General features: G+C 39.5%; 5 protein-coding genes across 7 annotated transcripts; 4 read left to right on the forward strand and 1 right to left on the reverse strand.

The window, feature by feature from the left end:
• The first annotated feature begins 5,630 nt into the window (after window positions 1–5,630).
• Window positions 5,631–12,122, forward strand: rx1 (retinal homeobox gene 1). 2 transcript variants are annotated; one of them, XM_079891372.1, is made up of 4 exons: window positions 5,631–5,844; window positions 6,525–6,890; window positions 9,577–9,827; window positions 10,309–12,122. In XM_079891372.1, exons 2-4 carry the CDS (start codon window positions 6,602–6,604, stop codon window positions 10,753–10,755), a joined length of 987 nt encoding a protein of 328 aa, XP_079747498.1. In that variant the 5' UTR covers window positions 5,631–5,844; window positions 6,525–6,601; the 3' UTR covers window positions 10,756–12,122. The 2 variants fall into 2 exon arrangements, with proteins under 2 accessions (XP_079747498.1, XP_079747499.1); XM_079891373.1 differs by having other exon boundaries at window positions 6,558–6,890.
• A 4,033-nt stretch (window positions 12,123–16,155) lies between these two features.
• Window positions 16,156–32,789, forward strand: cherp (calcium homeostasis endoplasmic reticulum protein). Of its 2 annotated transcripts, XM_079890045.1 has the most exons (19): window positions 16,156–16,365; window positions 16,958–17,131; window positions 17,385–17,420; window positions 18,099–18,262; window positions 19,967–20,104; window positions 20,613–20,764; window positions 22,379–22,490; window positions 22,648–22,737; window positions 23,989–24,202; window positions 25,073–25,236; window positions 26,438–26,876; window positions 27,801–28,042; window positions 28,376–28,509; window positions 28,593–28,679; window positions 29,661–29,810; window positions 29,906–30,022; window positions 31,504–31,598; window positions 31,676–31,861; window positions 32,537–32,789. In XM_079890045.1, the coding sequence occupies exons 1-19, from the start codon at window positions 16,341–16,343 to the stop codon at window positions 32,572–32,574; spliced, it is 2,757 nt and encodes a 918-aa protein (XP_079746171.1). In that variant the 5' UTR covers window positions 16,156–16,340; the 3' UTR covers window positions 32,575–32,789. The 2 variants fall into 2 exon arrangements, with proteins under 2 accessions (XP_079746171.1, XP_079746172.1); XM_079890046.1 differs by lacking the exon at window positions 17,385–17,420.
• cUnh19orf44 (chromosome Un C19orf44 homolog) lies at window positions 32,788–40,134 on the reverse strand. The gene is made up of 9 exons (XM_079890047.1): window positions 40,057–40,134; window positions 39,809–39,944; window positions 38,787–39,356; window positions 38,493–38,697; window positions 38,317–38,393; window positions 36,100–36,520; window positions 34,146–34,235; window positions 33,837–34,003; window positions 32,788–33,045 (listed from the first exon to the last, which is right to left on the reverse strand). Exons 2-9 carry the CDS (start codon window positions 39,914–39,916, stop codon window positions 32,956–32,958), a joined length of 1,728 nt encoding a protein of 575 aa, XP_079746173.1. The 5' UTR covers window positions 39,917–39,944; window positions 40,057–40,134; the 3' UTR covers window positions 32,788–32,955.
• On the forward strand, window positions 39,950–118,815 carry LOC307169650 (uncharacterized protein; the record flags this gene model as incomplete). The annotated part of the gene is made up of 7 exons (XM_079890378.1): window positions 39,950–40,043; window positions 47,854–47,947; window positions 107,543–107,760; window positions 112,600–112,890; window positions 112,958–113,101; window positions 114,329–114,611; window positions 118,695–118,815. The coding sequence occupies 7 exons, from the start codon at window positions 39,950–39,952 to the stop codon at window positions 118,813–118,815; spliced, it is 1,245 nt and encodes a 414-aa protein (XP_079746504.1).
• LOC307170264 (uncharacterized protein) lies at window positions 58,610–67,430 on the forward strand. The gene is made up of 5 exons (XM_079891349.1): window positions 58,610–58,761; window positions 64,026–64,346; window positions 64,550–64,852; window positions 66,941–67,087; window positions 67,179–67,430. Exons 1-5 carry the CDS (start codon window positions 58,710–58,712, stop codon window positions 67,193–67,195), a joined length of 840 nt encoding a protein of 279 aa, XP_079747475.1. The 5' UTR covers window positions 58,610–58,709; the 3' UTR covers window positions 67,196–67,430.
• Window positions 118,816–144,179: the final 25,364 nt, after the last annotated feature.

Consider the following 144,179-nt stretch of genomic DNA (forward strand, 5'->3'; position numbering starts at 1 on the left):
AAAAAAAAATTCTTAGAAATGTGGGAACATAGGACCGTGGGAACATAGGGCTGTGGGAACAAAGGGCTGTGGGAACATAGGGCTGACCCCGTGGTTGCTGTGTGTTTGCTAAGGTATTTATTTTTAGCCTGTTGCTATACAGTCACTAAGGTGTTTTTAGTATGTTACTATGCAGATTTGAGGAATCATTCCTGTTTGGAGCACAAATGTCTGTTACACAGCAAAAGTTAGTGTTAGTGTGAAGGATTTGATCTGATCACTAATATTAACTATGAGCTCTAGTAATGGCGATGCTTCATTTCGCCAAGACATCATATTTTGTTGATCCTGGAACAACATTCCTGTCAGAAAACATAGTCCTAACCTTGAACTTATCCCGAAAAATCCGAGTGAACGGATGTAGAAGCAGCTAACCCTGGTTTTAAGCCTAAATTTGACAAAGTGTAAACTTGAGCCTCAAATCTGATTAGTTGGTTGTAATGTAGATCCAGATGTTGTACTTGGTGAAATCACAAGACTTGGTTTCAATCGGTTAAAGCAGGGTTCCTCAAACTCGGTCCTGGAGGGCCGCTGTCCTGCAGAGTTTAGCTCCAACACTGATCAAACACTCAAGTTAAAGAGTCAAGTTAATTTGATTAAACTAGCATGCATTTTAAATGATGATGAATTCCAGCATCCATATGGTGGTTGGGTTAATCGCTGTACAGGTGAACTGCACACAGTCGTGGTCGACAGAGGGGTCTTATGCGCTAATCTACAGATTACTGAAAGAAGTCAGGAGAACGGGGACTTGAAGGAGGGATAAACGCATGTCAGTCATTCTGAACAGGACGGGTTCATTTCGGGTCCCTGCACGGCTTCTGACATGCCACGCAAAAGTTTTACGCAGAAGTGACTTAAACTGCAGTTCATCGACTGGCCACTAGAGACAGGCTGCAAAAGATAGTCAATCCCATAAACCCCCCATATTAATATTCACAACTTTACAGCAGAAAAAAATATGTTTACAGCCTGGTACAAAAGGTGTTAATTTTGCCCTTAATCACAACTGTGAGGGGGAGATTTAAAAAAAAAAATATATATATAACCCATCCGTTTAAATTATATTAAGCCTTAAAGTTGTGCATAATTAAGGGTGTGGCCACTTGAGTGACAGGTGGATTGTCGCTGATTAGCCATCACGTTAGTCTGTTAGCCGTCACGCCATCTCAGGTAATCCGCCTCTTTGCCCATTTTCTGTTATCCGGGAGTGACGCGCTGCCGAGATGGCGACGGCTGGCTCCGCCCACTTTGGGCTTCAGAAATGTTCTTCAGAAACCTACGAGTGACGTCACAGACACTACGTCCATTTTTTTTGCAGTCTATGTGTTCATGAAATGTCTTGCACATTTTAAGTGGATGTTAAAAGCCATTTTATTCTACATTGAATGGGTCGCCTAATGGGGAACAACAGACATCTAGCCAAAAACCACACGCTTCATCCTGGTGACTCACGTGTCATTAGAAATACACTAATCATGCTAATAAATAGTGCGTTTCCACAGTGGCTTCAGTAACCAAAACACTCCAGGCCTCTAGTTGTCAGTGTAAGTCCATGGCGACTGATGAATCGCTAACACATTATATTTTCCTTTAGCATATAGCATTTGCTTTTGCCATTAAGTGTCAGTGTAAGTCCAAGGCGACTGATATAGGCTATTGTTAACTGTGATTAGCATTTTCCATTAGCACATCGCTAACTGCACATTAAAATTTGCTTTCATTCCATGAAACGTGTGCGACAGCCAAATTTCTGCCTCTCGTCTTTCTCCCCAAACGAAGAGCAGACATCTTGAAATCGCATGACTAGATGAAAATCACTCGTTTCATCCTGGTTAGGGTGACCATATTTTAGTTTTTTATTTTAGGATGGGGGCGTGGTTTGGGGAGGCGTGGTTAAGGGGGCGGGGCGTGGTTGGGGGGGTGAATGCATCAAAAAATACTTGACAAATGCATTCACAACCTTGCAACTATGTTATTGTACTTTAATACATAAAAGTAATACATCCTTTCCATTCAACGTTTGGCCCGCAACAATAGAATACTATATATATTAAAAAAAGTTTAGCTTTTATCACATTTTACATGACACTATTTATTTTCATGGCCATAGGTTAAAAATCTACTACTAAAATAAACAATCTACTACACTATTTCAGTAAAAAAAAAACAATTTCAATCCTCCTAGCCTATACTTTCTTTATGTGGTGGGCTTCTAGGTTGCTATAGCACGTACGTGCCAGCTTTGCAGTTCATGCATTCATTCTGCTTTACAAGGATCCCGACCGAAACGAAAACACGGGAATTTTCTCTGTAAATCATCTGTGAATTTACATTTGGCCTTTTTTTTTTTTTTTTTTTACGCTGTTAGCTACTTACAGTACATCTTATCTCGCACTTGACCGTAAACTGAAGCGCCGTTGAGTCACGCTGCTAAAATTCTGAACAAAAAGTCCGCCTACTATGATTTGATTGGTCATTTCAAATATTCTGACATTGACGAGCAGTGACAGACCAATGAGGCTGAGATGAACACACACACACACACACACACACACACACACACACACACACACACAGGCCTCTGTATTCTGATGTGCTCTCTGCTTGGCGCTGCGGATTGAGGAACGCGCTGATTATAACAAGACGGGGCGAAGCTGAAGCCGGTTTCATATGTTTTGTGTGCAAAGGCAAGCGTGTATTTAAAGTACACGCTTAATGGCCCAATGAAAAATAATGAAAACCAGGACATTTTCATCAAACAAACAGCCAGGACGGCCAGGACAGAACGTTTGGTCACTCTAATCCTGGTGACTCCTGTGTCATTAGAAATACACTAATCATGCTATTGATTCCTAATAGTGCAGTTTCGCAGTGGCTTCAGTAAACAAAAAAACTCCAGGCTGCAAGGTGGAGGTGTAAATCGAGTAACAAGGGTGACTCTTATATCATTAACTGTGCTTAGCACTTTCAAAAAAACTTTTTCAGAAAAACTGCACTTGTCAAGCATGGGGTCTTATTTTGGAGATATCAGTATTAGGATTCACTAAATCCATTTTACTCGTAATTATCATGCGTATGAAGGCTGGAGTTAGTTACATCATTACACAAAATGTTGTGTACAACAGCCAACTTTCTGCCTCTCGTCTTTCTCCTTGCTTCCCCCGGTGAGCTGACACAGCTCCTCTGCGTTAGTTGCTTTGCGTCTAATAGGATCAGAGGGCTTTACGTTGTCATCTGATAAACCTAATCCTCTTGATAGCTGCGCTGCACCTTCTGAGCCAATTTGTACTCAATTAGTGTAATGAGGAAACAAGCACGGAGCTTCAGGAAATGCATCAGCGTGATCGAATAATTGCAGTGTCTCTCGCCCAATCCCATCAAACATCAAACCGAGAACTCAAATCGTTGACAAGAAGTCACCTCTCTCCCGAGATTACTCTATGACCAGACCGAAAGCCTGGCTCCAACACCAGCTCCAATACCTGTGGCAACATTTTTGCAAAACAAGTACCAATACGCACATATTATTGCAATTTCTAACAGAAATGAACACTAGAGGCAATAAAACAGCAAGCACTTTAAATTGTTTTCACACACAGTTATGATTACAGGGGCAGATTAGGAATTAATAAAGGCTTGTTTTCACGCGGCTCCTTGCACAATTATGTTATGACCTCAAAACTGTTTTTTTTTTTTTAACCATAGTGCATGATTTGTAAACAAATATGTTTTGGAGTTTGCATCACTTAACCAGCTCCATATGTTCAAAAACAAGCTAAAATGCCACGGTTACGATTGCATTTTTATGTCACATTTGTGAGCACATTAATGCAACGTATTTTTCATTAAAACGTTTTTCTAATGAGCCTGGATCAGTGGTTCTCAACTGGTTATCCCAACACCCTACCACAATTGTTTATTGTACAAAATTGAATTGACACATTCTATCTCTGCCCATGGTTGCTATGCAGTCACTTGAGTGTTAAGGTTTTTTACATGTGCCTAATCAAACTCTAGAGTGTTTTAACGCAATTGGGGTTGGTCAAAATGGTCAACCTGACCATGTTTGACTAGCTTTTACAAAGTAAAACCCAATTGCACTAAAATACTCTAGAGTTTGATTAGGCTCATTGCCTCTGATGTCAAACAATACGTAGGAAGATAATTGGCGATAAGTAGGAGGGATGAATGACTGGACAGATTCCCATTCCTTTCTAGGAACTCAGGGATCTTGTGCACGTGAGAAACAGCTGTCTAGCTTCTACAGTGAAACTCCAAGCTTTCCAGGTATTTTCTAATTCCGACCTTTTGCTAGTTCTGATCACTAAATTGTCTTTTGAGGATTGACTCTTGCTCCATAAGACTCAGACATCTATCTGGCAACGTGTACACAAACATATGGTTAAAGTCAGTCTTAGCTTGAGGTCTTTCATGCGTCGTGGCTGGTTTTGGCCACGTGCACTGGCTTTAACATTTGGCTGAGCCGAGGTTTGATAGATTTCAGTGAGATCTGAGAGGTATTCGCAGTCCATTTACCAACATTTTAGACCATTTCTTTACCCTTAATGGCTCATCCTGATTCTGTACTGCATAAGATTCACTAACGCTAACCCAAAACAAATGCAGTGATTGGGCATATTCAACATATTTTAACACTTCATTGAGATCAGAGCATTCATTAAGTCTTCATTAGGCCCTCTCCCTATGATTGAGTACAACATACAAAGTGAGATTTTAAAGACTAGTGTCTAAAAGCCTTAGAAGCTTATACGCTTCATATTGTCAGATCAATGTTTCTACTGTAGAGTTTGTATTGTTATGGCTATATTTGATGCAAAACTATAGTTGAGAAATATTCCAAAATTGTATGTCATAATTTACTGCAGTTGCACTGGCCATTTGCAATAAGATCATTTGCATGGATTCATTTGAAAGCGAGCGAGTTAATCTTGTTCCGAGGTCATATCTCTTAATAAGCACCGATCACTCCTTAGTTTGCCTGTGTTAACTCTTTAATGAGTTGTTAAATGAGTCTGCTCTCATGTCTTTGCTTTAATTACTCGGCTGATTATTCCTCATGCGATAGTATTGAGTATTTACTGTAATACCTGCTGTGAAGCATGTGGTTTACATAACAAGCCAACACGTAATCTATGTGCCAGCGGTCAGTGTCTGATGTAATAATCTAAATGTAATATTATAATAATTGAAAATTTATTAATATTTGATGAAATAATTTGACAATATTTAATCTATTTAGTTAAGTTATATTAGTTAACACATTAGTTATATTTTATAAAAAAATATAATTGTCAATGAATGCTTTCCAATGAACAATCTTTTACTTTACTACAGGCATCAGTGAAAACTTTCAGTTCATCCTTTTGTCTTTAAAACAATTGAATTTTGTAAAGCAAGGAGAAACGGCTTCATTAGTGTTGCCCTCCTCCTGTGGGGTGAATTCAAGCTCCATTTAGAGCAATTACTTGAGCAGAAACCGTCTGTCAATCATTCTTAAGGGGGAAGAGTCCCAATTAATGAGCTCCTGTAATCCCTTGTTATTATTTCCCTCCTGAAGAGACACACACACACACCAGCTCTCTGTCCAGCGGAATCCACTGGAGAACTTCTGTGCATTCGTATATGTTTTCATGCTTAAAGTGAGAGCGATCGAGGTGGGTTGGGACGTACAGTAGCAGACGGAGGCGTGTTCATCACCCGTATGTGACCCGCTGCAGGCAGAAACAGGTGGATGTGGGTCAGACTGGAGACGGAGAGCGCAGGGAGCATCTCGTGTCAGAGGTATGTCCCGTACCACGGTCACTCTGTCCTGAGGAAACTTTCTTCTTGGGTTTTGATAATAGAATATAACGTTTACATATGCTGTAATATACATGTACTTTTAAAAATGTAAGTTATGATACCCACGTGTACATACATTACAATGAATATTTAATAGATATTATTATATAATACATTTATTTAATAAATATTTAATTTTGATGGAAAATATTTATTAACAATTTTAAAAATGTCGTTTTACTATTGAAACTCAATTTTGGGTGGTTACACATTGCTATTTGAATCTAAAATATGATTTTAGGTTTATTGGAGAAAAGTTATTAATTTTGCATTTGTCAGATACATACATACAGATACAAACATAAATGTTATGTTAATGTTAATAAAAAACATTATTTGAATGTAGATACTTCAGTATATTGTTTGTTGTTGTGTGCTGTGATATATTTATATTAATAAGTTGTTGAATCTTTTTGTTCACTCAAATATTTACACAATAAGACATTTGCTGGGGGGAAAAACTGCTGAAAGTGAGAGGACGTATCTTTTTTTGCAGAGTATATAAATATTAATTGGCACCAGACCACATTAATAAAACTAATATTAATGAAGAAATGGACCTGAAATGCCTTATTTAGTGCACTTGTTGATTTTAGTCTCTTTTTGATGTGTCAAACAAGGTAAAACCAGTGCGTTTTGGATTCCTCCATCAGATCAAGTGGTTTTATCAGTTGGACGTCCTCATTCCAGCATTCGAATGCATTTGTCACTGGACACCATGAACATGGTGGATGACAGCTGTCTTTCGCCCAGTAACTTCCACGAGATGGTCAAAGCAGGGGGTGCGGCGATGGGCACCCGTGTCCACAGCATAGATGTCATCCTGGGCTTCAACAAGGACCAGGACCCTTTGCTCAACCCTGGAGGCAATGCTGTAGCACACAGAGTTAGAGGGGATAGTCTTGGAGATCCAGGGAAGCAGGATTCACATCACTACGGGCACCTGCCAAGCCTCAGGGATGACTCAGAACAACCTGCGTTTCATGGTGAGTCTTACATGGATGAAACTAGAGTGTTGTTGAGCCATAAATGGTGTTTATTGCTTTACATATCAAGTGCAATTACTCCCTAACAACACTAAGACACACTGTTCCTAAACCCAGAGACTGACACAAACCAAGTTCTTATGCTAAGACTTCCTGTTGATTTCAAGGCGACAGTGGCAATGGGCCAGGGCATTAGCATAAAGTGTCACAGACCTAAACGAAAGTCTGACACGTCTTTCACGTAACTTACAAAACCAACCCTAGATAGATTTTGTTACTATGCCATTCAGAGTGTCCATAAACTCGTTTGTAGAAAGATGGACACTTTATAGACCGATAGGCATTCTATATTTTGACTTTGTTTTTCTTTCATAGTGCAGGAGATGATTCACCTCAGATCACCAAAAATTACTTATATAAAGGAAGAAGATTGTTTGGCATGCAATAAGATTATATCTCTTATAATTTGGTCTTGGTGATATAAAGGGAGAAGATTTTTTGGCATGCAATAAGATTATAGCTCTGATAATTTGGTCTTGGAAGAATCTTATGAGGTTGAGATTTCTTTTGATCACCGATTGCCTAACGGGAAGCAGGAGACGTCCATTTGTCTTGATTTCAATCTCATTGGTTTTTAGGAGAAACACTTGCGATATTAAACAGATCTTGTGTTTTATGGGACGTTTCTGGCTGTGGTAAAATGCCAGACCTAATTGAGTCCAAATATGACAGAGCAATCGCATTTTCACTTTACAAGGCCCTTTCAAACCTGGAAATCATTTGGCAAGGGGGCTTATCACTGGTTCTCATCCCCTTGTGGAATTCCCATAATCTTCTTCTATCTTAAACAAGATTGCACAACTGTGCATGCCGACATAATCATTTTTCCATTCTGCGCCAATTTTTTTTTTCCATTGGGCTCATAATCCATCATGCTTCTAAGTCCTGTGATGAGAGAATCTCTCGCATGACCCAGAGTTGAATTGTCTGTTATCGTGACTCAGAAGAGACAAGTTCCTTTTGAATGGTTTGGGCCTTTGAGATCGATTGTCCTCATTTGACAGGAGTTGCCAGCAAGTCTGAGCTTTATTATTGGGATGTCTTGAGTCTGACAGGCAGTGTGGTGATCCTTGAACCAAGATTGACCCACTACCATTGTGCAAGTTCAGTCTATTGCCTGTTAATGATGCTAGCTCGGCTAACCCAGAACATTTGTTCTTGCCTGATAATTAAACCCTGTCCTTCTAATGTTGCCAAAGTGAGTGGTGTTTTAATGCTTTGTTTTCTTGTAATCAGTGTTTTGAGGAGTGTTAACCACTCTAGATAACCTAAAGTGAAAGTGCATTCAGGCAGTCAGAAAGGCTATTCATTAGCATACACTTTTCCTAAAGTGTGGACTTACTGTGCATTGATTGCAAGGACTGTCACCCCGGGAAGCTTAAACCTGCGGTTAAGTGTCCTACTCAAGGACACAATGATGATAGAGGGTCTCTTCACTGTCCAGTTCTTGGTTGATCTTATCTGGGATTAAACCTGTAGCATTTGAGCTACTAGTCAAGCAAGGATATTTACATTTTATGTTCACTTGCAGTGCACGTGTTAGCAGTATATGCTCCTTGGGAAACTAACCCATGACCAGGCTCACAGGGAATCTGCACAGAACTCTGCAAAATGTTCTGCAGATTTCCACATACAGTCATGCGTTTTAAAAAAAATCCTCACTCCAATGCTTTTAAAAATATATTTTGGCAAATTTGATTCTGCTTGCAGCTAACAAATAAGTGTAGTGCTATTTATCATTGTTTAGCACATTTTACTTTCTTTAAAAAAAAAAAAAAATCCATTTCGCAGATTTTCAGCACTGACCATGTGAAAAAAGTCTGCAGATTCCACCTTGGGGCATTTCCGTAACTTTAGCATTGCTAGCATTATGCACAAATAGTTAAGCTACTTGATTCCATCACCAATTTAATGTTCACAGCTTCCACTACTTGGCTTGCATGTACACCACAAAACTGCAGCTATTGCTAATGTTCACTTGTTTAGTTAGCACGTGTTCAGACAGTAGTACTTAGAGAGTATGCCAACAACATCTTGTAAGGCAGAGTGAGCGCAGTAGACGAGTTCACCTGTCCTGACAACCAGCTTTTAATTGAATTAGCTTTCCAACTGCAAGTGTGCCTCTAAAGTTCACCAAGATAAAGCTTTTCCTAGAAATGCAACCTTATGTTGAGGACATGGGGGTAGAATCAAATGAAGCCTTTAGGTAGATTAGGACCTGGTCTATGGGGAAACCATCAGGAGAATTAACAGGCTACATCTGTTCTACTTGGATTATGGGACAGGAGATCCTCAGTGAAAGCTATGCCTACCACCGGTGACAATAAAACTGCTCTAGTCCAAGTCTGTGTATTACAAGAGCTTTTGGCCAGGAGTATTATGGGATTAGGATCTCAGTTTTGGAAATACCATATCAGTAATGAATTTACATGTAGTCACTATCCGTAAATAACTGAGATCATATTAGTCATCTTGTCACTACTCAATTTTATTGCAATGTGAAATTGCTCATGTGGGAATGTTTCATGCACTAAGTTCGTACTGCAATTCTGTCTGAAAATCATGTGAAAGTCTAACGTGGACTGTCAAGTCATGTCTTTTGTCCTTGTGTCACCTGTGGCTTTAGATGCTGATATATTCTCCAACAAGTGTGACGGCGAGTTGGGCGACCTGCGGAAGTCCATTGAGAGTAACAGCAAGTCTCCGGACTCGGCCGACGGGGAGCAGCCCAAGAAAAAGCACCGACGCAACCGCACCACTTTCACGACCTACCAGCTCCACGAGCTTGAGCGAGCCTTCGAGAAGTCCCACTACCCTGATGTTTACAGCAGAGAGGAGCTAGCCATGAAAGTCAACCTACCTGAAGTTCGAGTTCAGGTGTGTTTGAATCATTTTGTGAAATTAAAAAGATCCGTTTCAGGGGAGGTTATACCTTGTCTCTAGTTGTGTTTCGGAAACTGATATGCGTTTCCACATGAAATGCTGGTGTTCTGGTTTATCCTCACCTAGGTGCACAACCACAGTCTTGCTGACCAGCTTGCTTTAACTTCTTAACTACAAAGGCCACATTAATTGGTCACTTTACGCAACAAGAGCCAGATTATCCTGCAAGACCATCATGGTCAAGCAGCTTCATTGGGAAAGACCAAGCTGCAAAGCAACACTAAAGAACATTCATGCTGATCTCAACTGGTCTTTTCAGTAATGTTTCTAAACATTATCCATGGCTTAAATCGAACTTTGGTTGTTTCCCACTAAGTTTGGGAAAAAAATAGTTTTGCACGGATGCTTTCTGTGGAACACCATTTTATTGGCATAGCACTACCACAACTGATTATTTAAATCTGTTTTTGTCCAGGTTTGGTTTCAGAATCGCAGAGCCAAATGGAGGCGACAGGAGAAAATAGACGCCAGCACCATGAAGCTCCATGACTCTCCCATGCTCTCCTTCAACCGCCCGCCCATGCACACCACCATGGGCCCCATGAACAACTCGCTTCCCCTTGACCCTTGGCTGACATCCCCTCTATCCAGTGCCACTCCAGTGCACAGCATCCCGGGGTTCATGGGTCCTACACAAGGATTGCAAGCAGGCTATCCAAGTCACGGTTTCCTCAGCCCACCCCAATCCATGGCCCAAAGCATGCAGTCCATGGCACCACCTCCATACCAATGCCCTCCTCCCTTCACTGACAAATACCCTCTGGAGGACGTAGATCAGCGCAGTTCAAGCATCGCTGCTCTGAGAATGAAAGCGAAGGAACACATCCAGTCCATGGACAAAACCTGGCAACCCATGTGCTAAAACAGGGTACATCTCTCTTTGACCGTGGGCCTTCATGTTTCTTGGTTACTAATTGGTACTGAAGGTTAATCAAGAACCATGTTTCTTGTATTGGATGGTTATCTTGTTCTTCAGTTCAGAAAATGTTGGGGCACCGAAATGGCGCTAATTGAATTGTGTGCCATTTATTTATTTTATTTTTGCAACTGGATGTAAAAAAAGAAAAAGAAAAAAGCTGAATGAAGAAAATTTTTGCTTCGCAATTCTGTTCCATATATGTATTACATAAAGCACACAATGGCATGTTTAACTGTCCTAACAAGTTTAATTGGTTTCGAAATGGTTTCAAGAACCAGAGTTACTGAAATGTGAATATGAGGGTGTGTTTAGCATCACATGACCTCTGTCTGCAAATTCACACTTCCTCCTTAAGGACTGGTCCAAATGTTTTGGGTTGACATAGAAGATAAATGTGGTCAATTGTCGGAAAAGACCTCTCACACAGGGAGCTGATTTCATTTCGAGCAATCCCTCATTTTGATCACAAAGGAAGGGACAGGGGACAGAAATGATTGGTTTGGGAGACAAATTTGTACGCCTCAGTGTTCATTAGAGGCAAAGGCTTATTGGCAGACCCATCTTCTGTACGTGCAGAAGAGCAGAAGGGGAAACTATCTGCCGTCACCCGACCATGACTCCCCCTTTGTTTGTGCCAGCTGATCCAAGTCTGATCTTTGTTTTCACTTTTTTAGAGGGAAAGACAATCAGAGACTGTCACTCTAAGAAACCAATCAAGATGATTTTTAGATAAAACACCATCAATGTGCTTAAAGGGTCATTTCATGATTACTAAGAGAATAATTTACCATCAAAACAGACCCCAATTATGATGTCATGTCCCACAAACACGCAAGTGGAATTCACTGCTTATTCTTGAAAGGAAACTCAGTTCATGTTGCCAGAGTTTTTGTAGCAATAAATTGTGTAGTTGTGTTTGACTAATAAAGTTCTGGATAATAAGATATTGACTCCCATGAGGAACAGTATTAAACTTTCGGGATGTTTCAACTGACAAAACTATGCTTACTAATAATGTTTTAAGTTTAGTTGTGTAAGGATATTGAAGATGAAGAGTTATAGATGTTTTTCGTTGTTTATCACAGTTCTGTTATGGCGCAATCTATGATGTTTTGGTAACTTGCACAGTTCGAACAATTGAAAAGCCAAAGTTAGACAGCAATATGACAATCATTAATATGAGTGTGTGCGCGTGTGTGTATGATGTTATTTCCGATGTTTACGATGTGTAGATGTTTTCACAGTTACCTTTGAACAGATGAATGAATGTCCACAAATGTTCTTAAGAATAAACAAATCTAGTTTCTCAGAGCTTTGCTGTTGACTCATCCATTCCTGGAAAGGTTGTTTAGAAGTCCATGTGGTTGAACTATAGGAAAGACTGTCTATTTCATCGCTCCCTCCTGTCTCTGTTTCTCCTGACCGGTGGCGCCAAGCCAGCCTGTTAGGAAGATGAGGTTCCAGTCAATCAGCCTGGCCCGGGAGGGGGTATTGGCCCCAGGCGCTGCTGTAAAGGCACATGTTCAGAGTGCCTGGTGCTCGGCTGTATTCATGATGTGTGAGCAATGCTCTTGGACAGATGGGACACTACAGGGGCCATCTGGGGCCCCCCAAAAAACATGTGCTGGGAAAAGAGCAAAAGGGGTGTGAATGTGTGTTCTTTCCTGATATCACATGATGTTTAGCACAGTCCAGAACGTATGGACTTCACTTGCATTGATCCAGATTTTGCATTTATACATTAGTAACTAGTGTATTAGTACCCTAGCAACATGTAAAGTATTCTGAACACTTGCGTAGCAATGCCTTGGTATAGTGTTTTACATGTGTAAACTCTACTTTAATGTACTACTAATGTTAAAATCTGGTTTTAGTGAAAATGCATTAAACAGATGGCATTAATCTTCGTGGGAATATACTCCTTACCATCTGTTTTGCTGCTATCCACAGTAAAAAAAAAAAACTAAAAAAACATAAGTACTGTGGCTGAACTTTATGGTCATCAAGGTAGGAAGTATTAGCTATTGCGCGGATGGGAACGGATGGTGGGAAGGCTGCTCATCAAGGTTAATGATGGAGAAAATCCCCCAATTAGAGCTTTTTCCCGCAGGCCAGGATGAGTTCAGTGCAAGGATTAGTGCCCAGGCTGAGACCGAACAGCCACTGACCGCTGCACATCTTGGCACACGGGTGGCTGGGTTGTGGGTAGGCATGCGTTCGGCTGGACTGGCACAAAGGAATCATGGGAAAGCAGCAGTTCATCCACTGCGAAAAGCTTTGTTCGCCAAGATGAGGGAAATCTGCTGTTTTTCCACTCTCATGCATTGAATGTGGGTCAGTCTGTTGTGTTTAAGGTCCATTTTATAATCTCCGGTTTGGTTCACATGTTTGAGTGACATATATTATTCTGGTAGGGTACAACAATAGGAAGCACCAAATACGAGTAAAACGAGTGTGGCAAGTACGGTGTGTCAGAGAGTAATTTGAGAGTCGTCGTCTTATAATCAGGGTCATCTTATATTCGGAACAATACGGTAATAAAAATGGCATCTCTGCATCGCTTTACAACATTTCAAATCCCTCAGTTCTCGCCATCTCCGAAAAGCCAAGCTAATGTTGATTCTTGTTTTATTACGCCTTTTTGCCGGCCAACTCTCCTCTGTTCGGTATTTGTTTAAAAAGGGTGATTTAGCTGCTCCATGTCAACCTTTCTCACTCATTGTGACAACTCCCACACCATACATGCATAAAAAAGTAGCTGGAGCAACTTTTCTCTATTTATGAATATATAGTGAGACGTGCAAGGACGTGTGATGAATGTACGCAATTTCCCACAAAAACCATCCCAACAGGTCTAAAATATAAACACTTATAACAGTGAATCAGGGTAAGACAAAAATATTGAGTATTGATGTTGTATTAACTTATTTAAATTTAGCTCATTTTGAACTAAAAAAGTTGCATAGTGCACCTTTAAATGCTTGTTTATGCAAGTAGCTTGCAGGTCCAGGACTGGAAATTGCTAAAAATGCCTCATTATGAACTGACTGGAAAAATGTTGCACAATTTTTTTTAGTCACACATCTGGTAGCAAGATACATAGACCAAAGGTTAATCCATGACCTCAGCTCCTAAGACGATTTCCTCTGAGCGATGCACGCTTCTCAATTTCAAAGTCACCGTACTGATGCATGTGATGTTTACCATCTAATCTACTATAAGACTGATTACAGATGCACAATATAAGGGTCACAATATCAGTGTTGGGTTATAATATAGGACAGTATTCCAAACTAGAGTTCAAAACCATCTTTTCCATCTTTTATAATGAAAATTTGCATTAAAAATCAAGTAATTTGTTACAATTTGACATTATTATTATGCCAAAAATCTCACTACTGTAATGTGAAAAAAGTGATAAATTATTAAATGTTAATATTACAATTATACAATTAAAATTAATAATATTATTTAATTATATATATTTTAGGGATGCATTAACTGTGCTGTTTTTAAGCTATTATTTAAACAATAACAATAAAAAAAACATTATAATTACTATATTAATTTGATCTAATGTGAATAAAGAGCTTACTTTTCTTTATGCAAAATATAATTTCTTTTGGTATTCTGTTGATTTTCCATTTATTTATTTTTTTGTGTGAAATTTGACCTGGACATGTTTTTACGATTTCGCTTTCATGCTTATTCAGGCAAACAAGATTTATAATAGTGGCCATAATATTGGCTATCAGAAATGACAAATGTAATTATAAATATTTGTAATCCCTGTGAGCTATAAAATAAAAAATGACTGCAAATTCAGAGCTATTTTGCTGAGTGATCATATGGTTATCGAGTGAGAACAAGAGGGAAAATTCTGAATCACAGGACACCCCCACAGAGTTACTGTATTCATTAAGAACAATCAAGTCTCTAACGACTAAATTAATTGCGTAATCTATTATTTCGCTCCCTCGACACGGCGAAGGCTGAAGTTAACAGGCTGATGGGGATGACGCGCTCCTCGAAGGGGATAATACGGGAAGCGAGCGGAATTAATTGGGTTTGATTAAGAGAGGTTTTCAATGGGACGCGGCTCTTTTCGCATGACATAATTAGAGGTCACGGAGAATGGGTGGGAGGTGGTGGGGTGGATTTGAGAGCTGGCGCCAGTGTTCTTCTCATCAGTGGACGTGAAAAGGGTGTTTTGTCATCCTTTGTAAACATGTGGAGTGCTGATGATTAGTAGGACAGTTGGAAATGAATCATTTAGAGACATAATAATAACCTATATGGGTGATTCTTCAATTAGGGCACTTTTTCTGACCCCTAAAGGTGACAAAATATACAATAGCTATGAAACTTTTGATTGTGTAGCTCTACTGAATCTTGAAATGTTGAAATTGGCAAGGATGTAAACGTGTGTTCAGATCAGAAATTGTACTTTTTCATAAGAACTTTGAACTGTGAAGAAAAGTTGAACTCGGTATGTTTTGTAAATGTCAGGTTGTCACACGTGCTTAATATGTGGTAATACAATTTATTAATTTTAACCAAATTAATTTGTTTTTAATTTATAGTAAAATTATGCAGTTCAGTCATTCCAATTTCTGTTGGGCAAAACTTTATGCTTTTTTCATGATGTTGTGTTTCATAATTGTTTTACTCCAGATAAATATTCTCTGGTGTAAAAAAAGTGTAACAGGTCTCACTTTAACATCTTTTTCACTTACACAAACACATCTGGGTGAATCAATCAGCAGTGGCGTCATGTCTATAATCTAGTAATCTGTAATCTGCATGAGAGAAAGGCTAGATAAGCCTGGAAACACACGCTACTAAAAACACAATATATGCCGCCTTCATTCATAACCAGATTATATGTGAAATCATCCTAAAAGTGAAGAGTGTTAAATGTGTTGATAGATTGACCTAGTTGTGTAAAGCCACCTGCGGTTCACCACAATAAGCACCTTGATTAACTTCAGAATATCTAAAGTAACTAATATGTTATCTAACATCAACAATAATAGGCTACTACTGCGTAATACATCCTCTGTTAAGATATATTCGGACATGTTTTTGTATGTTTTGGATAGTGTTTTTGAATAATGTGTGGCATATATGGATTTTTGAAAGCTAAACATCTTCAGAAAGTAAATTGGCCGAAAGGAAAGGGTAGTATCCGAGCAGTAAATTAAGATTACTTACAAACCAGTTCATTTGTTGTCACCTACAAAATCCAGTCAGCATCAAAACGTTAAAAACTCGTTGTAAGTAACGGCCTCCCGACGGCAGGCGACGCTGTGACGTCACGTCTCTTCTAAACGTCACCACTGCGCATGCGCCGGAGGAAGTGCTCAGGATTCGGTTTCCCGTGGCCTCATCTTGAGCTGAAACACAACAAACTCATGCCGATATAATGGTCGCACCGGTTTAAAAACGATTTATTTTTGTTTCGCGTCTCAGCGTCATAAGGTATAAATGAATTCCTGGTCTTATACTAGCGTGTAATCGTGAGAAAGATGGATATTTCCACGCCACCAGAAGGTAACAGTGCGCTCGCGCGCGTGAGTGAGAGAACTACATCGCGAGCGCGAATGAGCTGATATTATTATCATCAAAACGACACTAATAAACACACACCTGACACATAAAATTAGCATTTACCTCCTGGTTAGTTTATATTGACTGACTTGTGGGGGTAGGATGACAAATGAAGTTGCTAAATCGTCTGGCGTGTTTTCATTGAATTGTTTTGTACATAAGATTTTACAGTAACTTAGGTGACCAACGATTCCAGTGAAAATACCATATTTACTACAGTAAAACCGTGGACGCTTGGTATTAGCATTTGCTGTCGTCTTAAAAATATATGATAAAAAAGAGTGAAAATGTCTTACACTGTTGAAAAGAGATCATATGTTTTTAATTATTGAAATAACTCGTGTTAATTAAAATAATGTTATAATAAAAATAATATTATATTTAAAAAGTAATTGTATGTGTGTATATATATATATATATATATATATATATATATATATATATATATATATATATACACATTATTATTATTTTTACATTATTTTGTATAGCCTATTGTATCTTATCGTTTTTCTCTGATTTTTTTTCCCATCAGATCAGGAGCTGCGAAATGTCATTGACAAACTGGCCCAGTTTGTGGCCCGAAATGGCCCCGAGTTTGAGAAGATGACCATGGAGAAGCAGAAAGACAACCCCAAGTTCTCGTTTCTGTTCGGAGGGGAATATTTCGGCTACTACAAATACAAACTGGCCATCGAACAGCAGCAGCGTACGCATCGCATTCATGTTAACTAACCAGTGTTATTTCAGTAGTATTAATATACCATCACCCATACTTTGAAATGGCTTTTGTTTTCATTTGTCATTGTCTATATTTCGATTAACAATCGTTTTAAATTTAACGACAGCTACCAACACTGGGCATTTGTGATGGAAATGTACAGCTAGATTTGCCTGTTTAACAGCTGTATTGTGTTTATAAATATATATTCGTCTTTAAGGTGTGCTTCTCTCCTTTATAGATTCTTCCAGTCATGATGATGAATATAATATGGAAGGTATTTATTAGACCGATGATCAGAAATGTTTCATTTTGCCTGGTATTCATGGAGTTCTTCTGCATCATCAGTGCTTGACATGTTTTTTGTATATATATTTCATTTGTTAAATTATGTTATGGCTTACGTTATCTCAGTCATAATGAATTAAAACAGCTGCGAAACACTTTTGGCGGCATTTGCCAAGCATTGCTGTTACTGTTTCTCATATATAGGGATTTCATAGTTTTATCAAAGTTTTACCGTTATGCACGTAACTTTCCAGCACTGTTTTTTTGCTTAATTTTAAGCCAAAATCTTAATTCAAACATAGCTTTTAAGAAAACCACAAGCAATTTTTCTCTTTGGGTTCTTGGTTTCTTCTTTGGTTTCTTTGGAGTCGATTTGGTACCTCATACCCCCATGCTTTCCTTGGCTTAAAACGTTTTCGCCTTCCCGTCTGTTCGAGTTTTTCATGCGACTATCTCCAGACATGGAAAAATCAGAGCCAGCATGAGTGATTGTCTGCATGTTTCTCTGATCTGAATGGCTTTTGCGCTGGAAACGCCCATTCAAAAGAGAGTCACTCTCCTTTCAGCAGCGCTTCCCAGTGCTTGGACGTGCTGGCAGGCGAGAGGTTTGTCACGGCGTACAGTAGGAGTCATGTTTTTTGTGTCTGTGTGTTCTTGTGATTCGCAGTGCTCTGTAATCCTCCGGGTAAAGAGGTGTCCGACGTTCCTCCGTCGATGACGATGCTCGCGCCCCCGCCGATCCCGCCGACGACACCGTCTGTGGAGGAGCTCGTCCAGCAGAGCCAGTGGAACCTGCAGCAACAGGAGCAACACCTGCTCAGCCTCAGACAGGTACGCGCTATACATGCGAAAACACACACACACAGATATTAGAGATGCACCGATACTCAATTTCTCCACCGATACTGATTATTCAGAATGATATCTGCTGATAATGATAGTTTGATTTTCTTAAAGGCCCCCTGAAATCAAGCTTTTAGCATGAATATGTTAGCCTAAAGGTCCTTTCACACTGGACGCGATTTTGACTCACGAATAATTCACGCGATGGTTTTATTTTTTGATCAGCAGTTTGTGTAATGAGCGCTTCCACACCGAGCGCGAATAACAACTTTTATTTTTTACGCTTCGATGTCGATGTTTTTTTTTACTTTTGCGGCGACAGAAAAGGCTTCAGCCAATCACACACTACAAGGACAGCGATTTGAAAGACAATGTGTGGCGTAGCATTGCCAACCAACTCGGTTATCGCGACTGTGAGTACGTTGTGTGATAGTTTTAGTCGTTGTATAGTCCTGTGCTGTTTAGACTAGCAGGCTAAACTACATTTTGGATAGAAAGCTAACACTATTATCGTCAAAGATTAGAGATAGAGAACGTGTTTACTTTGAACATGTAACAAAATGTAGTGAGACTATTTAGGGCTGCTTTTAGTGTACTATACATTCTTTGTGTGATGTCTACAGTTTCTAGTCGAATGATTTTAACTTGTTATTTCGTGTGTTACATGTAATGTGTGTTGACATTAGAAAACGCACTGTGTTTAGTTGAAGACGCAAAAAAACTGTGGAAAAACCTCAGGGACACCTGTGTGAGAAAGAGGAGAGAGGAAAAGGAAACTAAAAGTGGACATTTAGCATTCTCCCCTTCAGACTCGTCCTCACTGGATGATGATGATGATGAAGTGTCAATGACAAGTGTCCATGTTTTCTCAGCTGTCGGCGCGAAAGTTTTGGAATGTTGAAGCTCTGAACGTTACAGACGTCGCAAATTCGCGTCGCGGTTGATGTGAATGGTTTTGATGCGAACTATTCGCATGTGAACTATTCGCTCGTGAAATATTCGCTTATTCGTTTTGCTTTTCCGTTGCGCGTCCGGTGTGAAAGGGCCTTAACACCGTGTCCTAACCAGACGCGATGTCGTGGCTGGAACAACAACAGAAAGTATGATAATCTCAGGTACTGTTTATGTGCTTTATTTAATGTTAAAAGCGTCTGTGTGACTTTGAATATCATTTTTGTGTGTTTTATAGCCGTACTGAAAGCAACTCGCCTCAGATCTTCAAAATAAATAAAAGTGAACAAAAAACGTTCAAACTGTCAACTCATTGTGTATTCTATCACAACAATTGTTTTGGTTACTCGGTATGTATTTGTAATAATGTTAAAATGGTGTAATATTCATGAATTTGATTATGTTCTTATCCATTTCGTTGCGAGTGCTGGGAGCTTGCCGAGAGAGTCCGTCCACACGCTCTTCTGATTGGCTGGGATTTTTATCGCGTCCCATAGTTGCGTCGCGTCTGGTGTGGACAGGCAAATAACTTGTCGCTGGAATCTTATCGCATCGCGTCTGGTTAGGACATGGTGTTAAGGTTATGAATAAGCTGGTGTGTTCAAAAACAATGACAAAATTTGCATCGTTTTCACAGATTCGCATTTTCAAAAGTTAACGTTTTCAGGTTGTCGTGTAAATGAACGGCCAAAACGCATAAAAGGTTTTCTGTTTATAATGTTGTGTAAACGGCCCTTTTAGGAGCAGGTGACGGCCGCCATCTCTCTGGCGATGGAGCAACAGACGCAGAAGCTGGTGGTGGAGACGCAGCTGGACATGAACGAGTTGGACAACCTCCTTCAGCCAATCATAGACACCTGCACGAAAGACGCCATCTCGGTACGTGCCCAAAACCTCACGCCTCGCCAATTACACAAGACGCGTCACTCGTATTGTTCTGAGTGGGGAAAAGCGCAACGCTCAGTATAGCCGAATAAGTCCCGCCTTCTAAATAAGAGCCAATCACCGATTGGTAAAGTCATCGCATCACTGAAGCTGCCGTTAGAAGCTCCGGTTGCTATAGAAACAGTCAGACGCTCTTCCGCAGCGCTTTAGCTTGATCCAACCTGAAAAATGTCATTTTCTGTCATGATTTGAGCGTTTAGAAACAAAATTTTATGAGACAGCTGTTGTCAGATTTCATTGGTGATTTCAAATATGAAATTTAATCATAAGCGTGGCAAACAGTTTTGGAGAATTTTATGTTTCCCCATTCAGAGAGATAGAAGCTGTACTTGCTTTTCAAAGATGGCCACCGATTGAAATGACTTGTTTTAAAGGGTCTTTGGCCTCGCTCGCCGCTGATCTGTCTGTCAGATGAGTTATTTGTGGGTTATTTCTCTCTCAGGCTGGAAAGAACTGGATGTTTGGTAACGCCAAGACCCCGCAGCACTGCGAACTGATGTCGTCACATCTCCGAAACCGCATCACTGCGGACGACGCGCACTTCGAGCTCCGCCTGCACCTCATCTATCTCACCAACGACGTCCTGCATCACTGGTGAGACGCACAACTGTATTATGTGACATTATAATGCTGTTTCTATTCCAAAGTTGCAAAGTTAACTTGTGTGCAAAATCTCGTAATGTTATCATTAGGGATGCACAATATATCGGCCACCATATCGGTATCTGCCTATATATGTTCATGTTACCGTTATCGGCCCGATAACATTTTTTTGGCCGATATATTAAAGGGGTGGTTGATTATGATTTCACTTTTCTAACTTTAGTTAGTGTGTAATGTTGCTGTTTGAGCATAAACAACATCTGCAAAGTTACAACGCTCAAAGTTCAAAGCAAAGGGAGATATTTGCTTTTAAAGAAATCGTTTTTTAAGGACTACAACAAACGGCTGATAGAGACTGCATGACATTCCTCATGGGTTAGTGACATCAACCACCCCTAAAATTTGCATAAACCCGCCCCCTGAACATGCAGTCCTTGTTGAGAAGAGGAAGAGTTGTTGTAGTCCAGCACATTTGTGAGTCAGCTCAAACTGTAGCATCCGTCTTTTCACATGCAATAGAAAGTCACTCTGTGTGCATCTCACAACAGTTCCTATACGAGCCATTTATAGATTATCATGACAGAATATGCTAATTGAAGATAGTTAACTCCACATCAGCAACATAAATTCATCAACTAACCATTCAGAGACGTCCTGTTGCATTCTACATGTTGTCACTTCTTCTTGAGTCTCTCCCTCTTTGTCTGACTCCGTTTAAATATAAAAGGCAAAACAGTTTCTGTCATTTTAGTGTGTGTCTGCGTGAGGTAATCGGAGCTGCTAATACACACAAGCTCTTGAAGCTCCGCCCCCTGTGCCGGGAGCAGCAGCTCATTTGCATTTAAAGGGCCAGACACAGAACGGTGCGTTTTTGCTCACCCTCAAAAAGTGACAACGTTAACATGCTATATAAAAATATCTGTGGGGTATTTTGAGCTAAAACTTCACACACACACTCTGGGGACATCAAAGACTTATTTGACATCTTGTGAAAAGGGCATTATACCACCCCTTTAAATCCGATAATAATGGATTATTTCCTTCAGCTGAGACACTTCAGATGTGCAACTGTTCAACATGATGGTTATGAATTGCTTGAAATATGATTGGAATCACTTCAAAAAAGGAAAATATAGGCTAGTTAAGTGCAAAACAAGGCTTTCATATAAGCTATATAAAATATCATTATTATTGTGTGTTTGGGACATGGATTTTAATGAGGAGACTTTTGTTTTTGTAATCAGGCTCTCAAAAATACTATAAAAACGTAAGATTTATCGGCCAATATATCGGTTATTGGCTTACAAACATAAAGAATTATTGATATCGGCCAAAATTTTCATATCTGTGCTTCCCTATTTATCATAAAACATTCAATGCCATGTGTTCAGGAGAACAGAATCATCACTGGCACAAAATATCCTCAATCATAAACAAGTTGCGTCTCGAAACGCATTAAACGCTTTCATGTTCTCATTTCTTATCAAATAAAAAATTTTGTTATATTCAGTTTTCGCATTAGGAAAGCATGAAAATGGAGTGTAGCTGTGTTTGCCAAGTGTTTTATGGTGTTTTGTTGGTGAAAACTCTTTGATTTCTCCGCAGTCAGAGGAAGAATCAGAAGGATCTTTTGGCGGCTCTACAGAAGGTCGTGGTTCCCATTTACTGCACCAGTTTCCTGGCGGTGGAGGAGGACAAGCAGCAGAAGATCACACGGGTACGGTCGCCTCAGCTTTAGACCCTCCTGCTTGTTCTCAGATATCAGCAGAAAGTCATGTGGTGTATTTATTTATTGGCTGTGAGTGTCAGTGGTGCATTGACTTGGATGTAAGATGGTGTGAGTGTGACTTCTGACGAAAAGCTTCTGCTTTTAGCTGCTGCAGCTCTGGGAGAAGAACGGCTACTTTGACGACGTCACTATTCAGCAGCTCCAGAGTCCTGCTTTGGGCCTCGGACAGTATCAGGTACACACACACGCACACACACACTGACATCATTCAGAGACAGGTAGACGTCGCTTTGCTAATTTCAAGCATTGAAATTAGCAAATTTTTTATTTTTTATTTTTATATTTTCATTTTCATTTTAGTTACGTCTTTAGTAATTTTGGTATGTTTTTTATTTTATTTATATTTTACTAGTTTTTTTTAAAATGTTTTTTATTGTTATTTTGAATCAGTTTTTATTTTTATATTTTCCGTTTTTATTTTAATTTTAGTTATAGGAATTTTCTTGTTTTTGTCATTTTTAATTTTTATATTTTGTGTTTTCATTTAAATATTTGTAATTGTAATTTTCTTATTTTGTCATTTATATATATATATATATATATATATATATATATATATATATATATATAATTTTTTTTTTTTTTTTTTTTTTTTTTTTTTTTTTTTTAATGTCTAGATAGTTTTTGTTGATATTTGAATCAGTTGTTATTTCTATATATTTTTTTAATTTAGTAATTTTCCTGTTTTTTGTCATTTTTTTTTAATGTTTTGTTTTAAAATGTCTATATGGTTTTATTGATGTTTTGAATCAGTTATTTTTATATTTTCTATATTCAATATAATTTTAGTTAGTTTCAGTAATTTTGCTGTGATTTTGAAATTTTGTAATAGACATTAAAAAATGATGTAGGTTTTATTGATATTTTGAATCAGGAATTTTTATATTCCTTACAATTTTAGTTAGTTCCAGTAATTTTGTTGTTTGTCATTTTTAATTGTTTTGTATGTCTATATTTTGTATTTTTATATATTTGTTTTATTTTAATCTTAGTAACTTAGTTTTAGTATTTTTTATTTTTAATAATTTTTAAGTATGTCTATATAGTTTTATTGATTAGTTTTAATAAGCTTTTGTTTTTATATTTTCTGTTTTTATTTAAATTTTAGTTAGTTTCTTTCATTTTGAATAATAATTTTAAATATGTCTGTAGTTTTTATTGATATTTTGAATCAAGTTTTATATTTTATTTTTAATTATATATTTTAATATATATTATTTTAATCAAAATTAATATACGTTTATTTCAGTTTTAGTTATTTCAGTACATCAAGTTAAAGTAAATGAAAATAAGAAATTAGTGAGTTAAAGTTTATTTAATTTCAAGCTATGAAGAAGTTTTTTTGATGGTTTCAGTCCGCTATATAATAACCCTGTCAGTCACAGATGGCGTGTTGAGGATGTGTTTCTCTGTTGTGTCTCCTCAGGCGTCGCTCATCACGGAGTACGCTCAGGTGGTGCAGCCCATCCAGGTGGCCTTCCAGCAGCAGATCCAGGCGCTGAAGACCCAGCACGAGGAGTTTGTGAGCAATCTCAAGCAGCAGCAGACGGTGGCGGTGGCGGCAGCAACGGCGGCGGTGGGTCAGCTGACTCCTGTGGACCCCGAAGTCAAGAGCCAAGCGCCCATGAGCTCTCAGCCTGGTAAACGCATACTTCACGTCATCGCATACAGATGCGGTCGCTTATGAAACACTGTTTTTTTCTGAAGAAATGAACATTTTACTCTGCAAGGATGCATTAAATCAATCAAAAGTGAGAGTAAAGATATTTAAAATGCTGCAAATATTTCCCTTTCAAATAAATGCTGTTATTTTGAACTGAGAAAAATATGCATCTCAAGTTTCCACAAAGATATGAAGCAGTATAACCGTTTTCAACATTGATGATAATCATAAATGTTTCATGAACAGCAAATCAGCATATTATAATGATTTCTGAAGGATCACTGAAGACTGGAGTAATGATGCTAATGCTTTTTAGCATGGGGGGGGGGGGGGGGTATACTTGTGTATATAGCCACAAGTATATGAATACTTGTGTTCATTTTGCCATTCCGAATATGATGTGCCATTCCCGGCCTATTATTTTTTATTTATTAAAACAGAACATAGTAATGATCAAAGATTACAAGGGGAAAAAAAGGGACGAAAAGTAAATTATCAGAGAAATGGTGAGGTTGTTGAAAAAGAGAGAAAAATAGAGAATAAATAGGTACATAAATTGCAAAAGAATATATATATATATATATATATATATGAATAAAATAAATATTAAAATGAATATTTTTATGGAGTAACCGTTTCATTAAAGCAATAAGCCCCTTGAAGCCGTGTTTTACAGTGGATTTAGATCTAGCGCTCCGCTCCGCGCCTCACAACGGCCCTTAGCTCTTCTAAATTCACTGTAAATCACAGCTTCAAGGGGCTTGTTGCTTTTTTTATGATCATTCTTGACTTGCTGTGATGTGATTTTGATTATTTGTCATGTCATTCTTTCTCCTAATATCATCAGGAGAACTGAAGCCTGCGTTGGCCGGTCCTCCGCCCGCTGATTACGAAGGCGCTCAGAACCGACCCTCGGACTCGAACCCCTCAGCGTCACCTGACATGCCTTCCTCTAAATCAGGCTGGTTCGAGTCGCAGCACAACATGCCGTCGTGGAACCCGCAGCAGCCGGTGAGTCACACAAACTCTATAAAATAACTATTATTACATAAACTATATAGCAAAATCTCCAACAATAGATGCTTTATATTATCGTCATGCTGCAAATCTGTAAGAATTAATAGTCAAACCAACATTTACTCACATTTCTCACATTATCACAGTTTATTCGCTATAGTTTAGAAAATGGAAATAAAATATGACAACTCATTTCACTGGTTTTGTCCATCCTTGTACCAGTTTAGCTCAACCAATCACCAAGCAATGCTTCATTTTGTTCAGTCTGTGTGTAAAAAGAGCATTAGCAATTAAAGAAAAAACGCTTCAGCAAAACATGGTCAGATCAAAGTGTCTGAATAATTTCTGGTCCCAAATTTGTATAAATGTCACTGGTAGTCACTGTATGAAGAATTTTTGGGTATAATATGTCACAGTTTACTTTATTTTGCTCTCATCACTTACATAAATGAACTATAGTGTCCTGCACGCACTAGTAAAAAAAATATATAAAATGATATCTAGCAGTTCATCAGGGCTTATCAGCCTTACATTTCATTATCAAATTAGACTAATCTACGTTTTTATGTAACTGACTTAAAAAAATTAATAAACAGTCTTAAAGAAAAATATTGGATCTCTAACTTGTAAGACTAGTCTTAGCAGTTTATGCAACCGGCCCCAGCTGGTGTCTGAATAATTTTTGGTTTGACTGTATATGCAGTGTCTCCGCCTCCAGATATGAAATTCATCCGTAAATTTCAAACAGACTTTTAATCACTCTTAAAACTAGATCTGATCAGTGGTCTACACCAGATGTCGTATAGGTCATACAAGTTGTTGTTTTTTTGCTTAAAGGTGAAGACCCAACTTTATGTATGTTTTGTAAGATTCCCCTCTCTGTTAAACATATTTTATTGGACTGTCCTGGACTTAATACAAGTTGAATGCGCTCTTTTATGAAGTTATTTCACTTAAGGACTTATTTAGTAAGATTATGCCTGAAAAGGTTTTGGATTTTCTATCATATGTTAATTTAAATAAAAAATTGTATAATATGACGACTTGTGTTTGTTTGCTTGGTTTTATTGTATTTATGTGAGATTTTTATTTTTGTAATTTAATGTTTGCCATGAAAATTGCCTTAGAAGCTGACATGGCATTAAATAAAACTATCTATCTATCTATCTATCTATCTATCTATCTCCGCCTCCAGCCGCCATTCGACCCCACTCAAGTCCCGCCCCCCTGCCCGCCCTGGAACAGCCATGAGGGCATGTGGAACGAGCAGCGGGACCCCAACTGGAGCGGCCCTCGGGACGGGGGCCCCGGAGGCCCCTGGAGTGGCCAGAACGAGCCCCCGCCCTCCTGGAGCGGCCAGTTCGAGCAGCCGCCGTGGAGCAACCAGCCGGACCAGCCGCCGCCGTGGGGTCAGAGAGAGCCTCCCTTCCGCATGCAGCGTCCGCCACATTTCCGTGGGCCGTTCCCCCCCCACCAGCAGCCGCCGCCGTTCAACCAGCCGCCGCCACCGCCACACAACTTCGGCCGCTTCCCGCCGCGCTTCATGCAGGAGGAGTTTCCCCCCCGACATCACTTCGAGCGGCCGCCGTATCCGCCTCACCGGTTTGACTACCCGCAGGCGGACTTCCCAGGAGGTGAGGACTAGCACTTGTCATGGCTATAATGTATGGCGGAATAGCACTTTTGGAAGTACTTCGACTCGGCGCAGTAAAAAGTCACGCCTGATCCTCTTCCCACTAGGAACCCACTAGGAAGAGGATCAGGCGTGACTTTTTACTGCGCAGAGTCTAAGTACTTCCAAAAGTGCTATTCCGCCATACATTATAGTTATCCTTTTTAACCCGCTTAGAAAAGCGCCTCGTTTTATTTTGTGTCACCATACTTGGTCGTATGACTACTCGTGTAACTGTTTTTAAATAGGGAAAACGTTGATGTGTTTGGTCACTTCTAAATTCATTGCTGTTAGATACCATTGAATATACTGGGGTAAGCTAAGTGCTTTCAAAGTGTCACCGCGCGCTAGAGAGATTAAGTGCACGCACTGAGATGAGAGAGGTATGTATCAACTCGTCTTAGTTAAGGGAATAACATAGTTTAATATGAAAAAACGGTGGAGTATCCCTTTAAGAGAAAAAAACTTACTGAATTATCTGCTATGCCCACTAGAGGGCGCAAGCGAGCGCAATAAGCAGATATAAACCAAATCAAGCATCGCATCTTTTATTGAAATTAAATGACATTCACTTTTTAAAGTGCATTAACTTTTGAAACAATTGTTAAGTAAAATATAATTTCCACGCCAATATAAAATCCACCGGCGATTTCAAGCCGTGTTTTTGAGACTGTCTTTGGTTCACTGCAGTTTTAAGGAGAAAATACTCAGCAATGGTGTCGACTTATGAATTTACACATGGTTTGTCTTATAACACATTAAAAACACCACATAGACATATAAACAACATTAAAAGCTGGATTTTCTTCACAGGGGGACTTTTTGTCCTCAACTTTTCATGCGAGGCTTTGCTTTGTTACACCTTGTAATGTTTTCCTCATATCAGAGATCGGGCCGCCTCCCCATCACCACCCGAACCAGAGGATTCCCCCTCCAGGAATGTCGGATCCTCCTCCGTGGGGCGGAAACCAGCATCCTGAATTCGGACCGCCTCCTCACGGCTTTAACGGCCAGGCGCCACACATGCGACGGCAGACCCCGGCTCACGTCAGTCAGGACGACCCCAGTCTGGTCCCCAATGTGCCCTACTTCGACCTGCCGGCGGGACTCATGGCGCCGCTTGTTAAGGTTATTTCACATTTAACGCCAGATTGGAAAGTTCCAGTTAGTTCTTGTCCTAAACATAAATCTTTTTTTTTTTTTTTTAAATCAACACATTATTATAGGTTTCAGCTGTGTCAGAAACATGTAAACTATTTACAGAACAGGTTCCAGGAAATTAACCAGACCAAAATAATTATATAAAACAAGAACACATAATTAGGAAGTTGAGGTTTTAGCTTTTCTAACAATATCTCTGCGGTTATTGACCAACTTTGAATAGCTCTGTCTTTGGCCCATTGAGTTTATCAGTGGTGCCCTCCAGCAAGGCAATGTATGATTCTTTCTCTTTAATAATAGCTTGAAGATCACGATTATAAGCCTCTGGACCCCAAAGACATCCGTCTGCCGCCTCCGATGCCCCCTAGTGACCGTCTGCTGGCCGCAGTGGAGGCGTTTTACAGCCCGCCGTCCCACGACCGGCCCAGGAACAGGTGATGCAAACACTAACGCTGTGGTTTGGTTGTTTTCATTTATTATTTCAATTAAATTGACATGAAAACGATAATTTTTCCAGTGAGGGTTGGGAACAGAATGGTCTTTACGAGTTCTTCCGGGCCAAAATGAGAGCGAGGCGGAAAAAGGATCAAGACAAACGCAACAGGTGGGGAATAAATGAACTGTTTCAATGTATTATGTGCATATACTAGTGTTATCGCTGACAAAAACTAAAACTGTTAAAAAAATGAGTTCATTGAAATAAAACTGAAATATGAATATTTGATGGAAAAACTTATATAAAATAACAATAAAATAAGTTTGAGTTGAAGTGCTAAAATTACTAAGACTAAAACTGAGATAAATAAAAGCTAAATATAAATATTAAAAAAAAATTACAAGAACACTCAAACGTTACTAAAATTAAAATAAAGCTGGAAATATAAAAATAAAAATCATTTTAGTAGTATACTAAAAAATTAAATAAATATAAACTAAAAAATTTGTAAAACCTAATCTGAAATTAAAAATATAAAATAATTTAAATTGTGAATAAATACAATATGTGAATAAAATGACTCCATCTAAACCTGAAATTAACATGAATAAAAACTAAGTATAAATGGGAAAATTTTTTAAAGCACACAACAAAATTAAAATTAAAATGCTGAAAATATATAAAAAATCTGATTCAAAATGTTAATAAATGCTATAATAGTATACAAGAATGACTAAAACTGAAGTAAACCTAAACTAAACCAATATAAAAAAAAACCTTATAAAAAATACAAAACTAATTCAATTAAAATGAAAAATGAAAATATATAAATAAAATCTAAATCTAAATATTTAGACTATAATGATACACTTAAATGACTAAAACTGATATAAAACTTGAGGAACTTCGAGTAACTTGAGGAAAAATATAATCAAACCTGATAAAAATCACAAATCAATAATATTAGTAAAACTAATATTGAATTGGAATGAAAAATAAAACCTAAATCAAAATATTAATAAATACTTTAATAGTATGTAAATAATTCTACAAAAACACTGTAATTCAGATGTGCCCTTTACAAAAGTGATTCTCATTGTTTCCTCACTGGTTTCCTTTCATGTGATGATTTTTGTTTTTTTGTGGCAGCACCCGAGGGAGTCCCACGTCCCGCAGTCGGTCACACAGCCGAGGACGATCCACCTCGCGCTCCAGCTCCAGGTCTTCCAAATCCTCTCGCTCCAGATCCCGATCCAGATCCCGCTCCCGTTCTCGCTCCTACTCCAGATCTCGTTCCGGGTATTGTGAAAATATCTGCTTTTACACATAAACAATTGTTTTTTTTTACAGTTACAGAAAGTTGTTAACACCGTTTTTAAAACGTTCTCCTGTAGGAGCAGGAGTCGCTCCAGATCCAGGTCCCGAAGTCGCTCCCGATCCAGATCTCGCTCCAGGTCACGATCTCCAGAAAAGCGTCGCCAGCCCGAGAAATCCCGCAGTCCGACGCCACCGTAAGTGGATCTACTTCTGTCACCCAAATCCAGTTAGCACTTGAAAATTGGTTATTGAATTTGAATTCGCATTTGAATTGTATCAACTTCTTTCGCAGTTAATTTGGCATAATTTATTACTGTGAGGATTTAACTTAATTTCATTCATTATTGGCTGTAATTAGGTTTTTTGTTTTTACTTAAAGGGATATTTCACCGCTGGAAAGATGAATGTGCATTTAAATTGGGTCATTTATGTAATAGAAATGTGAAATTATTTTAGAAGTTGGTGCCTTCTAGACTGAGAAAAGCCTGAAAATGTATTTTTGGCTCATGTGGATGAAAGACAACAACTCTCAGAATGCACTTGCCCTATGAGGCCACTCCCAAGCCACGCCTACCGGTTACAGAGGGCAGTGTCGGGAGAAATGATACAGCTAGGCTACTAGTCGACTCGAAACTGAAAAGACGGCGTTTTATCGTGAGATCCCCCTATGGGCAGGTTGAAGACATGCGGAACGAGCTCCTCCTACTGGCTGGAGTCTCTCGCCTCTGGACAGAAAATGACACTAAATGACGATTTTTGCGCCATCGGAGGTTTTTTTCCAGACACACAATACAGAAATCTCTCGTCTCAGGGGGAACATGAGGGAGGGAAGCACGGTCACTCGAAAATACTACCGGGTTTCTACTGATACAAAGCTTAATGCTAATCGGTGAAGTGTCCCTTTAATTCAGAAAGCCTAATTGCAAATTTAAACCTTTGTCAAAATATATTAAAGTCCCACTGTAGTCAATTTATCCCTTTGATCACTAAAATTACATATTTAAATGTTTTTTTCCTTGAAAAAAATTCTTCATGACTTAAAATAGCTTGGATGTAACTCGACACCCTCGTCTAATTTAGTACACAAGGTTCTATGAATATGCAAATGAGCCCCGCCTCCACTCACTCAGCTCAGAGATCCACTTGTTGATCTCATTGGTTACAAGGTAGTTTGTGACGTCAGAAACACCAGCGATTTCAAAGCGTGTTTTTGAGACTGTCTTTGGTTCACTGCAGTTTTAAGGAGGAAATACTCAGCAATGCTGTCGACTTATGAATTTACACACGGTTTGTCTTAAAACGTATTAAAAACACCACATAAACAACATTAAAAGCTGGATTTTCACCACAGGGGGACTTAAAGAAAAATTACAGAGCAGATTATGTGTTTTCTAAATCTAATCCCATCCAGATTTTAAAATATATGATATGATGCTGCTTCTTTATTTTGAACATCACAAGTCAAATATCGTAACTATAGCTACATTTCTTATTGTGCTGCATGGTGAAAGAATAATAACTGATGGCGATTGGATGATTATCCCTATAATCCCATCTATTATAAAAAGAAAGTGCATTTAAATTAAATGCATAAATTGATACAAAATTAATGAAATGAATCCAGTTTAAATATTGATTTAGCGTGCTGTTGACGTGAAACCCCGTCTCTCCGCAGCTCCACATCTGGGTTGGGTTCAGCTCCCGCCGCGATCCCCGTCGACCTCAGGCTGGGCGAAGAAAACAAGGGCCATCAGATGCTCATGAAGATGGGTAAGTGATCCAGAAGACTGCGTGTGAACCGATGCCTCAGCTGATGCGGCGCTGAATGTGTCCCGTTCGTCCTGCAGGCTGGAGCGGATCAGGAGGTCTTGGCGTTAAAGAACAGGGCATTCAAGATCCCATTAAAGGAGGAGACATCCGGGACAAGTGGGACCAGTATAAAGGAGTTGGAGTCGCGCTGGACGACCCGTACGTGAACTACAGGAGAAACAAAAGCTACAATTTTGTCGCAAGGATGAAAGCACGAGAAAAAGGTATTTGTGTTTTTAAAAGTGGTCCTGTTCTGATGTTTTCCATCTTCATCTTTCTTTAGTGTGTAATGTTGCTGTTTGAGTTCTTCTCTATATCAGTGTCAGTGTTTCTGAACTCCCTGAAACGCCTCCATTGTAGTCTTGAGTTTCTTCCGGGAATGAACACGTCACAATATTCCTCATTTTAATAATTAATATGCAGAATAAAGGGGCGGGGCCTGGTTGAGTTAGTTAGAAGTGTGTTAAACTGGCGGTTATAGTAAGGGGCGGGACATTTCCCCAAAACACTCAAAGCGCTCGACCAATCACAACACTGATCCAGCCGACCAATCAGAGCACTGTGTGCTTTTCAGAAGGAGGGGCTTCATAGAGACAGGAACTAAACAGAGCGTTACTGACAGTCTGGGAAGAGAGGAGCTGCAACAATGGAGAATATGGGGAAAATAATCAACATTCAAGCAGGAAAACCTGTTCCAGTAAAAAATACAAAATCAAGACTTTGGAAAAAGGTCATAATAGGTCCCCTATTACAATAGCCAAGTCAAGCATTACTATTATTGATGCTAATACTTAGGGTTAGGGGTTTGATCAAACCATTAACCTTAAATATTAAACTTTGCACACTTGTATATTTTATATTTCTGACCAAATTTGAATGTGTTTGTGTTTCGTCCTCAGTAAGCAGAGACCCACAGGAGCCCTCCAGCACAGAGTGATCACCGTCACACGTGGTCTGTTTTTTTTACTGTAGATGTCAAAGCTGTTCTCCACATTTGTTTGGATGTTTTCTCTCACCCTCAGTTCATTTTTGTAGTAAAATGTATCAAAGCTTCATATTGTAACTCATGGAAATGTCAGCATCATCACAACCCTTTCGTTTGATTAATCTGAGACTGTGTACAAGCAAAATAAAGACATTTTAAAAAAGGCACAGTGTTTATGTTAGCATTTATTTTATGTATGAATTCGTATGTCTTGATAAATGTGTAGTAAAAAAAAAGCTGTTTTATTTAGGCACTTGTAGCATTTACAATGATTGATAAGTTTTGGCTGTTTATAATTTATGGACGATGCATCCAAAACGTTGATCTGTTTATTTACATGTAATGATAGTCCTGCATTTCCTGTAGAACTTCTTCTAGAGCGTCTTCAATACTTAGTTTGGGCGGCCTGTGAGCGCGGATGAACTACAGGAAGAATAAAGAAATTCCTGTTAGCAAACATGAAAGATATTACGATAGAAACATTTTAGGAATATATATATATATATATATATATGGAATGCACAATATATATATCGGCCGCCATATCGGTATCGGCCAATATGTGTTCATTTTTATCGTTATCGGCCCGATAAGAAAATTTGGCTGATGTATTAAAGCCTTAAATAATGGATTATTTCCTTCAGCTGAGACACTTCAGATGCACAACTGTTCAACATGATGGTTTTAAATTTCTTGAAATATAATTGTAATCACTTCAAAAAAGGAAAATATAGTTCAGTGTAACGTGCAGTGCAAGTCTGTCATATAGGCTACATAAAATTATAATGAGAACACTATTATTGTGTGTTTGAGACTTTTGTTTTTGTAATCAGGCTCTCAAAAATTATATAAAAATTTAATTTATTGGCCAATATATCAGTTATCGGGTTTCAAATCTAAAGAATTATCGGTATCGGCCAAAATTTTCATATCGGTGCATCCCTTATATGTGTGTGTGTGTATATATATATATATATGTATATATGTGTGTGTGTGTGTGTGTGTATACTGTATATATTATACTCCTAAATGTCTTCTAACAGTGTGCACTCGTCTTAAGTGATTGCCAGGGTAGATGTCAGGCATATTTTTTTAATAAAGGTGTATATTATCTGTTTTATAGGCTAAATGATACTTCTATCCATCACCGTCTTATTTTCATTCCTTGTCAAATGAAATTGAGGATTTGTCATTGCAGTCAAATGCGTTCTTACCTCTTTAGTATCTTGTAGTGTGGTGTATTTGTAGTCAGCCGTCCCCAGCGACTCGTGCACTGATTTGTAATGGCGTCTGGTGGAGTCGATGAACGATCTTGTGAGGGCCAACTGCTGTCGCAACATGTCGTTGAGTGCAATAATGGCAGGATTATATGCCGTCACACCTGTTAGCATGGGAGAAAATGAGCTATATCAACTCCTGTGCAAGAAAAAGTTATACTCACTCAGTACCTGAAATGTTCTCATTCTTAACAATAACCACTTGAGATGTTCATGTTTAAGGGTATATTCACATCGTATACTCACTCTCTATGGCTTCAGCGCTGACTGTGTGACTGGCTATTGGAGTCGGGTCCACGTACGTCATGCCCAGAGACGGACCAACGGCAGCCATGCCTGGAAAATGGCCAACATAAACAGGTGGATCTCACAAAATCACTTCTATAATGGAAATTTGGGATGAAAATGTCATGAAAATAGTCACAATGCAAAAACTATTCTTTTTAGGGCCTGAGCACCAATGTTACGAGTTTATTTTCTTTTGATTTTAATATTAAATATGGCCTAAACATGTTCTTGAAAGGTTTTGTGGGATTCACCCACATACATTTCTCTCAGAACAAGAACAAAAGTGGTCCGAGGCTATACCCCTGAGGGATGCCTCAAATTGAATCTGCCATATAAAGCGATTGTGCCTCTTCAAAAAAAATTGACGAAACTGCTCCATTCATATGGATTAGTTTTATGATCGCTTCATTAACTTTTTAAAGTGTCAAAGGTTTCAGTTGCAAAGCTGTCTATGGAGATCTCAGATTTTCATTTTGGGGTGAACTAACCCTTTAAGCGAGACACTACAGGCAAAAAAAAATGTGTTTTTTCATGCATGTCAATTTTGAGACTTTTCATAAAGTGTTTTTTCAGACTAGTGGAAAGAAAACATCCAAAATACACTTTTAACTGTATCTTTTAGAGCACTTGATCTATGTGTGTAGGTTTCAATTACAGTATATATCTTTAAAGGCCGTTTTCTCAAAATTAGTTTTTTCTCCTATTCTGAGTCAGAAATCTCCACTTTGGAGGTTTTTACATAGGGTTTGATCATATATAATTTTCCTAATTTTATACAACATTTTATTCCTAAAAAAAAGGTGAATTTACTGTAGACAGTATTTTCTGGAGTGATAAATAGAGATATCCTGAATCCCCTCTGTAGGCACGTTTCCATTACAGATTTGCGCAAAACTACGTTTGATGACGCCGTTTCCATTAACCGATGTTATGCGACTAAAACTTAATTTTTTTCCTCTCACGATAAGTAAAACCATTCCAAAAACCTTGGCAACGGATGTTGGTAGGTTTATGTACTAGGCTATATCTCAGCCACTGCACTAGCCATTATTATTAATCGAAGGAGATGTATGTGTGTTTTCCAAGCATTAATGGTAAGGAACGACCCTTATTATACTTGTGAGCGGCACATATGATGTTTCTGGGTGTTTCTCCCTCATATCTGCTTCGAGGTCTTGATTGTGGCATTTATTTGAGGTTTAGAATCCATTATTCCTGTAATTCTTTTGTCTTTTATGAATTTAATAAAGAAGTCTGTCTCGTCTTCTGTCCAAACACACCACGTCGTCTACGTCAGGTGACTGTAAATGCGCAAAAACTGTTTCCATTGCAGTTTTGCGAAATATTTTTCGAATTGCCTGAAAAACCCCCTCATGCGAGCGTAAAAACTTTTTTGCGATAAATGGGAGTTTTTGCGAAATTGACGTGTTTCAATTGGGCGTATTTTCAATTCGCGATTTCAATTTGCGCAATTTGAAAAGTAATGGAAACGCGACTTGACTCTAATACACTTTAAAAAAAAAAATGAAACAAGAATTTTGAACCTGACTTTAACCAAATGTTCAGATTTTTGTTCTAAACGTTTATGCAAATTAGTGCATATTTAAATCGATAACACCTCATTTGCATATTTAAACATAACATTTAAAAAAAATAGTAATACAATTTTTTATTGCGATTATTAATGTAATCAATTAACAAGATAATGGTGAGATAAGTTAATTTTATTTATCCTATTCACTTGGGATCTCTTGCCTTAAGTTCGAAATATGACTTGGACGTGTTATTGAGTTTCTTTTTCTGAGATTCGCCCACATACGTGTCCGAAAAACAAGAACAAAAGTGGCCCTCAACTATAACCCTGAGGGACGCCCCAAAGAAACTGCTCAAATAACCGATTACAGAAACCTACCAGAAGACCACGAGTAGGCAAATCCATCCATCTGCGTCTGTACCGCAACCTCCTTTACCTCGTGACGGTCAGGACTGGGGCCGTGGGTTACAGTCGCACTGGACGAGCTAGACCTCGAGGAAGAGTCTGAGTGGCGACTGGATGACGGTGATGATTGTGATAAGGTACGATCATCATCATTGTCGTCAACCTGGGATTTGTACGAGCTGTACTGGAGCTCGCTGACCAATGAGGCATCTTTAGCTTCATCTGTGAGACGTTCTGAGATCTCACTGGCACTTGATGGCGTCTCTGATGGGATCTCGCTCTCAAAATCACTTTCGTAGGCTGCCGAGGCTTCTTCCGGTGTGGGTGGTGAAGCGAGCTTTGAGATGTTGGATGACTTCTTGTTCCTGTCTTCCTTTCTGGCTTCTGTTTCTTTCTGTGATTTAAAAATATATATTTTGTTTAAATTTGAAAACATAAATTAAAACAATTGAAAATCAATCTTTTAATGTTGTTTATATGTATATGTGGTGTTTTTAATATGCTTTAAAGTGCACATTTATAAGTCAACACCATTGCTGAGTATTTTCTCCTTAAAACTGCAGTGAATCAAAAACAGAAATCGCTGGCGTTTCTGATGTCACAGTGACGTGGAGGCGGGGCTCATTTGCATATTCATTGAACCGCGTATACTAAATGAGACAATTGTGTTGAGTTACATTCAAGCTATTTTAGGCATGAAGAATATTTAAAAATAATAATATTTTGTAGGGCTGGGTATCGATTCAGATGTTACAATTCGATTCGATTTCGATTCACAAGCTCTCAATTCGATTCGATTTCGATTCTCGATTCGATTTTCGATTTCGATTCTCGATTCGATTTTTCGATTTCGATTCTAAATTAGATTTCGATTCGACTCAATGAATATTTAATACAAATCCTATATTTATTAAAAAAAGAAAAAGAAAAGAAAAAAGTGAACATAAGTTTTCAAGCGTTTAATTAATAAAAAGAAATTAAGACCTGTATATTACAAACCTGTATATTAAACTCTTTTTATTTTAGGTACATTAAAACAGAACCCAACTCTATATTTCAAATGCATACAATGAATAGACAGGATTTTGATGCAAGATGAAAAATTTATGCTGAAAATTGGACAAGTCAGAACAGTCGCATGTCTTGATCAAACAGGTTAACAATCCTCACATAAACCCATATATAAACATTGCATATAATTTTTATCTGTGCCCTTAACAGCAAAGCCATATACAGAAATTGAATAAAGTTATCAAACAGTCTGCGCAGCATTAATTATAAATTATATATAGACTTATCAAAGTTATAAAAGTTCTTTAGTCAAGAGCAGGGAGTGTTTTTCTCTGTTCCCTTTGTTCTTTGATTAACTTTAACGACAGAGATAATTAGTGGCAACTGTGTACTGTCCCTTTAAGACCAGCCGCTGTTGACAGAGACGCAGATCTGACACGCTTCATTCTCTCACGAGTCACAACTCTTCACGTTCATCATAAGACTGCTCTTATGTTATGAAGATACTCGACAAAAAGACATTTTGGCATAATTGTGTGTGTTATTGTTCGTTCAAGCGCGAAAGATAACTCTATTCTGGGCTGTCTTGTGCGCACGCACGATATCATCGCAAGTTTTTCTGTGTCACAGTCAGAACATTCAAAGCAGCGAGCTCTTTTTTGTCTTGTCGCGCATGAATGGTTTAAAAACATTTGTATGAATAAGAGCGGGATCGTGTAACACTAGCCAAAGGATGACAAAAAAATAACAGATGCTGCATTAATTGCGTTAAAAGCCCAAATTTGTTTATTTCATATAAAATCGCAGCATTTTGCGTCATATAGCCTAATTGCGTATAGGCTTGACATCGCGATTGCGATATGATTAAACGTGCAGTACTAGTTGAGGTTATTTTATGATTTAGATCAAACTAACATAAAATCACAGCATTAGGTATAAAATGAGTTTGCAAGCCTGAATAGTGGAGGAAAACTAATACTTGGGTAACAGATAAATAAAGATGGAAAAAAATCGATTCTTGGCGTTTGAGAATCGATTTTGAATCGACCACATTTAAAAAAACGATTAATCGAAAAATCGATTTTTTTGCCCAGCCCTAATATTTTGGTGATCAAAGATGAGTTTAAAGGGATTGACTACAGGGGGATTAAAAAAATGCATGTTAGACATTCAACAAACCTTTTCTTGTGATATTTCAGCTGTGGCAAAAGGTATAGGGGCAAGATCATCCAGTGTCATTACATTGATTTTGAAATCTGGGTAAAAAGAAATTTGTTGAGAATAAAAATTTGGGCATAAAATTCTTAAGGAATAGTTTAGATGACTGCAAGATGTTAAATCGACAGGTGTTTTACCATCCAATACTGCACTCCTCTCGCTCAGAGTGTCATCCGAGTCTACAGGAAAGAGATCATCCAAAGACCGGATCTCACTGTGATCAGATTCAGAGGACACAGACCGTTCAGTGAACCGGATCATGCGCGACTCAGGCCTGCTGGGGGATGGAGAAACTTTGTGTCTTTCAGGGGTTGGCGAAGATTCACTGCTCTTCTTGTATAACTGGAGAAAGAGAAAAGCAGAAAGATGTTTGGAAGGACATGAGGGTGAGTAAAATGTGTGGTCAACTAACACTTTAACTGGGTCAATACCTTTTTAACTGGTTGAGGACTCGTCTTCCTCGCTGCATTTTGCAAGGAACTCTCTGATAGGCTAAAAGAATCTCCTAGAAGTCTTCGCATGTCCTGTTCGTCGCTGTCTAAACTGACTCTCCGTACTTTATATTCATTTAGACCATTGGTTCTCTCAGGAACCCTTTCCTCTTGAGGTGCGGACAGCGGTTTCTTCAGAAAGCGAGTCCCCGTCATGCTCAGATCGCTGCTGGACTGGACAGATAAACGTGTCTCCTGTGGTTCTGAGAGGTGTGTATGGTCACTGGGCCCGTCAACTTTGCTTTTCTGGTTTAGCGCTAGTCTACTCAAAGCCGTGCTTTGTGAACTACGTTGAGGAATGAACTTAAATTCATTCATTTCTGCAGGAGTTTCACTAGGAGCGGATGACTGTCTGTCTTCTGTGGCATTTTTAGAGGTCTTCTTCAGAAATCGACTCCCGCCACCTATAACGAAACTCTTCGAAAGGTCCTGGTTTTCCCTCGGTGATGGTGGGATGTCACTGAGGTCATGGGTCTGTCTGGTCAGTGACATCAATTTTGCAGAGTTTTCCTGAGTAAACAAGAGCATTTCATGCTGAGATGTATTGTAAAATTAACACACCAGAAACAATGTCAAAAATGCAGTCAAAAACAGGCAATTTATGCTGAGGTTCAATTCCACCCTTCAGAGGATCTTCACTCATCCCAATGATAGTGTTTCTTTCTCAAATCTATCATTATCATGCACCATTATTGCCCTAACCTGTAATACGACAATATTAAACATCAATATATCACTGCATTATTAGCAAAACTTAAGAAGGGCATCACTACCTACAACATTATGGTAAAACAATGACTTATCTAATCGCGTATTGGTTAACGTTATAATACTGCTGAAAAGGGGTAGTAAGTTATTATTCTTTGAGAAAGTTAACCAATATTTTTTTCCAACAACACAAAACGAAGTAAAATAAAGTTTCATTTCTCTAGAGCAGCTGTGTGTGTATAATGAACACTAACCACATCTCGTTTGTCCGCTGATATCGCGGTGTTTGAGATTCTCTGCCCCGAGAGATGAGCTTTAGCCCGATCCAGAGCTGAACTCCTCAGTCCTCCACGACTCCCCATCTTGACTAACGTTAGTTGGTAGGTTCACCTAAAATGCAACCAGAACGCCTCGTCTGCATCAAAACCAAGCAAACGAGCTCTCGTAAAGGCATTATAAATCGCTCTAAAGTGTGCAGTACGCCGAAAGGTAGTGTACTAACATGTTTACAACGGAATCTTTCGCCGATGAGAACGCGACGCTCGAGCTTGTTTCACCATGACAACGTCGCGAGCGTTCTGACGTCACCGGAACGTCTGAGAATCTGTTGGTTCCATTTCCTGTTTTTATAAACATTAGAAAATGATTTTGACTCGATGTAAATGCGTTTTATAACGAACCATCTGTTAATACCAGTTGAGATATGAAGAAAACCATCCTTAGTCCTTTTGTTAGAGAAGGAAAATAGATCGTTCTGTTATTTTTGTTTTATTATTTATTTCTGTATTATTAGATCTGACGTTATATTTGGTGTCTTTAACTACTAAGTACTACATAAAAAAGAGAGCATTGTATCAAATTATTGATTTAAATGTTAGTATATAGTAGTTAAATACACTGATTATAAAGTGGGTCCTTGTATTTTATCTCTACTGTAGACAATGTGTTTAATGTTTATTTTTATTTTAATAAAAGAGATAAGACATTTGAAAAAGAGATGCATTCAAAGAAGAAAAAAAGAATGACATCAATAATTTGAATAATTCACAAATACTCTTTTTTTTTATTAAAATAATTTATTAATGGGCTGCCTGATTTGCCTAATGCTATCATAAAATTGCTTTTTATATTAAATCTTTATGAAAAAAGTATGACATTTATAATACATAAAACATTATTTTTTTATTGAATTTGAGTCTAAAATAAAACCGTTATCAATTCAGTTTGTAAGTGAAATTGAAACCAGCTATGGGTTTCCACTGTTTTATCTGTGCACAAATCTGTCTTGTATGTTATGTTGATGGATAAACAGCTTCATCTGGATGTTTTTGAGAGCTGTGTGTGTCAGTTTGTGTGTGAAGGTTTTTTTTCTTTTTTTCTATGACAGCTCACAGCACTAAATAACACACTAGACAAATATTATAATTTGATCTTAATCTTTGTTCTGCTGAAGGATTCAGCAAATTAACATTAAATGATTTTAAAGAGACATGATGGCTTTATATGATGAACAGATTTGCAATGCAGTAAACACAGACGTTCGAGTGCACATTTTAATATGCGACTGTCTTCAGGCCAGGCAGTTCGTTGTTAATTTCTTATAAAATGTCTGAATCACCTGCAGAATACAGTCAGCTACAGGAACGTTTAGAGAGAAACACACAGGATCTCATGACAAGATCAAACTGTTACTTTAAGATGTTTTTAACTTCTCTAGTCCGTGAAAACTTTATGAAGTTCATGAAAATAACATCTATCAGATCTAGTGGACGTTGTGGCCGACTGGAGCTCAAAGTGGTGAAGCTCAGATGACGTGAAATAATCAGTAAAACACATCAAAACTGTTAAAGATGATTTGACTGATTGTAGCTGACATTCAGGGCTGTTGTGTTCATCTCTATGTGCAGATCCTCCATCTGATCTGGATACGGACCAGATCCGGCTGACTACAGTAACCTCAGGATAAAGAAAGAGACAGACAGACTAATGTTAGCGTAGATGCTGTTCCTCTTACGATGTTACAAGTACATTGGATATTATGGAAAGTGTTCCTGTTCCAGTTGAGCTGATTTATGCAGCCTAACAATCCTTTAACGGATGTGAATTATAGGAATGTGATAATGTGTTATGTGTATGCCAGGTTAAAGAGATGTGTTTTTACTCTAGATTTAAACTGACAGAGTGTGTCTGCTTCACAAAGCTAGGAAGACTATTCCAGTGTTTGGGCTCTAAATAGGAAAAGGATCTTCCGCCTCCAGTGTATTTAGATATTATTATCAACTGGCCAGAACTGTGAGACTGCAGTGAATGTGAAGGACTATAAAGTGACAAAAAAGATAAAAAATAATATTAAATAAATAAAAATAAAAAGAAGCTCACAATCTTCCACTCCACACAAAACATCTTTACACTGAAATAAAGTGAATCCATCAACAGTCAAATAAGAGTCACAGGTCAGAGGTCAAATATGATTGACAGCTCACAGCACTAAATAACACACCAGTAGATACAGATATCTAATCCAATATTTCACTCTTCTGCTATTAGTTTTCATTCAGGGCCAGAATTCATTTGAAAATGTAAGATCAGCAAAAGCTTGTTGATTTTGGTGATGTTAAAGGAGACGGATGTGTGAGCGGAAACTAACTGAGGTTGGGGGAGGATTCACACACAACCAGATAAATATCTCAGTTCAGTCTTTCAGATCAATCTGAGTGTTTCAGACATTAAGAGTTACTATCGTGGGCTTTTCAGTGAACCGATGAAGAAAATGTTCCTCAAATTAGTTTTGCTCTGTTTGTGTTTGCGGCGTCTGGATGGTGAGTTTTAAATGTGTTTTTCTGGTTTCAGTTGTTTCTGTTCTGATGTGATAAATTACTGGTTAAATTAGTCAGAATGGATTAACATTCACTGTTATTCTCGTATAGAAACAAATAATGTGTGATTTTCCTGAGAGAAAACACTCTTATTTGAGATTAAAGTCACTTGATTATATAAAACTTGTTTAACTATTTCTCATTTTCATTCCTCATCTTTTGTCTTTGAACTTCTGCAGAATATTAATCACTTCACATTTAAATGATTAAAAGTATTTTAGTGAAGCTTCATCAAACCAACATCAAGTGATTTTAAAGCTTTAATCTGTGAAAAAGTTAGAGAAGATTCACTATTAGTGTCAGCAACGGTGGCTGTAGTGAAGCTCATGACTCAGTCTTTAATCTAATAATCCACACACTACACAGGAGAATCATGAGGAGAAACACAATCACGTAACGTAGACGATACCGGACGATGAACTGAACAGAACTCAGGGTTTAAATAACAGGGAGATAATCAGAAGAACAGAAACATGTCTGGGATTAATTATTTCGGACCAGGTCCGAATGATGATCAAACATATACTGATGAGTTTAATAAAGTTTATTGTACATCACACAAAAGATGAAGCGTCAGTTTTACCTCAGAAAATCACTGTAAGAGCTGAGTAAACACAGTAAGTTGTAAGAAGTGCGCAAGTACATAAACGAATTTCGGAGTTGAGGGAGCATTTTCTTTAAAAACAAAATAATTCCACCTCGTCTTCAGCGGCTGCCTCAGATTTCGGGAGTAAATAGAGAGAGCTAATATGTGGATTAATACATCCAGCCACACAACACCTACAACGCTTGGGAGACATTCTCATCTATGACTGTGAACTCGATCAGGGCGGGTCTATGTTAAAACGGCAGTGTCTGTCAACACTCGTGGGCGGGGCCTGTGCTTAGTGACGTCACTAAAACAGCATTCTGAAAACAGGTCGTTGGGAGACAGTGCTGATGATTTATGGGGATTAATAAAAAAGGAGTGAGTGGATTTTTATCACTATTAGCTGGTTGTGTACACACACTGCCAACACACATTTATGTCCAAACAGCATGCAAAAGTGAATTTTGCATAATAGGGGACCTTTAAAACTAACTGCATATATGGTAATCAAATTGCACTTCCAAAAGTCATAGGCTACATTTGTGAAAAAAATAAATAAATAAATAAATGAATATACAAATTTCTTTTAAGTATAATAAATAAAACATAAAAAGCAACGATCAGAACATTTAATGAACAAAACCGGTTCTGTACAGTCCAGGAAACATCCACAAATCCAGAGGAGGACTAAATAGCAGACAAATGAAATGAAAAACTAAACAGTGCAAGCGAGGCTACATTAGTCACATTAGAAAATGAAGTTGTAGGTTGTGTTTGAATAATTACGTATCTTATTTAGCTGAGGTAAATAAAACGCAATCCTCACGTAGCCTTTTTTCGATGAAGAACGAGACAGCACAATGAGCCCAACGGGTGGTTGAAATTTAAAAGTCTGATTTTCGCGCTTCAGGGCAGTGACGAGTACATTAGTCCAGTGGTTGGTTGTGTAGACACCCTAGGCACAACCTTAAGCAATGGCCCTGAATGGTGGTTCAATGTCAACATTGTGACAACGCTGTAACAACCTTCACCACACAACGTATTTATAGAGTTTGGGATCGTTACGTTACGTCGCAATGCATTGTGGGAATCACGGTATTATTACTCCATACTTTATTCATAGGGATCGATTCCGCCTATAATCTCAATTTTTTTTAAGTAGCGTTGTTTGGCTTCATTATTAAAGGAGAACTCCGGTCAATTTTAACATTGAGCTCATTTTTTTGTAAATTTGGAGTGCTGTCAGTACAGAGAACAACGACAAAAATCGGTGTTGCCTACACTGTGTTATCCTCTTTTTAAAATTTGCACCCTGTTGACTTCAATGGGGCAAGTTTTAAACCTGCTTTTAGCCTCTTAACATCCTTGATGTGTCATTACAAGTGCACAGCCAATGTGAGTGATTCCTTCAGAGTGAACACGGTGAATCTGACTGCAGTAGATGTGAAAGAAATGTATAAAAAAGATGTTATTTAAGCCAGCGCTCATACCTGTGTTTACATCCTGTTTTCGGTTGAAGTCCAAAGTAGTCGATTGTCAAGTCCAAGCGCATAGGTTTAGTTACCTATGATCACGCGCGTGAACTCGGCAATCGACTACTTTGGACTTCAACCGAAAACAGGATTTTTCGGAAGAAAAACAGAAGTTTGTCAGTATACGGTATAGCCAACTTTTTTTTGTCATGGTCCATAACTCTTTCTCTTTCTTTCTCGTTGCCGGTGGAGACCGGCCGGCTACGCTGTTACCTTATTCCAAACCGGCTTTTGCGTTGCCTCTAAAATAGGCTTAGCCGCCGTTACCCACAATGCACAATTCCATAATGTCTACGGCTCTATAGCAACCTTTAGGCCAAGTTGATAAAACGTTGTTAGAAGGTTACGTTGTGCCAACGTTCTGTGTTTGCTGGGTTCACGTTGTTTCTCTTCTAGGATGAAAATAATCTGTTATTTAAACTGTGATTAAATTAGATCTAGATCGCGATCAAATAACGCTCCCTTTGTCAATCAAACAGTTCGTGTTTATCATCATAATATTCATAGAAATTCTAATAGTATCTCAATGATACTGAAATAACACTGGTTTGAGTCTCGCAGGATAAATGTTAATAAAAAATGTTAAATGTTAGTTTAGACAAAACAGATTGTTCAGACTGTGATTTTATTACTGAAGCAGTTTTGAAGAGTTTGTCTTTTCATTTTTCGTGGAATGAAACTGATGAAGAAAATGTTTCTGAAATAAGTTTTGCTCTGTTTGTGTTTGTGGCGTCTGGTTGGTGAGTTTAAATGTGTTTTTATGACTTCAGTTGTTTCTGTTCTGGTACCATGTAATAAATGACTGGTTAATTTAGTCAGAGATGATCAACATTCGCTGTTTAGAGCTGAATCAAACTTGATCTGACAGTAAAATCACTGTTCAATTATTTCTATATGAGAATAACTCAGTTATTATGAATTGATTAAATACAAAAATATAAATATGAAAGTCAGATACTCAACAGCATAGTTGAGTGTGACATTAAACATTGCAGAAAAAGTCAACAAAGCAAAGAATGTAAGAAAAGTGCTGCACGGGGTGTGAATTCATTATCTCACTGCTCTTTGGGTGTAAGGGATGGTTCAGCTCAAAGAATAAAGATATTCCAAGGCACTCGAATACTGTTGAAAAAGTTAAAAAGCCTTTATTTCATCATGGCTTTATCATAAAAAAAATGGTGACAAGTGCACACATACGCGTTGCGGCTTACAAGCCTTCGTCAGGGTGTGAGGCTTTTGTGAGGTTTTAGTGTGACATTAAACATTGCAGAAAAGGTGTTTTAGTTAGTCCATATATACAATTATTTCTCTTTTCATTCATCATCTTTGTCTTTGTACTTCTGCAGATTATTATTAATTTTACAATATTATTAATTTCAGTGAAGCTTCATCAAACCAATATCAGGTGATTTGAAAGATTTTCTTCTTCAGGTGTGTTTGGTGAAGATGTGTTTGAGGGAGATTCAGTCTCTCTAATCTCTGGTCTTACTGAAATGAAGGATGATGATGTGATTCAGTGGAGGTTTGGAGATGAAAACACTTTAATAGCAGAAATCAATGTAACGGCCGACAGAATCACTGCATATGATGATGTTCTTGATGGGAGATTCAGAGACAGACTGAAGCTGGACAATCAAACTGGATCTCTGACCATCATAAACATCACAACTGAACATACTGGGCTTTATAGACTACATACCAACTACAGTGAGATCAAGACTTTGTTTCTCGGAGTCTTTGGTGAGTTAAATATCAGTTTCACCTATCAGTTTTATATTTTAATCAGCACAAATATACAATTAATAATTCAAACTCCATTTTGCTTTTGGTGTTTAATGATGAAATTCATTTCAAATTTAAATTTCAAACTAAAACTATATACTTTTATAAACCATCAAGTGACCGTCTTAAAGGATTAGTTCACCTCAAAGTTGAAAATTGTGTCATCATTTACTCACCCTCAAGTTGTTTCAAACCTGTATGAATTTCTTTCTTCTGCTGAACACAAAGAAAGATATTTTGAAGAATGTCAGTAAACAGACAGACTTGGGTCCCATTGACTTCCATAGTAGGAAAAAAAAAAAAAAAAAAAAAACTTAATAAAAATAGTTACAGACATTCTTCAAAATATCTTTCTTTGTGTTCAGCAGAAGAAAGAAATTCATACAGGTTTGAAACAACTTGAGGGTGAGTAAATGATGACACAATTTTCAACTTTGAGGTGAACTAATCCTTTAATCTGTGACGAACCCTGTTTCTGTGTGTGTGTGTGTGTGTGTGTGTGTGTGTCTGATGATTCAGTCCTGGAGTCAATGAAGGAGGGAGATTCAGTCACTCTAAACTCTAATCTTACTGAAATGAAGGATGATGATGAGATTCGGTGGATGGTTGATATGAATGTAATAGCTGAAATCAATAAATGGTCCAACAGAATCACTGTATATGATGATGTTCTTGATGGGAGATTCAGAGACAGACTGAAGCTGGACAATCAAACTGGATCTCTGACCATCACACACACCACAACTGAACATGAATGATATTATGAACTGCTGATCAACAGTGAGAGCAAGAGTTTCATTCTCGCTTTCATTGGTGAGTTCAAAAACGTTTACACCTGTTTTTAAATGAACATTTTTAAATGAATTCATACTTGTTATTTTATATTGTTTATTTTTAATGTCAATTTTAACTATTCGATTAGTAAACCACTATAAAGTGATTTAACAGTCTTTGTAGTAGCTTTTTCCAGTCGGATCTTTGTTCTCTATTTGCTACTGTGTGCTGAGCTGGATATAGTTTGACGCGTGCAGTTGTAAAGATGAGGAGTAGAAGTTGATCCAGTCGGTCCAATGACCATTTATTGTTATTGAGAATGTTACAAAAAACTTGAGGTAAATAAAACAAACAATTAAACTAAAGTAGTTTCTTATATGGTAGCAAACGGCTTGTCATGTCACGGAACCATACAGCACACACGTGACACACACACACGGTCAAAAGACTGTTTGCCCTCTCCGCCACCCCAGAGACTGTGGCTTTAAGGCCTTTCCCCTTCGGCTCCTCCTTCAGCCTCCCGACCGTCCTTTAGGTGGCGGTAGACAGACCTGTGGCCATATATATATATATATATATATATATATATATAATCACCCACTCATTCACTCACACACACACACACACACACACACACACACACACACACACACAAGAAAGAAACATGAAATCAACTCAAAGCTCAGTTTGGCTCCTACAGTATTAATCTTTGCAAACCCTGTTTCTGTTCTCTGTGTGTTTGACAGATGAAGTGAAGTCAGTGTCAGTGAAGGAGGGAGATTCAGTCTCTCTAAACTCTAATCTTACTGAAATGAAGGATTATAATCTGATTCAGTGGAGGTTTGGATATGAAAACACTGTAATAGCTGAAATCAATAAACGGGCCGTCAGAATCACTGTATATGATGATGTTCTTGATGGGAGATTCAGAGACAGACTGAAGCTGGACAATCAAACTGGATCTCTGACCATCACAAACACCAGAACTGAACATGCTGGAGAATATAAACTACAGATGTTTTCAGGAAGATTCTCATCAAAAGTATTCAATGTTTCTGTCTACAGTGAGTAGAGATCATTAGTCTTGTCCATCAAATATTCTTATTTTATTCACTATTTGCATATTGAATTGTTGAATCATTTTAGAATTTGAAATGAAAAATCATATAACAACTGAATATAATATTGTTGATAATATTTCTGTGTATTCAGAAATATTAGTTGATGTCAGCGCTGATATTAGTGTTTATTGACTGATCTGATCTCAGTTTGATGTGTTTATTCCTCAGACTCTGTCCACTGTTGTGGTCCTACTGAAGCTGTGATCCGATTGGTCCTCTCTGCTCTGGTGGGCGTGGCTACTGTCATTATTGTGGTTTATGAGATCAGATCCAGAAGAGCTGAACGAGATCAAGCACATATTCACACATCAGGTACATGATTGATGATGTCATTTCTCACAAACTGATTTTACATGTATAATTATCTATGAGATTTATGAATTTATGCCGTTTTATGTTCATCTTTTTCAGGAAGTATCGAAATCTAAAGCAGAACGCTGAACTTTAAAGGTTCTTCAAGTGTGTTTTTGTTCTTATAGTGTTTTTTTTCATAATAAATACTGATGATTATTTGAGTTTGTGCTCTCTCTCAGTGTCAGATTTTAACAGTGGCACTTTATTGTTTATATATCTCTCAGATACAACAAAAAATGAATAAAGAGAAACAGATCTCACTTTACTGCTGCTGTATATTTGTAATATGTATTTTCTTGCCTTTATCAATAAAGTTTCTCACTCTGAGGTTCAAGAGTCTCTCATGATTTATTCAGAGGAATACAAACTTCATAACTGTATATTTTAAATATTCAGCAGTGTACCATATACAGCTTTATTTCTACTTTTTTCTTATAGCCTTATAGCCTTATCTGTAAAAAACATTATTTCGTTTTTTCATTGTTTCTGTAAACAACATATACAGCTAAACTATTATTTTAAAAAAAAGTTTTTAAATTGTAATTAACTAGTTGCAGATTTACTGCAAGAAAAATATACAATACGTGTTAAGTTCATGTAACAGATCACATGCAGCATCACATATATTGCTCTTGTTTATTATTACGTCAAGGATCTCACGATACTTGTTTTTAAAAAAATGTTATGTATTTTATTAAGAACAAAACATAATACAGGAGGACATATAACCATACATGTGAGGATAAAACAAAAGTGGAAAAATGAAGAAAGAAAGAGAGAAAAAGGAAAAAAATCTTGTACCTATTAAACTGCTGTGTAATTTTCCTTGCTTAAAAATTTTTATGTTTGGATATTGTTTCTAAATATATTTTATAATCAATTTTAAATTCAAAATCTGGCATTTTTTCATTCCATTTGACTTTATGAATATAGTAACAGGCAATCATAATAATTAAATCAAATATAAACAAAATATTTGGGTCTTGGGACACTCCTAAAATAGATGATTAATATTCTCTGGGGAAATTTGACAAAAAACACAAATATCTTCCATGTTCACTTTAAAACGCTGTACCACACGTGACTTTATTATGACTACATAAGAGTCCATGAAAGTAACGCTTGTTTGTGGAAACTTGCAAGTTTAATGGGTATTTTGTTGATATCAGAATGAAATTTTATTATGAACTCTATAACACTTTTTTGAAATATAAAGTTAGGTACTGTATACCATATAATTTTTGTAAAAATTTGAGCAATTTCATTTTAATGTCATGTTAGAGGTCTTAAAATCCAAAACATTCAATGCTCCTTCAATGTTTGACCTACAAATATGTTATTTTTTAATATAGTGTGATTTGTTCTTCCAAATAAATTTCAAAAGTTTGGTGTCTATCACTTTAATTAACGAGGGGGATACATCTAACACTTGAGCAGTATAAACCAAACTAGATAAACCCTCAGCTTTAACCAGTAACACACGACCAGCTAAAGCGATATCTCTCATCAGCCAAGAATTCAGTTTCTTTTCAAATGACTGAATGATAGGAGTAAAGTTTAACTCATTCCTGACTTCTTTACTTTTAGATATGTTGATACCTAAATAAATATTTGACAACTTCTTTCTCATGAATATTGCATACTGCTGTAAAGTTACAGAAGCCTTGAGTCATAAGCTCAGGTTTATTAACTCACGATACTTCTTTTTATTTCTACACACTTCCTCCGTGGTCCAATCACGTGCTTCGCAGAAGCCCCGCCCACAGCGCTGACTCTTCACTCGTGGTCTCCTCTGATTGGCTGCGTGTCCGGCCAATGAGTCTCCGCCATCTGTGCAGGAACTCAACCGAGCCATATTTCACTGAGCATTAGCTCGAGCAGCATTCATTATTATATCAGGATCTTAATCTTAATATAGATCCTTTAACAGTGCAGAGATGCGGGTCGCTGCAGCCGTGTGCTTTATATCTGCACTGGCTTTCACTGTACATGCAGATGTGTATTTTAACAGTTTTGATGAGTTTTACTGATTATTTCACGTCATCTGAGCTTCACCACTTTGAGCTCCAGTCGGCCACAACGTCCTGTAGATCTTATCGATAGCAATCACGATGTGATAATGTGTTATGTGTATGCCAGGTTAAAGAGATGTGTTTTTACTCTAGATTTAAACTGACAGAGTGTGTCTGCTTCACAAAGCTAGGAAGACTATTCCAGTGTTTGGCGCTAAATAGGAAAAGGATCTACCGTCTCCAGTGTATTTTGATATTCCAGTTATTATCAACTGGCCAGAACTGTGAGACTGCAGTGGATGTGAAGGACTATAAAGTGATAAAAAAAAGCTCAAGTGCTGAGGAGCGAAACCATACAGGGCCTTTACAGTAACAACACAAGCAAACATTATACAAATAAGAGTCACAGGTCAGAGATCAAATATGATTGACAGCTCACAGCACTAAATAACACACCAGTAGATACAGATATCTAATCCAATATTTCACTCTTCTGCTATTAGTTTTCATTCAGGGCCAGAATTCATTTGAAAATGTAAGATCAGCAAAAGCTTGTTGATTTTCGTGATGTTAAAGGAGACGGATGTGTGAGCGGAAACTGACTGAGGTTGGGGAGGATTCACACACAACCAGATAAATATCTCAGTTCAGTCGTGTTTCATTGCAAGTGTTTTCAGACATTTTAAGAGTTGCTATCATGGGTTTTTTCACTGAACCGATGAATAAAATGTTTCTCAAATTTGTTTAGTTCTGTTTGTGGCATCAAGTTAGTAATTTTTTTTAAAGCAACACCATGTAAGTTTTGCTCTCGGGGTCCCCCTACAGTTGGGGAACAGTATTGTCTTCTACTGTTGTAAAATCTGTCATGGTTACACCAGGGGATACACGTGCATTTGTTGACAAGCCGATACCCCCGATCTCTGCAGGAGGAGTTCTCACGTCTTGGGCAGACTGCCTGCGTTGTGTGTGAAATGTCTTCATCCCAGGTACAGTGGCATAATATTTCAGCATGTCATATGAATAATTTCATGGGTTTTATTTTTTTCAAACGCCAAAAGATCGCGTAGCTCACGTTTACAAGCCAGCGTCATTATAGTAGCCTATTGGCTACTGTTTTACAGAATGGATGCTAATTCAATTCACTGTTTGTGTGGTAGGTAATAGCCATATATCGTCAATATTATAATATCAAGCTACCAAGTCAGCATCGGTCGGGCACCCCTCCTCCTCCTTTAGCTCACGCCAGCGAGCGAACGCTGGACCAATATTGATCCTCGTCCGGCCTTTGATTTTGTCACTCTCCCTTTTTCTCTTCCTAGTGTCCTCCGACAAAACCTTTGCCTTCTTCAGTTTCGTTGCTGCTTCGGCCATGACAACAACATACACACACTATACCAGCCGGCAAACAAACGCTAGTTGGGCTCTCACGTTCGAATTTGAGGAAATGGGGGGTGGGGGGATGTGGGATGGGGGTGGTGGGGGAAGTGAGGTATGCCGTAAAGCAGTCGAATTTTGTAGTTCTTTTTATGCTCGTGATACTACCCGAACCCGGAAGTTGCGTAGTGCCAGTAAAAGCGATACAGACCCCGTCAGGCTATGGCAGACGTGTCATTCAACCTATTGTAAGTCGATGTACCATCACAAGGATCTTGGAAATATATTATGAAGGTTGAAAAACTCCATGGTGTTGCTTTAAAGTATTTTTATTGTCATGATTCCTGTCTTGTGTTCCTCTTATCTTGTGTGCACTTTTGTTATTTCCTGTTCTGTGCCATGTTTTGTTAGCCTGGGAAAACCCAGACAACTTCCGGCAAATTCAGATTTGCTCGAAGTAGTCTGGCAAAGAGCTCATTCAAACCCATTTCCATGGCCGAGCAATCGAGGCACCAATCAGAAACGTTGAGGCGGGCTTTACACAATGACGATCGCTCTGATTGGTGAGCGACGTCCATTCAACTTTTAAATGGATTATTATATTCAAATTGTAAACACATGAGGACAGTCTCCATGAAAGACCCACTGGCAGATGAACGTGCTACTACATTTCTCTCCGAAACGGTAAGAAATTAAATTAGATTTAATAGAGGATTTTAACTGTGACGAGATGATTGACAGGGCAGTTTAAGTGACAGGATGCAAGCGACAGATCCGTCCGATAAAGATGACGTAGTAATATGTCCCAAAGCTTGCCTACTTTTTTGCTACATTCAAAAGTAAATACCTTTTCTTCACAAAAAGAGTACATACTTTTATGGCGTAGTGTAACTTAGGCGAATTGGGACGCAGCATATGGCTTTACATGATGACGATCGCTCTGATTGAGCGACGTCCGTTGGTGACGCCCCTTTGGAAATGATTTGTCTATGGAGCTTTGCCAGACTATAACTCAATTACTACTGAGAATGGTCTGGTTTTAACCAGGCTAATGTTTTGTAGTGCTTTGTAGTTTTTCTTGTTTATTAGTCTCCCCAGGTGTTTCTGATTTGCCACGACCCTTGTTATCTTGCTTAGCTTGTTGGCCTTTGTATTTAAGCCCTGTGTCTAGTTCAGTCTTTGTGAGTTCTTAATGTTGTTGTATTTTGGTTATTTTGTTCCCTAGTCTAAACTTGTCTGGTTTTGAGTTTGTTTAAATAAAAGCTGCTGCAAGTAGATCCTGCATCCTTCCCTGCTTTAACTTACATCGTAACATTTATGGCTTCAGTTGTTTCCATTTTTCTACAGAATTTAGTGATGGTGAAATGAAGCTTTGTGAAGCACCGGGGCTTTCCCCCTCGACTGTATTGTAAAATGGTTCATTACTCAAAGCTTTTCAACACATTGCAAACGGTTTCAAACAACGACATCTTGTGGTCAAAAGGTGGAAAAGCTGTCTTTCTGTCCCAGAAGACCCATCCATTTTTTTGATTGTTTCATGTAATAAAACACTTTGTGCTCTGTTAACCGCAAAGCAATAAAATAATCCTCACAATTCATGTGTTAGTGTTGATGTAGTTCTTACACAATGTATGAACAAACATATAAAAAATAAAATAAAAATAAATGGGAAAAATTAACATGTACAGAAACAATTCTTATGAATCTGCTTTGATCAACAAATGCAGCCTTATTCACATACACTTTAGCCTCAGTCCTAAATATATATATATATATAATATAATCAAAATAATAATTATTGTGGAATGGTGCAGTGCTTGTGAACTTATTTTGTGAGTAATTTAAGAAATTAAAGATTTTTATAAGGAACAGGACTTGTTTAACAGTGTGAGGGCTAAGTCTATATCTTTTTTTATTTACTACTACCGAAGGGCATGAAATTCGAAACCTGCTCAAGGGGTTCGCGCTATTTTCGAATCTGATTCTGAATATGAAGCAATCACGTGACTGTGTGTAGGGTAAAAACGAAAGGCTTGTTCGACTGTTTATGGTTGAAGTCCAAAGTAGTCGATTGCCGAGTTCACGCGCGTGATAAACCTATGCGCGTGAACTCGGCAATCGACTACTTTGGACTTCACCCGAAAACAGGATGTAAACACAGGTATTTGCGCTGGCTTAAATAACATCATTTTTATACATATCTTTTACATCTACTGCAGTCAGATCCACTCGTGTTCACTCTGAAGGAATCACTCACATTTTCTGTGCACTTGTAATGACACATCAAGGATGTTAAGAGGCTAAAAGCAGGTTTAGTACTTGCCCCATTGAAGTCAACAGGGTGCAAATTTTAAAAATAGAATAACTCTGTGTAGGCAACACCGATTTTTGTCGTTGTTCTCTGTATTGACAGCACTCCAAATGTACAATAAAATGAGCTCAATGTTAAAATTGACCGGAGTTCTCCTTTAAATAACAGATAATCAGAAGAACAGAAACATGTTTGGGATTAATGAACTAATGATAGAGAACACAGGCAAATGGAAACAGAGAGAAAACTAAACCTAAACAGAACAAACATCTTACAGTTAGTCTCATGTAGAAATAATTCAACTGTGATTTTACTCTGAGATCAAGCTTGAATTCAGCTCTTCATGGATTTATTAAATAAAATATTATTGATAATATGAAGCTCAGAGACTCAACAGCATTAGTTTTACATAAAAGTCTCTTTTTTAGTCATTGTTCCATAAATAGTTCTACCAGAAAGACCCAGGAGGCAAGAGAACGTATGAATAAGATTTATTTAACAGTTGTATGCAAATTAGTATCAAAAAGATGAAATGATAAAGTTCTTTGTTGCAGGAAAATCGATGGGCAGGGATGAGAATGACTTTAGGTTCTCCGGTGATTGTGAGGGACTGGTTCTTACTTGATGGTGTTGGGAAGGATGAGGGTGAACGCCGGGGTAGGTATCTGTGAACGTAGTAATGGGTGTTAACAGGACTTATATACTTCATATGTTGAGTGATGATTGGGTAGATCTGTGCTTAATGAATGAAGTGACGTTTGAGTCTTCCGGTAGAACTTGCACTAGAGCTGCCATTTCTCTTTTCATTCATCATATTAGTCTTTGAACTGCTGCAGAATATTATTCACTTCTCATTTAAATTATTACTGTAAAAGTATTTTAGTGAAGCTTCATCAAACCAACATCAAGTGATTTTAAAGCTTTAATCTGTGAAAAACAGAAAAACTGTTCTTCAGGAGTGATTGCTGATGTGATTGTGACTGAGGGAGATTCAGTCTCTCTAAACTCTGATCTTACTGAAATGAAGGATGATGATGTGATTCAGTGGAGGTTTGGAGATGAAAACACTTTAACAGCTGAAATCAATGTAACGGCCGACAGAATCACTGTATATGATGATGTTCTTGATGGGAGATTCAGAGACAGACTGAAGCTGGACAATCAAACTGGATCTCTGACCATCACAAACATCACAACTGAACATGCTGGAGATTATAAACGACTGATGATTTCAGGAAGAAGAAGTTTCTCACCAAAATCATTCAGAGTTTCTGTCTATGGTGAGTAGAGATCATTTGTCTTCTCCTTCAAATATTTTTATTTACTATTTACATGTTGAATTCTTTAAATCATTTTATAGTTTGAGATAACAGACCGTATAAAAACTCACTTGGAATATAAGATTATTGATTAGATTTGATCATATTTCTGTGTATTCAGAAATAATAGTTGATGTCAGCGCTGATTAGGGCTTGCACGGACTAGTCGAGAGATCGACTAGGCTACTTCAACCACTATTCGGCGCTGTCGGAAAACAATCGACTACTCGAGCGCCCATTAACCATAAATGAATTCAAAATTGCGAACATCACCAACAGACACCACACATCAGATGTGTGGAAGTGTTTCATCAAGGATGACAAAAATATCGTAATTTGCCAACTCTGTAAGGGGCCGTTCACATATCGCGTCTAAAAACGCTCTCCTTCTTTCCACACGTGCTTGAGCTCTCATGGCGTCTGTCGTTGCTATGCAACCATGAACTGCGCTCTCCATGATGACGAGGAAGTATCAGCAAAAGGATTAATGATTTCTAGCCCTTGCATTAGCTTTACTAGGCTTCTAGATATATTTATGGAGATTAGAAATAAAAACCCGCCCTGTACGGCTATGATCAGCTGTTCGGCCGAGCTTTCGATGTTGTTACGGAAATGCAAGCTTATCGGTTGGTTTTTGTCTCATGACCTGCGGTGTGCTTGTGGCATTCTGAAAGTTGAGATGTTTTCATTTCGCCGTGGCATAGGCGCGCCTGGAAAAACAAGGATATGAACTGGGCTAATAAACATTTATTGACAAGAACTATTTCTAGTATGTCTTTTTATTTACAGTAGCATGAAACACGAGTAGTCGAGTAACTCGAGTATTGTTTTGATAAGAAATCGACTTGCAGAAATCAGTAGTCGTGCAACCCCTAGCGCTGATATTAGTGTTTATTGACTGATCTGATCTCAGTTTGATGTGTTTATTCCTCAGACTCTGAGAACAACTGTTGTGGTCCTACTGAAGCTGTGATCCGATTGGTCCTCTCTGCTCTGGTGGGCGTGGCTACTGTCATTATATAGCTGGTAAGTCCCGCCCATCCGTAAAACCCACTGGACCTCTAGGTTGAAAAATCGTCAATGCAAGTGAATGGGAGAAAGTAATTATTTTCTGGTCCCGTTTGAATTGTGCCATGAATGTGAACATATGTTGTCTGTGAATTTTTTATATACTTTTTCATGTTACGAGTTTGACAGTATATGGTATGATTCTTCGGCTAGCAGTTGTGAAAAAGACATAACGAGAAAGACTACATGTCGCCTATGTGACGTCTCCCCATAAAGTTGACTTACCCGTGGTTTTCGCCAACCTCTACGATTTTGTCCTCTCCTGATTCAAACGGAACCAGAAAATAATTATTTTCTCACATTCACTTGCATTGACAATTTTTCAACCTAGAGGTCCAGCGGGGTTAGCAGAAGGGGCGGGACTTACCAGCTCTATTGTGTTTTAAGAGCTGAACGAGATCAAGCACATATTCACACATCAGGTACATAATTGATGATGTCATTTCTCACAGACTTATTTTGCATATATTAATGTATGTCAGATATATTTATGCCTTATTATGTTCATCTTTTCAGGAAGTATAGAAATCTAAAGCAAAATGCTGAAATTTAAAGGTTCTTCAAGTGTGTTTTCTGTTTTAGTGTGTTTTTTTTTTTTTGGTCATAATTAATACTGAATATTTGAGCTTGATTATTTTGGGATTTAAAAAAAAAAAAAAAAGTCTTTATTGTTTATATCTCTGTCGGATGTGAATGAAAGTGAATGAAAAAAAAAGTGAATAGAGAGACACAGATCACACTTTACTACTGCTGTGTATTTGCTGTATGTTTTTTCTTGCCTTTATCAATAAAGTTTCTCACTCTGAGGTTCAAGAGTCTCTCCATGTTTAATTATTATTATTTTATTTTTTTTCATTTATCATTTATCCTTTATTTAACCAGGAGAAGCCCATTGAGATTAAAAATCTCTTTTGCAAGGGAGACCTGGCCAAGATAGGCAGCAGAATTACATCACATCATTACATACGTACAAGACACACAAAAAACATGAAAATAAAAACAAATAAATTAATAGAAACAGTTTGAAAGCCAATTATGCACTTACAATGAAATCTCAATTAAAACATTGACATGTGAGGGAGTCCAACTCAAAACATCTCATTCTTAACTTAAAAACACTCAAAGGAATCAATTTACTAAGTTTTAAGTTGTTCTTCAGCAAATTCCATGTAAAGGGAGCAGAATAAACAAAGGCCTTTTTACCCAGCTCAGTACTGACATGTGGGACAGAAAGCAAGACAACAGCCTGAGAACGGAGAGAATAATGACCAGCACTTTTTTTCATAAGAAGTGAACATAAATAGGATGGAAGCACACCAAGAATAGAATATATATAAATGTATACCAATGACAAAGCCTCTATGTGGCCAGAGCAGACCACCCTACACGAGAGTACAGCTCACAGTGGTGGCTGCGAGCTTTACAATTATGTTGTTATGTACATTTATTATGTCCAGTGCGTCCTCGGTTTCAGTGTATTTGTGTGAGCGTCTCACTAATGCGTGTTCACTCTGAACAAAGTGAGCATTTAGAGATATCAGAGGAAACTTTCATACACACAGTTATAGCAGGCGATCTGTTCCTGCTCCATAAAACCATTAAAGAAACTCTGAAATCAGTCTGAGAGGAGAAACAATCGAGACATTTGATCAGAAATGAACAACAAACGTCCTGAAGAGAGTTACAGGAGAGAGCAGAGACAAACACTCACAGGATCTCATGACAAGATCAAACTGTTGCTTTAAGATGTTTTTAACACGTTACTGGTCAGTTTATTTCTGTTGAAAGTGTCATCATTGACTTACAGGAATTGTAGGCCTACTGGAGCTCAAAGTGACAAACTGACAATGTTCAGAGTGTGAATTAATCAGTTAAGAAAGAGTTAGACAGTCACACCCATTAACACTTAAAGATGTGCAGTTATTTTAGCTGACGGTGGAGTTTCACTTCACTTTACTACAGAGCAGCTTCACATCAGCGCGTCTGTTTATTACTGAACCAGTTTTGAAGAGTTTGTCTTTTCATATTTGTGGACTGAAACCGATGAAGATGTTTCTCCCTGTTTTGCTCTGTTTGTGTTTCTGGCGTCTGGATGGTGAGTTTAAATGTGTTTTTATGACTTCAGTTGTTTCTGTTCTGATATCATGTGGTTACAAAATATTCACTGTTATTCTCATATAGAAGTAATTAATCTGTTTACATTTATTTATTAATTTTATTAAAAGTTTAAATTCAGGTTTATACTCAGTTATTAGGGATTGATTTAATGAAATAAAATATTTCTGTCAGGAGGGACCACTATCGTCAAATACAATAGAACAATAGAGCATTGTGGAGGAGGAGGGTAATTCGCTCCTGAGAAACGCGATAGCTGTTGATAATACTGAAGGAGCTTATATATGAATACAGTGATAGGCGTCGTATTCCTATAGGTAGACGTGGATCAGCTGATGCGAGCTTGACTAACGTGACCTGCCAGAACTGACGCTACGCTTAATAAATGTGTTCAGCATTCTGCAGAATTTTTTTATTTGGTTTCTAGACTATTTAAAGTCGTAAAAAAGTGAGTAGTATTAAAATGAGGCGCATATAGATCCAACAGGCATGTATTCATAATACTCATAAGGCGCGTTTCCATTAAAGATTCTCGCAAAACTTTTGTGATTTTTTTCTAAATATCGATAAAAAACTATTGCGAAATGACGGCGTTTCCATTAACCGATGTTATGCGACTAAAACGTCATTTTTTCATCTTGTGATAAGTCATTCCAAAAATCATGGCAACGGACGTTGGTAAGTTTATAAATATATCACAGCCACGTACCACACTGGCCATTATTATTATTAATGAAGCGTGTTATCCAAGCATTAAAACCCTCATACTGTGTCTGTGAGCGGCACATATGAGGTGTTTCTGTGTTTTTCTCACTCATTTCTGCTTCGAGGTCTTGATTGTGGCATTTCTTTGAGGTTTAGAATCCAGTATTTCTGTCATTCTTTTGTCTTTTATGAATTCATTAAAGGTGCATTAAGCAACTTTTCATGTTAAAAATACCCGTTTTCTAACCCATACATGCTTAAACAATTGCCTAATGGGCTGAATGAGCCCTTCTCTGATCACTGAGATTGTCTCTATAATCCTGTAAAGTAAAATAAATAAGAGGGATTCGGGCCGGAATTTTAGACTGGGCGTGACGTCATGCGCGTTCATGCACGCTCACATAGCTATGCCTGGCAGGTTTGTGTATTCGCCACCATTCTCCGTAGAAGATGGATTCTAAGAGACCGGCTTGTAGTTCATTTCAAACACCAACGCAAACTCCACGTAAGATAAAAAAAAGAAAACTTTTGTCCGTGAGCGTGCACACCTCTGGTTGCAGTTTCGCTTGCCGCCAGAGGGGGCATAGTTCTGCAAAAACTCAGAGACTTGCGCAATGCACCTTTAAAGAACTCTGTCTCATATACTGTCCAAACACACCACGCCTTCTAAGTCAGGTGACCTGTAAATGCGCAAAAACTGTTTCCATTGCAGTTTTGCGAAATATTCCTTTTTCGAATTGCCTGAAAAACCACCTCATGCGAGCGTAAAACTTTTTAGCGATAAATGGGAGTTTTTGCGAAATTGTTTCCATTGGGCGTATTTTCAATTCGCAATTTCAATTTGCGCAATTTGAAGGGTACTGGAAACGCGGCTATAGACAGTAAAAGAAATGGACACAGCGACCCCATTGGATTCAATGGATACAAGTGAAGTCAATTAGAAGCTCTGTCTTCCTGATGGTTGAGCGACTGCGCAGACTCAAACTGAGCTTGACGATGTAGATGTGACGTGAGCACCCTGTCTGTCTTCTAGTAGCTGTGCCAAGAGAAATCTGAATCATTACCTTCCGAAACTCGCAGAGACGGAGAGTGTGAGTAGGTTTCCATGAGCTAGGAGCAGGAGCAACTTTTGCTAAGTATTCTGATTAATTATTTTGTCATTTTGCCTCCACGTCCCCCCGATTGCCCGCGAGCTTCTCCTCCTGTCTATACGGTAATTTCTCTACTGTGCGACAGAGAGTCGCGTGGTTATGACGCAATCGTTAGCCTATTTTTACAAAAACAGCTTCTACGGGGCCATAACGTAAGATACAAGGTAATGGAGCCTTTTATACATTTTCGTGTTTCTTTAGAAATAAATAATGGACAAATGGAGTCTTTAAACGCCTCAGATGTAAAGTTATTCGCTGTCAAAGTGATGTCAAAATGAATGGGAGTCAATGGAATGCTAACAGCAGGTGGAGGTCCGCTAATCAATGGCGGCGCCCGGGGAAACTTCAATATTTTATGAAACAGTGCCCCCCTGATAATACTAAGTAGGGCAGCCGGTCTCGGATCCTCCTCAGCTCAACAGCGCCACACAGTCTTCCAAATGTAAATTTGTGGTGGAAAATAGAACTGCAGCGCGCTCTAATTGAGAGATTTCAGACTGACCCGCTTATTTACCTTACGTAAACCTTCCTCTAGAACACTGCGATATCAGTCCGCTTCAGCTATGTGTATATTAGTCTGTATCAGGTCAGTAACTATTTGGCGTGTCTGTTCTCCCTATATAGAGTAGCGTATGAAATTAAAGAAAGCGTAAACCCTTTAATTTAAATTAAGTGAATAGCCTTTATTTACAGCAGTTCTTTTGTGGGCGTTTCTTCAACTAGGGGCACTTTTAGGCTTGTGAAGTTGAATTAAAAAAAACTTGTTCAAAAGTCACGTAACACAGTCTCATAAGTTTAAATAATTTGTCTAGTTTTAAGGTCTGTAAGAGGACAAACTTAGATTACAAGAGAAATTGTTAATATTTTACATTTTTTCCGACCTGCAATGAACAAATGTCATTTCCACCACATACAGCTGTTATTTAAAAACAGAATAATTTATGACACTCAAGAATAGTCTAAGATCATTTTTGTAACTAGTTTTATCAGTTTTTCCACAATGTACAATAATTATACATTTGTCAACGAGATAAATTGACTGCCTTAAGGACCAAATGGTGAACTGTACACCTGTCACACTCTGAAATTTAATATTGGTTTGGGCAAGAGCTTAATAGAAAATAAATAACTTGAATGTTTATATTAAGTAGAGCATGATCTTGTAAATTGTGGATACATTTTTAATGTCTGATGAGAACTTTTTAAATGTTTTTAAAAAATGTGTGTGGTGATGGAAATGACGGTGGTGGTGGAAATGACAATGAATTAACGTGAATGTAGAGAAACAGTAATATTTAGAGAAATATTTATTTGAAAAACTCTTAAACTCATCACACTCAGTAAACTCAATTCACAAAGTCAATCTACTCTTGCAATCCATATCAATTGTACTTTGTACTCATAAATGTCATTTCCACCACATGCTGTCATTTCCACCTCAGAGGGCAGTGTGGTGGAAATGACTGTGGTGGAAATGACATTTCTGTATTTTTTGTGAAAAAATGGAAGATAGCTTCACTGATCAGCTTTGAATTGATACTCAGCATTCCATGCATGCAAAATACTCTTATTTAACTTACAAAATTGTACTTTTTAAAAACACCCTTGAAGGTACAGCATGTTTCCACCACATGCTGTCATTTCCACCACAGAGGGCAGTGTGGTGGAAATGACTGTGGTGGAGGGTCCGTGTTTTCTGTAGTTTTTTGTGAAAAAATGGAAGATAGCTTCACTGATTAGCTTTGAATTAATACTTAGCATTTCATGTATGTAAAATACTCTTATTTAACTTACATTTTTTTACTTTTTAAAAACACCCTTGAAGGTACAGCATGTTTGGAAATGACGTAGAATAAATATATTAACTGATCAAGCAATATTTACCTTGATTTTTCTTATTTTGTTCTTGATGAAAATGTAAAATGGCCTCCATGTCCAACATGTGCTCTGATGTCTCTGAACATTTCCATAGAAACCACCTAAACAATCTTTCACACAAATGTTTTAAAGGGACATTACAGTGTTGTGGTGGAAATGACACCAATACTGTGCGACAGCTATATTTAGTATAAAAAGTAATATTGATGGTGGTCTCACATTAAATACTATAATGTATTTTAATTATTTTACTAGTGCTTAATTTAGGTATATTAATAGTTACTAGATAAGTCATACTTTTAAACTGTATTTTCATTGTTGAAGTTAAAAAGTCTGGGTGTGCGACAAGGATAAAACAGTGATTTTGACATCTATAAGGAGGTTGAAAAGTATGAAAAATTTATAATAGAAGGTTTTATTGTTAGTTTGAAAAAGAGAAGATTTTGTCCAAAATTTTATGTATTTTTAAAAATATGACCAAAGTACATAAAAGTGCCCATAGTCTAAGAATCACCCTTGTGTTTGTTTTATGTTTGTTCTGAGCAAGGTTATAATCGTTAACGAAAACGAGCTAAAAAACGAAACTAGGTGGAAAAAAACATTGTCGTTAACTGAAATAAAAACGAGGCATTACAAAAAAACGATAACTAACTAAAACTGTAATGTGTGTTTGGCAAAACTAACTAAAATAAAATTATAGAGTTTTCGTCTTTGTCAATGTCTTTCATAGAGCAAAACACCGGCCGCCACATATTGCGTTTTGCTATTCATCCTTTCCCGGCTCTTTGGTATCTCGTGAACACCTTTACACAATAAAAAGTGGTATAAAATTATTTTAAATTCTGAGTAATATTTTGGCAGTGTGTTAATGTCGACACGAGAAGCGATTGCGCCTTCTTTAGAAAGTTAACTAGTCGGAAGTTTGAGGTAAAATGCAGTTGGGTTGTCGATGTCAAAACTACGGAAGTGTATTGCATTCACTTGAGGAAAATCGCTGAATCGCAGAATTCTGAGATAATTAAGTCATTAATTCAGAAAAACAGAGCACATTTTTTTTAAATGAAAAACTATCTCATAATTCTGAGATAATTAAGTCGTTAATTCAGAAAAACAGAACAAAATATTTTTTTATGAAAAATGATCTCATAATTCTGAGATAATTAAGTCATTAATTCAGAAAAACAGAGCAAAAAAAAATTATTCATGAAAAATGATCTCGTAATTCTGAGATATTTAACTCATTAATTCAGAAAAAACATAGCAAAAAAAAAATTCATGAAAAATTATCTTGTAATTCTGAGATAATTAACTCGTTAATTCAGAAAAACAGAATACATTTTTTTCCTCAAGTGAATGCAGTACGCTTCCGTACAAAACACCATAAGCTGTGATTCAAAAATTAAATAATGTTATGTCATGTTTTTACTCTTACACTGAATATTTCCTGCTTCAATCCAGATCAACATCAAGTGATTTTAAAGCTTTAATCTGTGAAAAACTCTGTTTTCAGGAGTGTTTGGAGTTAATGGTGTTTGGCTAGTGTCAGTGAAAGAGGGAGATTCAATCTCTCTAAATTCTGACACTGAAATGAAGGATGATGATCTGATCCAGTGGAAGTTTGGATATAGCATCACTTTAATAGCTGAAATCAATAAACGGACCGACAGAATCACTGTATATGATGATGTTCTTGATGGGAGATTCAGAGACAGACTGAAGCTGGACAAACAAACTGGATCTCTGACCATCACAAACACCTCAATGAAACATGCTGGATATTATAAAATACTGACCAACAGTGCAAGAAAGAGTTTCGATCTCACAGTCTCTGGTGAGTTAAACATTTATTTCACCTGTTTTATGTTTTAATCAGCACAGAAATACAATTATTATTCCAAACTCCATTTTGCTTTTGTTGTTTGATTATATTCATTTCCAATTTAAACTCCAAACTATTTATTTTAGTAAACCATATAAAAAAAAACAAAAAAAAAACTGTTTCTGTTTGTTATGTGTGTGTGTTTTGTGAGACAGTAATGAAGAAAATATCAGTAAATAAGGGAGATTTTGTCACTCTACACAATGATCTTACTGAAATGAAGGATGATGATCGGATTCAGTGGAGTTTTGAATATGGACCTGTAATAGCTGAAGTCAATAAACGGTTTGACAGAATCACTGTATATGATGATGTTCTTGATGGGAGATTCAGAGACAGACTGAAGCTGGACAAACAAACTGGATCTCTGACCATCACAAACACCACAAACACAGACTCTGGAGTTTATAAACTTGACATCAACTATATGAAGATGATTTTCATTCTCACTTTCTACGGTGAGTAAAATTTCATTTCTCTTTCAATTCGGTTCACCTCGGCATTGCGTTTGCTAACGCTTATGGAAAACCCCTTCCTCCAAGTACTAAAACCCGATAAATTCAGAATACTCACATTTTGAACGTGCAGACGGCTTTAGCATATCAATATTATTCTGTGAAGCAGGGGAGTCTCAAGACGTTAACATTATTGCCCTACTTTGACGTTAAAATTACACAGCAGTGACTCTAAAATAGCATTCAAAATGTGCATTCAAAAGCACTGGGGAAGCACAGCTTTACTGTTCTGCGTAACAGCGTTTGCCAATGATTGAAACATGTCTTCGTTGCAATGAAAAAGCATATAAGAAATGTTCACAGATGTTGGATTTGCTTACAAGTTGTTCCATTAAGTTTGCTCCGGTCGCTTGCGAGTGTCCGCCAATGTTGAATGGATTCCTCTGATAACGTTGCCTAGAGCAACTTTGACGTAGTACTGTTCGGGTTTACAGTGTATTTAATCAGGGCGGTAACACCCGAAATATGGACGGGCTTCCCACACTATATAAGGAGGAGCTTGAACGTCATTCATTCAGAAACTTTTCCTTCAGTCAACCTTCTGCAAGAAGCCTATCATCAAGCAAGACTTATAATGATCCACACGCTGCAGTGGACAACGTCTTCTCGTCCCTTGCTGTGTTCTGGGGAGCCTTAAGGATGAGGATAAGGACGGCCTTTCGCAATTGCTGGGCATGAGACGTGACAAGTCAAGTCACCTTTATTTATATAGCGCTTCTTACAATACAGAGTGTTTCAAAGCAGCTTTACAGCGTTAACAGGGAAATAATGCAACAAAGTTTGTTTCTAGATTAAAATAGCATCACAGTCCAGCTTAAGTAAGTTCAGTGATGGCTTATTTTTGTTGTAAAAAAGTTATTAATTTAGTTTTAATTTATATATTTAGCCGCTCTGGAGAAAACTGTGATGTCATCGTCCAGCTCAGTTCAGTTCTCATTTAATGGTCTCAATGCAGGCAGATCAATAATACTGTTGAATATTAAATTAAATGTCCCCAACTAAGCAAGCCAAAGGCGACAAAGCCGAAATAGGCTTCAGTGGCAAGCCTTGGGAGAAACCAGGCTCAGTCGGGGGTCCATAGAAAGTACTGCCACTGCCAGACAGTAGAGGACACCGCACCATAATGAGCACGAGCGTATCAAACTCGTGAAGAACTATCTACGATCGACAATATGTTTACATGCAAACAAACAATCCATTAGTAAATGAATTGACGGCTCAATCGGACAGAAAAGCCTTCATCTAAACACCTTAATCGATCGGGGTGGTTTATTCCTTTTCTAATCCGATCGAGAGCACATGTAAACACTTGATGGTACTGAAAACCGAAACTGAAAGGACTGCACATGTGCAATGGCATATTGCGCGCAGAACGAGCTGTTCTTCCTGTTAATAAAGTGTCATGTGAGATCGCATTGCCCCCACTGCGGAGATATGAGTCTCTGGACTCTCGGGCCTCTTGTGGGCATCGTACAAGGCGAACTTAGAACTGAATCGAAAGGGAACGTCTCCAGTTACTCACATAACTTCCCTAAGACTAAGGAACGGTACATTGCATATACTGCTGTGTCACCTAGCTCGGGATCTTGCAATATCAAGTTGCTTCAGTCAAAATAATGACGTTCAAGTGCCACCTTGTATAGTAGTGGAACCCCCCCCATATTTTGCGCTCTTGAACACCGTTGGCCAGTGTTACTGGCGTGATTAATTAAGGCTTCTGTAGTATTTGGAGGAAGGGGTTTCCCCATTAGCATTAGCAAACGCAATATCTCATTCCCTCGTCTCAGGGAACTGAGGTTACGTGAATAACCATAGATGTTTCACTTCTTTTAGTTATTCAAGCTTTAAAGTTGATCTAAAGAAGTATCTTATCCTGATTAATTAGTTAAAAATACTAATTAGCATTTTATTTTACATCAGTAGCATCTAGGTTTATGTTTAACTTTCTATATCAAGTTGTTTAAATGTTTCACTTTTGATCTTAAAGTTTATTGACTGAGCTGATCTCAGTTTGATGTTTTTGTTTCTCAGACTCTGAGAACAACTGTTGTGGTCCTACTGAAGCTGTGATCCGATTGGTCCTCTCTGCTCTGGTGGGCGTGGCTACTGTCATTATTCTGGTTTATGAGATCAGATCCAGAAGAGCTGAAAAAGATCAAGCACAGATTCAAACATCAGGTACCTAATTTATGTAATTTCTCACAACCCGATTTTCATATATATTTATGAGTTTTAATAATTTATGCCTTTATATGTTTATCTTTTTCAGAAAGTATTGAAATCTAAAGCAGAACACTGAACTTCAAGTGTGTTCTTGTTCCTGTAGTGTTTTTGTCATAAATACTGATGATTATTTGTGCTTGTGCTCTCTCTTTCAGTGTCAGATTTAAAAAATTCCAATTTGAAAGGCCATTTTTGTTTATATTTCTCTAGAAGACACAGATATCAATTTACTACAACTGCTGTATATTTACTCTGTGTTTGCTTGCCTTTAGCAATAAAGCTTTCTCACTCTAAGGTTTAAGAGTGTTTTCTTACATTTATTATGTCAAGCACCCCCTGGAGGAATAGTAATTTTATGTAAGCAATTAGTGTGCTGTATTGTGAATAAGTCCCACTACCCCTCTATATAATGCGAGCATTCTGCCATAGGAACTCAAGTCAATTCGACTGAAGTGTGCAGCATGGTAGCAAGGCAAGTTACGCAGTACTCATTCCTGTTATCTCGGAACTGAGGTTACGTCAGTAACCGACTGAATGTACTATCTATACGGTTCACTCGTATTGGGTCACTAGACCTAGTCCAATCGGTCAAAGCCCAGCTACACAGATAGGACCCTTGCTTGTAGAGCAGACACTCCGCTGGACCATGCCCAGGATGAGCCTCTGGTGGAGTGTGTTTTTATTCTGATGGGGCGCTATAGGCCCATCGAAGCATAAGCTAGTGCAATTGCATCCACTGTCCAGTGGGTAAGTCTTTGCTTCATGACCAGATGTCCTTTGGTGCATCCTTGGAAGCACACAAAGAGATGCTCCGACTGCCTGAACGGGGCATAGAAAATGCTTGCCCTCAGAGGGGGAAAGAGCAGAGAGAGTAATGACCTGTGCTCTGAATGGAGTAGAGAGCACCTTAGGTACTTAGCCATGTCTTGTTTGAAGATGACTTTGCCATCATTAGGCCCAAACTCAAGGCAAGAAGCATTCACATAGAGTGCTTGCAAGTCGCCCACTCACTTGAGAAATGATAGGGCTGGCAGGAGGGCGGTTTTTAGAGAAAGGGGCAAAAGTTTGGCTGAGTGGAAGGGGTCCGACTCTTGTCGAGGAGCTGTTGAAGGAAAGACAGTACCAGTGAAATGTCACAGGATGTCAGGTCTTCAATCCGGGATGCGCACTAGCCGGAGAAAACAGACCACGTAAGGGCATAGAGGCATCTATTGGACAGGGCTCTAGTCACAGAAATCGTGTTTAGGACCCTCGCGGAGAGGACCATAAGCTCCCGTCGAGAGGCCAGAGGTGAAGGGCCCACAACTCTGGTTGGGGGTGCCAGATCATTCCTTTTGCTCCAGTCTGCCTGGTACGTGAGCTGCTCTCAGCAAACAGAGGTTGAGTCGTGCCCATAATAGGAGGCATCTGGATAGCTTGTACAGAGGCCTCAATCTGAGTTCACCTTGGTGGTTTATGTAGGACACCACTGCCATGTTGTCCGAGCGGACTAAGACCTGGTGTCCTCTCAGGTCTGGCAGGAAGGTTCTGAGGGCCAGAAAGACTGCCACTGCTCTGGCGTGAACGTGGCCGAATTGAGAACTGCTTCCAGAATCCGCTGGCTGGAAGACAGAGAGCTCTTGGCATCGTTGATCCTGAGTCCAAGGCATTCCAAATGGCTGAGTAAGAATCTGTGAGCGTCTAGCTCAGTCTCCGACTGGGCTAATACAAGCCAGGTGTCTAAGTAATTCAGGATGCACACTCCCTTCTGTCTCGGGCACTTTGTAAAAGTGTGTGGAGCCAGAGACAGTCCGAATGGAGGACTATAGGGTGATAAGCCGCTATCTGGATATGAAAAACCAATCCCCTTGGCACACTTGCGAGAGGATTTGTTTCCATGTTATCATCTTGAACGCTCATTTCATAAAGGCGTGGTTCAGATGCCTGAGATCGAGGATGGGCCTGAGGCTGCCATCCTTCTTTGGCACGAGGAAGTAGCAGCTGTAAAAGCCTGACTCACTGTGCACTGGAAGAACAGCTTCTATAGCCCCTTTCCCCAGTAAATTCATCACTTCAGTGGGGAGGACGTGAGCCACATTGCTCCTTATAATTGTGGAAACCACGCCCCTGAGGCGGGGAGGCCTGCAAGCGAATTGCAGCGAGTAACCTCATTTGATTATGTTCAAAACCCAACTTGACACCCCAGGGCCCCAATGCTTGCAAAAACACAATGGCGAAGGATCCAGCTTTATCTTAGACCGGGGACCTTGGCACTTAAGAAAGGGGTAGTGCTTATCTGCGTCCTTGATCTCCATTAGGTTGAGCCATAAGTGACGTTCCAACACCACAAAGCTGGCCATAGCTCTGCCAAGAACCTGGGCTGTAGTTTTAGTGGTTCGCAGGGCCAAGTCAGTCTAGCTATGCAGGCGGATTTACTCGGCGCCCATTCCAGCTCTAGCGTCACTCGAATCTCTAGACGGTAGAGGGTGGGGTTATCCAGCGAGCCCAACCAGTCCTCCATGTCTGAAGCTGCCAATGACATCAGGGAGATCAGATCCCCTGAATGAGACCAGGCCGCTCGTACCAGAAGAGGGGCGCTTGACTGCACGGTAGTAGAGCACCTGAGAATCCTCTTGGGGAGAGTGAGGCACACAGGAACTGTGCTGACATGAGCTCACTCGTGCCCGATCTCTCAGGCCTCTGGCTCTGCTGTTTTTTCCTCTGAGGTTCCTGGGAGGAAGAGAACAGGAGACCGTGAGGGGCGGGACCATTGTCTAGAAATTAAGCAGTCCATGAGCGAAGAGAGGTGAGACTCATACTCTTGCAGTGAGAACAGCTCATCTCAGTGAGCGCAGCTTCTGTGTGGGATTTCCCCAGACAGGTGACGCACTCACTGTGCTCATCAAATGGGTGCAGGGGTGCCCTGAGCGTGCCACACTTGAGGTGCAGCATTTACAACAACGCCCCATGGAATTTGCTCTTTTAGAAATGCCGGATGGCCACAGGGAAGATCGCTGAATCAGCTCGAGTGCAGAGTGCTGTCAATCCGCTTGCTTGCAGAGCGCCGATCAGTCAGCTTGATAGCAGGATAGGAATCTGAGTTCCTATGGCAGAATGTATGACGCAGCACGATTGAACCGTATCGATAAGGAACGTGTTAGTTTCAAAAGAGTTATTTTACTCAGATTTTCCAAAGTGTGGTAAAGTCTGCAATAAAAAAAAGAGATCTCTTTATAAACTCAAGTATTTCTAGATAAAATTTTCCAAACACCAAATCTCTCTGGTAACCAAATGCAAATTTCTCCAAATGAACAATTATATAGGTTATTGTGTTCTCTCATTATTATTCGCTGATTAATTTTGTTGTAACAATGCAGGCAAACATTATAAATGTTATTCACTGGTTTCGGGATCAAAGTCGATGCTGCAATGGTTTTCATCTTAGTTTTATATTTACAGAAATGTGGTTAGATCTGTTGGGTGGATAAACAGCTTCTGCTGAATGTTTGTGGAACGTTTTTTTCTCTAAGAACGATAAACTCCTGCTTGTGCACTTTAAAAGTGCACGCTTTCACTGCGTGATGTAGCCAATTATAATGCAGTGTGAATTCCCCCAAACATCAAGATATGAGGATAAAATCTGGATGACTTTTCATATCTTTTTACACTTATGTCGTAAGACCATGTTAAGCAATATCACACGAGAAAGAGTGCTGTTTTTCCTGAACATCAGCATGATTGTAAATGTGATACTGATTTTATGTAACAGTTCAACAAACAAAAAGTTAACATTGAGTTACATCTTAGACACAATATTGTCTGTTTTTGCTCTGTTTCACAAAGAATATAGTTATATCATATAGGCTACAAACAAATCCACAGAAGAGCAGTCACACGTCTCTGAGAAACACACACACAGCAGTGTTTTGTTTGAATCTGCATTTTATAACGAATTGGGTGAGTCAAGGATGATTCAAAGACCCATTATTAAATACAGTCACTTGCTTCATTCCTGAATCAGTCGGTTGTTTTGAACGAATCGGCTGAATTAATTAAGACAGTGATTTGCCGCCACATACTTGTAGTTTTAGTTTCATATTTAAAGTATCATTTAAGTTTTTTAATATTTTTTATTGTTTTAATATTTTTCAAGTTGTATTCAAAACAATATCGACATTACAGTATGTTCAGTGTGTTCATGGACTTTTAGTTTGTTTTCATTCATCTTCTGTGTTCCTTGTTCGTTTACATCAGCTGTGTGTCATTAATCATCTTGTTTGATTCACTATTTAAGTTCTCCCTTTACAGTCTGTCAGTCTGCCTGTCTTTTGGGATTTACTTCTAAACTTAGTCTGGAAATATCTTCATTGTCTTCCCCTGCATGCACACACCTGTGACAGAAGACCGAACCAAGATATGGATTATGCAGCTCGATTTGCTGCTGTGGCTCTTAATAGCACAGATTTTTTGTCTTTTTCTGAAAGTTTTTTTTATCTCGCCATCACCAGCCCATGACGACGAGACCCTGGAGTCACTGTTCTGGATCAGGGTAAATTACAATCATCTTGTCAACCTCCCAGACGCCACCGGTCAGAACTGTAAAGAAGCCATCCGGTGTCTGGAGAGCGTCCTTCATCCTCCATACTGTAATGGCGCGGCTCGGTTCAGCACGGCATGGCTGGTATTTTTCTGACCGGTGGGTGAGCCAGCGACATCAACGGATGAGGGAACATTAAGTACGAAAAATGAGGACTGGCTGATAGACTTCAATAAGGAAGTTTCAACTTCCACCCTATCACACTATGAACAGCACTATGAACTATGATTTAATAATTTCTTCAATCTACATGGACTGTGCTATTCTAAATGTTTTTCTGTCAAGATTTGTGGCACCGCGAAGCTCAGCCAGTCCCTCAGCACCTACAGCTCCGGGGAGTCCCTGTGACGTCGAGCTGCAGCTCATTCATCCGTGCGAGAGGATCCTGCGCCTGCACCTATGGCTGCAGCGGGTTCCTCCTTCCCCTTGGCGTCGCCTCTGTCTTCCATCACACCGGCTCCACCTCAGCCCTCGGGTTCTCTGGCTTCACCTTCGACGTTCGTCGCCGTGGCATCGCCTCCAGTGCCAGCGATGTTGCTTGATTACATTGGCTCTGTGCCTGAGGATCCATCGGCCACATCTCTGTCGGTTTTCCCCCAGTTTTCGTCAGCCTCAACACCACCTGGACTCCTCCCTCCCTCGTCCCTCATCTCTGGGCTGTCGGCACTGGCTAGCTCTGGGTCTGTGCTAGCAGAATATCTCCACCTTTACCGCCAGGGGATCGTCGTCTACTCACCACCATCCCATCACCACATTCTGCACCATCTTGGACCCTTCAGTTCCGTCTCCTCCCAGTCAGCCATCCTCTGCCTAAACCTCCTCCAGCTTGCCTTGGCATGCCTACCTTTTGCCATCTCTTCGCCATCTACTGTCTCCTTGCCTGCAGCATCGCCTCGGCCACATCCACAGCACCCTCCATCCCTAGCTCACTTCTCCTGTTACGGCACAAGGTCACGCCTACCGGGAGAGGGCGTTCTGTCACAGTATGTTCAGTGTGTTTAGTTTTCATGGACTTTTCATTTGTTTTCAGTCATCTTCTGTGTTCCCTGTTCAGATACCCGCCACTTGTTTGTTTAGAACTGTCTGCCTGCCTTTTGGAATTTACTATTAAACTTTGTTGTTTGGAACTATCTTCATCGTCTTCGTCTGCCTGCTTGCTTGCCAACACCTGTGACAATTATTTATGCATTTCCAGTTATGCATTTATGCTACATCAGAGCTGCATTAATCAGTCTGTGTAAATGAATGTGGAGGGAAAAGCGCGCTTTGCGCGGGTGCAAAATAGGAATGATACATGCGTTGGTGTACAAAGTCAATTGCGCTGGGTGCAAGATAGGGCCCAATGTGTTATGTGTATGCCAGGTTAAAGAGATGTGTTTTTACTCTAGATTTAAACTGACAGAGTGTGTCTGCCTCCCAAACAAAGCTAGGAAGACTATTCCACAGTTTGGCGCTAAATAGGAAAAGGATCTACCGCAGTGATCTCAAACTCAATTCCTAGAGGGCCACAGTTCTGCACAGTTTTGCTCCAACCCTAATCAAACACCTGATCCAGCTAACCAAGTCTTCAGGATTACTAGAAACTTCCTTGCAGGTGTGAGTTGGAGCTGGTTGGAGCTAAACTGTGCAGAGCTGTGGCCCTCCAGGAAATGAGTTTGAGACCACTGATCTACCGCCTCCAGTGTATTTTGATATTCCAGTTATTATCAACTGGCCAGAACTGTGAGACTGCAGTGGATGTGAAGGACTATAAAGTGATAAAAAAGCTCAAGTACTGAGGAGCAAAACCATTCAGGGATTTGTTAGTAATCAGCAGGAATTTAAAATGTATGCGGTGTTGAGTTTTTCATTTTTAATTTCTCTGTACAAACATCTGTGTGTGTGGTTTGATCTGTCGGTGGATAAGCAGCTTCTGCTGGATGTTTGTCGTCTCTGTGTGTGTCGGTAGTTTGTGACTGAAGCGTTTCTTCATTTTCTCTCCTGCTAATAAGAAGCTCACAATCTTCCACTCCACACAAAACATCTTTACACTGAAATAAAGTGAATCCATCAACAGTCAAATAAGAGTCACAGGTCAGAGGTCAAATATGATTGACAGCTCACAGCACTAAATAACACACCAGTAGATACAGATATCTAATCCAATATTTCACTCTTCTGCTATTAGTTTTCATTCAGGGCCAGAATTCATTTGAAAATGTAAGATCAGCAAAAGCTTGTTGATTTTTGTGATGTTAAAGGAGACGGATGTGTGAGCGGAAACTAACTGAGGTTGGGGGAGGATTCACACCTGATAAATATCACAGTTCAGTCTTTCAGATCAGTCTGAGTGTTTCAGACATTAAGAGTTACTATCGTGGGCTTTTCAGTGAACCGATGAAGAAAATGTTTCTCAAATTAGTTTTGCTCTGTTTGTGTTTGTGGCGTCTGGATGGTGAGTTTTAAATGTGTTTTTCTGGTTTCAGTTGTTTCTGTTCTGATGTGATAAATTACTGGTTAAATTAGTCAGAAAGGATTAACATTCACTGTTATTCTCATATAAAAACATATAATGTGTGATTTTGCTGAGAGATAACACTCTCTTATTTGAGATTAAAGTCACTTGATTATATAAAACTGTTTAACTATTTCTCAATATTATTCTTCATCTTTTGTCTTTGTGCTGCTGCAGAATATTAATCACTTCACATTTACATGATTAAAAGTATTTTGGTGAAGCTTCATCAAACCAACATCAAGTGATTTAAAAGCTTTAATCTGTGAAAAACTCTGTTCTTCAGGAGTGTTTGCTGAAGATGTGTTTGTGTTTGAGGGAGATTCAGTCTCTCTAAACTCTGATCTTACTGAAATGAAGGATGATGATGTGATTCAGTGGAGGTTTAAAAACACTTTAATAGCTGAAATCAATAAACGGGCCGACAGAATCACTGTATATGATGATGTTCTTGATGGGAGATTCAGAGACAGACTGAAGCTGGACAATCAAACTGGATCTCTGACCATCACAAACACCAGATATGAACATGATGGAGATTATATACTACAGATCAACAGTGAGATCAAGAGGTTCAGGCTCCACAGTGAGTAAACCTTTTGAGTGATGCGGTCCCACATTTTGGGATTTGGAATGTTCAGTGATGTCACATAACTGTCAGATTCAAACTCTTCAGACAATTTGAACTGCGGCGCAAACAAACATGGCGGCGCCATCTCACATTTTAAATAAAGATCATGAAGGTTCGCCATGGAAACAATAATGTGGAAACGTTCTAAAATAAATGTCGCCTTGATAAACTCACCCAGTCAGAATCACGCGTGAAAGGGTTAAATAGACTATTGGTTTCACCTGTTTTTAATGACAAAATTAAATTCCATTTTTTCTTTTTGTTGTTTTTTGATATTGTTTATTTCAGTCACTCTAATCTCTGATCTTAGTAATAGTAGTTTATAGTAATCATCATGATTTTTAAATGTATGCAATGTTTGATAGAGAGCAAACGCAGTGTTGACAGAGCCGGGCTAATATGATCACACTTCCTGGTTCTAGTAAGAGCTCGAGCTGCTGGAGTTTGCTTGGTAACGCTTTAGATTACAGCCCGCAAAGAACTGCGTATTTAAAACTAATTTACAGTGTAACTTTCTGTAATTATAGTGTACCTACAACATGTAAAGTTTTAGGAATAAAGCGGTAAAAACCAGAAGAATTAACAAATTATTTATACTGTCGGTATTTTAGAACTAAGCGTTACTTATTCTACTATTATGATACAACAATCTTACATTTGAGAGAAATTTAGCGAGAACAGACACTGCAAACCTTTTTGTAATAACAGTATACCAATACATATAGGCTTTTAAAAAATTATAGGGTCCATATCTGTGCATTTATACAGGACTTTCTTTCAACAAAAGTGCACTGAGAACTAAAACTATTGCAACTTTTGCTTAAATACTGGAGAAATATACTCTTGTTCATGTAGTTACAGGGTAAGTGTGACTTCTGCGGGCTGGACATTTAAGTGGTGCTTGTTACTCTTTTCCTCCATTAAGTTAATACTAACACTTTCTTTTCTTTTTCTCTTCTATCAGATCAAGTTTGAATTCAAAACTCTGTTATTATGGATTGATTAAATAAAATAATATAAATATGAAGCTCAGATACTCAGCATTAGTTTGAGTGTGACATTAAACATTAAAGTAAAAGTGTCTTTTTTAGTTATTGTTCCATAAATCTTTTTCTCTTTTCATTCTTCATCTTTTGTCTTTGAACTGCTGCAGAATATTATTCACTTCACATTTACATGATTAAAAGTATTTTAGTGAAGCTTCATCAAACCAACATCAAGTGATTTTAAAGCTTTAATCTGTGAAAAACTCTGTTCTTCAGGAGGGAGTATTGTAGTGAAGTCAGTGATGGAGGGAGATTCAGTCTCTCTAAACTCTGATCTTACTGAAATGAAGGATGATGATGTGATTCAGTGGAGGTTTGGATATGAAAACACTTTAATAGTTGAAATCAATGTAACGGCCGACAGAATCACTGTATATGATGATGTTCTTGATGGGAGATTCAGAGACAGACTGAAGCTGGACAATCAAACTGGATCTCTGACCATCACAAACACCAGAGCTGAACATAATGGAGAATATAGATTACAGATCAACAGTGAGAGAACAAGATTCAGTCTCATTGTCTTTGGTGAGTTAAATATCAGTTTCACTTGTTTTATATTTTATTCAGCTCAAAGATACAATAATGCAACATTCATTTTGCTTTTGGTTTTTAATGATGATATTAATTTCAATTTTAAATTTCAAACTATTTACTTTTATAAATCATTAACTGTGTGTGTGTGTGTGTGTGTGTGTGTGTGTGTGTGTGTGTTGGTGATTCAGGACTGGTGTCAGTGATGGAGGGAGATTCAGTCTCTCTAAACTCTGATCTTACTGAAATGAAGGATGATGATGTGATTCAGTGGAGGATTGGAGATGAAAACACTTTAATAGTTGAAATCAATGCAACGGCCGACAGAATCACTATATATGATGATGTTCTTGATGGGAGATTCAGAGACAGACTGAAGCTGGACAAACAAACTGGATCTCTGACCATCACAAACATCAGAACTGAACATGAAGGAGATTATAAACTACAGATCAACAGTGAGATCAAGAGATTCAGTATCTCTGTCTTTGGTGAGTTCAAAAAAAGTTTACACCTGTTTTTTTAATGACATATTTTTAATGAATTCATACACAATTTTGTTTTTGTTATTTTATATTTTTTATTTTTAATATAAATTTTAAACTATTCAAATTTAATAAACCATTATAAAGTGATTTAACAGTATTAATCTTTGCAAACCCTGTTTCTGTTTGTTCTCTGTGTGTTTGACAGATGAAGTGAAGTCAGTGTCAGTGAAGGAGGGAGATTCAGTCTCTCTAAACTCTGATCTTACTGAAATGAAGGGTTATTATTGGGTTCAGTGGAGGTTTGAAAACACTTTAATAGCTGAAATCAATAAACCGGCCAACAGAATCACTGTATATGATGATGTTCTTGATGGGAGATTCAGAGACAGACTGAAGCTGGACAATCAAACTGGATCTCTGACCATCACAAACACCACAACTGAACATGATGGACATTATAAACTACTGATGATTTCAGGAAGATTGTCATCAAAAGCATTCAGAGTTTCTGTCTATAGTGAGTAAAGATAATTTTTCTTCTCCTTCAAATATTCATATCTACTATGTTGAATTGTTGAATCTTTACAGTTTGAGATGACAGACCGTATAAAAATTCACTTGGAACCGAATATAAGATTGTTGATTAGATTTGATCATATTTCTGTGTATTCAGAAATATTAGTTGATGTCAGCGCTGATATTAGTGTTTATTGACTGATCTGATCTCAGTTTGATGTGTTTATTCCTCAGACTCTGTCCACTGTTGTGGTCCTACTGAAGCTGTGATCCGATTGGTCCTCTCTGCTCTGGTGGGCGTGGCTACTGTCATTATTGTGGTTTATGAGATCAGATCCAGAAGAGCTGAACGAGATCAAGCACATATTCACACATCAGGTACATGATTGATGATCTCATTTCTCACAAACTGATTTTGCATATATAATTATCTGTGAGATTTATTAATGTATGGCTTTTTATGTTCATCTTTTTCAGGAAGTATTGAAATCTAAAGCAGAACGCTGAACTTTAAAGGTTCTTCAAGTGTGTTTTTTGTTCTTCGTGTTTTTTTCATAATAAATACTGATGATAATTTGAGTTTGTGCTCTCTTTCAGTGTCAGATTTTAACAGTGTCACTTTATTGTTTATATTTCACTTTATTGTTTATATTTCTCTCAGGTACAAAAAAAAAAATGAATAGAGACACAGATTTCTCTTTACTACTGCTGTATATTTGTCATATTTATTTTCTTGCCTTTATCAATAAAGTTTCTCACTCTGAGGTTCAAGATTCTCTCCATGATTTATTCAGAGGAATACAAACTTTATGTATATTTTAAATATTTCAGCAGTGTACCATATACAGCTTTATTTCTATTTTTTTCACAGGTGCTTCTTATAGAATTGAAGGAGAATTGAGAGAATTGAAGGATTCCTGTGGATCGATTGCTCCTGTCTACCCTGCTGCTGCTGCTGCTGCGTTGCATTAGTTTGCGTCTGTAAGCTTCGTATCTTTCTGTTTTAATCATTATTTACTATCATTTCTTGTTATTTATACTGCTAAATATAACAATCAACATCACACATTAACCTGACATCGCTAGCTTCAATCTAGCACAACACGCTAGTAATTCGCTAGCCTGTTAGCGTGCCACCCGTGCGCTCTTTATTTATTTATTTATTTATTTATTCTCTAGCGCGCTCGCGTCTTCTGTGCGCAATTTATTTATTTATTTATTTTTCCTCGCGCCTTTTACAAGTTCATCAAAAACCTGTGGTGAGTATCAGTCAACAAACACGGTGAGTCATGTCATCTCCTCTTATTGTCACCTGCACCTCATGTAACATGTACAGCATAGCCTTCTCTGCCAGCACAGGTTTTACATGTGATAAATGCAGGGAGATAGTTAGGCTGGCGGAGAAGATTTCAGAACTAGAAACACGCATCTAAGCTTTAATTGAGGTTAATTGTAAGAGTGCAAGGGCCTTAGATACTGCTTTGGATGCGACTAGCTTAGTGACCTCTGTACATAGCACGGTTCCTGCTGCACGGGGCAATTGGGTGACGGTGAGACGCTATAGTCGCGGGACAAAACACCGCTCTTCCGTTCCGATCACAACATCAAACAGATTCTCCCCACTCAGTGAAACACCCACTGAGAATTCTGTTGATTGTGCCCTAGTTATTGGCGATTCGATCACACGGAACGTGAAAATAGAAACACCAGCCACCATAGTCACATGCTTGCCGGGAGCCAGAGCGCCTGACATCAAAGCAAATTTAAAAGTGCTGGCTAATGCTAATCGTAAATACTCTAAGATTATTATTCACGTCGGCACTAATGATGTTCGACTCCGCCAGTCGGAGATCACCAAAATTAATATTAAAGAGGTGTGTGAACTTGCAAGTACGAGGTCAGGCACTGTAATTTGCTCTGGCCCCCTTCCTGTTCGCAGGAGTGATGAGTTAGTTAGTAGATTGGCCTCTCTTAATCGCTGGCTGTCTGAGTGGTGTCCCCAAAATAATATAGAATTCATAGACAATTGGAAAGGTTTTTGGGGCAAACCTGACCTGTTGAAAAGAGATGGCATTCATCCCTCCTGGGTTGTAATATGGCTCATAGTCTTAGAGCTCAAACATGACAATCTGGGATTCAGGTCAGGAAGCAGACAGACTGGCTAAACCGACCGTCTGCTAGCGGCCTCACGTCACCAAGGTCACATAAATCCCATCACATAGAGCCTCTTTCACCTAGATATCATCATATAGAGACTGTGTCTGTTCCCCGAATTAGGACATACAAAAAACTCCTAAACCCATTCAAGGGTAAAAATTTAATTGATGTTCAACAAATAAAAAACAGATATAATACAAATGAACAAATGATAAAGCTTGGGTTGCTGAATATTTGATCCCTTACTTCAAAAGCACTTATTGTTAATGATATGATTACAGATTATAATCTAGATGTGCTGTGTTTGACAGAAACCTGGCTAAAACCAAACGATTACATTACTTTAAATGAGTCCACCCCGCAAGATTACTGTTATAAACATGAACCTCGTCTGAAAAAGACAAAGGGGGAGGTGTTGCTGTAATTTATAGTAATATCAGCAGAATTACTGAGAAGTCTTGTTTTAAATATAATTATTTTGAAGTGTTTTTGCTAAATGTAACACTATCTAGTGTAAATGATAAATCACGTTTAACATTTGTGCTGGCTACTTTATACAGGCCACCAGGGCACCATACAGACTTTATCAAAGAATTTGCTGATTTTCTATCAGAGTTAGTATTGGCTGCAGATAAAGTCCTAATTGTTGGTGATTTTAATATACATGTAGATAATGAAAAAGATGCATTGGGATTGGCATTTAAAGACATTCTGAACTCTATTGGAGTTAGACAACACGTGTCAGGACCTACTCATTGTCGTAATCATACTCTAGATCTAATATTATCACATGGAATAGATGTTGATGCCGTTGAAATTCTGCAGCAGAGCGATGACATCTCAGATCATTATCTAGTCTCGTGTAAACTTCATTTAGCCAAGGCTGCAAAGTCGACTCCATGTTACAAATATGTTAGACCTATCAATTCTGCCACTAAAGATTGCTTTATCAATAATCTTCCTGATCAGTTTCATCATCTCAGCATCCCAGATAGCTTAGAAGAACTCGATATTGCGACAGAAACTTTTACCTCTCTCTTTTCCAGCACTTTAGACACAGTTGCTCCATTGCGCTTAAAGAAGATTAAAGAAAATAGTCCAACGCCGTGGTACAATGAGTACACTCAGGCACTTAAGAGAGCAGCCAGACAAATGGAGCGCAACTGGAAGAAAACAAAACTAGAGGTATTTCGCATTTCGTGGAAAGATAGTTCGATTGCATACAGAGAGGCTTTAAAAGCTGCTAGATCTGCTTATTTTTCAAACCTATTAGAAGAAAATAAACAAAACCCTAGGTATTTATTTGAAACAGTGGCTAAACTAACGAAAAATAAATCCTCAACCTCAGACGTTTCCGAGCAGCACAGCAGTAATGATTTTATGAACTTCTTTACTAACAAGATTGATAATATCAGGGAGAAAATTATAACTATGCAACCGTCTACTACAGTATCACATCAGGCAGTGCATTGTAGTCTCCTTGAAGAAAAATTTGATTCATTCGTTGCTATAGGAGAGGAAGAATTTACTAAACTCGTTAAATCATCTAAATCAACAACATGTATGTTAGACCCTATTCCGACTAAGCTACTGAAAGAGATGCTTCCAGAGGTCACAGATCCTCTGCTTAATATCATTAATTCATCTTTGTCACTAGGATATGTACCGAAAACCTTTAAGCTGGCTATGATTAAACCGCTTGTTAAAAAACCGCAACTTGATTCTACAGAATTAGTCAATTATAGGCCGATCTCAAATCTGCCTTTTCTGTCAAAGATACTAGAAAAGGCAGTATCCTCACAACTATGTTCCTTTTTAGAAAGAAATGATATCTGTGAGGATTTCCAGTCCGGATTTAGACCGTACCATAGTACCGAGACAGCTCTCATTAGAGTCACAAATGATTTGCTCTTATCATCCGATCGTGATTGTATCTCTCTATTAGTGTTACTTGATCTTAGTGCTGCATTTGACACCATCGACCACAACATTCTTTTAAATAGATTAGAAAACTATGTTGGGATTAGTGGAATTGCACTAGCATGGTTTAAATCATACCTATCTGACCGTTATCAGTTTGTAGCAGTAAATGAAGAGATGTCTCATCGATCAGTTCAGTATGGTGTTCTTTCTGTTCAGTATGGTGTACAGTATGGTGTACCACAAGGCTCAGTACTAGGACCGCTGCTGTTCACTCTGTACATGCTACCCTTAGGAGATATCATTAGGAAGCATGGAATCAATTTTCACTGTTATGCTGATGATACTCAGCTCTATATTTCTTCACGCCCAGACGAAACTTACCAATTCACAAAATTAACGGAATGCATAGCTGATATAAAAAATTGGATGACTAGTAATTTCCTACTACTAAATTCTGAAAAAACAGAGATTCTAATTATTGGACAAAAATCTTCCTCACGTAATAACCTAGAATACTGTCTAACACTTGATGGCTGCTCTGTTAAGTCTTCGTCGTCGGTTAGGAACCTGGGTGTGCTCTTTGATACCAATCTTTCATTTGACAGTCACGTGTCAAGTATCTGTCAAACCGCATTTTTTCATCTTAAAAATATATCTAAATTAAGCCATATGCTCTCATTGACAAATGCGGAACAATTAGTTCATGCGTTCATGACCTCAAGGCTAGATTATTGTAATGCTCTACTGGGTGGTTGCCCTGCACGCTTAATAAACAAACTACAGCTGGTCCAAAACACAGCAGCTCGAGTTCTTACCAGAACCAAGAAGTATGACCATATTAGCCTGGTTCTGTCAACACTGCACTGGCTGCCTATTAAATAAAAGCTTCTGCAAGTAGATCCTGCATTCTTCCCTGCTTCAACTTACATCGTAACATTTATGGCTTCAGTTGTTTCTGTTTTTCTACAGAATTTAGTGATGGTGAAATAAAGCTTTGTGAAGCACCGGGGCTTTCCCCCTCGACTGTATTGTAAAATGGTTTATTACTCTAAGCTTTTCAACACGTTGCAAACGGTTGCAAACACCGACATCTTGTGGTCAAAAGGTGGAAAAGCTGTCTTTCTGTCCCTGAAGACGCATCCATTTTTTTTATTGTTTCATGTAACAAAACACTTTGTGCTCTGTAAACTGCAAAGCAATAAAATAATCCTCATAATTCATGTGTTAGTGTTGATGTAGTTCTTACACAATGTATGAACAAACATGAAAAAATAAAATAAAAATAAATGGGACAAATTAACGTGTACAGAAACAATTCTTATGAATCTGCTTTGATCAACAAATGCAGCCTTATTCACATAAACTTTAGCCTCAGTCCTAATATATATATATATATATATATATATATATATATATATATATATATATATATATTGTGGAATGGTGAAATTGCTTGTGAACTTATTTTGTGGGTAATTTAAGAAATGAAAGATTTGTATTAAGGAACAGGACTTGTTCAACAGTGTGAGGGCTAAGTCCATTTCTTTTTTTATTTACTACTACCGAAGGGCATGAAACTCTATACCTGCTCAAGGGGTTCGCGCTATTTTTGAATCTGAATATGAATCAATCACGTGACTGTGTGTAGAAACGAAGCTTCGGAGGACTCACAGATCACGTGGTTATGGAAAAACGAATCAAGCTCCGATACACTGCTTCAATGTGAGAAGTTTTGTTTTTTTTGATACAAGCTTCGAAGCCTCGGTGCCGAACGTCACATCACTAACAGAATTATACCAGTCTGGATCAACACACCTTAATCCTTAAAATCTAGGAGACGTATTTCCATGCAAGAAATACAGCGCTCATCTCCTGGCGATTATATGTCATATTAGATGAGCCTAAACAGAGACTGAGCTGTCGGCCATCCAAGATCACATCCCATCCAGTGAGAGAGGAGTTCAGGAGACGATCCACAAGTTTTACGCCGGACCAACACATGATTGCCTCAGATCTGGGAGATGAAGACCTTCCCTGCAGTCATGATCTAGACGGCTATTTAAAACCGCAGCTCAACCCGTGACAGTGGTGTCTGTCGAGGTAGTCTTGCGACGGCAACACAAGCGTGGGACTCCAGGTGATACCAGGGTCTTCCACAGAGAAAGGGTACGAAGCATCTGTGCGTAACCCTTATGTCTCACAGATAGTTGCTCAGAGGGAAGTCTCTGCTCCTGAGTATCCAGAATATGGATATGTCCAATATGTCCTGGCCTAAACTGGGTCAGACTGAGGGCGACTCCATACCAGAAATTTTTGCCCCCAAAGCAAACTTGAAAGTGTGTGTCTACAGACTCATCCCCCATATTACTGTAGACTTGTCGGAGGGGAACTTAGGCAAAGGCCCCTACACCCAAAAAAGGCTCTTGCCTAATGAGCACTTCATAAAACGAAGTTAATGGCAGAAGTTACCATTATTCTGAAAGCATTGATCTAGGCTTCTACACTTCTACAAGTCAATTCACCTTTATTTATATAGCATTTATAAAAGATTGTTTCAAAGCAGCTTTTTAAATAAGAAAATAATGATTCAATGATGCAAACAGAATTCAACTCTGTTGTACAGCAGCTCTAAAAAGACAATAGTGCTGTTATTCAGCCGAAGTCAGTTCAGTGTTGATTCACTTCAGTTAATTTCATCAATTGTGAAATGAGTTCATTTCAGCTATGAAGCAAAACAGTGATGTCATCATCCAGCTTAGTTCAATTCTCATCCAATAGTGTCAGTGCATTCAAGTCAATAATATTAATAACTAAGTGTTCAGAGGCGACAGAGGAAAGGAACCCAAACTCCATCATGTGACAGAAACAGAGAAAAAGCAGGTACGCATGCACGACAAAAATCAGGAATGCGTAATGCTACTTGTGTTACTCCGCACCTTTGCGTATCTTTGCCGATCTTTTCATCTAACCTTACACATGACATGTTGCTTGTCAACTAAGTTATACTGTCAGAGATGTCCAAAAAGCAACAGACATAAGCAGCTTCTTTGGCATTTTCGCCACCAACAAAGAAACGTCAACTGGAGTCAGAGCCGAAAAAAATACTTTTTTTCGGAAAAGTGGCTCAAAGGTGTGCAGTGGCTTGAAGCTAACGATGAGCGAACTGAAATGTGGTGCAAGATTTGCCGCTCAAATCCACAACTAGCAGACAAAACAGGTGCGTTTTATAAAGGCTCAAAGAATTTCAACCATTGTTTATTTGACAAACATGAAAAGAGCAAGGAGCACACGAATGTGGCGCAAGCTATTGCTAATAAACAAGCTAGCCGAGAAGAAATGTCCAGTCGCCCACTTGCCAGATGGCGAGACAAGCAGAATGAAGAACAGCGGCAAGCTCTGTTTAATATTTTTCCTTTATTTTTCATTTAATACGATAAATTTCCTCACCTTCCATAAAGCTAAACATGCATGTCCCATGTCTTCCTATTCTGAGGATATTCCTTTACTGAAGCGGCTTGGAGTAAATGACGGAAATCATTCACGACATCACCCAAGTTGCAGTCTGCTGAATTTTGGGGATTGCTTTTTGATGGATCTGAGGACATCACAAAAACTGAGCAGGAAATCGTTTACATTGTTTCTGTGTCCAGCAACGGGGAGTTTACCTCAGACTTTATTGGACTGATTGAATTGGGTGCTGACCGAACTGCGCAGGCCATAACAGACGGACTTGTTAGACTTTTCCAGGACACAGGCTTGGATGACTGGACAACAAAGTTGGTCGCTGTGTGCACAGACGGGGCTGCTGTAAACGTCGGTATGTACACCGGCGAATTGCTGTGGTTGGAGACTCCCTTGTGCACATTCTGTGCACCGCACACACACTTGAGAATTGCACAAAATCAGCTGATCGCAACGTTACTTACTGTGAGACATTTATCAATCGCTGATAAAGACAATCGAGACAATGAGACAATCGCTCTGTGGTCAAGCTGCTGCAGTTTTATTTACAAAAAGGTGGAGCAAAAATACTACTGCTGAACTGAAGAAGCTGTGTGAAGAAAATGGGATCTCCTTTGTGAAACTGCAAGTTTCATAATATCAAATGGTCTGCATGGAGGCATGAAACACTGTTAAAAATATCAAGACTATTGCCAGCCATTAACCCTCTGGGGTCTAAGGTGTTTTTGGGGTCCTTGAGATTTTCTGACATGCCCTGACATTTGTGCTTTTTTCAGTTGCTTATAAACATATTAATGGCAAAGGTGTAATTACACTCTATTTAGCACAAACAGGGCTACCATAATATGCGAGCAACATGTATGTACATGCTTGTATTTTTGAGAGAATAATGTTTATGCATGGTTATTGAAAAAACTAAAAACTAAAGTTTCTGAAATAAGACCACAAAACACATACTAAATATGTGTCAATAAGACTAATGGATGTCGTCACCTAGAATCTTCAAAATGATGTGAAAATCATCCTCCCTAATCATTCACATAACACAATACATTGATTTAAATTTTGTAAAACACTTTTTGTATGGAAAGGCAATATGCGAGTGGGCGTCAACGATCCAATACCATCATGCATATTTAGTGGTTCGCACCTGAGGAGACAATGGGGCCCGCATACTTAATGAGCCATTCATTCAGGTGTGTCACTGAGCCACAAGAAAGAATGCAAGAGCAACAGTTGGGAGCAACTCATTTTTATTTCTTTTTTTCCACAAATTGTGCTTGCAAATTGGCCTATAATATCCAAGGAAAATTAGTAATTGTGCAGTTAATTCTCATATTTTCAGTTTTGGAATATGTATCCTCTCCCCAAATTTGTCACTAATAAAACACAATAAAAATTATTTAAAGAAAAGGCTTATATTTACCTTTTAATAGTTTGTTTACATCTACCTTGTAAATATATTTTTTTTATTAAAAAGGTGACAATTACAACAACAATTCAAGTGTAATCTTTCTTTGTAAAAACTAAAGTATACATTTTATCATACATATTTCAAAGTTAAGGATTTGATTGATTATTTGATTACTTTATTTTTGACAAAACATACTATATTTAACATATGAGCAAAAATTGGCAAACAAAAGCTTATTTGAGGTGGCAGATATTTTACAGTAAAATGTATAATCTATCCAAAACTAGTCAACGAAATGTTGTCTTTCATATGTCTGTAACATAGGTCTTTCGTTTATATAAAGGTCTTTCGTTTGTATTATTTTATTTTAATACTGTGAAGCTGCTTTGATACAATCTGTATTGTGAAAAGCGCTATACAAATATACTTGATTTGATTTGATAAGAAATATAAATGTTAATTTGCAGTTTAATACTTTGCTTATACAAATACATTTTATTTCAACATATTTCATATATAGCAAAATAGTTTGCTAAAAGCGGATCATTCATTCACACACAGAAACGCGATTCAAATTTAAACCGTCTTTTTGCGAGTTGTGGTAAACAGCGTGCATCTCTGCCGTTCATTCATGCACACACAGAAACGCGATTCACTTGAGAATGAAAAAAACTTACTACAGTATTCCTCAGCTCAGCGGCATCCATTGTCCTCGAAATACCAGCAATTCTGAGGTACATTTTCCATTATTATTATTACGATAGTATTATTCCTCACAGCGCCGTGAGACGGTGTAAACAAGTACAATGATCTGAATAAGCTTGATGTGTTTTCTCGAGCTGATATGGGGGCGTTCACAGGTTTGCGTGGATTGCCTCAGTCATTTGCGTTTGAATAGCGCGCGCTCTCCGTGGGCGGGGTCACATTAAAAATAATTAGCTGAGATGAGAACGACTGACATCTCGCTCTTTTCATACAAATTACATAAACTGAGAATATTAGTTTTTTATAAAAATTACTTCATTAAAAAGAAGAGAATTCGAGCTTCATGCCTGTGTGACTGTTTGACTGAGTATTTGCTAAGTTACAGTTCATTTTCGGACGCGTTTCAGAATGGACTACACTGACAGAGAGAAGGCAGAACTCGCTTCACGTTTATTTTTCTTTATTTGGCAAAAAGCACAACACTTTGTTTTTATTGTGAGTATACACACAAAAAATACACACTTAACAGGATCGATTGATGTATAACACAAGTATGTCAAAATCAAAATCAAAATAGTATTTTGACTCTCTCTTGCACTGATAAGGAAAAAAGCGAGCAGATCACGCCGGCGTGATTGCCGACCTCAGGGGGTTAAGCGCATCCATTCTGTCACAGTGGTGTCTTTGTCAAGTTGCAATGTGGCCTCATATTTCTTGAGAATGCTGCAAACTGTTGCGTTTCCAAAACTGTGGAGGTCTTGCATTTCCTGACGCCATGTTGAAGGATCAAATATTAAGAAGTGATCACATGATTTGAGAGAGTCATATCTGATTTCAAACTCTTCAATTAACCCCTTGAGTAAGTTTGTCTTGTCTCTGTCAGCATCAGCATTAGAAACAGTGTGTGCCCTGTGGCCCTCACCATCAAGCAGAAGTGTGAATTGTCTAATGGCCACCATGAGTTCATCCTTACATTCTCCAATGGTCAGCTTTTCCTTCTGAAACCTAATGGATGGGGTCTTCAACATGTTGCCAATGTCAAGCATATTTGACAGAAAGCACTGAAAATGCTCTGTGCAGATATGCTGCAAGTCACTGTTATCACTCGTAGCCAGTTGCATTTTAACATAATGCCGAAAACCCGAAGTCTCTAGGTGGTCTGGTTGAGGAGTAGATAGAAGTGCAAGATTGGTGCGCACAGACGCACAGAACAGAAATCATGAGTTAACCAGCGCAATTTCCGGGGGAAAATTGCGCTAAAAAGTAGCAGATGATCGGTTCACGTGCACTTGAACTGAGGCGCTCAGCGATCTTTCACGTCACATTTACAAGCGCCAAACGTATTTTTGTCTGAATTTCGTAATAAAATTGACGGAATCTAAGAGCTGAGAATTAGTTTAATATTAAAAGTAGGCTACCTCTTTGCTCCGCAATTTTTCTGTGCGTGAGAAAATGGATGTGTGGCGTGAGAGCGTGTGAAAAGTGTCAATTGCGTGAGTCTCACGCTCAATGCGTGAGAGTTGGCAGCCCTGTTTTATATATTAGTACCTTTTATGTAAACAGTTAACCTGTATTTAATAAAAAAATACATATAATTGAAATTAAGAAGCTCGCCTGCCTTAAGTCTCTGTTTTACAAAAGATTGAGCTGAACTAAACCACGGAGCAGTCTTTCGACTGAATTGTAAGTATGGAAATTTATATACTTATTGTTTAGAATGAATTCGACTGACTTTACCTAACCTGAGAATAAACAAAATAAGGTAGAAGGTGTCTATATTTAAGACCCAAATGAGGTGTTTTAATTTATACACCATAAAACAGTATCTATGAGCAGACCCAGCCGAATGTGAGGTGATGGGGTGGTGGCGGGATGCTGAGAAATTAGTCATGAGACAGGAGGTAAGGGAAGGCTTTATTTATACTGGCTTCTTCTTGTGCTGATTGGATGATTACCTGAACATGCTCCTCCCGAACTTTGTTACATAAAACTTCATTTAATTTGCGTTTTTTTTTTTTTTTTCTCAACACATTTCTTGCGACTCTGTTGAGTATTTGCCACAAAACTTTTGATGGTTCTGTGATCACGCCCCAATATATTAACAATTTCAAGAGTGCTGCATCCCTCTGAAAGACTTTTTATAATTTTTGACTTTTCAGAGTCAGTTAAATCTCTTTTTTTGGCCCATTTTGCCTGCGGAAAAGAAGCTGCCTAATAATAATGCACATTTTGATATTGGGTGTTGATCTCCTTAGGCCACACCCTCCCTCATTACACAAAACGCATCACCTGAAATGCTTAAATCCAAGAAGCATTCAGGTTTATACAGCTTGGAGTTGGAAAAAATGCATAAAAATGAAGATATGGTCAAAATATTCACTTGATTCAGAAAAGTTGGAATTCCCTTATTGTTTTTAGCAATATCTCTTGTGTACAGCCGGTCTTGTACTCCTCCGGGTTCAGGAAACTGTCCTCCGTAAAATACACTTCACACACATGAACGTTTGGGATTTACTGTTCTGGAAAAGTTTTATAAATAAATCTTATCCACTGATTCTTAATTGTGTCCAAATAAAATAAATAAAACAAATAAACCTTTTCTCCACAACATGGCGGCGACAACAATACTGGAAACTCAAGCCACGCCTCCTTTCTTTGCATTTGCATTTGTGCGGCATTATGCAAATATTTCCAGCGAGTGACGTCGATCTGTGAGGGAGGATTTCGATCAAGGCGTTTTAGTTAGATCTGGATCTGCCTTCTCTTTTAGATTCTTATACATGATTTTGTGCGAGACTTTGAGCTTCGCAACTTTGCAGATCTTATACATGCACAAACAGCTACACAACACACTAAAGAAAAAGGAAAACATATGAATCCTTTAACTTATCACTTTTTATGTTCATCTGTTTCAGGAAGTATTGAAATCTAAAGCAAAACGCTGAACTTTAAAGGTTCTTCAAGTGTGTTTTTTGTTCTTCTAATGTTTTTTTTTTGTCATAATACTGATGATTATTCTGATGAGCTTCTGCTCTCTTTCAGTGTCAGATTTGAGAAAAATCTCATTTGTAAGGCTTTTTTTTTCTGCTGTGTATTTATCAATAAAGTTTCTCACTCTGAGGTTCAAGAGTCTCTCCATGATTTATTACATTTATTATATTGAGTGCCTCCTGGGGCCTGTTTCAGAAAGGAGGTTCAACCAACTCTGAGTTAAATCTTGAACTCTGAGTTAACTTACCCTGAGATGGGAAACTCTTGAGTTTTCGGTTACAGAACAGCTGAAATGAGTTAGTTCAATCAACTCTGAGTTGACCTACTCTGAGTTAAGTGCGTGCACCACAACTATAAAAAGCCATTATCAATGGAGCGCAGATATTATGAGTCACCATGGCAACAGCGCCAGACAAAAAGAGGTCTGCATATTTCTCAGCAGAACTGGATGAGCTTCTGCAAGCACATGGAGAGTACAAACATTATTATTATTTTATTATTATTATATCTCCAGCAGCAAAGGACAGAGTTAGCAAGGTTTACATGTGTTAGTTTTTATATAGGGTATTTTTTATATTTCCATTTATTTTACTTTGGGTTGGGTTTTTTGTTGGTCCCAACAGATGCTGATGTAATATCTGTCTTTTGGAGCCTCCTGTCCTAACAGAACCCCAGTCAGTTGTAAATAGCCTACTCAATACACCAGAAATTATGACAAATAGTGTTATAAAGTGTATAAAGTTATAAAGTTATAAAGTATAAAGTGTTATAAAGTGTACTTGTAAGGGTGGATTCCTGCAGTGGTTCAAGCTGCAAGAAATGCAGAATGACTAAAGAAATGTTATTAGCAAGATGGTAGAAAACTGCACATTTCTTGCCTATTCCACCCACTGCCACTTATACCAACGACGGAAATAAGCGCAGTTACAATAGCTTAATATTTGTGGGAGAGCGTTGCTATAGAGACTGACGATATTGTATTGCAATATCACACTTCAAAGTCAATACCAAATCAAAACTAGTTAGCACATTGTTTTAGCGCAGTGCATCTGTGTTGTACGTCACACGCATCACACACATGATCAGCGTCGACCAATAGTGAGCCTACGTGTGACGTGCAACACAGATGCGCTGCGCTAAAACTTGAGTCGTTTTTAAAATATTCATGAGTCTTTTGGTCGAGTCCGAGTCAAGTCTGAAGTTATTTCAGTACGAGTCAGAGTCAAGTCTATTAAGATGCGACTTGACAGTATGTAGTAAATGGAAAATCTCTACAGCAAAAGGCCAACCACTACATGCATTCGGTTTGTTTCTACCATTTATTAGTAATGATTTACACAATTTGTTTACTACTTACTATTTACCTGAGCATTCAGTATTGTGCAATATAGCATACAGAAGGTGAGGGACATTTTTGGGTGAAAGAAGTGCTGCATTTTATCATTTAAACGTGACTTTTCATGAAAATTCTATAATCCAAGATGGCCACCACCATATGACGTCATAATATGCAAATTATATGGGAAAATGTAATCCCTACATAAACTTTGGGTCATCCTTAATATTTCTCTAATTTACAGAAAGTCTCTATCTTTTATCACTTTTAAGATATAGCCTTTTGAAATTAAGATGTCAAAATCGAACGTTTTAGGAAAAAACCTCTGGTGCCTAAAGGGTTAAGCGGTCTGCGAGTGGAAAGAGGTGAGACTCATACTCTCGCAGTGAGAACAGCTCGTCTCAGGCCCCGTCCACACTACTGCGTTTTTGTTTAGAAACGGAGACCTTTTGCTACGTTTGCACCTCCCGTCCACACTAAAACAGCAAAAACGGAGACCCAAAACGGAGAAGTTTAGAAACGCTGCCGACCCGTTTTTCGTTTTGAATCTCCGGAGGGCGTTTTAGTGTGGACGGGTCAAAACGGAGGACTTTAGAAACGATGACGCAGAAGCTCACGTTCGGCTCTATGATTGGGTGTCATCGATCATGGCGAATCCTTCCCTGATTCGTCAGCCACCCATCACATGACCCGTCCCCGGAAGTAAACATACAAAAACAGCCTGGAGTACGTTACGTTAGAGACTGCAACATGGATAACGAATTACAAGCGTTACTGACTTTGATGTCTTTGTTAGCAGCTGTTGTTCAAGTAAATTCTGCATTTTACAATGCTATAACTGCCTACATGAGCCGGAGGCAAGCTATTGTTCGATCGATCTTTGACAATTCTCGGACGTTTTAAGGCACGGTTTGCGGCTTTGAGAAGGCCAATGGACATAAACATGAAGGACCTTCCTTTTGTGATATATGCTTGCTTTGTTCTGCACAATTATTGTGAAATGCACAATGAACCTGTAAACGAGCAATGCATAAATGCTGCACACCAGTACGACAGGGATTTCCAGCCACACGTGAGAGATTGTAGTGTGAGAGCAGATAGCAATGAAAATGAAGGGAAACGAGTGAGACGTGTGTTGAAGACATTTCTTGACCCTTAACTAAAAGGTTTATTTTTAACGTTTATAAAAAACAGGTTTCCCAGTACAGTGAAAGTATTCCTTTCCCATTTGCTCTGACTGTCGTGTGTTTTTTAAATGTGTATATGGTTATTATTAAATGCAACCTAAAAAAAGATGTGACTGAATAAAAAGTAAAATTTTTGACTCTAAAATTGTGTATGTGAGTTTGTACACTGATGAAATAGATGTTGTCATCCTCTCTCTCTGGTATGTATAGTACAGGTCAAAAGTTTTTAAACATTACTATTTTTAATGTTTTTGAAAAGTTTCTTCTGCTCATCAAGCCTGCATTTATTTGATAAAAAATACAGAAAAAATTTAATATTGTGATTGATGTTAAAATGATTGGTTTTCAGTTTATTATACTTTTATTTATTTTTTTGATACAAAGCTGAATTTCCAGGATTTTTACTCCAGTCTATCACATGATCCTTTATGAATCATTCTAAAATCATTCTAATCATTTAACATTTTATTCATCAAACATATTAGGCAGCAGAACTGTTTCCAACACTCATAATAAATCAGAATATTAGAATGATTTCTAAAGGATCATGTGATAGACTGGATGTCACATGTGACACTGAAGAGTAATGATGCTGAAAATTCAGCTTTGCATCACAGGAATAAATTATTTTTTAAAGTATATTAAAATAGAAAACTATTATTTTAAGTTGTATAACTTAATATTTGATAATATTTCACAATATTATTGTTTTTCCCCGTATTTTTGATAAAATAAACGCAGCCTTGAAAGCATTAGAGACTTCTTTCAAAAATATAAAAAAATCGTAATGTTTCCAAACTTTTGACCTGTACTGTATCTAAATATCTCTGTAGATATATCTATATACCTAGAGATACAGATATTTATAGATGCAAAAGACAGCAAATACACAATACGTTTTTTTTATTGTCTTTATTGAAATAATTTACAACACCCAAATAAATACACTATGCAAATACAAAACTATATGTAAGAGCACTGCTTTTTAAGTTGGCTGTACTAAAATTTTTTTACAAATGTGTGTAGTCTCTGTGCTTTGCAGGTGGACTGCTGCGGTGGCTATGTCCAGGGGAATTGTATTCCTGGAGTGGCCTTCTTATTGGCATATGTCCATAGTTATATGGGTTATCGTGACTGGTGTGTGGTGACTATGGAGGCATATACTGAGGGGTAGGCCTACCTGAACCCACAATATGCTGTACTAGCAGTTCAATGTTTGAGTTCAGATGGTCCATTGTAGATGACCACCGGCCCATTGTCTGCACAAAGTCGTCATCTGTTGCCTGTAGTCTGTTAAGGAGCTGTCTTTTTATGTCCAGGTCTTCCTGTGCAACGGAATCTGCGGAGAGTTTTCTCTTTAGTCGTTCTCTCCTGTGGCCACACAGGGTAGCGGTGAGTCTCTGGCGTCGATTCTCCGTCATCTCGGGAGACACAGCACTCTCTTGAAACTGGTCCGCAGATGACCCAGCGCCAGTTGGGCTGGAGACCTCCTCCGGGGCCTCTACCGATACGTCGCCGGTCTCGATACCCCCATGAATCACATGCGTTGCAGGAGAGCCTCCCCAAATCGACTCACAGAGCTCAAAATAGAGCAAAACTACTCGCCCATGGCCACTTCGACGACCAGTATCGACAGCTCGCCTGTAGTTGATTCGTACTGCCTTGAGTTTTATAGTCAATTGCCCTGTGAACACAAAACATGAAACAGTTTAACTGTTCTGCCTCTGTTAGAGGCTGTGTATAATTTACAATGGACATCTACATTTATAAATATTATAATTTCGTGATTGTTTAATATTCTGTGTAAGTTTTATTTAACTGCCGCTATTATGTAAGTTCCTATGTGAGGACTTTTATTTTGACGCGTTTCCACGCGTTTCCACAATGCGCATTGGGTAACAGGAAATGGTGAGCTCATGGTGCAGTGAACGCTTGAGATATTTTTGTGTTGCATCAATCCTTCTAATCCCCAACGAAAGCATTGGCTGTAAGTTTATCTGAATAATTTATCTGTCTAGTGTATACTGCAGGAGTTTAAACGTGATATAATTGAAGATGTTTATGTTATTGCCATTCGACGCTGGTGCGTTGTATTGATAATGCTTCTAACCCGAGTTAGCAATGTATCTGTATACATTTTACTTGCTACACTGTTAATAAGCATGTCATTTTGATTTCTAATAAGTTTTTTATATTTCTTTCACGAGTTCACACTTACAAATAAGTCAGATAGAATAAATGCGTATTTGGCGTGCTGTCCGAGGAGAGGGCTCCGGGCTCGGTATTCGGCCCGAACCCAGAGTACTCCCCCCGTATTCCTGGCTGTGAAAGAACAAGCCAAGAGTGAGGAGCCGGGGTGGTGGAGGGATGCTGAAAACTGTCAAGGAAGTTAGATGAGTTGACAGAGTGAATATATATATATGCTTCCTCTCATGCTGATAGGGTAGACATGGTAATTGTTTGATGAGTTGATTGATTACTTGATTATTTGAACGTGCTCCTCCCGAACTTTGTTAATAAAACATCATTTCATTTTATTTACAGTTTTACTCGGTTCAATGGCCGGTGTTTTTTGCCCATGTGAATTGCACTACATGTACCATTAAAGGAGCAAGACGCTCATATCCTGGCTCTTGAACAGAGTTTGGCTTGCTGTTTGTCTATGTTCACGCTTCGAGAGCAAACACGTAGATAGAACAGTACAGTAAAAAGCCATGGATCAGCGGGTGCAGGAAGTTACAGATGTAATCATGGAAAGTGGAGGAAAAGAAAAAGCATCTTCAGAGGTCAGTTCTAAACGCTCATCATCTTCCTCCAAGTGTTCTGTTGCCAGTGCTGCCGCTAAAGGTAGAGCCTCAGCAGAAGCTGCACGTGCTAAGATGGCGTTTGCAAAAAGACAGCTTGAAATGAAGCAGGAGAAAGCCAGGCTGGAACAGGAGAGGGCTATGGTTGAAGCGAGTTTAAAAGCATTGGAAATTGAAAAGGAAGCTGCCGCTGCTCTGGCCGAAGCTGAAGCGTTAGAGACTGCAGTAGCAATGGAACGTGATGACAATCGCAGTGAAAAGAGCATACTTTCATCACATGTTATTTCAATGAGAACAGAAGAGTATGTGAAACACCAGTCTCAAGTGAGCTCTGACTTTGCTACCTTACCTCTGAATAACTCTTTGTTAACCTGTGTAAAGGAATCGACTCCACATGCGATAGGAAAGACTGAGAGCATGAACGCTGCATACGACGGCGGCGCAGATACCGTTCAGGAGCGGAGCAGAATCTGTCAAGGTGATCGTCAGCAGCGAGCAAGATTTCCAGAGTCATTGTACAATCTGCCTCATTCGATACCGAATACTGCATCTAAAGCATCTCCATGTCAAGATCCTGCTTCACAAAGGTACGCAGTCCATCCAGATATGCAGCATTTCTCTCAAAGTCAAGCTGTGCCTATGTTAGATTTTGCTAGATTTGTAGCGCGTAGAGAGCTAGTCACCACAGGACTTACTAAGTTTGATGATAACCCAGAGAACTTCAGAGCATGGGAGTCTTCATTTGTTAATGCTACACAAGACTTACAGCTCTCAGCTGGTGAAGAATTAGACTTATTAGTCAAGTGGCTGGGGAAGGAATCGTCGGATCATGTGAGGAGGATTCGAGCTGTGTATGCTACTAATCCACAAGCTGCTCTTTCACGGTCTTGGATGAGACTTCAAGAATGTTATGCCACTCCTGAAGTGATAGAAAGTGCTTTATTTAAGCGCTTGGATAACTTTCCACGTTTATCTCTAAAAGACAACACACAACTCAGGGAACTGGCAGACCTGCTCATGGAGCTCCTTGCAGCTAAAGGAGACACATACTTACCGGGGTTAGCTTATCTTGATACCCCTCGTGGTATCAATCCCATAGTAGAGAAGTTACCAGTAAGTTTGCAAGAAAAATGGCTGTTCGCTGGTTCACGTTTCAAAGAAGAGAAAAAGGTCAGTTTTCCCCCATTCTCGTTCTTCACTAATTTCATTTGCAGTGAAGCTAAAGCCAGGAATGATCCTAGTTTTAAGCTCTCAAACAGTAGTTATACTGTCATCAGAAACGAAAAACCCCTCTATAAACATGGTGCTAGCAGAGTTCCTGTGTCAGTGCACAAGACAGATGTGTCCACAAATGATGAGTCATATTCAGTGAATGTGAAGGACACTATCAAGAGAGACTTGACGAAGTACTGTCCTATTCATAACAAACTGCATCCTCTGTCAAAATGCAGAGCCTTCAGAAAAAGATTGTTGATGGAACGCAAGAACCTCCTGAAAGAACATAAAAGATGTTTCAGGTGTTGCTCTCCAAATCATGTAGCCAGAGAATGTCTCATGACCCTCAAATGTTCCGAGTGTGATTCTGACAGACATTGTACAGTTATGCATCCTGATATAGCCCCGCCCCTCTCTACACCTCCGATGCAAGAACCAAGCACAGAACAACAGGTCAACACAACCCCAGAGGTTACTTCAAGGTGCACAGAAGTTTGTGGAGAAAGTACTCCAATGCGATCCTGTGCAAAAATGTGCTTGATGTGTGTATTTCCTCAAGGACAGCAGGGACGAGCCATCAAGATGTATGTTATCATTGACGACCAGAGCAACCGCTCACTGGCCAAAGGAGAGTTCTTTCGTCTATTTGGAATCCAGAGTAACCCCTCTCCATATTTGTTGAGAACATGTGCTGGTTCCATAAAAAATGTCTGGAAGAAAAGCAGTCGGCTTCCAAATAGAGACCCTGGATGGTAAAATGTGTCTTGATCTCCCACCACTAATAGAGTGTAACGAGATAATGAGCAGCAGATCTGAAATTCCCACTTCAGAGGTCGCCCTTGCTCATCCACACTTAAAACCTTTGGCACAGTTCATCCCAAAGCTAGATCCTGATGCTCAGATCTTAATACTGCTGGGAAGAGACATGATCCGTGTCCACAAAGTGAGACAACAAATTAATGGGCCTCACAATGCACCCTTCGCACAGCAGTTGGATTTAGGCTGGGTTATTGTAGGTGATGTCTGCATTGAAAAAGCCCATAGGCCGATAGTGAGTGTCTCTAAAACTAACATCCTGGAGAATGGTCGCCCATCTCTTCTTACTCCATGCAAGAGCCACCTCAAACTGAAAGAGAAATTGTGCCATGGTGGGGAGCATAAGTCTGTCATTTTTTCCCATTCGTTCAATGACGCTACTCATTGCATGCAAGACAAAGATGAACTTGGGCTCAAGGTATTTGAGAGAACCAAAAATGATAACAAACCTGCCATGTCCTTTGAGGATGAGATTTTCTTGAAAATCATGCAAACAGAGTTTCAACAAGATGAACAGAAAAACTGGGTCGCTCCTTTGCCATTTCGGTCACCCAGACCATTACTCCCAGATAATCGGGAACAAGCTTTGTCTCGCCTTAATTCTTTGCGTCGCACACTGAGCAGAAAACCTGAGATGAGGGAACAGTTTTCTGCCTTTATGGAGAAGCTTTTTCAGAACCATCATGCAGAAAGAGCACCACCTATACACGAGGATGAAGAATGCTGGTACTTACCCATCTTCGGAGTGTATCATCCGCAAAAACCGGGACAGATACGGGTGGTATTTGATTCCAGCGCGCAACACCAAGGTATTTCTCTGAACAATGTGCTCCTCTCAGGCCCTGACCTAAACAACTCCCTGTTAGGTGTGCTGCTACGGATCAGGAAAGATCTCATTGCAATTATGGCGGACATCCAACAAATGTTCTATGGTTTCCTGGTGAGAGAAGATCACAGAAACTATCTGAGATTCCTCTGGTACAGAGACAATGACTTGAGCAAAGAAGTGGTAGAATACCGTATGAGAGTACATGTTTTCGGGAATAGCCCTTCTCCGGCAGTGGCCATATACGGTCTGCGGTTAGCTGCACAACAAAGTGAGCAGGAGTACGGAACTGACACTTCACACTTTGTCAACAGACATTTCTACGTGGATGATGGGCTCATGTCCTTTCCCACAGAAGCTAAAGCGATCGACCTGCTCAAGCACACTCAAGAATCGCTTTCCAAGTCCAATCTTAAGCTCCATAAGATAGCTTCAAACAGTGTCAAAGTGATGCAAGCTTTCCCACCAGAAGACCTGGCTTCTGGCCTCCAAGATCTGAATTTTGGAAATGAGATTTGGCCCACTCAAAGAAGTCTGGGTTTATACTGGGACATAAAGACAGATGCCTTCACCTTCAAAGTTGCAATTAACGACCAGCCCTACACTCACCGCGGAGTGCTTTCCACCGTGAACAGCATCTTCGACCCTTTGGGCTTGGTGGCACCAGTGACGATCCAAGGCAGAGCGCTAGTACGTGAGCTGACTAAAGAGGTGCATGACTGGGACATAGCCCTTCCTGAAGAGAAAAGAAACAAGTGGGAAGAATGGAGAACCTCACTTCAAAAGCTAAGTAACATTCACATCACACGCACATACCTACGTCATTCACTCTCTAACACTTCATACACCGAGTTGTGTGTCTTTTCAGATGCCTCGAACTGGGCCATAGGGGCAGTGGCTTACATTCCAGCTCTGACTAATGAAGGCGAGGTCAAAGTGGGATTTGTGCTGGGCAAGGCAAAGCTATCACCCCGTCCTGAGCCTTCCATCCCTCGCCTAGAGTTGTGTGGAGCGGTGCTGGCTGTAGAGATGGCTGAACATATCCTTGACGAATTAGACTACACGCTGAATGCTGTGAAATTCTATTGTGACAGCAAAGTAGTCCTGGGATATATCTACAATGAGTCCAGACGCTTCTTCGTTTATGTGCACAACCGTGTTCAACGGATACGCCAGTCGACTTCTCCAGATCAGTGGAATTATGTGCCTACGGATCAGAATCCAGCTGATCTAGCGACGAGATCTGTGGTCGCATCACAGCTTAATGACACTATATGGTTCACAGGACCCAGCTTTCTCTACAACCTGTCCCAAGCGCAAGAATGTGAGTTCTTTGAACTGGTGAATTCTGAGGCGGATGCAGAAATCAGACCTTGTGTGACCAGCTTCGTTACTCAAATTGACAGAAGCCACTTCTCAGAACGGTTTCAACGCTTTTCAACCTGGGAATCTTTGCTAAGAACTGTTTCCTTTCTGATTCATCAAGCACGTTCTCACATGTCAAGTTCCATCAGCATATCACATGCGTGCAAAGGATGGCATCAGTGCAGCGAAATACGCACTCCTGAAGAGCAGACAACTGCAAAGAGATTAATCCTTCTGCATGTCCAGAAAGATCTATATCCAGAGGAGTATGCTGCTCTGCAGAGGAACGAACAAGTTTTCCGTTCAAGTGGGCTGTGGAATCTCGACCCCTACATCCACGACGGTCTTTTGAGGGTTGGTGGACGTCTGAGACACTCTTTTCTTGAATCAGAGGAGAAGAATCCAATCATCCTCCCAAAGCAAAGTCATGTTGCCAAACTGTTGGTGAGTTACTACCATTCTAAAGTGCACCATCTAGGCCGACAGATTACGGAGGGAGCAATTAGATCGGCTGGCTTGTGGATTGTTGGAGGGAAAAGACTGATAAACTCCATTCTTCATCGTTGTGTGACATGTCTCAGACTCAGAGGAAAGCAGGAAGTCCAGAAGATGGCAGATCTACCTCCTGAGCGCCTCAGTACATCTCCTCCATTTACCTACGTGGGGTTAGATGTTTTTGGTCCATGGACAGTGGTCACTCGACACACCAGAGGTGGGGTAGCTGAAAACAAAAGGTGGGCTATACTCTTCACGTGTATGAGTATACGAGCAGTACACATAGAAGTTATAGAATCCATGAACACTGCCAGTTGCATCAACGCTCTGCGATGTTTTTTTGCTGTGAGGGGACCAGCAAAACAGCTCAGATCGGACAGAGGTACCAACTTTGTCGGAGCTAGCCAGGAATTGGGCATGCAGCCAACAAAAGAGAACCAGACTAGTCTTCTGAAATACCTCCATGAGAATGGCTGTACGTGGGAATTAAAATCCTCCACACGCTTCCCACATGGGGGAGCGTGGGAACGCATGATCGGCGTGAGTCGCAGGATTCTAGACGCAATGCTGTTGCAGAAGAAACATGCTCACTTGACTCATGAGGTACTTTGCACTCTGATGGCAGAGGTGTCCGCAATCATAAACGCTAGACCTCTGGTTCCCGTCTCATCGGATCCCTATTCTCCATGTGTAGTCACTCCAGCAATGCTTCTTATCCAAAAGCCAGGAGTACCTGTCCCAATTGAGAACTGCACTGAGAAGGATCCCCTAAGATGTCAGTGGCGACAAGTACAAGCATTGGCCAACGAGTCCTGGAGCCGATGGCGAAAAGAATACATCAGTACACTCCAACCTCGACGCAAGTGGCATGAAACTCACCGAAACTTGCACATTGGAGATGTTGTGTTGTTGAAACAAGCTCAGTTCCCAAGGAATGACCTTGGGCTTAATCACATCCGTCTTCTCGAGCAGTGACGGAAAGGTCCGCAAGATAGAAGTTAAAACAACCTCAGGTGGCACAGTGAAAACATTCTTACGACCTATTTCTGATGTGATCTTACTCCTAGCTAAAGAGGACTAAGTAAGACTAACCACGGACTGTTATAGTGGCATTAATAATGCCAGGTGGGGAGTATTCTGCCTCTGTTAGAGGCTGTGTATAATTTACAATGGACATCTACATTTATAAATATTATAATTTCGTGATTGTTTAATATTCTGTGTAAGTTTTATTTAACTGCCACTATTATGTAAGTTCCTATGTGAGGACTTTTATTTTGACGCGTTTCCACGCGTTTCCACAATGCGCATTGTGTTGCATCAATCCTTCTAATCCCCAGCGAAAGCATTGGCTGTAAGTTTATCTGAATAATTTATCTGTCTAGTGTATACTGCAGGAGTTTAAACGTGATATAATTGAAGATGTTTATGTTATTGCCGTTCGACGCTGGTGCGTTGTATTGATAATGCTTCTAACCCGAGTTAGCAATGTATCTGTATACATTTTACTTGCTACACTGTTAATAAGCATGTCATTTTGATTTCTAATAAGTTTTTTATATTTCTTTCATTTTATTTACAGTTTTACTCGGTTCAATGGCCGGTGTTTTTTGCCCATGTAAATTGCACTACATGTACCATTAAAGGAGCAAGACGCTCATATCCTGGCTCTTGAACAGAGTTTGGCTTGCTGTTTGTCTATGTTCACGCTTCGAGAGCAAACACGTAGAGAGAACAGTACATTAACGTTAATGTTTTTGTACAACTAGTGTTAGCCCCCGCCCCCCCACAAAATCGAGTGTTAGGCTATACGTTATACGTTATAGTTAAAGTTTTGCCTACCATACAAACCTTTAGTGATTTCGTCCTTATTGTGGGGGTACACATTTCCCATTGTTGTGGCTTCCTCTGGCGATGGATAATTCTCCCGGTACCTTTCCAATATGTCGCCGTTTTTGGTTTGCGACGACTCCCAGTCTGTGTTTTCTGCCGCCATGGCTGTTTTGTATTCCCTTGTAACTTTAAGTAAAAGTTCCACCTCGTCATCGGTCCATGAAAAGAAATCTCTGGTCTTTGACATTTTTAATCTTTGCAGAGGTAACGTTAGCTACTTCTTCATCAAATCTGAGGAATAGTCAAATCCGTTTCCTGTTTACACCTGCACACGCATGCCCAGTGTTGGTGAATGGTCACGTGATCCGCGTTTTCAGTCGTTTTAATGTGGACGGAGATAAATTCTAATACACAGCGAAAACGCTAGTGTGGACGGAGATCGTATTCGTTTTAATTCTCCGTTTCTAAACGAAAACGCAGTAGTGTTGACGGGGCCTCAGTGAGCGCAGCAGCTGTGTGGGATTTCTCCAGACAGGTAACACACTCACTGTGCTCATCAAATGGGTGCAGGGGTGCCCTGAACGTGCCACACTCGTGGTGCAGCATTTGCAACAACGCCGCATGAAATTTGCTTTTTTAGAAACGCTGAATGGCCACAGGAGAGATCGCTGAATCAGCTCGAGTGCAGAGTGCTGTCAATCCGCTTGCTTGCAGAGCACCGATCAGTCAGCTTGATAGCAGGATAGGAATCTGAGTTCCTATGGCAGAATGTACGACGCAGTATGAGTGAACCGTATCGATAGGGAACGTGTTTAAACTTGAGTTTCAAAAGAGTTATTTTACTCATTTGCTAAAATACCAAAGTGTGGTAAAGTCTGCAATAAAAAAAGAGATCTCATTATAAACTAAAGTATTTCTAGATAAAATTTTCCAAACACCAAATCTCTCTAGTAACCAAATGCAAATTTCTCTAAATAAACAATTATATAGGTTATTGTGTTTTCTCATTATTATTCATTCGCTGATTAATTTTGTTGTAACAATACAGGCAAACATTATAAATGTTATTCACTGGTTTCGGGATCAAAATGGATGCTGCAATGGTTTTCGTCTTAGTTTTATATTTACAGAAATGTGATTAGATCTGTTGGGTGGATAAACAGCTTCTGCTGGATGTTTGTGGAGCGTTTTTTTCTCTAAGTACGATAAACTCCTGCTTGTGCACTTTAAGAGTGCACGCTTTCACTGCGTGATGTAGCCTCTTATAATGCAGTGTGAATTCCCCCAAACATCAAGATATGAGGATAAAATCTGGATGACTTTTCATATCTTTTTACACTTATGTCGTAAGACCATGTTAAAGGGTTAGTTCACCCAAAAATTAAAATTCTGTCAGTAATTACTCACCCTCATGTTGTTCCAACCGCGTAAGACCTTCGTTCATCTTCGGAACACAAATTAAGATATTTTTGATGAAATCTGAGCCATGTTTCACTCCTCCATAGGCTTCTATGTGACCGAAACTTGCTGGCCCAGAAAAGTTATTAAAGAGATCGTTAATATAGTCCAAGTGACTCCAGTGGCTCAATCTTAAGTATATCAAGCGACGAGAATACTTTCTGTGCGCAAAAACAAATAAAAATAACGACTTTATTCCACTTTTCATTTCCTTCTCTCTGGGCCTCTAGTTGGTTCGCGTAGTCTTTTTGCGCACAATGCGTAGCGCGTCTGTGTTACACGTCACCACGTAGGCTCACTATTGGCCGACGCCGGTCATGTGTGTGTTGCGTGATGACGTGCAACACAGACGCGCAGCGCAAAAACACTACGAGGCCCAGAGAGAAGGAAATGAAAAGTGGAATAAAGTCGTTATTTTTGTTTGTTTTTGCGCACAAAAAGTATTCTCGTCGCATGATAAACTTAATGTAGTGCCACTGTAGTTACTTGGACTATTTTAACAATGTTTTAATAACTATTCTGGGCCGGTGAGTTTCGGTCACACTGGAAGCCAATGGAGGAGTCAAAATTCTGTCAGATTTCATCAAAAATATCTTAATTTGTGTTCCGAAGATGAACGAAAGACTTACATGGTTGGAACAACATGAGGGTGAGTAATTACTGACAGAATTTTCATTTTTGGGTGAACTAACCCTTTAAGCAATATCACACGAGAAAGAGTGCTGTTTTTCCTGAACATCAGCATGATTGTAAATGTGATACTGATTTTATGTAAAAGTTCAACAAACAAAAAGTTAAAATTGAGTTACATAGACACAATATTGTCTGTTTTTGCTCTATTTCACAAAGATATAGTTATATCAAATAGGCTACAAACAAATCCACAGAAGAGCAGTCACACGTCTCTGAGAAACTCACACAAAGCAGTGTTTTGTTTGAATCTGTATTTTTTTGTAAAGACGATTCAATGGACTTTTAGTTTGTTTTCATTCACCTTCTTTGTTCCTTGTTCTTTTGCATCAGCTTTGTGTCATTAATCATCTTGTTTGAGTCACTATTTAAGTTCTCCCTTTACAGTCTGTCAGTCTGCACTATCTGTCTGTCTGCCTGTCTTTTGGGATTTTCTACTAAACTTTTGACTGCCTGCACACACCCGTGACAGACGACCGAATCAAGATGTGTATTATGCAGCCTGATTTGCTGCTGTGGCTCTTGAGAGCACAGATTTTTTGCCTTTTTCTTTAAAAAGTTTTTTTTTAGCTCGCCATCACCTACGACAATGAGACCCTGGAGTCACTGTTCTGGATCAGGGTAAATTACCATCATCCTGTCGACCTCCCAGACACCACCGGTCAGAAGTGGAAAGAAGCCATCATCTGGTGTCTGGAGAGCGTCATTCCCCGATCCAGAACACAGCCAGACCCAGAGCCCGAATCACCACCATCGACCGCGGAGAAATAGTGTGAGTCCCCCGCAGAATGAGAGCTACCCCCCGCCTGAGGACAGAGCTGCCCCTGGAAGTGGAGCTCCATCATACTGTAATGGCGCTTTTCCAGCAGCGGGTTCCTCCTTCCCCTTGGCCCTTGCCTCTGTCTTCCATCACACCGGCTCCACCTCAGCCCTCGGGTTCTCTGGCTCCACCTTCGACGTTCGCCTCTGCAGCATCGCCTTGGTCTCCAGTGCCAGCGATGTTGCTTGATTTCATCGGCTCTTTGCCTGCGGATCCATCGGCCTCGTCTCCATCAGTTTTCCCCCAGTTTTCGTCAGCCTCAACACCACCTGGACTCCTCCCTCCCTCATCCCTCATCTTTGCCGTGGGATGTCGGCACTGGCAAGCTCTGAGTCTGTGCTAGCGGACTATCTCCACCTTTACCGCCAGAGGATCGTCATCCACTCACCACATTCTGCACCACCTTGGACCCTTCAGTTCCATCTCCTCCCATTCAGCCGTCCTCTGCCTAAACCTCCTCCAGCTTGCCTTGGCACGCCTACCCTTTGCCATCTCTTCACCATCTCCTGGCTCCTTGCCTGCAGCTTCGCCTCGGCCACATCCACAGCACCCTCCATCCCTAGCTCACTTCTCCTGTTACGGCGCGAGGTCAAGCCTACTGGGAGAGGCCTGTTTTTAGTTTCCATGTAAAGAATTTTACATAAAAGTTTACATAAAATACCCTTATAGAGGTAAAAATGGTACAAATCTATTTGACCATAATGGGAAAGTTCATTTCTGCCACTGCTGCAAACTAACCACACAGAATTTGAAAAGCTCCAGGAGTCAGCTGTCCGTGATATATTTGATACATTGAGCAAAATTGTTAACAAAACATGAAAACCTGATCAAATATGATTGACAGCACAGAACACTAAATGACACACCAGTAGATACAGATATCTAATGCAATAGTTTACTCTTAGTTTTCATACAGGCCCATAAATGTAAGATCAGCAAAATCTTGTTGATTCTCATGATGTTAAAGGAGATGGACGTGTGAACGGAAACTGTGACTGAGGTCACGACCATATAAATATCTCAGTTCAGTCGTGTTTCAGAGCAATCTGAGTGTTTCAGACATTTTAAGAGTTACTATTGTGGCCTTTCAGTGAACCGATGAAGAAAATGTTAGTTTTGCTCTGTTTGTGGCGTCTGGTTGGTGAGTTTTAAATGTGTTTTTATGGATTTTTTCATTGTGCTGCTGCAGAATATTAATCACTTCACATTTACATGATTAAAAGTATTTTAGTGAAGCTTCATCGAACCAACATCAAGTGATTTTAAAGTTTTAATCTGTGAAAAACTCTGTTCTTCAGGAGTGTTTGGTGATGAAGTGAAGTCAGTGTCTGTGCGAGAGGGAAATTTTGTCACTCTTAACTCTGATCTTACTGAAATGAAGGATGATGATGTGATTCAGTGGAGTTTTGAACACACTTTAATAGCAGATGAATGGACTTTAATAGCTGAAATCAATAAACGGTTCGACAGATTCACTGTATATAATGATGTTCTTGATGGGAGATTCAGAGGCAGACTGAAGCTGGATGATCAAACTGGATCTCTGACCATCACAAACATCAGAGCTGAACTCTCTGGACTTTATAAACTACAGATCAACAATGAGATCAAGAGTTTCAGTCTCACTGTCATTAGTGAGTTAAATATTTGCTTCAGTTGTTTTATGTTATTCATTTCAAATTTATATTTAAAACTATTTACTATAAAAAATAAAAAATAAAATAAAAACCTGTTAATCTGAGATGAACTCTGTTTGTTCTTCAGGTGTGTTTAGTTCTAGAGGTGCACAAATGTTGGTGTCAGTGAAGGAGCGAAAACCTGTCACTCTCAAAATGCATTATCTCCAAATTCTGGATAATGATCTGATTCAGTGGAGGTTTAAAAACACTTTAATAGCTGAAATCAATAAACGGGCCGACAGAATCACTGTATATGATGATGTTCTTGATGGGAGATTCAGAGACAGACTGAAGCTGGACAATCAAACTGGATCTCTGACCATCACAAACACCACAACTGAACATGAAGGAGGTTATTGTTGTGATGTCAGTCTGTGTTCCCCTGTCTTTTCATGTTTATTAGTCTCCCCAGGTGTTTCAGATTAGCCACGCCCCCTTGTTATCTTGTTTAGCTTGTTTGGCCTTGTATTTAAGCCCTGTGTTTTAGTCCAGTCCTTGTGAGTTCTTGTGTTGTTACTGTTGATGTTGGTTGTACGGCTCCTGAGTCCTGTTCCTGGTATGAGTCTGTGTAGTGTGTTCAGTTAATTGAATAAAGTGTGCTGCATGTGGATCCTGCTTCCTCCCTGTTTCTACCGCATCGTGACAGTTATAAACTACTGATCAACAGTGAGATCAAGAGTTTCTTTCTCATTGTCAATGGTGGTGAGTTCAAAAACGGTTACACCTGTTTTATAATGACACAATTTAAAAGAATTCACACACCATTTGTTTCTTTTTTTATTTGTAATCTTTAATTTGATAAACAATTATAATCTGTTTATCTGTGACAAACCCTGTTTCTGTTTGTTCTGTGTGTGTTTGGTGAGTTAGTGTCAGTGATGGAGGGAGATTCAGTCTCTCTAAACTCTCATCTTACTGAAATGAAGGATGGTGATCTAATTCTGTGGAGGTTTGGAGATGAAAACACTTTAATAGCTGAAATCAATAAACGGTTCGACAGAATCACTGTATATGATAATGTTCTTGATGGGAGATTCAGAGACAGACTGAAGCTGGACAATCAAACTGGATCTCTGACCATCACAAACACCACAACTGAACATGCTGGAGTTTATGAACTACAGATCAACAGTGAGATCAAGGGTTTCAGGGTTCTCACTGTCTACGGTGAGTTTATTATTGTTTTCATTTATTTTATTCATTGCAACATTAAAGTAAATCTGAAGAAGTATCAAATTACTTAAAGGAACCGTATGTAAGACTGTGGCCAAAACTAGTACTGCAATCACTTTCAAATTACTGTAGAGCGGTACAGTACTCCCCCTCCCCCCTGACTCGAGGTTGCCGGATAGGCTGCAGGATCCAGCAGGAATGTAGGCTGCTACAAGGAGCTTCCAATGTCAAGTGACGAGTCCTACACAGTAATTTTGTTTATGCTTCATGAGAGATGTTTTGCGAAGTAATTATGTATGGCAAAAATTTACTAATGGCGATTAGCCAAATATAATCATAAAGATGTATGCTCGTATGTGACAGTACATTGTAAGAACAGTAGCTGTTAGTCTAATTTGTAACGGTAGTTATCTGTCATTAACGTAAGTACAAGCACAAGCCTAACAGATGTGTAACAGATATCAAAGATAAAGCTATTCATTTAGCTGAAGCTATAAGTGAAAGCGACCAGCTGTATTTTTTAACTTACCCTGCAGTACCCTAACGTTAGGCTACTGTCTCAATTACGTTTCACATTGCCATAATGGGCGTTTTAATGTGCTATTGTTGCTAATGTTGTTTTCCTCAGCGTGCATAATGACAGAGAAATGGGCTCTGATAATGCATTGCCAATGTTAGCAATGACGACTCGCCGTTTTTATTTCCAAAACAATTCCTTATACCTTTTCAATTCGATGACCCACCTCCTCCATATGCGCTAACGTAACGTTACAATGCACGAACATGCATACCTTTATTCGACTGTCATGAATATTTGAAAAGTCCATTTACATTAAGTAACGTTACAAGTTAGCCAAACATAGATGAATCTTACCTGTCCAGGAGAAAATTAGCAACGTTGGCATCTGTCTTCAAATTCTTATCCGTTTTCAGCCATCTCCATTTTTCAAAGGCATCTCCTATAAAAATCCTTGTTTTATTTCAGACTTTGTCACAACGTATTTCTGATTCATAACAAGGTTTTTTAATGTTAGACATGTTTTATCCATTGAGGTTTTATCCGACACGTTTGTAGCTGCAGCTGTGGTAACTAGAGCAGAGCTGGCAACCCGGATGCCGAAACACTACTGACCTCGTGATTGGTAGATAGGTGGAGGGTGGCGCTTCAGGACAAAACACAACATGACAACATCAACATCAGTTGAGGGCTGCAACTTCACTTTTATAATGACAATGTCCTGGCCGGACTACTGTTGTCAGTGATATAAGTATTTGAAATGAACATGATTTCTTAATGTCTAATGTTTTGAGCATGACTCCCATGACATGGCGGCGCGCGATAGTGCAGCGGCTTCTCGTGCTCCCGGGGTCAAGCCCCCTTTTAGTACTCTTTCAGTTGGTTTTGTGACCGACTACAATCGTTTTGCTTGGGTAAACAAGAGTGTAAGGTACAGCCGAACCGAACTTTTTAATTTAAGGATGGTTTCGGCCACGAGCACAAGAACTATGAACAACAATAACAACAGTGAAACAACAGAGGCGCGGGGACTCAGGGCCTTGCTGGGCAGACTGCAGCTCCTAAGGACACCGGACTGGCGCAGAAGAGCACGTCGGACATAGGGGAAGAGGAAGCGGTGTGCGCGTAAGCAGAAGAGGGGCAAACGGGGCGGACTGCTAGCCAGGCTAAAGGCTAACACTGGGAAACCACCGATCCCGTCCCTGTTCCTGTCCAATGTCCGCTCCTTGGACAACAAGATGGACCTACTTCGACTGCGGCTGGGGGTTTCTCGAGAGATGAGGAACTGTGCGGTGCTTTGTCTGACGGAAACCTGGCTTAACGACAACATGCCGGACCAAGCCTTCCAGATCGACGGTCGGCTTCTCTTCCGTGCGGACCGTAACCAGCTGTCAGGGAAAGCCTGCGGGGGCGGATTATGCGTCTATGTGAATAAAGGTTGGTGCACGAACTGTACTATGGTGAACAGCCACTGCTCCGAGGCGATAGAGCATATGACTGTGAAATGCCGGCCACACTATCTGCCACGTGAGTTTACGGTGGTGTTTGTTATGGCTTTTTACATCCCGCCGGGTGCTAATGCTAACGATGCGCTAAAGGAGCTCCACGATAACATCAGCTCGCTCCAGAACAAGCACCCGGTGGCTTTTTACGTGATTGCGGGGGATTTCAATCACGTAAACCTGACGGACACACTGTTTAAGTTCCATCAGCATTTCACCATAGCAACACGAGGAAACAACACACTGGACCGTGTTTACACCAACAAAAAAGACGCATACAGAGCCGTCCCCCACCCCCCACCTCGGCTTCTCCGACCACATCTCCATCATGCTGGTCCCGGTCTATCGTCCCCTGCTCAGACGCCAGACACCAACACAGAGGACCATCATCGTGTGGCCCAGTGATGCTGTCCCTGTACTGCAGGACTGTTTTCAGCGCACTGGCAGATCTTCAGAGAGGCAGCTGTCTGTGAGGGAGAGGTGGATCTAGAGGACTACACATCTGCTGTCCTCAGCTACATCAACAAGTGTACAGAGGATGTCTCCACCACCAGGACAATAACATGCTACCCGAACCAGAAACCCTGGCTGAACACAGAGGTCCGCTCTCTGCTGAAAACCAGGGATGCTGCGTTCAGGTCTGGTGACAGTCTGGCACTCAGGGCGGCGAGAAGACAGCTGACTGCAGGAGTGAAGAGGGCCAAAGCTGCATACGCCCAGAGGATCGAGGGACACTTCATATCCAGCGATCCCCGGAGTATGTGGAGGGGCATAAAGTGCATCACAGACTATAACACCAGAGATGCACAATGCCCCAGGGACCCCTCTCTACCCGACGCTCTCAACAGGTTCTATGCCCGCTTTGAGGACCTAGACACCCCCCCCCTCTCAGTACCAGACTCACCCCCCCACCAGGAGAAGAGCCCCTCAGCGTGACCGCAGCAGAAGTGAGGAGGACCCTCCAGAGGATTAACCCACGGAAAGCTGCTGGTCCCGACAGCATTTCCGGGTGGGTGCTGAGGGGATGTGCGCACCAGCTCACAGAGGTGCTGACGGACATCTTCAACACCTCCCTCCAACAGGCAGCGGTCCCCACCTGCCTGAAGACCGCCACCATTATCCCCATCCCAAAAACGTCCACTGTGACAGGCCTGAATGACTATCGGCCAGTAGCCCTCACACCGATAGTCATGAAGTGCTTCGAGAGATTGGTCATGGCTCACATCAAGGACTACATCGACGTCACTGTGGACCCACACCAGTACGCATACAGGAAGAACCGATCCACAGAGGATGCCATTTCTTCTGTGGTCCACACAGCCCTCACCCACTTAAAGAACAAGAACTCTTATGTTCGCATGCTCTTCGTGGATTTCACTTCAGCCTTCAACACTATCATACCACAGACCCTGATACAGAAACTGGCAACACTCGGACTGAGCTCCACCCTATGTAACTGGGTCCAGGACTTCCTAACAGACAGGCCGCAGTCTGTGAGGATCCACGATGTCTCCTCTGCCTCCATCACCCTCAGCACCGGCTCCCCCCAGGGCTGTGTGCTGAGCCCCCTCCTGTTCACCCTGCTCACATACGACTGCTCAGCGATACACCCGAGCTGTCTGATTGTGAAGTTTGCGGACGACACAGCTGTGGTTGGACGTATCGTGAACAACGACGAGTCTGACTACAGGAAGGAGGTAGAACACCTGGAGGGTTGGTGCAGAGAAAACAACCTCTGCATCAACGCGAAGAAGACCAAGGAGATGATCGTGGACTTCAGGAGGAGTAGACACCTCCCCCCTCCCCTGCACATCGGAGGGACAGCGGTGGAAGTGGTTTCGTGCTACAGGTACCTGGGCGTCCACATCTCTGACAACCTTACCTGGAGCACCAACACTTCCTGCCTGATCAGGAAGGTACATCAGCGCCTCTATTTTCTCAGGAGGCTGAGGCGCGCTGGACTGGGGAGCTCAGTCCTGACATCCTTCTACAGGTGTGTGGTGGAGAGCGTCCTGTGCTCCTGCATCACTGTGTGGCACGGCAGCTGCTCTGCAGCAGAGAAGAAGGCTCTGCAGAGGGTGGTGAAAGCTGCACAGAGGACTGTGGGACACAGTCTACCCACCACCACGGACATCTACACCTCCAGATGCAGGAGAAGGGCCACCTGCATCAGGAAAGACCCCACCCACCCTGCACACACACTGTTTGCCCCCCTCCCCTCAGGCAGGAGGCTACGGAGCATCAAAAGCAGGACCACCAGACTGAGGAACAGCTTCTTCCCAGAGGCTGTGAGACTGTTAAACGCTGGAGGATCTTCGTAGCCCCCCCCAAATAGTGAATAATAGTCAACCGTAGTAGTCATTTTAACTGCATTTGCACACTACCTCATTTAGTTAATTTTATAGTTTTTATTTAGTGTATAGTTAGCTAATTTTATTCTCTATATTTATAAGGTTTTTTTTTATATTTATACGTCTTTTTCTTTACTTATGGCTTGAAACGGGACCAGAGAAACCATTTTCGTTCCTCCATATGTACCAACATGTGTAGAAATGACAATAAAGAATCCTTGAATCCTTGAATCCTTGAATAGTGACATATCAGGGCCATTTTATGATTAATTGAAATACATTTCTTACATACGGTTCCTTTAAAATGTTTAAATAGCTTTTTTTTCCAAGGTTAATATTTAACTTTGTATTTCAGATTGTTTTAAATGCTCTACTTTTAATCATCTTGGTTCCTCTCATGTTTCTTCCTCTGCTTGAATATCTTCATTCATCCTCATTTATATTTATTCTCCCATGTTTTCAGCTCGTCTGCCTGTTCCTGTCATCAGCAGTAACTCTTCACACTGTTCTTCATCATCATCTTCATGTTCATTGGTGTGTTCATCAGTGGTGAATGTGAGTCATGTGACTCTTTCCTGGTACGCAGGAATCAGTGTATTGTCCAGCATCAGTGCGTCTGATCTCAGCATCAGTCTCTCTCTACCTCTGGAGGTGGAATATCAGGATAAAAACACCTACAGCTGTGTGCTGAACAATCCCATCAGCAACCAGACCACACATCTGGACATCAACACACTCTGTCACACATGTGCAGGTACCACAGCGCTGATATTAGTGTTTATTGACTGGTCTAATCTCAGTTTGATGTGTTTATTCCTCAGACTCTGTCCACTGGTGTGGTCCTACTGAAGCTGTGATCCGATTGGTCCTCTCTGCTCTGGTGGGCGTGGCTACTGTCATTATTGTGGTTTATGAGATCAGATCCAGAAGAGCTGAACGAGATCAAGCACATATTCACACATCAGGTACATTATTGATGATGTCATTTCTCGCAGTCTGATTTTGCATATATAAATATCTGTGAGATTTATTAACTTATCGTTTTTTTATGTTCATCTTCATAAATCATGGTGTAATTTCTCATATAATTTATTAATCTTAATTTTTTGTAATGGCTTTATATATTAATTTGCTGGCATTTACTTATATATTTCTTTAGGTGGCTCATTTTCACCCTAGAAGATCATTTGAGAAGAAACGGCAACATATTTTCTTATTAATTCTCAATAAAGTGTCAAATGTGAGTGTTAGTCATGATAAATACTGATGATTACCAAATATTGCATTGCTTACTCTATATTTGTTAATATAACTCGCATTGCTTTACTTTTTTACTTTTTTTTTACAATCTAATCTTTCATATTTATCTAACAATTATTACATTATGAGAAATTTATTACATTATAAACTCACCAAAAAATATACTCACCAAAATTGTCATATTGTCATAAAAATTGTAATTTAACATAAAAACATTGTTTTTCCCTTATAGTATATTTTTTAAAATCTAAGTCTTAAACTACCTATGAAATGCACTGTAATTATTATTATCATTATTATTGCTATTATTATTATTATTATTATTATTATTATTGATGTTTATATTATTATTATCATGGTACATTACTTATATTCATAAGCCAAAGAATCTTAGGGTTTAGTTAAAAGAATATATTTTTTTAATTCAACAACAAAATACTGTTCAATGTCAAAGAGTGTACAATAACAACACTGCATACAAAGCATAGTCTATATTATATAGAAAGAAAAAATAAAAAAAACATTTATCATGCTAATGCAACAGACCTCAAGGTGCAAAAGATCTACCAAAGCTTCTCTGATATATATTCTTGATGAAAATGGCAGAGACTATTAAAAGTGTGAAGCATAGACATGTTCATGGACAGACAAATCTTAATAATCGATGAAAGTTTGTTCAGAGGCAAATATGGGCTAACAGACAGAGAGTCAAGACTAAGATTAGCATTGACACAAGGATAACTATTAGTGTCATTGCTAGGATTACGAACAGGGTCCATATATGAATCAGGAAGGAACCAGGATGAAAAGCCATGGTCCATGTTGGAGTCAGGACTAGGGCCACTGTCAGTGTTGGAGTCAGGACTAGGGCCAGGGTGAGCATGAGGGTCTGTGTCTGAATCAGGAAAAGCCACAGGATCCGTGTTTGAAAGAGGGTCAGGATCAGGTTGAGGAGTCCATGTTGGAGACAAGACTAGGGTCACAGTCAGTGTTGGAGACAAGACTAGGCCAGGGTGAGCATGAGGGTCTGTGTCTGAATCAGGAAAAGCCACAGGATCCGTGTTTGAAAGAGGGTCAGGATCAGGTTGAGGAGTCCATGTTGGAGACAAGACTAGGGTCACAGTCAGTGTTGGAGACAAGACTAGGCCAGGGTGAGCATGAGGGTCTGTGTCTGAATCAGGAAAAGCCACAGGATCAGTGTTTGATCAGGATCAGGTTGAGGAGTCCATGTTGGATACAAGACTAGGGTCACATTCAGTGTTGGAGACAGGACTAGGGTCAGGATGAGGCCAGGGCTAGTCTGTGGGTCCAGACCAAAGCCAGGGCCAGCGTGTGAGTCAGAAGAGGCAATATCATGCACAGAATGGGGGCTGATGTCAGAGCCAGAGGATTGAATAAATGGAGATACTGGCTCATGAAGACTAACATAGTGGTCCCCATGACCGTCCACAATGTGGCCCAGAATTAGCCATGTAGACCTTCACTTGAGTGACCAGATGGGGATATTAAAGTACTCGCCTCTACACCAAGTGTTGATACAACGAGGAACTGTACATTGAATATTATAGATGCTCATTGAAGTGTCAAAAAATTATTTTTAAAAAGTACATAATTACAGAATTTGTGAATTTTTAAAAAATGTTATTTAATGCATAAAACTTAAAATGTGTTTCTGGGTCATAATCACAAAATTAGTAAGATTTTTATAAAAATAAAAAAGTTCACAATGTAGCCTATTAAGCCTAAGTTTCCTTTAATGTAATATATTATTTTATATAAACTTCTTATTTTACATGATCTGTTATTATGTTTTGTATTATATTGAAAGATAATTATTATATTGTAAACACAGTTTTACATTATGTGCTGGTATTACATATGAACTGTGATTACATTATAAGTTGCCACAGTGTGTTCATAGGTAATTGTATGAGAAATGTATTACACTATTACATTATGTGAACAATTATTACATTGAAAATGTATTATTACATTATGAGCTCAAGATTTTATTACATTTTGAGAAAATTATTACATTATGCGCATTTTATTACAGTAATAATGTGATACTTTTTACATTATGTGCAGTAATTAAATTATGAGTTACTAGAGATGTCTCTAAAACTCTCCTCTACTGGCTGAACATGACATATTTCTCTTAGATAAGACAATAATACTGCTGTCCATTTACCATATGTATTTGCTTGCCTTTATCAATAAAGTTTTCTCACTCTGAGGTTCAAGAGTCTCTCCATGTTTTATTACATTATGTTGAGCGCCCCCTGGAGGAATACTAACTTTATGTATTTTAACTATTTCTTAGGGTTGTGTCCCTGTATGCTTTGCATAAAATGAAATGATGGGGAACACTAACAAGGGCGCTAAACACTGCCGTCTTTAACGTCAGTCACCAAGTCGCCTCGAGACCAGGGTCTTTACTTTCACAGCTCTTAGCTTGCCTCCATTACACTCGCCCCCCTAAATCTCATTCCCATCCGGGTCACGGCACCACATGTGACCGGTCCTCCTCAGCCTGCTCAAGCAAGTTTTGAACCAGCGTCTCCAACATGGGAGGAGGGCACACTAACAAGGACACTAAAGACCGCAGCTGACCTCTACTAACTCTAACTAGTTAGAATAAAATCAGTCGAATAGTTCTGTTCATTTACTAGTACTAACCCAGAATTTTTTTTTTTTTTTTTTTTCAAATTTCAGCCTTGCGTTGCCCCACAGAAAAGGGTTTTTTTTTTTTTTTTGTGAAATGGTGTTTGTGGCAAACATTACTTGAAGACATTTTTACATTTTTGTTTTTCAAAATAAATTACACCCAGCTTTGCCAAGGGTTGCCAACTTATGGAAAGACAAATTATGGACAATCGTGGTTCTTTATAGGAAAATAAGGGACACTCAAAATATTTGGACTGTACCCCACAGTCAGTGCATTTCATTTCAGCATCTGCAGTCAAATATGTGTACAAAAGATGTATAAAAGGTTCTCAGACAAAAACTTGGGTCATTTCGTGGAAAAATCAACCAAATTTCAGAAACTTTCCCGGCTCAAATTTTTGATTTTGTTAAATAATATTCTGAAGAAAGACAAACGTAAATGAGGAAGAAAGCCAAAATATTAGGCTGTGATGGATGTTACATGTACAGATTACTTTTATTGTTAGGTCTATTTATCTAAATCGGTTGACTTTAGCCATCTTTGTTTCATTATAGCTACACCAACGGTGACATTTAAAAAATGGGGGAAAAGCACTACTTTAGTTATGCTAAAGCACTACTTTTGCCCAAAATTTGCGTGTCTGCAGCACGTATAAAAAATATCTTAATATCCTTTTAGATTCTAATTCTTAACAATTTTTTTTTGGGTTTCTTAATTTTTAAGGCCGAATATGGTTGATTTTAAGTCCCAATATATAGTGTTGTTAATGTGACTCTGTAAGTAAATTGGTACACAACAAATAATGTTGAAACTAGAAATGTATATTTTTTTTCTATCATCAAGTTTGTGTGCCTGTAACTCTAAAAGTAATAAAGATATCTTAAATCTTTCGATATTCTCATTCTTAATAAACTTTTCTTTTCTAATCTTCATTTTAAAGGCCTTATATGGTTCAATCCCATAGATATAATGTGGCTCCATGTTCAAATTGCTGAATTTTACCAATTTTCAATATATAGCTACACCAACAGATATTACTGTATCATCAACCTCTATTCAAAACGATAAACATAAAAGTTTTTTTTTCGTTTTTTTGTCAGGAAGATACTTAAAATTTAAATATTTAAATACATTTAAAAGCACAATAACTGAATGTCTTTGAAATTAAAGCAAAAAAAAAAAAAAAAACATTTAAACAATGGTACTTAGCCACATGGTTTTTGCAACCATGTATAAATAAATGAGAAGTGCATAGCCTATTTTCCAGATAAAGAGAACTTAGATGATTAGTATGGGCTGCTTTTGGTGCTTGAGATTTTATTGATTATTTTGTGTTTCAATAACGAGGTCCAACCAATAGCCTATATGGTACAAGTTACTTTAATGTAAAATGTTTCTCTCTATTTAACATTAACTTACAATAGTGAAAGATTTTTGATAACGTCTTCCCTCAAGTAGATTGCATGTTTTCTTGCGTTGCTGAATGTTGGACTCATGAACAATAATCACGTTGTTTGTAGTCGCCCAAACTGATTAGGCGGAATCAAAACGCGGCCAGTGAAAGAATAGATCTGCCGTTAGCGCGAGTCCCGCTGACTGTGAAGCGGGAGCGACGGCCGGTAGAGGATTGTGCTGAGTCTTAAAGACTTCCGCGAACGGCTATGTTTGCAAATCAAACAAAGATTTGTCTAAATAATAATAAATGGTTAATTCTCAATTTAGAGCGTATGCCTGAAAATACAGGACAAACTGCGTTCCTTATGGCTTTCATACGGGAAACTTCATTGATGCCTTAAATACGGAATGATTCTGCATTATCCAGAACGGTTGGCAATCCCCAGCTATGCCTCAAAGACATGGCCGTAGCAGCTATGAGGTCACCGAGGTCTGGACCACGGTATTTTTCTGAGGTGTACTTTGTGAAATAATTGCCTGATATAGGCCTAGTATAGATGATTGGAGGGACTGTAGGGTGATAAGCCACCCCTTTGAACACGAATCTCAAGAATGGTCTGTGATGGGGGGCTATCAGGATATGAAAAACCAATCCCCTTGGCACACTTGTGAGAGGATTTGTTTCAATGTTATCATCTTTCCCCAGTAAATTCATCACTTCAGTGGGGAGGACGTGAGCCACATCGCTCCTTATAAATGTGGAAACTACGCCCCTGAGGCGGGGAGGCCTGCAAGCGAATTGCAGCGACTAACCTCATTTGATTATGTTCAAAACCCAACTTGACACTCTCAGTCCTCTGGCTCTGCTGTTTTTTCCTCCAAGGTTCTGTTGTGAAATATGCAATTATTCTATTCTAATTATGCCTTTTGGTATATTAAGTACTTATGGGTAATAGTAAACCACAATTGTAACTGTATTAAGAAAACGGTTTCTAAAGAAAAACACTGCAATTATTGTTGTAAAATCATTTATTGAGAAAATGGTTAATGAAGAAAAACACTGCAATTGTTGTTGTAAAATCATTTATTGAGAAGATGGTTTATAAAGAACAACAAACCACACTGAATGTTGTAAGCATTTATTAAGCATATGACAGAGAAGAGAAAAATTGAAAATGTATTAGAAAGAAGAAAAATACAATCATTACCATCTATGTGTTGCGGATGAGATACAGAAGATACAGCGATGAAGAAAAGGTCCAGGAGAAGGAGGACGAAGAGGCAAAGGCTCTCCAGAGCTTCAGATCACGAATGTGGTGGAGGCCAATCAGCCGGTCAGTAATGACCAAGTCCTAGGGGGTTTCCAGGAAGGGATTACCAATGGATAAGTTTTAGGAAGTTTCCAGGAGGGGATTTCTGAAGATGTCAGAAAGTTGATGGACTTTAAAAGGACTGGAATGACATGTTCAGTCAGACGCTGATTCACCAAGGACGGCCTCTCCGTTGTTAGATGCCTTGCCATTGTGCCTCATGAAGTTAAAAGCTTGTAAATTATTTGGTTTTGATTACTTTTATTTTTATTTTATATATTAGTACCTTTTATGTAAACTCGTTAACCTGTATTTAATAAAAAAAATATATATAATTGAAATTAAGAAGCTCGCCTGCCATAAGTCTCTGTTTTACAAAAGACTGAGCTGAACTGACCACGGAGAAGTCTTCTGTGATCTAAATATTGTAAGTATGGAAATTCAAATGCTTATTATTTAGGACAGATTTGACTTACTTTACCTAACCTGAGAATAATTAAAATAAGGTTAAAGGTGTTTAAAATTATGCACCATAAAACAGTTCCTGGGAGGAAGAGAACAGGAGGGCGTGAAGGGTGAAACCATTGTCTGAAAATTAAGCGGTCCGCGAGCGGAGAGAGGTGAGACTCATACTCTTGCAGTGAGAACAGCTCGTCTCAGTGAGGATTTGAGTGTGGGATTTCCCCAGACAGGTGACACACTCACTGTGCTCATCAAATGGGTGCAGGGGTGCCCTGAACGTGCCACACTCATGGTGCAGCATTTGCAACAACGCCACATGAAATTTGCTCTTTTAGAAACGCCGGATGGCTACAGGGGAGATCTCTGAATCAGCTCGAGTGCAGAGTGCTGTCAATCCGCTTGCTTGCAGAGCGCCGATCAGTCAGCTTGATAGCAGGATAGGAATCTGAGTTACTATGGCAGAATGTATGACGCAGTATGAGTGAACCATATCGATAGGGAACATGTGTTAGTTTCAAAAGAGTTATTTTACTCCCTAACCCTAAAATACCAAAGTGTGGTAAAGTCTGCAATAAAAAAAAAGAGATCTCTTTATAAACTCAAGTATTTCTAGATAAAATTTTCCAAACACCAAATCTCTCTGGTAACCAAATGCAAATTTTTCTAAATTAACAATTATATAGGTTATTGTGTTTTCTCATTATTATTCGCTGATTAATTTTCTTGTAACAATGCAGGCAAACATTATAAATGTTATTTACTGGTTTCAGGATCAAAATGGATGCTGCAATGGTTTTCGTCTTAGTTTTATATTTACAGAAATGTGGTTAGATCTGTTGGGTGGATAAACAGCTTCTGCTGAATGTTTGTGGAACGTTTTTTTCTCTAAGTACGATAAACTCCTGCTTGTGCACTTTAAGAGTGCACGCTTTCACTGCGTGATGTAGCCTCTTATAATGCAGTGTGAATTCCCCCAAACATCAAGATATGAGGATAAAATCTGGATGACTTTTCATATCTTTTTACACTTATGTTGTAAGACCATGTTAAGCAATATCACACGAGAAAGAGTGCTGTTTTTCCTGAACATCAGCATGATTGTAAATGTGATACTGATTTTATGTAAAAGTTCAACAAACAAAAAGTTAACAGTCTTAGACACAATATTACATCTTAGACACAATATTGTCTGTTTTTGCTCTGTTTCACAAAGAATATAGTTATATCATATAGGCTACAAACAAATCCACAGAAGAGCAGTCACACGTCTCTGAGAAACACACACACAGCAGTGTTTTGTTTGAATCTGTATTTTTTAACGAATTGGGTGAGTCAAAGATGACTTATTCAGTTAGACAGTGACTTGCCGCCACATACTGGTTGTTTTAGTGTCATATTTAAAGTATAATTTATTTATTTTTAATATTTTTTTATTGTTTTAATATTTTTCAAGTTGTATTCAAAACAATATCAACATTATTGTCACAGTATGTTCAGTGTGTTTAGTTTTCATGGACTTTTAGTTTGTTTTCACTCATCTTCTGTGTTCCTTGTTCTTTTGCATCAGCTTTGTGTCATTAATCATCTTGTTTGAGTCACTATTTAAGTTCTCCCTTTACAGTCTGTCAGTCTGCACTATCTGTCTGTCTGTCTGCCTTTTGGGATTTACTACTAAACTTTGTCTGGAACAAAGACTTGTCTTCGATTGCCTGCACACACCCGTGACCGAAGACCGAATCAAGAAATGGATTATGCAGCTCGATTTGCTGCTGTGGCTCTTGAGAGCACAGATTTTTTGTCTTTTTCTTTAAAACGTTTTTTTTTTTTTTTTTATCTCACCATCACCAGCCCCTACAACGATGAGACCCTGGAGTCACTGTTCTGGATCAGGGTAAATTACCATCATCCCGTTGACCTCCCAGACACCACCGGTCAGAACTGGAAAGAAGCCATCATCCGGTGTCTGGAGAGCGTCCTTCCCCGATCCAGAACACAGCCAGACCCAGAGCCCGAATCACCACCATCGACCACGGAGAAATAGTGTGAGTCCCACGCAGACGGAGAGCTACTCCCCGCCTGAGGACAGAGCTGCCCCTCGTCCTGGAAGTGGAGCTCCATCAAGCTCAAGGTTTTTAAAACTGTACCAGACGCCAGCTGTTCACCGTCCTGGATGAGGCCGATAAGTGTGGTGTCGTCTGCAAACTTCAGGAGTTTGACAGAGGGGTCTTTTGCGGTGCAGTCTTTGGTGTACAGGGAGAAGAGCAGTGGAGAGAACGCACCCCTGGGGGGCGCCAGTGCTGATTATGCAGGAGCTGGATGAGGATTTTGCCTGTTGGTCAGGAAGCTGGTGATCCACTGACAGAAGGAGGCGAGCAGGGAGCTGGGTTCATTTGGACAGGAGGATGTTTGGTATGATGGTGTTGAAGGCCGAGCTGAAGTCCACATACAGGATCCTCACATAAGTCCCTGGTTTGTCCAGATGTTGTAGGATATAATGCAGTCCCAAGTTGACTGCATCATCCACAGACCTGTTTGCTCGATAAGCAAACTGTCCAGCAAGGGTCCAGTGAGGTCCTCCAGGTGGGCCAGCACCAGTCTTTCAAATGACTTCATGAGCACAGATGTTAAGGCAACAGGTCAGTAGTCATTCAGTCCAGTGATTTTGGGTTTCTTTGGGACGGGGATGATGGTGGAGCGTTTGAATCAGGAAGAAACTTCATACAGCTCTAGTGATCTGTTGAAGATCTGTGTGAAGATAGGGGCCAGAAGGCGGACTTTATGTTGACAGAAGCTGTTAGGCGAGAATTTCAATGTGACGCTTCAGTTAGCACTGGCCAGCTGGTGGCGCTATGTCTATAACTACATTTAGGCATGTATGTGTCTTCAGGCCAGGGCATTTATCAAACGTGTGAAGTGTGGAGGAGATTGGACATTAGATTCTTGAGTTACAACAACTTCCTGTTTTATGCTGATAATAGCATGCTTTAGCACTTGGCTAAGCACATGTGTTTCAACTAGAGTTTTAAAAGAGTTATTTTGCTCAGATTCACCAAAATACCAAAGTCTGCAATCAAAATATCTGATTATGAACTCAAGCTTTTCTCATAAAATTTTCCAAAGACCAAAACTTTCTGGTAACCAAATGATATTTCTCTAAATGAACGATTACATTTACAGGTTACTGTATGTTTGCATTAATGTTCACTCATGAATTTTGTAGTAACAACACAAGCAAACATTATACATGTGATTTAGAGCTTTTGAGTCATTCCACTCCACACAAAACATCTTTACACTGAAATAACAACGTGATCTCATGAGAATACGTGTGTATTTTTACGTAAAGTGTAATTCTACCATACGTACATTTACTTACGTTTTATACACACAGAAACGTATAATACTGACGTATTAACAGCACAAAAACATAAAACATTTACGTATTAACAACTCTACAGACGTACATATTTGTACGTATTCTTATTTTTGCATATTAAAATCGTGGCATTAATTTTTTGACTCTATTGCATTCAAATGTCTAATCAATCACGTTTTCAGTCGCATTTATTAGGCCTAAATGCAGTTTACTCAAGAAATAGACTAATAACAATTCGCTCTGTTCGTGCCTTCTTCTGCAAACTCGTTTCGGAGGATTAGCCTACATGCAGTTAAACAAGAGAATACGCTTTAAAACTTTAAAAATACCTTATTTAATCGTTTAACCATTTTGTAATATTTCGTTTATTTACAGTGAGACACAAAATGCGTTTTCTCCAATAGAACAATAATACACCAAAACCCAACATAAATTCACAAAAGACATCAATTTTATTAGCTTGCTATAATCCAAATCTTTAGAATCCATACGTTTGCAAGAAAGAGATCCAAATTCAGCCCTTTATCCAGTGATTTTCATCTCCATTTCACAGGCTACCACAGCAGCGCAGTCCGTAACTGTCAAATCCCGCGCTCGTGATGAATTCAAATTCAAAAATTGCGGCCCTCAAGAAGCGTTATGATATGTTTTAATGGCAGTGATATCAAACGCTCATTGGCTCTCGCCACAGATTGCGACATGCCGTATTTCAGTCTGTAAACATTTGAAATGGAGAAGCGCGCGCGCCTTCACACACAGCGAAGCCGGATTAACATTTTCATGGATTAATAACTTAAATTCTGCTCTACTCATTCAAAACTATTATATACTGAAAGAGAGGACTGTGACTGCAACACATCGTCATGTGCAGTACGACACTGCGTACTGTTTTTGACATTTTCGCAATAAATAAATTATTGTGATTACACGTGTTGTTTTTCTTCATAATTATTGTAGCCTGTGTAGTTTTAAGAAATTGTTTTGGGTAGGTTTAGGGGTAGGAGTAGGATTAGCTGCTAAAAAAAAATCTTTTAATGCTATATTTAATAAAATTGCCATTTCCCTACACATCTCTGTACGTTTTATGCTTTTTATATTCAGTATAAAATGGGTAACATTATGTTTAGGTTGGGAGTAGGGTTTTAAGGGATCTTCCATTTATCTATAAAACGGTAAACAGTAAATTATACAGATATCTTAATGATATGAAAGATTCGTAAATATTTTACGTTTTGTAGCTGTAAAACGTAATAATGTTACGTTTAATTGTTGCAGATACATCCATATCATACGTTTCAGCATCTATCCAAACGTACAAAACGTACGTTTTCTATCTTTGAAAATTACGTATTAATACTACGTATTACAGTTTTTTTACGATTGTTTACACACTAAAATAAAAATTTCCACACAATTTGCAAAATTCTACTTCAAGGAGCAAAACACCTCCACAGATTTGCACAACATTACACACAATGTCTGCATCACCCTTTTTGCAAAACATTACACACAGTGATTTGTAAAACTCCACACACATTTTCACACCTTAGACACAGTTAAGGATTGTGAGGTTACTTCCTTGTCATTAAAAAAGCCCCGGATTGTCAATGACAACACTAATGAACGAATTGGATAAACACAACCACCAGGTGTGGAAGCACACATGTGCTCATTTGAAAACGCAGCACTCAGGTGTGCTGTAAAAGGCAGCAGGTGAGTTCACCTGTCTTCAACAAAGATGGAAGGAGCTAGAAGAAAAAGAAGAAGAGTGAGAATGAGAGGGGGAGCTCAAAGAGGAGATGAAGGAGGTAGAGGAAGAGGAGAAGGAGGTAGAGGAAGAGGAGAAGGAGATAGAGGAAGAGGTAGGGAAGGACTTATGCCATTGAAGACATAGCCTGTGATGTGGATGAAATCTTATGGCCTGATCCAGCCAGACGGAGAGATGATGAATAGTTACAGTATTCTTGTTGCTTTTACAGTAGTTTTTCTTCAGAGTCAAAGTGTATGTACTCCATGCAGTAATTTTTATTTGTCTACAGATTTTATTTGTTTAATTGATTTCATTGTTGGTTGATTACTGTAACTGATTATGGTAAGAAATACTGTAAGTATTGAAATAAATTCTTGAAATATTCAGTCTGCAGCATCAGTGTTGTGCAGTGCTTGGTAAGTTTATAGTAGGCCTATTTGTGTACATTCTCCCTATATCTCAAACTAATCATGAAGAATGTTGTGGGTTTGTCACAATTTTTTTTTTTTTTTGTCATCTAAATTATCCCTTACATAACAATGTCTGGCCAAAAATCTAGCACATGCTATTTCCTAAAATTAGTTTTTTTACAAATGTGTTTTATATTTATCACAGCTGTGTGTAACTGGCTGCAATAGTGTCTGATCTTTGAGGACTGTGTTGGTTAAATGAAAACTAATAGCATTTTCACAAATATGTGTATATGTTTTGACTGAAGTGTGTATGTTTTGACTGAAGTGTGTCATTTTGCAAACAATCTAGGAATTATGCAAATTGAGTGTGGTGTTTGGATAATTGTGATTCTGTTTTGAAAAAAAGAACCCGGTTTTCAAAATTGCGTGTAAACAATTGAAAAAAAACTGTAACAATGAGACCAGGCTGGAAATAAAGTGAATCCATCAACAGTCAAATAAGAGTCACAGGTCAGAGGTCAAATATGATTGACAGCTCACAGCACTAAATAACACACCAGTAGATACAGATATCTAATCCAATATTTCACTCTTCTGCTATTAGTTTTCATTCAGGGCCAGAATTCATTTGAAAATGTAAGATCAGCAAAAGCTTGTTGATTTCCGTGATGTTAAAGGAGACGGATGTGTGAGCGGAAACTAACTGAGGTTGGGGGAGGATTCACACACAACCAGATAAATATCTCAGTTCAGTCTTTCAGATCAATCTGAGTGTTTCAGACATTAAGAGTTACTATCGTGGGCTTTTCAGTGAACCGATGAAGAAAACGTTTCTCAAATTAGTTTTGCTCCGTTTGTGTTTGTGGCGTCTGGATGGTGAGTTTTAAATGTGTTTTTCTGGTTTCAGTTGTTTCTGTTCTGATGTGATAAATTACTGGTTAAATTAGTCAGAATGGATTAACATTCACTGTTATTCTCGTATAGAAACAAATAATGTGTGATTTTCCTGAGAGAAAACACTCTTATTTGAGATTAAAGTCACTTGATTATATAAAACTGTTTAACTATTTCTCATTTTCATTCATCATCTTTTGTCTTTGAACTGCTGCAGAATATTAATCACTTCACATTTACATGATTAAACGTATTTTAGTGAAGCTTCATCAAACCAACATCAAGTGATTTTAAAACTTTAAACTGTGAAAAACTCTGTTCTTCAGGAGTGTTTGCTGATGAAGTGAAGTCAGTGTCAGAGTGGGAGGGAGATTCAGTCTCTCTAAACTCTGATCTTACTGAAATGAAGGATGATGATGTGATTCAGTGGAGGTTTGGAGATGAAAACACTGTAATAGCTGAAATCAATGCAACGGCCGACAGAATCACTGTATATGATGATGATCTTGATGGGAGATTCAGAGACAGACTGAAGCTGGACAATCAAACTGGATCTCTGACCATCACAAACACCAGAGCTGAACATGCTGGAGATTATAAACTACTGATGTTTACAGAAGGAAGATTTTTCTCATCAAAAGCATTCAGAGTTTCTGTCTGTTGAGTTATGTGACTATATTATTGCAGCTGACGTTGCATTCGGAGGAAAAGAGAAGACGATAGAGATGAGCCATCTTTAGCCGTTTTCGGCATATTTATTTCACGAGCTGCAGACACATCAGTCTCACGGTCAGACAGCCTTAATACGGTAAAACATTTGGGACAAACAAACAATAATACAAACGCGTCCTCTTTAGCCTGCACTTTAGTGCCCCCCTGTGGCTTATGCACAATACAGAACAGTACTGCATTAGATTCCTAATATACAACTGAGGACATAATGAACATATTTTAACACCCCCACTTGTACTCAGATTGCTATATTCTTAAAAGCAAAAACAACAACAACAACAACAAAAAAAAAAAACACAATGTGGACTCCTGTCATACACATATCAATCTCCAAAAAGAGTACCTGCAAACTTCTTCAGTTTCAACTTATTTGCAGGTTTGGTCATTATATCAGCAATCATGTTATCAGTAGAACAATACATCAAAGTCACTCTTCCCTCATTCACAGTAGACCTGATAAAGTGATACTTTATGTCAATATGTTTACATCTTCGTCTGTTTACAGGGTTTTTGGCGAGAGCGATTGTTCCCTGATTGTCCTCATGTACTATAGTTTGTGTGTACTTATAGTTATCTATACCTCCCAGTAACTGTTCTAGGTATAGACACTCTTGTATGGTTGATGCCAGTGCCATATATTCCGCCTCGCATGTGGATAGTGCAATAGTAGGCTGCTTTCTAGTCTTCCACGAGATCAGAGAACTGTTCTGACTTAGGCTCACACAGTATCCTGTGGTACTGCGTCTGTCACTGGTATCAGCTGCCCAGTCGGCATCACTGTAGGCCTGTATACCTAGTTTCTCACTGTCATTTCTCCTAAAACTTAACCCTTTCTCTGCTGTGCCTTTGAGATACCGAAGCACATGCTTCACAGTGACCCACTGTTCCTCTGTAGGCTCAGCAAAGAATTGTGACAACCTGCTCACAACAAAACTTAAATCTGGTCTGGTGCAAACAGTCAGATATATAAGACTTCCCACAGCCTCTCTGTACATCCTGACATCTTCCATCTTTACTGCATCCTCAGTATATTCTAGCTTTTGCTCACAGTGTGTTTCTCTAGTTCTACAGTCTTGCATATTAAAACGCTGTAGTATCTTGTTAGTGTACTTTTCCTGTGACATCTTTACACACCCATCTGACTGACTAAAATGGTGTCACGGTTCATGAATCGGCTGTCTCATGCTGATGTGTCTGGGTGAATGTAATTGTGTGGGTGTGGTTACTCGTTGTGTCGATTAGTGTCACCAGCTGTCTTCAATCCCAGTTCCCTTTATATGCCCAGTAATTTCCCTCTCATGTTGTCAGATCGTTGTGGTTGTTCCTCGGTGTGTGTCCTGTTCCTGTGCCTCGTCTGAGAAGTTCTTCGTCTGGATTTTTGTCAGTTCTTCGTGTCGTCTGATGTCCCACGGTTCCTGGTTGTTTCACTCGAGCACGCTGTTCACCGCACCACCACCGGATCGCCATCTCGTCCCTGCTTCATCTCCACCTTAGTGTTTGTCCCCGACCTGTGTCTTCATCTGACCGCTTTCAAATAAACTGAGAACTTTACTTGCATTTGCATCCTCCTGTTATTTTCCTCACAGAACGATCTGACCACATCATGGATGCAGCAAGCACGTCCCAGATCAACGATTTCATCGCCCACAGTATCTCACGTATGGACCAACAAGAGGAAAGCATCTCGGGCACAGGTCGTGCGGTGCAAGCACTCGTGAAGCAGGTGTCCGAGCTCACCCAACAGGTACAACTTCTACGGACTCCCACTGCGCCCCCCACGCCGCCCGTTCCCCCACCACCAGCGCCTCCTGCAGATGATCGCCCAGAGCCACGCCTACCCACACCTGAGGGTTATTCCGGCGAGCCGGAGTTTTGCAGAGCGTTCCTCACGAGATGTTCCATGCATTTCGCTCTACAGCCACGCACTTTCCAGAGTGAACAGGCGAAGGTGGCATTTGTATTGACCCTGCTGTCAGGAAGAGCAGCGCTTTGGGGAACGGCGGTGTGGGAGAACGGAGACAACTGCTGCACCTCGTTCCAGGCACTCTCCGAAGAAATGAAGAGGGTATTCGATCGTGCTGTGGCGGGTAAGGAGGCGGCCAGATTAGGGGAGAGCGGGGCACAAAGTAACGCTTTTTGACTTTCTCAGTTTGTGTAAATCTACTTAATGTTCAGAGTATTTATTTTTTCCCACATTAATTTCCCACGTCTAGTACAATTATGTGTTTTTGTTTTATTAATACAGTATATACTTTTTTCTTGATTTACCCCGAAAGAATGGAAGTGAAATGTAACAACATGCCCCATAGGTGGGGTACATTGTAACATGTGTGGGGCACATTGTAACATAACATATGACAGCTTAAAATGTTATCTGATCTAATAAAAAAAACATACTAAAAAAACTAAAATATTTTCTAAATAAAATACAATTAAAAAACTTTTTCATATAAAATAATGGCAATTTTTAATATTTAAATATAAACTCATTTTTTAGTTTTGACTACAAACACATGAAAACACAGCTATACAACATATTTCAAAACAAATAAATAATTAGTAATTTATGAACATTGACTCTCAGTCTTTATTCACATTGTTCTCACGTTTTCTCAATAAAGTTAATAAAAGTATAGAATATAATAGCATATTTCTAATAGGGGCACATTGTAACACAGTGTTACAACATGCCCCGCCTGCACAACTGGGGTTTAAACCCTGCTAGTGTCTTCAGCTAGTTATAGAAGCATTTACTAACTATCTCAACTGTTAAATAACATCTTGGAGATTAAAATAATATTAGATTTGTCTTATTTTAAATAAACACAAAAAATAGAGATGAAAAATTAACTTAAGTAAGAAATTTACTTTTGCTATGGTTTAATAAATATCTATGGATATCTTCCAAAAAAAATAAAATTTTTGGCGGATTTTTTTTTTCTATATAGTGTTGATATGGCAACTAGTAAATACACAAAGTTTCGTCATCCAAGCATGTGCGGAAGTATTTAAAACAAGCGTGTTACAACTAACCCCGTGTTACGTTGTGCCCCGCGCTCCCCTACTCGCCGAACTGAGACAGGGAGAAGGCTCGGTGGCGGACTTTTCCATCCGGTTCCGCACCCTGGCCGCAGAGTGCCGTTGGAACGAGGAGGCGCAGTGGGATATGTTCCTGCATGGGCTGGCTGACCGCGTTCAAAGAGAAATTTATGCTTTGGACTTACCCGAGACGCTAAATGGATTGGTGGAACTTGCTTTGAGAGTAGACGCTCGACTGAATCGTGTGACCAGATTGACGCGTACCAGCCATCCACAGCCCAGCACGGAGGATTTCCAACCCAGTGGCGCGAGCGCGGTCAGCCCCGCATTCGATCATGAGCCCATGCAGGTGGGGAGAGCTCGGCTTTCCCGGGAGGAGAGGGAAAGGCGGAGATCCCAAGGACTCTGTCTTTACTGTGGCCGGGCGGGCCATTTCATCCATGCCTGCCCGGTAAAAGGGCAAGCCCGGTAGTAAGTATGAGGCTACTATCGGGTGGGATCTCCGCCGAGAAGACCTCATCACCATCATCGACCCTCCTCCCGGTAAGACTGAGATGGCGAACGTCGTCGCACTGCACCAACGCATTACTGGATTCGGGAACAGAGGGTAATTTCATGGACTTCAAACTTGCACTTAAGCTTCAAATCCCCATCACTCCTCTCTCACACCAGATTACTGTCAACGCACTCAATGGTCAAGAACTCCCCCGGATTACTCATTCCACTGAAAGAATCACCCTCATCACTTCTGGCAATCACACGGAACTCATTTCATTCCTCCTCATGGACTCACCACTTGCACCAGTGGTTTTGGGACACCCGTGGCTTTCCAGACACAACCCCCGTGTCGACTGGTGCACTAACACTGTTTCCACATGGAGTAACCACTGTCATGAGTCCTGTTTAGTGTCTGCCTGTCCTTCTGTGTCTGGTTCTGTGTTTCAGAGTGAGGCGGCGGATTTGTCTAACGTGCCCGCAGAGTACCTCGACCTGAAGGAGGTGTTCAGTAAGTCTCGTGCTGCTTCTCTTCCTCCGCATCGTTCCTATGACTGTGCAATAGATCTACTGCCAGGTAAATCTCCGCCTAAGGGCAAACTTTACTCTCTTTCTGTTCCCGAGAGGGAGGCCATGGAGAAATATATTTCTGATTCTCTAGCCTCTGGGTTCATCCAACCTTCCTCTTCTCCTGCGGGGGCGGGGTTCTTTTTCGTTGGAAAGAAGGATGGTTCTCTGCGACCTTGCATTGATTACCGAGAGCTGAACAACATCACGGTAAAGAATTCTTATCCTTTGCCGTTGATGTCTTCAGCTTTCGAGAGGTTGCAGGGAGCATCTATTTTCACGAAACTGGACTTACGTAATGCATATCATTTGGTTCGCATCAGGAAGGGGAATGAATGGAAAACAGCTTTTAATACCCCTAGAGGACACTTTGAATATTTGGTTATGCCCTTCGGGCTTTCCAACAGTCCAGCGGTTTTCCAGGCACTCGTTAATGACGTGTTGAGAGACATGGTAGATCAGTTCATATATGTTTACCTGGATGACATATTGATTTTTTCTTCGTCTCTCCAGGAACACGTTCAACACGTCAGACGAGTGCTCCAGAGGTTGTTAGAGAATGGGCTTTTTGTCAAGGCGGAGAAATGCGCGTTTCATGCACAGTCTGTTCCTTTCCTAGGGTACATCATCTCTTCTGAGGGAGTGCGCATGGATCCTGACAAGGTTAAGGCTGTGGTAGATTGGCCAAGTCCAGATTCCCGTAAGGCCCTACAGCGGTTTCTGGGGTTCGCCAATTTTTACCGGCGTTTCATTCGCAATTTCAGCCAACTAGTCGCACCTCTGACTGCCTTGACCTCCCCCCGAACGACGTTCAGGTGGTCGAACACTGCCGAAGCAGTGTTCAACAACCTCAAGAGTCGCTTTGTTTCGGCTCCCATTCTTGTCACCCCTGATCCCACACGTCAGTTCGTGGTGGAGGGCGACGCGTCAGAGGTGGGAGTAGGAGCAGTGCTTTCACAACGCGCTTCCTCAGACGACAAGATGCATCCCTGCGCGTTTTTCTCTCATCGACTATCGCCTGCCGAACGTAATTATGACATTGGTAACAGAGAGTTGTTGGCAGTCAAGTTAGCGTTGGAGGAGTGGCGTCATTGGTTAGAGGGTTCGGGGGTACCCTTTATCGTCTGGACCGATCATAAGAATCTTGAGTACATCAGATCGGCTAAAAGACTCAACTCCAGGCAGGCTCGGTGGGCTCTTTTTTTTGGACGTTTTGATTTTGTTCTCTCGTACCGCCCGGGTTCCAAAAACATCAAACCCGATTCCTTATCTCGTATTTTTGATCCATCTGAACGCCCGGTGACTCCCGAGTGTATTTTACCTGAGAAGGTTGTCATCTCCACTCTGGTATGGGAGGTCGAATCGAGGGTCAAGACAGCCCTAGAAGGGGTAACGCCTCCGCCTGGTTGCCCACCGGGTCGTTTGTTTGTTCCGGAGGGGTTACGGTCCGACGTTATTCGATGGGGTCATTGCTCCAACGTGGCTTGTCATCCAGGAGTGACGCGAACCAGCTTTTTAGTTAAACAACGATTCTGGTGGCCATTAATGGCTCGCGACATTCACGATTTTGTGTTGGCTTGCTCAGTTTGTGCCACTGGTAAGACATCTAACCAGCCCCCAGATGGGTTACTTCGACCGCTGTCCGTCCCTTCGAGACCCTGGTCCCACATCACTCTAGATTTTGTCACCGCCCTCCCGCCCTCCAGAGGCATGACGGTTGTTTTAACCGTAGTGGACCGGTTCTCGAAGGCGGCACATTTCATCCCCTTGCCCAAATTACCTTCAGCCAAGGAGACAGCGGTCACAGTCATAGATCACGTCTTTCGGTTACATGGCCTCCCGATGGACGTGGTCTCTGACAGAGGTTCCCAATTCGTGTCCAAATTTTGGCGAGAATTTTGTAAGTTACTGGGGGCCACGGTCAGTCTGTCCTCGGGCTATCACCCCCAGAGCAATGGCCAGTCTGAGCGAGCCAATCAGGACCTCGAGAGAATGTTGCGATGTTTGGTTGCCAAGAATCCTTCGTCCTGGAGCCAACAGCTTTCTGTGGTGGAGTACGCCCACAATTCGTTACCAGTGTCATCCACGGGCCTCTCGCCATTTGAGTGTAGTTTAGGTTACCAGCCACCAATTTTTCCTAGTCTGGAATCCAAAGTCGCGGTTCCCTCCGCTCACGCATTCGTCCAGAGGTGTCGCCGTACTTGGACTAGAGCCCGTGAGACTCTACTCCAAGCAGGGCGGCACATGAAGGCCAAGGCCGACCGCCACCGGTCAAAGCCTCCCGTTTACGTCGTGGGTCAAAAAGTGTGGCTTTCTACCAAGAATATTCCGCTCCGCTCCGTGTCTAACAGGTTAGCTCCCAAATTCATTGGCCCGTTTCCTGTCACCAAAATTATTAGTCCGGTGACAGTCCGACTCAAACTTCCTCCTGCGTACAGGAGAATTCACTCCGCCTTCCATGTGTCTAAAATTAAGCCCGTGTTTTATTCTCACATTAATCCGCCTGCCCCGGTTCCCCCCCCGCCGCGACTCGTAGATGGGGAACCCACCTATTCGGTACATCGCATTCTGGACTCGAGACGGAGGGGACGCGGATTTCAGTACTTGGTGGACTGGGAGGGTTACGGTCCGGAGGAGAGAAGTTGGGTACCTGCTAGAGACATTCTGGATCACTCCCTTATCGATGATTACAATCGACAGGTAAGGTTGTCTGGGAACGCCAGGAGGCGTTCCTAGGGAGAGGGGTACTGTCACGGTTCATGAATCGGCTGTCTCATGCTGATGTGTCTGGGTGAATGTAATTGTGTGGGTGTGGTTACTCGTTGTGTCGATTAGTGTCACCAGCTGTCTTCAATCCCAGTTCCCTTTATATGCCCAGTAATTTCCCTCTCATGTTGTCAGATCGTTGTGGTTGTTCCTCGGTGTGTGTCCTGTTCCTGTGCCTCGTCTGAGAAGTTCTTCATCTGGATTTTCGTCAGTTCTTCGTGTCGTCTGATGTCCCACGGTTCCTGGTTGTTTCACTCGAGCACGCTGTTCACCGCACCACCACCGGATCGCCATCTCGTCCCTGCTTCATCTCCACCTTAGTGTTTGTCCCCGACCTGTGTCTTCATCTGACCGCTTTCAAATAAACTGAGAACTTTACTTGCATTTGCATCCTCCTGTTATTTTCCTCACAAATGGATACCCAGAAAATGTTTAAGTGGGCCCAGATCTTTCATTTAAAACTTTTCTGCAAGCATCTTTCACATTTTTTTAGTCTCTCTTTATCACTCGCTGCAATGATCAAATCATCGACCCATATGATGGTGATCACCTTCCCTTCTTTTGACTCTTTGGCATAAACACAGTGGTCGGCTGGGTTTTGTTTAAAACCATCCTCAGTTAGGCAATCGTGCAAAACCCTATTCCAATTTCTCCCGGATTGTTTTAAACCATAAAGTGATTTCTCTAGCTTATAAACTATACCCTCTTTCTCTTGATAGCCTTCTGGTGGATTGATGTAGATCTCATAGTCTATGGGAGCGTGCAAATACGCTGTTTTCACGTCCATTTGGTGTAGGAGTAAATTCTCCTGTGCTGCTTTCTGTAGCACAACCCTAACACTCGTCAAGTCTGCAGTAGGTGAAAACGTCTCCCCATAATCCACTCCCATTCTCTGGCTGTAACCCTTAGCTACAAACCTTGCTTTATATTTGTCTTTTCCGTCTATATCAGTCTTGATGGAGTAAACCCATCTACCCCCCACTGTTTTCTTGCCAATTGGTAGTGTTGTCGGGGTAAAGGTTTTGTTCTCGTTCAGGGACTGGATTTCCTCATCCATGGCTTTTACCCATTCTTTTGAGTTAGCTGACCCCATTGCTCCCTCATAAGTCTGTGGAATGCCACACACGGCTCTGCAGCAATAGTCTACCGTGATATGAACCCCGTCACTATCACTGTCTTCAGTTACAAAATCGTCTAAGTAACTCGGTGTTCTTCTTTCCCTAGCCGGATACCTCCTACTCTCGGGTTCACCACTTGTCACACTCTGTTGTGCTTGATTATGGTCACTAGACCTTGTTTCTGTCCCTGGACTATCACTATGAACACTTCTGCTCCGTACACTTGGCTCAGGAGCATTTTCTGTACTCCTACTCTGTGTGGTTTCGCAAGTCAGGGGTCTCACATTGTCATAGTCGTCGCTTGGATCTGGCTCACCCGTCTGTGTTTGTTTTTCCACAACTGCCTTGCTCACAAACTTCACTAGCCTGTGTTTTTGAACTTTGTTTGTATCTGTGTAATAAACCAAATAAGCCGGGCTGTTCTTATCGTAACCTACAAAACGCCCCATCTCACATCTGGAGTCAAGTTTTCCCTTTTCCTGTTTGTAAGTATAGCATACAGATCCAAACTTTTGCATCTTAGATACATTAGGCTTCTTGTCTGTCAACGACTCATAAGGAGTCTGCCCTGTACGCCTGTTGAAGCACCTGTTGCGTACCATTGCTGCTGTTTGTACTGTGTAGGGCCATAGCTGCTTTGGTAGTACACTTTCAACTAACATACATCTACCCATCTCAAAAAGAGTACGCCAACCTCTCTCTGCAGTTCCGTTTTGGTGCGGGGAATACGGAGCTGACGTTTCATGTCTGATATTGTTTTTCCTCAACAGCGCTTGAAAATCACCACATGTAAATTCCGTTCCATTATCGGATCTGATGCACTTCACTTTCCCGTAAGGGGATACATCTGCTAGGAACTTTTCCGTAGCCTGTACAGTGTCACTTTTCTTCTTTAGAAAATATACAAATACTGCGCTTGAGTAATCATCAGTGAATGACTGCACATATTTGTAACCATCTATTGACTCAGTGGCTACTGGACCTGCGAGGTCTGTGTGTACCATCTGTAAGGGAGCCTTTGCTCTGGTATCAGGGTCCCTATTTCTGGTTTGGGCAAATTTTCCCTGTATACACACCTCACACCCTTGTTCGGGTCTGCCTGTTACCCCCTTGATCTGCATACCTTCAACGACGTTCTGCAACTTAAGAACATCGTCATAGTTACAGTGGCCCAATATCTCGTGCCATGTCTGTATGTCGTGACATGCGTTACACTTATCATTAGACTCAGCTTCAGTGTGCAAAAAATACAACCTGCCGTATACGTGAATGTTAAACCTGGTACCGTCTCTGGCTATCAGGGAGTCTTTATCTTCTTTAAAGACAACCGTAGCCCCACTGGTGGTCGCTGCCTTCACTGAGAAGATGCTTTGGGGGTAGGACGGTACGAACAAAGCGTCTTTCAGCACTGCCTTGTGTCGCTGTCCTCTGCTGTCGATGAGGGAAACCTCAGCATTTCCCCTCCGCTGAGCGATCCCGCTGCACCGGGTGCCGTCTGCCAGCTCGACACTGTGCGTTTCTGGCCTGAACGCACAGTCGAAGCTCTTGAACATGGTTATGTCCGTGATGATATGAGAGGTAGCCCCCGTGTCCACCATCAGGCCCCTCTCCTGGGTGCTGTATGGCGGCTGCCGCTGGGTACCAGCCCCTCCGTCTCTCATCTTGAACACGTAGTCCTCGGCGTCTTCTGAGGCTTTACTCGCACCATCCTTTTTGCTCTTACTGTCCTTGTCCTTACGCCTACACGTGGCGTCTTTGTGTGTGTCACTTCTACAGAGACTACACCAGGTTTTCTGTCGACATCCTTTTGCTCGGTGGCCTTTGGTGCCACACTTGAAACACACCAGCTCTGCGTCGTCTTTTATCCAGCCACGTGCGCTCGTCTTGGCGGGAGGCTGTCCGGTTTTCCCTTGAGTCTTCATTACACTGTCGCTTGATTCAGCTGCTTTTATCTTTTCTGTCTCTTCAAAACTACGTAGTTTAGTCTTGAATTCTGCAAACGTGATTTTATCGTCTGCATGTGCCACATGTATCGCGAATGGCTTAAAACTCTCAGGCAATCCCTTTAAGACCATAGCAACTAATAGTCCGTCTCCTAACGTTTCACCCGCGTTCCGTAGTGCTGTGATGGCGGTTTCGGCCCTGATGATATAGTCCATTACACTTTCATCATTTGCCTTCTGAAGCGATGTCAACGTGGTGTACAAGTTGATTATACGGGGCTTTCCCCTCCCTGCATAATACTCTCTCAATATTTCCAAAGCTTTTCTTCCATTGTTGGGCGCATCTCTCATAACTAATGATAGACTTTTGTCATCTAGAAGCAAAATCAACTCTGCATACGCGTCCGCGTTTTTCTTTTCATCTGCTGCTATCTCGGCTTCTGACACCGGTTCTCTCAGCACCGTGTCCTTTAGCCCTGATAAATGAAAATGTCCCAACATTTTGGTCTCCCAAAGCTCATACTTAGTCTCATCTCCGTCGAACGTCAGTCGAGGCAACCTCCTTCGTTGTTCCGCCATGTTAGCTGCTACACTTTTTCTTTTTCCAGTAAGTTAGTCCGTTAGCACGCGGTCCGTTGCGACTTTCTAAACGGTGGAAAACAACGAACTTATCTTCCGAACGACTTCCTGGGCCCATAACCTGTTGAGTTATGTGACTATATTATTGCAGCTGACGTTGCATTCGGAGGAAAAGAGAAGACGATAGAGATGAGCCATCTTTAGCCGTTTTCGGCATATTTATTTCACGAGCTGCAGACACATCAGTCTCACGGTCAGACAGCCTTAATACGGTAAAACATTTGGGACAAACAAACAATAATACAAACGCGTCCTCTTTAGCCTGCACTTTAGTGCCCCCCTGTGGCTTATGCACAATACAGAACAGTACTGCATTAGATTCCTAATATACAACTGAGGACATAATGAACATATTTTAACACTGTCTATGGTGAGTAAAGATTTTTTTTTTCTCCTTTAAATATTCTTATTTTATTAACTATTTACATGTTGAATTGTTGAATCGTTTACAGTTTGAGATGACAGACCGTATAGACCAGACGTCAGCAACCTAAGGCACGCGTGCCAACACTGGCACACGGAGGGTTAATCGTTGGCACGCAAGCAAATGCTAGAGAAGTGTATGTATTTCATTCAGATAAAGTAGTCTACCTGCACACAGATCTACATTTTGATGTAATAATTCCTCATAGTAATAAAAGCTTATTTTATTAACTTAGAGATGCACCGATTGATCCACTGGTGGCCGAAATCAGCCGATTTTCACGTGATTGGCCATAACCGTCGACCGGCCGGTCAGTCTGACATATGCCGATTTTATGCCGGTCAAATGCGCTCGGTCTCGGGCTCAGCATGATTAACATCGCGCAACACCAGCATCACATGTGCACACGGAACGCACATGTAGGAAACCTCGTGAATTACGGCCGTTTCACGCATATTTTTTTCGGCGTGCATGTTAATCAATGAGCGCATTCACATCGGGAGCAGCGCGTGAGCGCCCAACAGGAGCGTCGCGTGAGCAGCAGTGAAGCGACGGTTTCGCGGCCGAGTCTATTTTGTCTGCGCTGCACACATTTGATTGACAAAATAAATATGATTTCAAACAAAAGTGCCTAAAATGCACAGAATGTGCATGTCTAGTGTGTTTTAACAAGAACTGGATTAGGTTATGTCAGAAAAGAAAATGAAGACTCAAAAATATTTATATAAAATCTACCCATTTAAAGGAGCTATGTGGAGGTTTTTACTTAAAAAAATCTTTAAGATAGAGTTTTAATTTGTACATGTATGGGCCAACCATGATGTAATAAAAAGAATGACACCTTGACTGTCCACCACGGTTGCCTCTAACAGCCTGCTGTAGGCTCAACTGTGTGGAGGAGTCGGGCCCGAATCGGCGCGAAAATTCACAAAATGTGACGTCATGCGCGTTCTTGTCTACTTGGGCTTACATCCGTACGGCACGGCAGCCATTATTAGTAAGCAGCGGCAATCGGTAGTGTTTTCAAATGGTGTTTTCTTACCTCAAACATTATGCTGGTGAATCTCGATGAGCCGTCAGTGGTTGCTACGGCAACCCTGCTTGATTTGGTCGTGCTCTATGAGCGACGCGTGTGCGCACCGAGAACGAGCATGAGACTGGCTGCAGTTCCTCTAACGGCCACTGGTGTCAGTAACCGTTAGAAATTTTAGAACCTACGCAATGCTCCTTTAAACTTGTTTTTATTATTCAGTTTGGGTAAAAGGATATGATATTTTATAATATATATATATATATATATTATATTATATATTATATTATAGTATATATTATAGTTATAAATACTATTAAATTGCCTATCTAAATCTAAAACAAATTTCAAGAGAAATATTTACATTTCTGTAGGCTACTATTTCTGTGTAAGCCATTATGAAAATGTAAAATGTTTGTGTAGCCTATTTATATGAGTGTGTGTATATATATATATATATATATATATATATATATATATATATATATATATATATATATATATATATATATATATATATATATATATAGGCTATGTGTGTGTTGTGGCACGGTGATGAACTCGGAAACTTAAAAATGGCACGTTATGACAAAAAGGTTGCCGCCCCCTGGTATAGACCCTTTTACAGTTGGTAAACACGGTGACGTATTTGTGTGGGCGGAGCTTAGCTGGAGGCAGAAAGATCCCTCTGGCCGCTTCACTAACGTTAGTTTGCAAGTTTTGTTAGCTAACAATGACTGGAGAAAATCCGATTTTGTCTTAATGTGCAAGGTCACTCACTGTCCAGGATGCCGATTGTTATTTGCAAAAGTTCATTTTAACGGACGGGAACCAGATGACCGTACACGCTCAGTCAATGGACGAACTGACAGGATTAACGTTAACGCTACCTCCGGTTGAGTGGCCTGACTTCTACACCTACCCGATAGAGAAACTGAGGGTAAAGAGAAACTGAGGACATATAAATATATTTAGATGCCTATAATATAACTATGTGCTGAATGGTCATGTAAAGACTTGTGTGGTGCGATCCGCAGTTCTGCCTAGCCAGCGCCAAGACGACAATGTCAAGAGTGACACGACGGTGCAATTTTAATGATATGAATATTTTCTAGAAATAAAAATTCCAGATACAACATACTCATTTTTCATCGATTCTTGCACCCAAGAACACAACAAGATGACTTTTAATAATAAAAATAATAATTTAAGCTCCTTATTATGTAGCCGAATCTGTGCTGGTTTGTATTGGCCGCCTCCAGTTTTCCGTTTGTTTTGCCTCCAGCTAGCGCCGTGACGTAACTGTGACGTCGGCGCAAAAGGGGTCTATAAAAACTCACTTCGAACCGAATATAAGGTTTTTGATTAGATTTGATCATATTTCTGTGTATTTAGAAATATTAGTTGATGTCAGCGCTGATATTAGTGTTTATTGACTGATCTGATCTCAGTTTGATGCGTTTCCTCAGACTCTGTCCACTGGTGTGGTCCTACTGAAGCTGTGATCCGATTGGTCCTCTCTGCTCTGGTGGGCGTGGCTACTGTCATTATTGTGGTTTATGAGATCAGATCCAGAAGAGCTGAACGAGATCAAGCACATATTCACACATCAGGTACATGATTGATGATGTCGTTTCTCACAAACTGATACTGCATGTATAATTATCTGTGAGATTTATTAATTTATGGCGTTTTATGTTCATCTTTTTCAGGAAGTATTGAAATCTAATGCAGAACGCTGAACTTTAAAAGTTCTTCAAGTGTGTTTTTGTTCTTCTAGTGTTTTTTTCATTATAAATACTGATGATTATTTGAGTTTGTGCTCTCTTTCAGTGTCAGATTTAAACAGTGTCACTTTATTGTTTATATATATCTTTATTGTTTATATTTCTCTCAGATACAAAAAAATAAATTAATAAAGAGACACACAGATCTCTCTTTACTGCTGTATATTTGTCATATGTATTTTCTTGCCTTTATCAATAAAGTTTCTCACTCTGAGGTTCAAGAGTCTCTCATGATTTATTCAGAGGAATACAAACGTTATGTATATTTGAAATATTTCAGCAGTGTACCGTATACAGCTTTATTTCTACTTTTTTCAAAGGTGCTTCTTATAGCCTATCTGTAAAAACATTATTTATTTATTTATTTATTTTTAATATTACCAATTAATTTGTTTTTGTTTTTGCAAAATTTCTAAACTGTATTAACTCATAAAACTAACTCTGTTACATGTTCTAGTTGCAGATTTACTGCAAGAAAAATATACAATACTGTGTTAAGTTCGTGTTATAGATTGTCATGCTGGATTAACGAGGAAGCAAAAGCAGGTGCAGTCTATGGGGCGCCGTTTGTAAAGCGGCTCACGCTGAAAATAACAGCAACATTTTGTCACATTTAGCTTCAAACAATGTTTAAAAAACTGGTATGAGTTTTTGACGGTCACTTTTTACCACATTTACAACAATATTTGTCAACTTAGAGATATTTTAAATAGTTAAATCTAAATATTAAATGTTACACCTAAATGTTAAATATTAAATCTAAATGCTAAATATAAATCTAAATGTTAAATCTAAATCTAAATGTTAAATCTAAATGTTAAATGTTAAATCTAAATCTAAATCTAAATGTTAAATCTAAATATTAAATCTAAATCTAAATGTTAAATCTAAATGTTAAATCTAAATATTAAATCTAAATCTAAATGTTAAATCTAAATGTTAAATGTTAAATCTAAATCTAAATGTTAAATCTAAATATTAAATCTAAATCTAAATGTTAAATCTAAATGTTAAATCTAAATCTAAATGTTAAATCTAAATCTAAATGTTAAATCTAAATCTAAATGTTAAATCTAAATGTTAAATCTAAATCTAAATCTAAATGTTGAATCTAAATCTAAATGTTGAATCTAAATGTTTTGGGTGAAACTAAATATTTAACTAATATGCAAATTCAAAATGCCGGAAGTGCCAAAATAAAAGCGCGAGGTGGTCAGTGTGTGTTTATAGCATGGTTTATAGTGTCAAATAACGAATAAAAACCATCTCATAATAATAACTATAATATAACGATAATAACTTCCTAAAATAATAAACACGTTTGGAGAAACTGTAGAGTCTCGTGATGACAGAGCGATGACATGACATTCAGTCAAAGTGAGCCCCCTAGTGGCTGGCTATTATGGCTACAGGTCATAAGTCCCGCACTTTTCATAAAAGTGACACTAGCCTACTCTTCAAATATACAGTTTCTCCAAACGTGTTTATTATTTTAGGTAGTTATTATCACGATAATCTATGTCCAAGAGTCCATTTCCTCGGATGAGATGGTTTTTATTCGTTATTTGACACTATAAACCATGCTATAAACACACACTGACCACCTCGAGCTTTTATTTTGGCACTTCCTGTTACCGGCATTTTGAATTTGCATATTAGTTAAATATTTAGTTTCACCCCAAACATTTAGATTCAACATTTAGATTTAGATTTAACATTTAGATTTAGATTCAACATTTAGATTTAACATTTAGATTTAACATTTAGATTTAGATTCAACATTTAGATTTAACATTTAGATTTAGATTTAACATTTAGATTTAACATTTAGATTTAGATTTAATATTTAGATTTAACATTTAGATTTAGATTTAACATTTAACATTTATATTTAACATTTAGATTTAGATTTAATATTTAGATTTAACATTTAGATTTAAATTTATATTTAACATTTAGATTTAGATTTAACATTTAGATTTAGATTTAGATTTAGCATTTAGATTTAGATTTAGCATTTAGATTTAACATTTAGGTGTAACATTTAATATTTAGATTTAACTATTTAAAATATCTCTAAGTTGACAAATATTGTTGTAAATGTGGTAAAAAGTGACCGTCAAAAATTCATACCAGTTTTTTAAACATTGTTTGAAGCTAAATGTGACAAAATGTTGCTGTTATTTTCAGCGTGAGCCGCTTTACAAACGGCGCCCCATAGCAGTCAACTCTTTATTAGAGACAAGGTTTAACAGAGGTAACAAACAACACTGGTGGGTGGGCAGCGCAGGGACCTCGATGGCCAAACACAGAGAGAAGAGCTGGTGCAGGGTGATGTGATGATGAAGATGATGAATCCGACGTGAACACGAACTGGAACAGGTAACAGGAAACTCGAACAACACCACACGATCACAGACGAGGAACACCAGACATCTAGACATCGACAACGATCTGACAGTGGAGAAAAGAAACCGGTGAGTATAAATAGGCTATGGAGATGAGTTGCAGCTGGCGCCGAGCTGATTAGAGATTGATTGAATGAATGAATGAATGATTGTTTGGGCCACGCCCAACCCACGCGACACAGACACACACACAAATAACAAAGGCACGAGACAAGAAGGAAACAATGCATCTGAAAACCGTGACAATAGATCACATGTAGCATCACATATATTCTTCTTGTTTATTATTACGTCAAGGATCTCACGATTTGGCATTTTTTCATTCCTTTTGACTTTATGAATATAGTAATGGGCAATAATAATAATTAAACAAATATAAACAAAATATTTTTATCACCATCAAATGAAAAACATTTTAGTATAACATCAGCGTCTTAAAAGTTAACAAGAATCACAGCTTTTCTTTGTAAGTAATTACTGAGTTTTCTACAAAATATTTGGGTCTTGGGACACTCCTAAAATAGATGATTAATATTCTCAGGGGAAATTTTACAAAAACACAAATATCTTCCATGTTCACTTTAAAACGCTGTACCACACGTGACTTTATTATGACTACATAAGAGTCCATGAAAGTAATGCTTGTACTTCCTCTCTGGTCCAATCACGTGCTTCACAGAAGCCCCGCCCACAGCGCTGACTCTTCACTCGTGGTCTCCTCTGATTGGCTGCGCGTCCGGCCAATGAGTCTCATCCATCTGTGCAGGAACACAACCGAGCCATATTTCACTGAGCATTAGCTCGAGCAGCATTCATTATTATATAAGGATCTTCATCTTAATATAGATCCTTTAACAGTGCAGAGATGCGGGTCGCTGCAGCAGTGTGCTTTATATCTGCACTGGCTTTCACTGTACATGCAGATGTGTATTTGAACAGTTTTGATGTGTTTTACTGATTATTTCATGTCATCTGAGCTTCACCACTTTGAGCTCCAGTCGGCCACAACGTCCTGTAGATTTATCGATAGCAATCACGATGTGATAATGTGTTATGTGTATGCCAGGTTAAAGAGATGTGTTTTTACTCTAGATTTAAACTGACAGAGTGTGTCTGCTTCACAAAGCTAGGAAGACTATTCCAGTGTTTGGCGCTGAATAGGAAAAGGATCTACCATCTCCAGTGTATTTTGATATTCCAGTTATTATCAACTGGCCAGAACTGTGAGACTGCAGTGGATGTGAAGGACTATAAAGTGATAAAAGCTCGCTCAAGTACTGAACCATTTAGGGCCTTTACAGTAACAACACAGGCAAACATTATACATGTGATTTACGGGTGGATAAACAGCTTCTGCTGGATGTTTGTGGTCTCTGTGTGTGTCAGCAGTTTGTGGCTGAAGCGTTTCTTCATTTTCTCTCCTGCTAATAAGAAGCTCACAATCTTCCACTCCACACAAAACATCTTTACACTGAAATAAAGTGAATCCATCAACAGTCAAATAAGAGTCACAGGTCAGAGGTCAAATATGATTGACAGCTCACAGCACTAAATAACACACCAGTAG

Source organism: Squalius cephalus, assembly GCF_949319135.1.
Source record: "Squalius cephalus genome assembly, chromosome: 13".
Taxonomy (NCBI): Eukaryota; Metazoa; Chordata; class Actinopteri; order Cypriniformes; family Leuciscidae; genus Squalius; species Squalius cephalus.

Excerpts from the sequence above, each read along its gene's own strand:
- cUnh19orf44 (XM_079890047.1), bottom strand. The coding sequence starts at position 39,916 with ATGGGGAGTCGTGGAGGACTGAGGAGTTCAGCTCTGGATCGGGCTAAA. Across the intron at positions 38,394-38,492 it reads GAGGAGTGCAGTATTGGATG|ATTTCAAAATCAATGTAATG; the intron begins GTAAAACACCTG and ends CTTTTTACCCAG. Across the intron at positions 34,236-36,099 it reads TGCCTACTCGTGGTCTTCTG|GCATGGCTGCCGTTGGTCCG; the intron begins GTAGGTTTCTGT and ends GCCATTTTCCAG.
- LOC307170264 (XM_079891349.1), top strand. The coding sequence starts at position 58,710 with ATGAAGATGTTTCTCCCTGTTTTGCTCTGTTTGTGTTTCTGGCGTCTG. Across the intron at positions 64,347-64,549 it reads TTTCGATCTCACAGTCTCTG|TAATGAAGAAAATATCAGTA; the intron begins GTGAGTTAAACA and ends TTTGTGAGACAG. Across the intron at positions 64,853-66,940 it reads TTTCATTCTCACTTTCTACG|ACTCTGAGAACAACTGTTGT; the intron begins GTGAGTAAAATT and ends TTTGTTTCTCAG.
- rx1 (XM_079891372.1), top strand. The coding sequence starts at position 6,602 with ATGCATTTGTCACTGGACACCATGAACATGGTGGATGACAGCTGTCTT. Across the intron at positions 6,891-9,576 it reads AGAACAACCTGCGTTTCATG|ATGCTGATATATTCTCCAAC; the intron begins GTGAGTCTTACA and ends CTGTGGCTTTAG. Across the intron at positions 9,828-10,308 it reads TACCTGAAGTTCGAGTTCAG|GTTTGGTTTCAGAATCGCAG; the intron begins GTGTGTTTGAAT and ends GTTTTTGTCCAG.
- cherp (XM_079890045.1), top strand. The coding sequence starts at position 16,341 with ATGGATATTTCCACGCCACCAGAAG. Across the intron at positions 16,366-16,957 it reads TATTTCCACGCCACCAGAAG|ATCAGGAGCTGCGAAATGTC; the intron begins GTAACAGTGCGC and ends TTTTCCCATCAG. Across the intron at positions 29,811-29,905 it reads TACTCCAGATCTCGTTCCGG|GAGCAGGAGTCGCTCCAGAT; the intron begins GTATTGTGAAAA and ends GTTCTCCTGTAG.